The 144,179-nt window shown below is 40.1% G+C and overlaps 1 protein-coding gene across 1 annotated transcript; it reads right to left on the bottom strand.

The window, feature by feature from the left end:
* Window positions 1–27,492: 27,492 nt before the first annotated feature.
* Mdfic2 (MyoD family inhibitor domain containing 2) lies at window positions 27,493–141,005 on the bottom strand. The gene is made up of 4 exons (XM_048438361.3): window positions 140,888–141,005; window positions 140,193–140,280; window positions 39,890–40,111; window positions 27,493–30,258 (listed from the first exon to the last, which is right to left on the bottom strand). The coding sequence occupies exons 2-4, from the start codon at window positions 140,278–140,280 to the stop codon at window positions 29,999–30,001; spliced, it is 570 nt and encodes a 189-aa protein (XP_048294318.1). The 5' UTR covers window positions 140,888–141,005; the 3' UTR covers window positions 27,493–29,998.
* Between the last annotated feature and the right edge of the window lie 3,174 nt (window positions 141,006–144,179).

The raw sequence follows: 144,179 nt of genomic DNA, 5'->3' as shown, positions 1-144,179 counted from the left end.
GGTCCTCTGCTTGCTCAAGAGGCTGAGAACCTGGTCCAGACAGCTAGCTATCCTCAGTCTAGGCAGCCAGCTAAACTCAGCAGTCCAACCTGATGCTGAAGGGCTCAAAATTACTAGAATTACTGGATGGTTTCTTCAGTTCTGTTGAGAGGCTGAGGCAGCTGAAATCTGATGACAGTGGAGGGTGGTGGCAGTGGCAGATGCACCGTTGATAAACTCACTCACCAGTAACAAGTGAAACGTGACAGATGTAGCATTGTCTTTTCCTGGAGCACTTTATAGCTGGGCCACCTACTGGAAGTTTCTGTCATCTCTGAGAGGGGGTCATTTCCCCTTCAGTTAATCCGTTCTGGCAATGTCAGACCCACTCAGAGGCAAACCTCCCAATTGGACCCAGTTCCCATTAAGTTGACAATCAAGATTATAGCCATTGCACCCAGCCAGAATAAGCATCCAGTAGATCTGAATCACTGAAGTCCAGAGTTTGTATGTGAACCAGCTCAGTGAGTTTTTCACCCTTACGCTTTAGGAGAAAGAGTATCGGAAGTTGACATAGCAGAAGACCTTGTACAGAATTCTAGCCATGATCTTTTCTGGTTAGTGTTTAATCTGTCTTTATCATCTTCGTCAGTGCTGTTCAATATACCACCGGCCTGTAGTGAGTTATAAGCACAATATAAACCTGTCTATTGGATACATTTAAAATGAGGTAAAATTAATTTCAACAGTATACTTTATTTAATTCATATATCTAAAATATCATGCCTGCATGCAATCAGCATAAACGTTTTTCAATAATTAGTTTTTGAAATTAGGTGCAAATTTTATTCTTATGGAATTTCTAAATTGGTACTTGCTATATTTTGTGTGTTCAGTAGTCATCTCTAGCTAGTGGCTATCCATTAGGAAGTGCAGTTTTACGTATTTCTAAATTATATGTAGCTGACTAATACTAAGTAACCAGGTTAATAGAGAAACAAATGTTTTGTTATTTGCTGTATAATAATGTACCCATCGTACAGCATATACAGTCAGTGATTTTTTTTTACATTTAAATATTGAACAGGATTATAAGGGTTCATAGTAGGCATCTTTCTAATGAAATGTAAATAAATGAAAACACAGTAAAAACATGGCCATACTGAGATGTAGTGCTTCCCCCAAAGCAGCAGATTTGGGGTTTTCACAGCTAGGGGTTTAGTGAACCCCAGCATGTAGTATTCAACGGAGATGTGTTTGAGAAGATGCCAGCGAGACGGAGACCATATGTCCAGAGTGAGTGCTCCTTTCGGTTTCCACGTAGAAGTTTCTGATTTTCATCCATGGGGAGATCTGCATCTCATGACTTTGGCCAACTGAATGCGTCAGCTTTCCTGTCAACATAACGAGGGTTAGGGGAATAAATGAAATCCATAGACTCCAATGATAACCAACTCTGATAGTTATTACGGCACTACAGCTGCTAAAACTTTCATGACTGCGGGCTGCGCTGCCGATGCCTCCGGAGATACGCTGCGCTCGGAAAGAAGCCGATGGTCGCCCCTGTTGATGCGGATGTCCTCCTCGTCACTGAGTCGGAACAGCTTGTAACGATAGCTGCTAAAGTATTGATTTTGAACTCCATCTAGATATGAAGCAGGCGATAGTTTTCAATCTGGAATAGTTACTATCATGGCAATAATGCCTCCTTCACGGGAGCAATTCTAAGGGGAAAAAAAAGAGAGAAAGTGTTTCTGCGATACAAGATGCTCTCTGGGAAGGATATAAGCATTTTGGATTGAGGCCTCTTTCAGGATCTTGAGTAGAGCATGAGTTAGGATACTTGAACAGTTTAAAGGCACACGTGGGAGGAATGGGAAGCGAGGGTGACTGGGGAAACTGTATGGTATTTCCAAATAATACGAATATTATGTTGGGAAAAAAATAAAGAAACAGGCTCATTTATGATGCAGATGAGTGACCTTATACCAATTAGGGATTCTCTCCTAATGGCTATGGGGCTAACTAAGGGCAGGTTTGGTGCTAGAAGAACTAAGGGAAGCTGAGGTGACAAGTAAGACTCGCCTTTCATTCCCTTCATTAGGCAAAACGACTCATAATTGAACTCATAACCTATGATGCCCTAGCCAGGGGCAGGGGGTACCTTCTAGAGAGAATCAGCCCACAGAGCATATTCTCCCAGGAAGGCAGATGCTTCTAGCAGGGATCAAGGTGAGTTTTCAATGAAAGCTAGTCCTGACTTTGCCACTGAGAGTGGATGTGGAGGCAGTAAGGAGGGCTACACAAGAGATTAGCTCTTTGAAATATGGGGCCATCAGTAGATCCTAAAAGAACCCAAGCTCCTGAGATCAATGAATATAGATAAGAATGCTGTTAGACTCAGCATTGAGAGCCAACATCAGCACTAATGTTCGCCCATCAATACTCATTGACGGCCCTCCTTTTCCAACATTAGGCTTCTGCCAGGGTTCTAAATAGATGGGTTTATTTCCGCGTGCCCACCAGTTTCTTAGCACACACCCTGTTGGCTATGTTTATAGCAGTCTTAATTTCTTATACTGCTCTTAAAGGGGCTTTGGGTTTCAGTTTACCAAGAAGTGATACAGTTCACGCCTACATGTTTGTGGATATTTGGCTTGCTTTCTCCAGCTGTTTTCTGGGTTTGCTCATTTTCCTACAGTTCCACAGCTGTGAGTTTGTTAGTGTTTGTGCTAATCACAGAGACATGATGGAAATAAGGGTCTACTTTCTTGAAAGAGTTCCACATTTATTTGGGTAGAAAGACCCATATCACAAGTAAAAGACACAAGTAAAACCCCTCTCGTGGAAAGTGGTTTTGCACACATGTGTTTAATGTCACAAGTCTGGTAGGGATAGAAAAAAAGAGCAATTTTGGATAAAGTTTGCATTTGCTTACATTGATACCTATGAATAATCTTTCAAGGCATAAAATTCTTCTCAGTTTGAAGATGGAAAATATCATTTGAAAAAGCTTAAGATAAACCTCGGTATCAAATCCACTATGAAGTCATTGAGTGAAGGCTATTCAGACACAGTTTTCTGGCTATCAAAAAAATAAAAATAAAAACCATATTTTATGCAGGGAGAATTTATGGCTTTTACTTCAAAACATCGCGGATCTTAGGAAAATGTTTGTCTTTCTCATTTGGTATGATTTAGAGAAATATTTCTTTAGCATCTCCTTTTCATATTGTGTAATTCACACGAGAGACATGTCTATGAAATATTTACTCATGGTTTTTATTTGAAGAGAAGTAGCTGGTTGCCGCAAATACAACAGAAAGCTTTGCGGCAGAGATTCCTTGCTTTCAAAAGAAAATTGAAGTTAAATAAAAAAGATTTCAAGGCAAGCCCAGAGAGGTCTTTCCTTTGCAAGAGGTAATTGATTTGCTCCCCCAAACAGTCTTCTAGAATTTTCGGTAGACAATGCTCTAACCTTGTCAGGAGAGGATAATAAATTTAGAGTTAGACTGTTTTGGAAGGAAGGATTTAAAATGAACTGCATTTTCTAGGAACAGAGCACCAAGGGTCTGTTGTTAGTTTATAGAGCCTTGATTAGATAGGTTATTGATTTTGGCTGCTGGTGATATAGTTCATGTTCAGAAGGTATCAAACTCATGCTGAACAAAATAGAAGCAAGCACTTGGGAAGAAAGGGAGAGCGTAGTAAGACACTAGCTAGTAATCTAGCTGTAATTCTTCCAATGGAATGGGCAGCTGTGTCTTACTGCCTTTAGCCCTCTGGAAGCAGTTATGTGTATTAAATACTGGAATAACTTGATATTTTAAAAGCTTATATGCTCATCCAAGTAAAATGGTTTTAGAAGACTACCGGGAGTTTCATGATTTTATAGTTAAATCAATACCCAGATTTATGCCTTTTGGACAGAGAAACTTGAATTTAATTGAGAAAATGGATCTAATGAGGATAGACATATTTTGTGCAGATGTAGGGGAGTCTTTTTTCTTTTCTTTTTTTTCACTTATTATCTGAAAAAAGGAAACAGGTACTCTTTATTTAAAGATGAATTGAGCTTTACAGGAAATAAGACAAGTGTCCAGAAACTTTCAAAGATTTGTGACATCACAAAGATATTTCTGAATATCTGAACTCTGGCATAATCATTTTCTTTCTCTCTGAAATTTTGGAATTTAAAATTCATTAATTATACAGAAAAGCACATAATATTTTACTCTATCCTGCACAATTAATGGCCATATGGTATTAAACTGGCAACCAGACTTTCAGAATAACAGTTTTTAGCAGAGTCCCTGGCTGTCTGATTTCCCTTTTTATTTTTCTGTATTTTATGGATCTTCACGTAGAAATTTGTGTTTTATTCACTTAAGTCATATTTTTCGACAAAAGGAAATCATGAAGGGCACCATTAATTATTTTTTTGTGGACATAAATAAGTAAAAATTCTCTGGATCTTCTGGTCTACACTGTCAGAAGTCCTAGCATGTTCCAAATGGAAGAATCCTCATGAGAAAAACCTAGGAAATACAGACATGTTTGGGGGATCTGCAATTTATTTTCTACTAACCCCAATTTTTCACAGTCTTTGACCACATTTTGCTCCAGGAAGGATTCTGATAAATGTTTCACACACACACAAAAATTTAATTTCATGGAGATTCTGCCTGTGTAATAGCTGCACGATTAGACCTTGAAATGCACGGAAACAAATTGAGCTTCTAGAAACATATGGACTCAAGCAACCGTAAGAAAAATCATCGGAGGGCAGAATTTGGCTCTGTGGTATTTTTATGCAATGAAAGTTCCAGAAATAACTGACTGCTTTCCTGCTGTCCTGAAAACATACCATTTTACTTTTTCTAATCATTTTTTCTACGTTAGGTTTTCTCTGTGCTCTCTTTCTCACAAATTAAGATTTCTATTCTGTCTAGACAACCTACGGATGTCAAAATTTTGTGAGGAATTTGTATCTCAAGCTGCCCATGATAAATCATCTTTTTTTTTTTTTTATGAGTGTAACCGATGACTAGAGAATTTGAGAGCACCTGAGTTATGTGTGGAGCGTGAACTAACTTCATTGCCGTTTCTCCCTCCTGGAAGATACTGTGAATGTAAGGAAAAAAACCCCTACAGATGTATCGAATGCATACTGTTCAGATCATTTATAGGTTTTATATATAATGCTATAAATGAAAATATATTTTCAAAATGAGCACACTGCAGAAAATGGAAAATCTGAGTATAGTCTTGGCTGAAATAATTTTGAAAAAAAAAACTTTGAAAGTGGACATTGCTGTGATTTGAAACGTGCAGTCTTTTAAGAGTTCAACTCCCAGATTTACTCACGGGTGAGCTGTCTGTATTAAAGACTATAAAGGATGTTTACATGTTTTTAAAGGACATCACTCTATATGTTGGAATCTATATAGTTGTTTTTTTTTTAAGATTTTCTTTCCCCAGGGGCACAGGCATTACCAAGAACCATCAGACTAACAATAGATTAGTCCCTCCTGCTGGCCATAGCTTTGAGGATGGCACTTGGCTATTAGACCTGCAGAGCCACAGAATCAAGTCCTAAAAGCTTCAAGGTGAAGAGTTTTATATTTGGAGCATGTGGAGGGAGCTCTGATTTTATTTCAGTCATGATTTGCGTAGCGACCCTTGCCCCCACCACAAAGAGTTGCTATCTACGAAGAGTTTGCTCATCTGAAGTGATTTCATCTAGGCAGCTGGTCTGATTCATTCAAAATACGGTTACTATTACCAGGAACTTTCTATTAATCTTGTTAAATTAAGTTTCATTAAAAAAAAACTTTCCTCTTTTATTCCATAGGTAACCACAGGCCAGGTAAAATATTTTTAAATTCCTCAAAAGACCAATTAGTAATTGGAACCAAAACAGATTTTCCCCTAAGTTGTTACTTTGTTTCATTAGTGGTCTTTATTTTATTTTTTAAGGGATGGTCTCATGTTGGTCATGATGTGTTCACTGCGTCATGCTAGAAGGAGTTTATGGTCCCACCTGCATCAATGAGAAAGAGAAAACAAAGCTTCATTTTTAATTCTATGGAAATTCCAGACCATTAAGAAATGACTACTGCCAGTTTTCTGGTGTTGGTTAAAGGGGTAAAAAGTTCATTATACTCATTTGCTTCTAAGAGCTGGGTTTATTTTTCTATTATTTAAAAGAGATATTGTGCTTCATCCCAAAATAGTGGCTCAGGAGAAGATGTCAGGCCTTTGTTGGCATTACAGACAGTTTTTGGTTATAAGTAAGAACATATGTACAAGATAGCTCATACAAAGGGTGAAGAGTAAGGAGGAAGAGTGCCTCCCTTCCATAATATTTCATTTAAAATGATAACTATATTTTTCCTGGAAACTGTGGACAGGACTGGTTCTCAAGGTCTATCATGGGCAAAAGGTAGCCAGGGAAGTTCACAGTTTCAACTGGACACATTTGTCATGCTGAGATGACACTGAATATTTACTTCCCAAGAGATGATGAAAGCAGCTGTGTGGGCAGGCCTTTAATCCCAGCATCTGCAAGGTTGAAGAAGGTAGATCATGGGTTCAAGGCCAACCTGAGCTAACATAACAGTTCCAAATCATCCTAGACTACAAACAGAGAAACTGTCTTAAACAAGAATCACACACATGAAGATGCCAATAAAATGATGGAAATAAATTTTTCTTAACAGTTTCTCATTTATATTTGTCTTTAATAAACATTACTCTAGATTGAATGTGAGTTTTGTATCCATTATATTTTCCTGTTTTGTAACCTAACACTTTGTAGAAAGTACTATGTGTAGTTTCATTTACTTCATATGGGAGTGGTGTTTTCCTATCTAGTATGTTGAAACTATCCATAGTAGAAGGCCCAGTGCCATGGAGGGCCTAAGAAATTGTGCAAATTATTGCCCACATACTTAATTATGGAAAGTTGCCTGTATCTTTCTTCTTGAATAAATATAAGTTGTGTATATAGATTCTGATATAGGCATTATCACACCACATCCATTACATTCATGTTTTATAAATTTAATGAATTTGGCATAATCTATTATTTTTCAACTACTTATGTGGTAGTCTAAATTACCATAAAATAGTCCATATCCCATTTGTTATAATAAATTAGGTGATATTGTATCAATCTATTCACTTTAACTTATTTAAGACATATAGTGAATGCCTACTATTAATAGTGGATTTCCAAACTCCGTTTAAAATGTCTTTAAAAATGATGCAAAAATGCTCAGTGTCTCTCCATCCATGGATCTAATCTACATGGAAAGTAGAAAAAGATAAGATCTCCTGAGTAAATTGGGAGCATGGGGACCATGGAAGAGGGTTGAAGATGAGGGAAGAGGAAGGGAGGGGAGCAGAAAAAAATGTATAGCTCAACAAAGTCAATAAAAAAAATTTAAAAAATGTTCAGTGTCTCTCACAACTGTGGAAATCAAAATCCATTTTAACCAACAACACAGCTGTATATTGTTAACCCTGAGTCACCTCTTTAGGCTACACTGTAGCCTCAACACTTGTCTCCTACCACTACTTTAATATGTAGGGACATTTATATATGATTAACTGAATGATTTAAGGTTTTTATCCTCAGGAATATTTCAGTTGTGTACATTGATGATGTACAAATAACACCCAAAGAGACAATATATCTTAATACTTGGTATAACATTATCAATTGTTTATGTTAGACAGAGACCATCTCTCTTTACTTGCACTCTTTGAAGATAATAAAAACAGGATTACAAGTGCCAAAACTCTCTTCTTCAGGCAACATTTTTCTTTTACTTTGCAGTATAAGAAATAGTTTGATGTATCAAGTTGTAGGGAAACAACTGTGATGTATTATAATGTACATATTATCAAGTTCTCTATTTCTGTACCTAAGAAGTATTGTATGGCTAGAGATAATAACGGTTGATCAGGAAATGGAATGATGGCTCAGAACTCAAAAGCACATGCTTCTCTTGATATTGGCCTAGATTTGGTTTCCAGCACCAAAATAGCTACTCACAACTACCTGTAGCTTTACTTTTAGGGGAGCTAATACCCTCTTCTGGTCTTTGTGGCTGCCATGCATGCACATGGTACACCTACATACATGGAGACACAGCACACATTGAAATAAATTAACCTTGAAAAAAAAAGAATGGCTGGTCAACAGATACACAACAAAAAGTTCCCATGTAGAGCCACCCATGTTGCTAACTCCTGAACTGAATCTTCATATGTGTGGTTGTTTCCAGGTTCTGGTTATTACAAATAGTGCTGCTATGAACATAGTTGAACAAATGCTTTTGTGGTATGTAAGGGCACCTCTTGGGTATATTCCCAAGAGTGGAATTGCTGGGTCCTGAGGGAGGTTGACTCCCAGTTTCCTGAGAAACCGCCACACTGATTTCCACAGTGGCTGCACAAGTTTGCATTCCCACCAACAATGAATGAGTGTTCCCCTCACTCCACATCCTCTCCAGCATAGGCTATCATTGGTGTTTTTGAGTTTAGCTATTCTGACAGGTGTAAGATGGTATCTCAAAGTTGTTTTGATTTTTTTATCAGACATAAAGCACTTCAGTAGTTGGTAATTTTTTTAACAATGAAACATAGTGAGAAGAGAGATGGTTTATGGCAGGAACTGTGTGTAGTATTTAATCTTTTGAAAATTTACAAATAGTGAAACAATTTTGTATTCATATCTTTTAAGGTTCTTTCACAGGTGTCAGTGGCTAGGGAGACGAAGGGTTAGTAGTCACAGGTGTCAGTGGCTAGGGAGACGAAGGGTTAGTAACCATTATAAAGAAGTTGTATCTAAAATTCAGATCTAAGTTTGAGCTAAAAGAAATGTACACAACGCACAGAGCAGAGGAACTCTGTATAAAAGACAGATAATACTGTAGTGATAGAAAGCTCTAGAACTGGTTGAGATATTTATTAACTCTAAATTTAGGGAAGTCACCCTTAAGTATTAAAAAAATTACAGTGTCTAAGAAGAATTTTTGTTTCAGAATTTATTAGTAGTTAGCATTTTGGTGCAGAGTGTGGTTATATTGTAGCCCTGTTTCTACAAATGTAAGGGAATGTCCAGAAAAAATACAGCCTTCTGTTCTTTCAATTATCAACTCAGCTATTATCAGTGTGATCTAAGAGTTTTGAGGCTGCTTGCTTTGGAGCAGCAGCCAATGATCTGGGGTGACTTCTAATTATAGGCCATAAATCCTCAATGAACAATCTAATTTCAAAATCATAAACCAAGCCAATTCTAACACATTTTTTATTATAGATTATTTCCCAAATTCTAATAAGTACTTCTCTCCACCTCCCCACATATATTTTAGTGTTTTCAAATTGAAATACATCTTAAAATCAATAAGAACACTTAATACAGTAGTTTTTCTTCTTTATCATAAATGCTGGTATTCAGCTGGCTTAAGTAATGAAGAGATTTGTTATCTCAATTAATAGAAGTCAAGAGATGAACAGTTTTGCTCTTGATGGACACAGTAGTTTATATCAGGGGCTTTGCAGTTCATCTTCTTTTCTGCCAATAATATGACTACAGACGTAACACTAACTTAATCATGGCCATGAGTTGGCAACCAATAGCAATCAAGACATCTCATTTCCTTTAATGTGCCAAATGAAAATGAGAGTATATTTGTTTCTACCCTAATATAAATGTCCTTCTTTTTAACATGTTTGTATCAGCCTGATGGGCCATTCCTGGATGGAGCATAGTTACCAAGGAAATATCTAGCCCGGACTAGCTCATTCTCACCAGGCTTTATGCTTGAAACTTTCCTCAAGTCTCATGAATTAGCTGAGTAGTGGAAAAGGCAGATAGTATATGTCTGAGAACTTTTCTCAGAAGACCTAGGCAGACATTGACCAGGAAAGACGACTCCTGCCATCCTGCTATGGCAAGGGAGCATGCAAGAGTTGACTTCAAGTCAACTCCTGACACCAGGAGTTTGGACTGATGGTTCCTCTTACCCCACACTCTGTACAGTCATCTTTAATAACGGCAGATGACTGGATAATACATTTCTTATAAGATGGTAAAGTCTTAGTGTGATTTTATGGGAGCCATGTTTTATGCAGGACATACCACAGTCTGATGAAAACTGTTGGGTTCTGGGTCCTCTGATGGAGGAACCTCACTTGAGGATGGGGTTTCCTGGACAATTCATCGTTCTCCTCTACATCAAGCCACTAAGACACCTTTGAACGTAGTAATTAGGCTTAACTTTTGTTGTTTGCTATCCAAGCGTGCACTTCATCCAGAGATAGTTTTGTCCCCGTTAGAAAACTCAAATATGTTAGAAAGACGAACTTTGGACAACAATATGAATTCAGAAAATTAAGTAAAATAGTAATAAAATTACAAATAGGATATAAAAAATGTGCTCACTATCCTCTTCATGGTTTAATGTGGTCCTTAAATTTTTATTAGATTTTTTTTTGGTGGAATTTAGGAGTAGGCCTCCTAGGTATGCAATGCTGGAAGCTGTGCTTTCTCAAATTCTATTGGCACTGGCATATATGTGCCAGAGGCTGTTGCTCAGAAGCCACTCTGGAAATCCTTTAAGGCAAAACTTTGCATGTCTTGGTTTCACAGAAGTCACCAAAGAAGGCTGAAAGGCAGAAGCAGCTTGTGTGGGTAGCATAAAACCAGTGAGTCCAATTTGGTTGTGTTTGAAAGTATTGTCTTAGCAACTTTTTATCAATATCTTGACCTAACACAGATCAAAACAATACTTTTCTAATGTAAGAATTGAGATTTTCTTCTTGCTTTAATTCTTCTAAAAGAAATGGTCCAGGAAGCGTTCCAAAGACAATTCAGTCAAAGGTTACATATTGGAATTTTTTAGTCAAGCAACTTTTAGTCTGAGAATTCATTATTTCTTCCAGAAAACATACTTTAGGCACTTGTCGTGATAAAATTACTCTAATATGTCGCTACCATTCAGTTTCTGAACTAACATGGCAATGTCCCCACATCTGTAAAAGCCTAGTGTTCTTGCTTCGCACATAACTATTTAATATTGCATGAACTTATACATTAAGAGTGTAGAAAAAACCCTAAATATCCTATTACAGAAAGAGCTGATAAAAGCTGACATCTTGAATTCTCTCCAGTGAAGAGAACAGTTCACAGAGGCTGGGGGGTACAAGTGTCACAGACAGAAGAAATCTTCACATGATTTTTTTTTCTCAAGGATTTGAACTTGCACCATAATAATGAGACTGAAAACACTAGTTGATCCACCTGGGAGTGAAACTGTGCAAGGACATGATGCAGGACTAAGATGCTCAGATGGCCAGACAGCCTTGTTGCCCCGAGATATTCCTGAGGGGATGCGTGTATATCAAATGGAAACAAACAATCTGAAGAGAACGTGCCTTTATATGACTGTTTGCTTTATTTGGGTAATTTTGTTCAAGACATTATTTTTACCTGTGGTGATTTGTGTTTTTAACCACCATTCCAGCTTGAGAAGATTTGATGCTTTACCCTGCATAGGAATCTGTATGGGTTGTACCACCCGTCCGCGATTGCAAAGTCAGTATTTAATGAGTGCCTTCCATGAAACTATCTCTGGCCTAGAAGCAGGAAAGCAAAACAAGAATCATCTTTTTTGGGACCTGGAGATTCAACAGAATGTAAGCGCAATGATGGCCTGTGTCTGCAATGATGGTGCTGCAAGGCATAGAGGAGGGGCCTAGGGGTGTGTGACAGTTCTAGGTGGATCCTGGATCATCTCCCATGGGTGGTTTGCGTCTTTGTGAATGTGTTTTTGATGATGTCTGGCATCAGTCCTCCTGAAAGTTACTGAAAACGCACCTTGACTAGAGAGTGTGCTAAGTGCTTGTACACACGTGATGGCATCGTATCGATACCAATAGCATTCCCACTGCAATGACAAGGTCATAAATCTGGAGAAAGACTGGAATTGTGCCTGTTTCTGTCCGTCCTGAAGACACATGCTCCGAAGTGTCCATAGTGCCATCATGGAACAACTTTCCATGCAAGGAGAGCTTTATTTGTTCATAAGATAGTTTTAAAATTGTTTGAGCATATGGACAATATATGTGCGTATTTGTATGTCTGCAAAATATACAGTTGGACGGTCTCTATATGTACTTTCTGTGAAAATGTATGGTGTATGTATATATCTATAAACACTCCCTCTCCATATGCCGAGCGTTATAGTTAGCAAGATGAACCAGTTGGCCATTGCACATGCTGGCAGGGCTGTCCTCGGAGCAGTTGCTGGGATATGAACACCCCCTTCCCTCCAGGAGGGCTGTCCTATTGTCTTCTAAGGGCTCTTCTTTAATGCCAGCAATTCTCCAGCCAGTGGATATTTTCTGCTCTCCTCTTATGCTAGGGATTTGTGGAGGGAGGAGGGGGCATTAAAAGAATTTTCTGCTCTATGCTCTGATACACTTAAGATAGCCTTCTTCCTGGAATCTGTAAATGCCAGCCAATCAGCATTTCCTAAGCCACAGACTCCTTCCTGGAAATTGTGTTAAAGGATGGACCCCGGCTGCATCTCTCGGACTGAATGAGACTATAGTGGGCCTTCTGATTTCCATCGTGGAGATATTAGCATAAATCTCCCACTAATGCACCTCTATCTGTTAGTGGAGGAGTTCCTGCAACCCAGGAAAATGCAGGAAATTGAGAGGGGACCAATGTGTCACAGCTGGGGTGGCACTCTGGAGAAAGACACTGATCGCCTGAGTTTCCAACCTCATGTGGCACTTAGGGTCTCGCTCTCTTTAGGTCATGAGAAGTGGTAGATGCCTCATGCAGAAAGCTGATTATTTCTGGGTTGCTCATGGAGTAACAGTAAGAATTTTACCACAAAAACAACAATTTAATTACGTGCGCACACACGCGCACACATACACACGCATACATACACGTACATGCACACTCACATGCACACCTTATGAGGACGACAGACTTTCTCCCTTAAAGACTTGAAATTGGGACTCCAGAGTATAAAGGACTCTGAGACTTCAGAAGTCAAAATTAGAAGGATCCCAGAATTTTTCTGAAACTCTAACACCTTCTTTCATGGGTCCTTCCCTCCTTCCCTCCCTCCCTCTCCTCTTCCTCCTCCTTCCTTCCTCTCCCCCTCCTCTTTTATTGGATTAGGGCTAGAGTTGTTATTGAAGCAAAGTTTGTAGGCACTTACTCATCACTCTAGTGCAGTGCTCAGTGAATACCTTTATCTTGTGTGTCAAATGCATTTAGATGAATGTAAATTAAATTGCATGAGGACTAGGGTCTCTAAGGGGGTAACCTAGTGACAGCAGTAGAAGGGGAAGAGCTATGAAGGTAAATGTTGCCCAGCGCAGTCTCCCTTCACCTGCCCAACCATCTAAGAACCACGTTTAGTTTACTCCAATGCAATGCAAGATCTTTTTACAGTAACCTCCTTATTTTCTGGAAGCCAATGAGTTCCTTTATCACAGAGTTGGTTTTGTAAAACTAGTTCCTTTATATCCTAGAACAACACTTGACTTCTAGGCAGGGCTTTATTAAGAACCACTGAAGGTGTCACAGAGTGGGAAGAAAACATGCAATTTAGTTACCTGCCTACTGGATGTCAGAACATCCCCAGTTACAAAATCATATCTCTGAGTGGGGTTCATGACTCTTGCTTGAACTCTTATAGTGATGGGACTGCTGTGTTCTTGAGTCTTTAAGAAGCAAGCTTGACTCCTAAGAAAGATCCCCATCCTGAGAATGGAGGCAAGTTACCCAAAAGATAGTTTGAAAGACCCTATAGTTTAATGCTTCTGGGGTTCTCTTTGAGCAAAAGTTTGTTGTTCTACTTGCATTGAGGGGTGTGTGTGGGCATGGAGGAAGAATAGAGGGAGAGAGAGAGAAAGAGAGGAAGGTAGGTAAAGTAGAGGGAGTTTCTTTTGTGCTTTGAAGTGCTGAAATAAGAAACTGACACTTGCTTGTCCTTGAAAAATGATTTTTAAGAAACTTGTTTGAATCCTGTATCTGAGGAACCAAAAATCTGTTAGCTGTGTTAGGTTTCAATTCTAATTCTTCTTGTAGAAGATTAAGTTATCTTTTAAGGAAGTATGTGTGAAGATTGAACCAAACATTGTCTATCACTGCTCAGGCCAATGACTAGCACACAGCAAGTTCTTAGGCCAATAGAAGTTTGTCTAGTAGTACAAATAAGCATAATAAAACTATTGAGATTAGGTAGTAGTTCTTGAATTTCCCTCTTCAAAGGCCTAGGTACTGAAATATGAATACAGGACTGGGGACTCGCAAACTGAGGGAGGAGAATTGGATCATGGGTTTGAGGTCACCTTGGGATACAGAATGACCTACAAGCCAGGCTTGATTACAGATTAATAGCACATATCAAATAGTTAATTAATAAATATGTATATTTATTAATCTATAATTGTACTATGTAATAAAGTAATAATAAAAGAGAAGGGTGAGAGGAAGAAAGGAAGGATGCATGGAAGAAGGTGTTAGAGTTTCAGAAGAATTCTGGATTCTTATGAAATATATATCACATCTCTATCTAAATATCAACAAAGGCATGCATCTTAGAATCGCATCTATGTCCGGTCAAGTCGAGGAAAGTTTTTGGCTGAACTTTCGGAAGTACTGTGCCACACTGAACAGTGGATGACCAGCATATGCTATGTTGTACCATTCCCATCCCTCTTCCCCACCCCAAACTAAATCCATACCAAATGTAGACCAGCAACCAGGCTCCTTTGGAGGCTATGCAGTGGCGCATAACAGATTTTATGTCCCTGCTGGTGCCAGAGAATTACAGACTCAGTCCCAAGTAAGTTGTAATGGGTAGAGAGAAGCATTAGACACAGAGCGTAGAACTGGAGTGAAGGCTCCAAATTCAGATTAAGGATTTAGAGGAATGGGCAACACTTGAGACTTGAGTTGGGGCTAGCCAAAGGCAAGATTAGAAAAAACAGGTGACCTGACATAGGAAAGATCTTCTACGGAGGTGACTAACTAGGAGTGTCTGCCAAGGCTGACACCTGTGTGAAGGTCAAGATATTCCTGGTTCTGTTGAGATTGATAGATGGTTTCAATTCACTACCCACCTAAAGGGTGATTCTTGAAAGCAGCAAGCACTGAAGTGACAGGATTCAACCTGTGTGTGTGTGTGCGTGCGCATGCTTGTGCGTGTGTGTGTGTGTGTGTGTGTGTGTGTGTGTGTAAGCATATATATATATATATATATATATATATATATATATATGTATAAGTGTGTATGTAGAAACAAGTGCATAACTTTGGGTATCATTTTCAAGGCTTCTTCCACCTTGTTTGTGAGGCAGTCTCTCACTACCATAGAGTTTGTCATGTATGCTACACCAGGTAACCATTGATTGCAGGGATCTGCCTGTGTCTGCCTCTCCAGTGCTGGGATTACAAACACTCTGCCTGTTTTTTTTTTTAATCTTTCTGAGGCTCGAACTCAAGTCCTCATGCTTGTGAGGCAAGCACTTTATGGACTGAGACCTATTCCAGTCCTTGGTTTGGAGACAATGCATGGCCACCTGCACCTGCTATGTTCTTATTCCATTGCCAAGGGAAGTGGCCCTGCTCTGCATGTGACCTTGGCACTGGTGAAGCATTCCCATGGGAAAGGAAGCAATGTTCTCGCTGCTGAGAAGGCAGTCGCTAGGGAAACAGGCTAGTTTGCAGTGAGAGGACACTTGCATTTTAACATTGGTGTGCATTCTAAACCAAGGGAGTGAGTCTCTTGTGAGATTTCTGCTTTAAGAGACAAGGGGGCATCTTTCGGTGAGCAATATGGTTGACCTCAGAGTGTCGGAGAGCTCACAGAAACTAAGCCAAAGAAGAATATGACTGGGCTGTCTTTAAAGTTTTAACTCTTCATTCCCTTATCTGTGAATTGGAAAAATAAGATTCCTCATCTCAGAGGATTGTCAAATTGAGTGACAAAGTCCACAAGAAAAAAGATACCATTGTGGGACCATTGGATTGTTTGTGATAACCTGTCATATGGAGCAGAAGACGGACCACTCTTCCCTAAAACTCCCCTTCTTTTGAAAACAGCCTTGCAGGATTGTGGGGTAGCTTCAAATTGACTTTCACATGATCTGTACTGTGTCATCTATGTTTAGACAATTTCACACTTTCATCCGAAAACATTTTGGGTGTTCATCCTTTAAGAAACATATACTTTCTTCCATATATATATATATCTTATAAACTGTGTCAACGTGCACATTATTTCCTTGAAGTCATTAGCAATTTGAGGTGAGTGAAGGACCAGTGTGAGTCTGTTGGAAGGAGGGGTTTTTCAGTGGAGTGTGGGGGCTTAAGTGATGGAGAGGGCAAGATTGTGAGAAGTCAAGTTAGGCGACTCAAGGAAACTCCAGTCTGAAGCTTGGCCAGGGTCCTCGTTTTACCTACAGAAAGGACGGAATGGGAAAGCAGCGTCTGGGGGCAGGAGTGGATTTTCAGACCTTGTGGCATATGCCCTCAGAATGCTCGCTTACTCCGTCACCCCGCCCCCACCTTCCTAAGGAAAGGGTTGGGGGGAACTGCGAAACACTTGGCACAGGTGCAAGAAAGCTGAAGCCGTCTGGCGGAGCTCACAGGCGGCGTTTCCCACCAGGCACCAAATGTTTTACAGTCTTCGTGAGCCCATATAGATTCTGGCTTCTGCCCAGTCGTTTGTTTGAAACCGTGGGCTCCGAGAAAAGTCTCCACACTGCAGCTGGCCTTTAAACCACATTTTATGGGGGAGAGCGTTCGGGGTACAGTTGGAATGAGGAGAGCTCGCCTTTGAGTTTGGACTTTAAAAAAAAATAGATTGGAGCAGACTCTCGGCAATCGTCGGTCAGTTCCTTTTCCCTTGTGAAGGCTGCATTTTGGAAATTTCACCTCAATCTCAATAATTTCATAGGATAATTTAAAGTGAGCCTCCCCTCCCAACCTGCTCAAATATGACTTTAACCCAATTTAGTTCAATGTTATTCAAATATAAAGCTAAGAATTCTGAGTAATGGGGACGGCAGAGTCTTCTCTCCGAGGCAAATGTCTGGCTAATTTAGGGCAGTGGTGGCTCCGCTCCCACCTATAAGCACTCTCGTTATGAATGAGCTGTTGATAGTGAACGCTTCGTCTTTCGTTCTTTTGGCAGCTCGCTTGGGTCCTTGTCATGCTCGTGGCCCACAGCTCCAAAGGACGAAGGCCTGATTAGGTCATGTGTGGGTTACCCGTTATTCATGATGCCAACAAAGGAAAAAAAGACACCAAGCAGAAAGCTAATCAAAACTGAAATTTGAACAATTTAAAAGGCCCCCTTACCCTGACAGTTTAGAGAGAAGTGGGCACTTGAATTGTTCACTGACCTTTAGGCTGAAGTAAGTTATCTGTAGAGGGTCAGGTGGTACACGCCTGTAATCCCAGCATGAGAGAATGGGGGCACACGAGTTGGAAGAACCTGGAGTTTGAGGCCAGCCTAAACTACATAGTGAGACCCTGTTTAGAAAAAAACAGTAACGAAAACCATTCCCTGAACGTGTTTCTTCTGTGATCTCTGTATCTCCCTCCCCACTCTGGCTGCCCCCTCTCTTGACACAGAATGTTGCTATGTAGCCAAGGCTGTCCTAGGAATCACCATGTAATATGAACTAGATGCCAGATGGGCATCCTCTTCCCTCAGCACGAAAGCGCTGGGGTTAGAGGTGTGCAGGGCAACACCTGGCTCTCCCCTTCAATGTAATTGAAGTTCCAATGTACTTTATGTTCCAGAGAAGGAAACTGAGGCTGAGGAATTATGACTTAGGTGAGGAAATTATTATGCATATGCATTATGGCATTATTCTCAGTTTTCAGGAGCCACAAAGAACAAAATATCCCACAATTCCCGGAGCAGATGTTATTGCCACCTCTTTTCCTGACTCCTTTGCAATAATTTATCCTGGAACATAAAGATAATCAATACCCCTCCCCAGGTAAGGGAGGAGGCAAACACTTCTCTGCATTGGAAAAAACTCTCCCTTTTAGACAGAAAAACCGCTGGCTTATGAAATGTAACATGTAACCCTTGACTTAGTGCATTTGTTAATATCTAAGTTGGAAGCCTTTTTTTCCCCTTTTGGGGCACAGCTTTGTTGGAAATCCGGTGTTTGTATTTCAGGGGTGCTTGAATTTTCACTCAAAAAATAGCGTCAGGTTGAACCGTTACCCATCTCGTACACAGCATAATGCAATGCCTTCTCCCCAAATCTGGAACTACATTCCATCGCCAGGAGCAGATTCAGCAAATAAGCAAGCGCCTTCTCGGTTCCCACATTGAAAGCAGCAAAGAGCAAAAATAATGAGACCACAAATACATATGTAGAGGAAGGGCAGGACCGAGGAGAGAGAGTCGCCCACCGTGGGATGGGGAGACAAGAGGGAGCATGTCACTTCTTCCCCATGGCAGATTCACAGTCTTCTTTTGGATGTCATATTGAAAAGATTCCCAGTCCTTACTTCTGTGAGCTGAAGCAGATGGGTGCGCCATGCTGGTGCGGTTTCTTATTGGAAGCAGTGTGGTTGGAAAGATGGGGTTTGGGTCATTTGGTTTTCTCTGAAAACTGTCTTGTGTAACTGTCTAAAAGAATTTATAATATCAAGTAAAGTGCATCAGCTATGATGCTTCAGAAATGTTAAATAAATGCCGAAACCAATGTTTCAAATATGTTTGCCCAGATTAATAGACAGTGTTCTTTGGTTAGCATATGTTTGGAAAATGCTGAGTTAACACAAGAGTGAGAGATTTTTTTTTCCCCTTCCCACTACAGGACTTCTCAGAGCCTTTACTATATCATCTGACCTTAGAATGTGCCCTTTACAGTAAGTGTGTTTGGGATAACTGTGCTGCCCAGATCATCTAAGGAAATGCTAAAAACACTGTCCCAGGAAATGTTACTCTTAAGCGTTATTTAGGGTGATTCTGTGGAAGTGTCCCCTTACAGGTTAGTTCATATATGAATACATTTTAAACGAAGGTAAATACCACTCTTTAGGTTGTCTTTGGTTCCTTGTACTTGTAGCATATACTTCCTAAGGTTCAATTAGATAATCACATGGGGTGCAAAAAACTAAAGCAGAAGTGTCAGGTAAAACCGAATTCTGAAGTCAAGCTCCCACTGAATACTTCAGTTATAAGCCTTGCTGGAGTAACTATGCCTGGTGTCACCTTTAGGTGAAGGTCCCAAGAGGAATCGGAAGAGGAACCAAGCATGTTGGACCTCTTACATCGTTAGATAAGACTCGGGGGTTATGATGGTTACATTTAGTTATCAATTTTAACAGAATCTAGAGACACCTGGGAAATGGTCTATATCAACTTGGATAGCTGTGACACCACCTGATGTGGGTGGTGTCCTTTTGTGTTCTGGACTCTGGAATAAGACAGAGCTGGGTGGTGGCATGCCTGCATTCATTTCTGTCCATTCCTGATAATGGATGTGATAGAAGCAGCTCTCTCAGGCATTTGCCAAGACGGACTGTAAACCTGGAGCCGTGAGTAGAATAGCCCTTTCTCCCCTGAGTTGCCTCTGTCAGGGTAGTTTTGTCTAAGTGACTGGAAAGGAGGGTATACTTTCTTAAGACATGATGTGCCAGGCTTGCTTCTGCCTTTCCTCAGTAAGATAGAACTCTCTCCTCCAAGGGAAATTAGCATATGCAAATCTTCTGCTGGGGCCTTTTGGATTAGGTGCAAATTTGCTTGTGCTTTGGCATAGAGAATTCCATCAACTGTTCCCCAGGGAAACTTAGTTTATTATAACCCCAAAAGGAGTAACTTCACCTTAAAGCTCCTGAAACTTAAGCTTCAGGAACCCCCTTTCTCTTGGTCCCTTTTGATTTGTTAACAATGGCTTTGTCAGATTGCAAAATTAAGGACGTTTGTGGTCTTGCTTCTTAAGCAAAGTCTCTCAAGTTCTAAGTGTCGGAATGAAATGAGAAGATTTAAATGTATGGTTTTCTTAACTTTGACCATATGTATATATGTATATGAAAATACATACCCAAATCCCCAAGAAAGTCTTAACTGGATTTTTCCACAAAAGGGAAAGCTCTTTAAACTTAAATCAAGACACATACATTATTCATGCACAACAATAATAAAGTCCAGAACGCTGTTCACCTGAAAATCTCCATACAAGTTCTCAACACTGTTGAAGTAACCATTGTATCTTTATTTCCAATATAAGGAGTCCTTATAGTTTTTGTGGTTAAAAACTACCCAGTTAATGATGTGTCCCATGAGCCTCTAGAAAAATGTTCGCAGACCTTGCACAGGCTATATGAGTGTTGCCAACACCATACCTGACAAGAAGGAGTCAATCTTGGGATATCAAACTCTATTACTTTTTGGACACTCCCTTCTTATGGTGAGAGGAGAGGACCAAGAAACTAACTACCAACCAATCAACCAATGCACCAAACAAACAAATAAACAAATATTACTTCCAAGCATGGCAGATCTAGAATATACTCATATATCAACTTTTACCGTTTAAACTTTTCACGACCATGTATGTATTTATCCATTCTCAAAAATCAAATCCTGATTACATTCTCTTCACTTTTAATCATGTAATTTTTGTTTTCAGAAAGACAATTGTTTCTAATTGTTAGGAGGGTTGGGTTGATACTGTGAGTTGAGGAGTAACTCAGAACCAAGTTTCTTAGATGTCCTATGTTTCCAAGGAGACCCTCCAAGAAGCTTCCAAGAGGCACACAAACCAAGTGGACCTTGTTTAATTTCCTGCTTATTCCACTCGGAATAGAATCCAAGTCACCATTTTTTAACTGAGGAGCCTGAAGAAGGTTTACTCACCAGTCCTGTGTTCTTCCTTAGTAAGTAGTGGTGTCAGGATTTGAAGACATGTATACGTATAGACCGTAGCCTTCTTACCCTACTTTTCATAGTTAACTGGAAACCTTGTTAGAACATTTTCACAGAATAAGAAAATATTCTAGATCAGGAATTTCCAAACAACTAAATGCTACCAGAGACTGAATGGAGGGAATTTGAGTCTGTGAACTTAGAGGATGCTCCTTGCATCTAGAGGGAGGGGATTTGGACCTGTGAATTTTCGAGGATGCTCCTTGCATCTAGAGGGAGGTTATCTGGGCCTGTGAACTTAGAGGATGCTCCTTGCATCTAGAGGCCTGGGTAGTCATCTGTTTCACCTGTGGGAAAGTGCAACTTCGAAGAGTGACCTCTGTCCCTCTAGTTCCTCAGTTCTTAGGGAAAATGGCATTAATAATATTTACATTGGATAAAACCAGAAGAGTCAATAAGGCTGCTTCTGCATTGCAGTATTGGTACAGATGCTCTGCTTGCCTTTACTATTTCAGAGGCATTCTGATCATGAGGTAACTCTCTGTCATGCAGAAAGCCCCAGCAAGGGCAGGAAGATATAACTGTTAGGCCTTAACAAGAATATGCACAGGGGACTCTAAGCCGGGGTAAATGCTAAGGTTTGTTAGTTGAGCAGCCACTGTTGACCCCCCTGGGATCTGTCAAGCTTTGGCGAAGTCATTTCCCCCTTCTTCTTCATGCTGCAGAACTTGCTAGGAGCCTGAAATACAATTTAAGATCACAGTCAGATGGGATTTGCACTTCGTCCACCCCAGCAAAGTCACTCCTTGGCTATTATTTCTCACTCTACTGTAAATAGCAAGAGGCAGATGAAAAGGTAAAAAAAAAAAAATATGTTGGCTGGAAGATACTTATCCTTGCCTACCTAGGGTAATCAAGTGGAGACATCAGCTCTGGATTTGGTAAGTAATAACTCATATTTGACTTTAACACACCATGATAAACTTTGAGGAATATATCTTTTAAAACGTAAAATGCTTTACCTCTGATTTAAAGGTTGGGGGATTGGTCCCGCACCGCAGGCAGGTTAGATTTAGCATCTCTGGAAATTCCAGAGTAATTTAAAAACCCTCTTTTTGATCACTAGCTGCAGCTCCAGCTTTCAAAGAGAATGAGATGTTTTGGGAATGAATTGTGATGGACTTATATGAAAATTTATATGACCAAGAATTGGATTTGTTTCCCTGGAATATTATAGATTATGTTTTATGTTGGAATTACATCAGTGCTCAAAGCAGCAGAAGGCTGGCTTAATGTAGCTAAAAATATACCTTGGCTTTCCACTCGGAATAGAGCCCCCCCTACCCTCCCCAATCCGTTTCTCCCCTAATGAAAATAATGCCTTCATGACTCATATATGTGATAGACAGTAGGGAATATTTGAGTCTTAAAATAAGAACTTTGAGAAGGGACTAATGGTCCTTTTCTAATTTCTTTCCCATCCATCTCTCACCTCCCGTTTTCCTTGTCGGCTTCTTATTTCAAGTTTTCAGCATCCGGTGCCTTACAGTAATCACTTCTTTCTCTGTTTCCAGTTCCCCTTGTCTTGATGTGTCCTGCACACCTCTATATAACCAGTCTTCCTTTCCTCACCTTGTACTCTCTCCCCACTGTTCATTAGTTGTGTTTCACTGGCTCCCCAATAAGTAGCTAGCTTAGCATATGACCATTGCGGACAGTATGTTACCTAAAATTGGGCAGTAGGTTTCTTTAAAGAATCACATAATTGACCTTGCTCTTGCTCTGTCTCTCTGTGTATGTGTGTGTGTGTGTGTGTGCGCGCGTGCACATTCATGCACCTGCATGCTTTTGCAATAATGTATACATTGCACAGCTTGTACACTTGCACTCATATGTTCAGGTGCAGGTGCACATGCTTGTAGAGGCCAGAGGCCCACCTTGTTTGCCTTTCCTAAGATGCTGTCCACCCTGGTTTGTTGCTGGGCTCGCTCTCTGATCTGGAGCTCTCCAGTTCACCTAGGCTGCCAGGCTGGTGAACCCCAGGGATGCACCTTTCTGTGCCTCCCCAGCTCTGAGATTTCAAGAACGCTCTGTCGTGCCTGCTTTTGTTTGTTCGTTCGTTCTGTTTTGTGTGCAACTTGGGGATTGAACTAGAGTTCTCAGAGCAATAGATTGCCATGTATTATTGTTTAAATGAAGGTTATCAAAGAAATGAGTTAAACGATAACTTTGCAGGGTATGTGAACCTACCTGCTGAGGGATTTTAGAACATTGGAACCCAATTCCCACGGACAGTTCCACAAGCCCACCCTGTAAGTCAGGGGTGTTTCTCTCATGCCCACCTGGGAAACCATAGAACCATGACAAAACCAGTGGGGTGACCTGGCATTGTCTAGGCTGCTTGCCTTCTTAACAGTTGCAGGAACTAATGTCACAAAGCTGTGCAGTCATTTGAAACATTCAAGTGTATTTTTGACAAACGATGAGTAGCTTAGCTACTGAATCTTACTCAACATCCTTATTTTATTTTATTTTTAAATTTACGGGAACTTGCTATTAAGTGAGGATCCACTGGCAGAAAGTGCTGAAAGAAGAAACAAGGGGGATGCAGGGAGGGCCGAACCTAATGAAAGCTTTGTATCCACAAAATAAGTTGTGGCTTTGTAAATTCACTCTAAGTACATTTGAGGAACAATAAGCCATAAAAAGAGGTTACCGTGACCTTGGATTCTGCACAGCTTTGGAGATAAAAGGTCTAAGTATCAGAATGCATTTGGTTGACCAGAGTGTTGTTGACTGGCTAAAATCCATTCAGGATCCTAGAACCCTCTAGTGGAATGCTGATGAGGGGTTGGCCTGGATGCAGTGTGCACAATGGATTCTCTTGAAGCAGAGTTCAAAGTTGCTTCGCGAAAATGGAACACTAAAAGGTAAGTCTTTCTAAGCCTAGAGGAACGAGGCACAGCTATGGCATGAGTATTAAATTGGAATACATTGACTTTGCATTTATTACTTATTGGGTACGTAGAAGAAAAGCATTTTGAAGATGCTCCAAGCTCGAATCTTTGCATAACATAGCAACTTCTAAGACTTTTATTGTCAAGGAATATTTTTTTCCTTTGGATAGAGTAATTATAATTAGCTGATTGCTTACAAAGCAAATATGTGAGCTTTGACTTGGTTTCATCTTCTTTTTAAAAAAATCATATATAACTTCTAGGGTGAGTAATTATAGTAATGGACTTTGGGAAGAATAGGTTTGCATTGAAACTGTGGCGATTGCTTTATGGGAAGTTTCTGAATTTCTGTTAAGGCTTTCTAAAAGCATTGAAGATTTTTAAGATTAGAAAATAGTTCATAGGAACTGGTCTAAGAATTTTATAGGATTGAGAAAATACCTCAGCATGTTCAATACTGCAACATTTTCATACACCTGATGAATCCTAATAAAATAACCAAGTAGGGAATAAACAAAGTCCACTGTTACACAAGAAACATGCTATGAAGCTTGGGAATTAGTAGTTGGAACTGAACCCATGACCAGGAATTGTCTCTATTTCACCTTCTTGTGCACTCCTTTTCACAGAGAAATATGAGGGAAGGTAGTTAGATGGGGAAGAGTATTCCCTCATAGCCATATAAGCTGCTCTCACAATGGCACTTTCTGCTTTAAGACTGACACACCCAAAAAAACTAGTGTCAGATCAAGTATTTATGTACGTGTTGGTATGCAAGAGAATGAAGAACATAGCCCGAGATGTTACTCCTCAGGCATAGTCATTTTGTCTATAAGTTTAGGTCTCTCAGGGACTTAATTTCACTGAGTAGGCCAGGCTGCCTCTCCAGGGAGCTCAAGGGGTCTGTCTGTCTCTACCTCCACAGCACTGGCCTAACAAATGTGTGTCCTTCACAACCAACTTGCTTTAAAAAAAAAAGGGTATTCTTGAGATCAAATCAGGTCATTATGCCTTCAAGCAAACACTTTACTGACTGAACTGTCTCCTGGACACCCTTCCCCATTTCCCTTTTGATGACATTTTCCTAATGACTCAAAAGCCTCCTTCTTTGTACCACCTCCTAGACTCTTCCTTCAAGAGTATGAAGATGAGGATCATGACTCTAACATTTGGCCTTTTAAGGACACTTAAAGTTCCAAACTATACTAGTTCCATACTCCTTGAACAAAGAAAAACCTAGGCTGAGGTCCTTCTAAGTTGATGATTGAGATGAAGAACAGAAACATAGCTTGGTAGCTTTCTTCTATGATAGTGGTCCTTTTGGGGGCCAGGAAACAAAACGCAGAACTTCTTTAAATCAGAGCCCTATGGTTATTCTTAACTACACCGATCATAAAATATGACTCAATGAATGGCCTGCGATGTAGCCAAAGAGATGACCAGTTCCTCTTTTCCTGGAAAAAGAGCTGGAAACAGGTCTCACCCTAGAGCAAAGGGCTTTTGAACTATTGTTCCAGATTTAATAATCATCTTGTAGTATAAATAGGTCACATGCAGTAGTTAGGGCATGTCCATACAAAGATAATTGCTATTGTTCTGAAATGCAAAGTTAGCAAGGTATCTCGTGCTTTATCTGACGACTCGGATTTTAAGTGTTTTAGGTGAAAATCATTAATTGAGGTGGTCAAAAGCTTCCTGAGCAGGGTTTCTAAAACAATTGTAGTTTAAATATTCCTTTGTGTAGAGGGGTCTATATTAATTACTTTTCTAGTTGCCATATCAAATACGTGCCCAAAATAAAGAAGGCAGGAAGTACTTCTTTTGGCTCATGGTATTTCAGTCTGTCACGGTGGTAAAGGGTTGGTACTAGGCTCCATTCTTTGTTATGGGGATATGTTGCAGCTCTTTTTTTTTTTATAGTACCTGCCAGGATGCAGAGAATAGACTTAGTCTAGGACCTTCCAACAGCTCCTTTCCTAATGGTTTCACCACCCCTACCCCCAACAAACTATGCCATTCACTGGGCTAAAGTATTTAAACCGCTGAGCCCGGGGAAACACTCCCCACTTCAGCATAACAGGGATCATTATTGGACTTTTGGCGGTGTACCTGGCTTCTACCTGTTAGGTACCTGGTCCCCGAAACTTCTTCTCTATTGTTTGACAATAAGCTATGCTTCCAAGCATTGCTGCATGGGAAAAGGAGGGCAAATCACTTGTAGTTGGTAGCATATTGGGATGGTAGATCAAAGGTGGAACTTAGAACCTAAGAACACAGGCTGTACCCTGCTTCCAGTCTTTGCTGGTCTCTACTTTCTCAGGCCCTTCTTTATAATATAAGGAGTTGTCTAGACTTCTTTCTGGAACAGTGACTAGCACAAATTTAATTTCATGTATCTTAATAATCCTAGCATAGCTCCCTTCGTTTTTTGTATAGCCCATCTGAAGCTGCAAGTGGCAAATGCCAGGACGTTGCTCATATTGGCTTTTCACAAAATACCCAACAGACCCTTAAGCCAAGTGTGCTCATTTCTTTGGAAGTCATCAGTTCACACAGTCTGAGAAACCTGATGATTCTTTTAATTAAGTGTTGTCCCTGGGATCTTGAATGCCTTCCCAGAGATTCAAGTGTGAAACTCTTGGTACCTATTGTGGCTTTTGGGAAGTGATATTTAGTGAAATCCCACCTGACCATTAGAAACATGCTCTTGAAAGACATTGTAGGACCGAGTCCTTCTCTGGGTCTGCTTCCAGGTCATGCTCTGAGCATATATGTGCTTCTGCAAAGGATCCTGGACCCCATGGCAATAAAACTACCTAGCTGTTGACCAGAATGCAAAACTACGAGACATGATCCACCATTCCTTTACGAATGAATTAATTGCCTTGCATAGGTATAATATTGAGAAAAGCTATCACAAGATACATTATTCTTCCCGCCCTGCTCCGAAGAGGGAGACATTGCCAACTCTGAGAGATGAATCTCTTCTTCAAACACCTTCTACCTGTGTAGAATTCTGAATTATCTCCTTGAGGCTTTCTATTGGTAAAGTTTCTCTGAGGATATGTTTTCTTTTTATCATCTTGGGAAAAAAAAACACTTGAAGAGCTTTTCACTCTATTAACTTTGATTGTCCAGCGTTGCAATTAATTTTGTAGACCTCTTGGCTCATTAGCAAGTTAAATGTAACTTCTTTTCTTTATTGCTTTCCATATTTTGGTGGCTTTTAGCAGAGCAATGGTTTTATAAAAATCCATGGGGCAAAGCAAAGACTATGTCACTATATGGTTACAGGCCTGCATGGGGGTTTCTCTTTTCTCCGTTCTCCACAAAAGACCATATGTATGTTCGCTAATCTCTTTGATTCTAATGTGCTTCCTTAAAGTAGAATGCTTTATTCCCTAAGAAGGCATACCTCGAAGTGCAGCATTATCTCAATCTGTAATCACAGGCCTTCATTATTGGTGTAGAACACCCGTGCCTTCTCAGATCCTGATATTTGTGTTTAATCAATAACTATGTTTGACTTTGATCTGGCTTACCACTACAATTATGTTTTCCCAGCTGTGCATGTTTTATGTGTGAGAATTCAATTGAAATCACCATTCATGTTTGCAGAAAGGATGATATTTTATTATTGGCTGTAAAGAAAAGAAATTTCACACTTCGTATGAATGACCCTTTCTCATAGAGCATGGTGAATTCTCAGAGTGAGAAACAAATTAACAAACTGTGGAGAGCAAGGCCATGGGAGGATTTTGGAGCGTTCTGACAACATTGTCAAGTAAGAACTGCTGGCTTTCATGTCTCTAAACAACGAGCATGGAATTCATATTTGAAGTGCACAATCTTTACATAAATTGAGGGTTTGTAGTTGAGAAAGAATAAGGGACCGATGACAAAACATAGAACAAGAATGGAACAGACTGAGCAACGAGACCAGGTACATAAAGTACTGTTGGGGTGGGGCTCCAGAGACCCCTATGGGTCCTTTCTTAGCAACAGGATGTGAGCCGAGAGCTAGGTGCTTGGAGAGGAGCCAGGGTGGTGAGCGTTGGAAGCAGAAAGGGTTCCAGGTTGTCACTATTTGTCATTGGGATGGTAGTGTTTTAACGCTCATGATGTTTGTGAAGAACTAGCGAGTAAAGAAACAGAGTTAGAGTCTGAGTCGGGATCCAGCCACTGCCACGAACTCACTGTGTCATCTTGGATCTACCTGTTCTTGGGGCTTGCTTTGTGACACTTCTCTGGTAGCCCGGGTTGGCTTCCAACTTGCTCTGTATCTGATGGGTCATTGAATTACCGATACCTGATTTGATTTCTCAGGTGCTGAATTTTAGGTCGGTACCACCATGGCCCTCCACATTATTTGGAATAATCTGTGAAGTATATGCATAGAGTTGAGAGTTGTGCCTTTGACCTTCTGAAGGGTAGAGAAAAAGAAGTGTTTGGGGCTGGGGATGGCATACTCTCATGCTTTGTGCTCCACGGATAGCATAATAGTCACACACAAAAAAAGCCAGCTTTGACGATGGATATACCCTACTTTCAGGAGCAAGCTAAGAGAGGTTAAATGCAATCTCAAGGCAGCTCAGTAGTAGTTTTTAAAGAGTAATTCTGTTTAATGTCTGACTGTTTATTATAGATTAGAAAATATAATGCTAGTTTACAATGCAAACAAACATTGCTTTTTGTCTAAAATTACCCAAAGCAAGCGAGTAAAACCTGAAACAAGAGAGTAAAAACCAAACAAGTATTTTGGGGGCTGTCACGGTGCTTTTTTCTGTAGCCCACATAAGTATCTCTCGGCCCCACTTTCAGATGTCTGCTCTGTTTGTTTGCTGCTGTGTTATGCTCTGTCAATATGTCATATGAAACATACTGCGTTCCATTCATGGGACTACATACATGCGTGCCTATGAACAAAGTATTTCCCCCACTGTCCCTCTTCTATAGAATGTAGAGATTCGTTCCCAAGTTACTTTAACCTAGATGTGCCTTTCCTACTAGGTATGTGTTTTGACTTATTTCATTTGAAAGTAACTTTGTAGCGTGCATCATGCCTTTTGCAACAGTGTAAGGGTAAAGAAGCTTCCAATGTAACCATCAGCTACTTTATTAGCACAAAATAAAATATGGGTTTCCAGAGCACGAATACTGCATTGGGAAATGGGAGCTGAGCAAGTCCCTGCAGGTGTATTTGTTTTAGGTGCCCGTACCTGGGATAGTTTAGGAGCATTGAACTGATTTCCTTTTAATATCCGGTTGCTTATTACACATGACAAACAGGAGTGAGAAAAGCAAAGAAGTGATTACCATAGATCATATTCCCAGAACATGCACATGGCTCCCATTTTTGACTATTGTAATAAAGAAGCATCTGTATGTAACCAATTAGGAATATGCATGACCTCTTAAGATGCAGCCACAGACATACAATGATATTGTCTAGGATTATAGGGCTCTCCTGAAGTCTCCCAGATTCAAGATTCACTGGAGAGGTTTCAAAGACATCTGCTTTAATTGCAGGAACATGGTTTCTGATTCATTTAATTCTCTTTCCTACCTAAACTGTACATATAAGTGAATTTTAAGAGACTGTATAAATAAATTTTTAATTACAAAATGATGTTACACAATACATTATTAATAATGACCAATAATGCATAATGTTTATGCATGAGTCCATCATAAAGATAACTAATGCGTGTTAGGCCTACAAGAAAGCATAATTTGTCCTGAATTCATGAATGAAGTTGGAACCACAATGCAGATTGCCTAGTCAAGAGCGCAGTGTGGTGTAGCATGCTATTTAACAGTCAAGAAACATCTTGTACCTATGGCATTTTAAAGGTATTTGCAATTTGTTCATCATGTGTGTGATCAAGAATCCTATTTTGCAGCGAGCCATGCGGTTGTGAAATTTGGAAGAAGATCGTTGAGTTGACAGTAGTAGCTTTCCCAGACAGGTGCAGCATAAAATGGCCTCAAGCATCCAAGAAACATGTACGGTCCTTGCATTTGGGCGCACGGAGCTCTTCTCTCAGATGCACTGTAATAGAATTCCCCACTGCGGCCAAAAGGACCGAGCGCCCACGTGCTGCTCTCCCCTTGGCTCTAGCGGTAACAGATTTCTGATATCTCCATGGCCAGCTCCAAGCACTCACTGGTCTCATGGCAGGATTCAAAGAGGCTGCAGTCCACGTCACAGGTCAGGTTGCAGTCATTGCGAGGATGGTTCTCATCGGAGGCGGAGTAGTATCTGTGAGAGGGGCAGCACAGGTTGATGCACACGGTTTCGCACGTGTCAGGGAGCATGAGGAGGCAGTCCAAGAATTGGCAAAAGAGACAGGTGAGGATCAGGGAGGCACACTCTTCTGTTCAAAGAAAGAGAAGATCAGTATGTGTGAATCATTCAGAAAACACAAGCAGCGTTTGAAGGGCTGCCATTGCTAAGCTAACTGCCCTCGTCTGTTCTTTCCGACTGCATGCTACATACACCCGTTGGCTGATCAGAGTGAGCACCATAGATGAACAATTAAAATAATAGGATATATGATGGGAAAGCTGGGACAGCCCAGTTGGTAAAGTGGTTACGGCATAAGCACGAGGATGCGAGTTCCATCTCAGCACCTGCACACACGAACGTATCCATACAGACACACCGGTGTGCCTGTGCACACCATAAATTTACTGTGATTTGGTACAAAAGCTATAATAAAGATGGATGAAAACACATATAGGAGTGTCAGGCAAATATAGACAGATATGGGAATGCGTGCTGGGAGGCTACAAAGTCACCGTGTTATTGTACATGTATGTATGCTTGTCTATGCAGGTTGTGGTGGAAGCCAGAGGTTGACACTGGGATGTCTTCCTCGATTGTTTCTCCACCTTATTTTCTGAGCTGGCATCTCTCACTGAACCTGGAGGTTGCTATTTTGGTGAGATAGTGCGTCTCTGGGACCCACATATTTCTGACTTTTGCTGAGTCTAGGGTTACAGGTACAGTGCCATGCCTGATTTTTTTTTTTTTTGCTCAGGCCGGGGAATCTGAATCAGGTCTTAGGCTTCTTCAGAAAGTACTTCACCCTCTGAGCTGACTCCCAGTCGTGCCGGGTGTTGTGGATAGCTGGCCCGCCCAGCTTCTCCCCATCCCGCCACTCCCTGTTTAAGTAATCATGCTGTTAGCTTCCTGAGCATTCCCTATTGATTCTGCCTGATCAAGTTACTTAAAGTGTGCTGTCATTTTGTCCTGAACTTCTTGATTTCGTTTGCCTGTGAGGTGCTGGGAAGGCACCAGGTGAGCTACTTTTCTTTGTAACTCTCTGAATGACAGCAGGCCTTTCCCAAATGCACTGGCTCAGAAGCCATTAGAGCCGGGGACATGGGGAGACCACAGATGTTTGACAGCTTGTCACCAGGCTTCAAGATACGATTGACATGGTCTCCCATAACTCTACCACACCCATATCCAAACATGAGAAAAAAGTATAGTTCCACACTTTATTGAAATGCTATTTAAAATAATCCAGCTTTTAGGGTTGTGTTTTATTTTAATTCCCATCTCCATCCTCCTGTAGGCATGGAAAGCCTTGATTTCGTATTCGGCTTGTTTAAGTAGAGAACCTCGTCATCTCTTGCCTAAGAGGTTTTAAATCTTATCAGTTGCCTTTAAGAAAATTGGTTTAAAAATTTACTGTGAGGACTTGCTAAAAAATCTGGAAAGCATCTCTGAAGTATGGAAGGTAATTGGTAATTCTAGCCAAACAGCTGTGATGGGTTATAGATTATTATATATTTTTGCTCCATAAAGGGAGTTAGTTAGAATGATGTGGCAGTTCTCTTGTTAAAATTATACTTTGTGTGTGTGTGTGTTTTAGAAGTCTCCAAAATGTGATTGTTTTTTTTTCGTAAAAGAGTAGGCAATAATTCATTTAATCCAATTAATAAATAATCTGAAGACTGTTGATGATTGAATGTCACATTCCAGCGTGAGTTGGGAGAAATTTCTTCTCCAGATGGATTTACCAGTCTATAAAGTTTGGGTTCCATAAGAATCCATTGTTTCAATAAGCATGCTAATAATTTTGTGGTTTTCGGACTCTAGCCTATTACATCTGCATAGGCCTACAGAATAGACTTCCAGCTCAGCACTAGACGAGCAGAGGCCGGAGAACCAGAAGTTCAAGGCCAGGCTTGAATACAGTCACATGCTCCCCCAGCCTGGCATTTTCTTTTGATACAAGCGCTGGTAAACCACACGCAGGTCCTCATGCGTGTTTGGCAAGACCTTTCCAGACTGATCCACCTCCCAAGCATGGTCTTGTTCTCTAATTGTCCACAAACCAGGTGATCTCCAAGGGAAGGGAAAGCTTAGAAGTAGGCTCTTAAAAAAAAGAGCAAATATTTTAAAGAATGCAAGCTTGCTCAGTTCAAAGTTCCAACGTGAAATCTGAGTGTAGGTCCACAGCAATCTTCTGCCCTGCTGCTCTTCTCACACCCCCTTCCTCTCTTCTCAGAAAGGTGGTGGTTAACACACACACACACACACACGCATACCCGCACACACACACACACACACACACACACACACACACACACACACACCCCACGACTTTACAATGACTTTAGCTTCCATGCCTTAGCATTCACGGTACAGGTGCCCGCTCCCTACTACCCCTGCAGCACACACACTCATCTTCCTGCCAGGCTGGCTGTATTTTTACTCACTTAGCGCCAGCTTCTGGCATATGGCCAGCTCACTCTTCTCTCAGAAGTCACCACAAACCACCCACAAAAGCTCAGGAGTACGTTCGTAAGAGTTTAGAGACTCTGTTCTGCCTAGACCTTTCTGAACGGTGAGTGTTGGTGGTCAAGGGTTGTGTAGCACACAGCCTCATTCGATTTCCCCCACGCCAACTTTATCTCTATCAGCTCCTGGCAGAGAAGTAATTCTCAGTAGAAAACCCTCCAAGTAAATTCTATACATGATTCTTCACACTAGGACCTTAAAAGTCTTACCCTTTTAAAAGTTGTGACCCTACAAAAATGACCCCATTGAATCCTGCCTTTTATACACAAAACTGAAAGTTTGGGCTGGATGTGTGTAGAGAAGGGTTCAAGGTGACTATAATGTTTAAAGTTGGAGATTCTTACTAGAGTATGAAAAGCCTGCTTATAAAACGGCTCTGTTTTCAGGAGGGCAGATGACCTTTGGCTTCTGCTGCGTTTACCAGTGTCACCTCCAGCTGGCAAACTCTGGAGGCCTCTGCTTCTGGTGTACACCATCGATTTTATTTACCCAAAGAGTTTGGGCTTAATCCTCTGGCTGAATTGACATATGTTTCCTCCCATCTTCTGTTTTACACTTGAGAATAGACCCTCACCACATACCCCTGTTTTTAAGTCTGTCCCGTTTATTTGGTCATAAATGGCAGAGCCTCTTGCTGAAGAAAAAACCATGGTAACATTAATGAATTGAAGACAGATTTTTCTGAACTTTCAAGGGTGCACCATGCTTTCCTGAAAGGCATATTAAAGACCACTACACCAGCGGGCTGAACTCCTTTGCCTATGGCAGTTTTGCTTGCACAAAAGTCATGTAAGCCGTTCATTCAGGGGAAATTTCACAACTGTTGGAAGAGTCCAGGACTTCCCATTCTCCAGATTGAGCATATTTTTCCTTCCTTGTAGCTTCCTGGGCTGCAGTATATGATATCTAGAGGCATAGCTCCTGATTAATCTCCCTTCTCTTGGCCAGTTCAACAGAGTGCACTATGTATCCAGTGCCAAGGGTCAGCTCTTATGCGGATCTTCCGAATAAACTGCTTCCTAAGGTGTTCCTATTTTGTACCTTCCTCTTCTGCCTGTCACACACCCATTCCCTTTCCAGTTTGTGTTTGTTGTTAGCAGCACCATGATGAAGTCACTAGAAACCTAGGTTCATCGTTGGTCACTACTGTCTTGATGTAGTTACTAGTCAGTCTTGATTACACACAGGCATCCTCAACCACCTGCAGAGCTGTACCCTCACCAGCTTTATTCAGGTACATGTACAGCCATAACCTCCCTCTGAAGATGATCTGCCACCACATGTGCTGATTTCAAATCTGTAAACCTTTGTGACGCTTGAATTTCTGACTGAAAAGAACTTATTCTCCCTCTGAGCCATAACTCTTGCCTCAGCAAGAAGTTCCTACAAGTCTCCTGCCACCCTCTCTTGCCCCTGGCTGTTTCTCATTCCTTATCCACTGTGCTAGTACCAGACTAGTTGAATCCCAGAATTGGAAATGGATCTATGGCCCAACAAATTCTCTTCTTTTGTCACCCTCTTGGTGGCAGCTTCACCCAACTCATTCTCAAACGCTCCAATTCTTTGCTTGAAACAGCTTCCCTCCCAATGACCCTCTTGCTCAAACACACACAGCCACCACACTCACTGCTTGCTCCTTAGTGCTGCCCACAGGGCGAGCTTAGCCGGCCATCTCTCACTGATCAATCAGTGGATGAGTCTAAGTTAAAAAGACCAAAGTGGAGAGGATGCTGCTGAAGGTCCTGCATCCTGCTGCAGGGTGATGGGACCCCATTTCTTTCCCGATCTGAAGTCTGTGCTTTGAGTTCCCCTATTCCACGTGTCTACCTCTCACCTAAAGCCAATTTACAGCCCTCTGTGCGTCACATGAACCTCAGACAGCCCTCAAGTAGATGCTGGATTGAATACTCCTGTCACCCCTGTTTCTAGATCTGGCCCACAGGCTCAGAGAACTTCAAGTGCCATGATCCAGGAACCCTGGCAAGTGGGCTGGCTTTTAGGTGAACTCAGGACTTTCCAGAGCTTTGAACTAGAGCTGGCACTGCTCTTCCATGCTTCCGCTTGCTTTCTGCCAGGTATGAGCATTTGGAGCACCCGGTCCTTTTCTGATTCACAAGGCTGGCAATGTTGGTGGCCAAGTTATTTCCATGACTACTGGCTAGCCTCAGCCAATGGGAGGCATTCACAGCATAGGAGCTGGGGAGAAGGAAGGAAAGCCAAGGTCTTTCTGCCTTACTCCCACTCTTCATGTTATGTATTGTCTTTCGTGTTGGCTGCTCTCTCTCTCTCTCCCCTCTCTGTTCCCTTCTTCCTCTCCACACCTTTCTCTTCAGCCCCCCTCCTAATGAGTCTGAATAAAAACAGTCACTGTCTAGTTCCAGTTAGATGCTAGGGCTCTAGGAGCTCAGGGCAGTAGTATGCTGGTCTGGAGAGTCCAGGGTGGACAGGGCCTTCTTCTGGTGTGGATTTCAGGGTTCCCCAACTGTTTGCTGCACTAGCCTTTTTAACTGTCTCTCTCTGCACCTTTGCAACCCTTTAGCACAGGAAATCCCCTCTACTGAACCAGCTGGTACCCTGCCTTTGTCTCTCATCACTGCTGTCAGAATACCCATCCCTCCTCCTAAACCTGGAATAAAGGCAGTAGGAGATAATCCAAGACCTGCAGGCCACGCTGCCACAGCTGTACTGAGCTGTGAGCAAGAAGCCTTGGAAAGTCTATCTGAGGGTTGTCTTGAGTCCTTTCTATCCCCTAGGGGACTTTCAAGTTGGAATGCACTAAGTGGCGACACGCTAATAGCACCGAAGTATTAAGGCAGCTTCGAGGCGCTAAACATTCTGCTGGGGATTGGCTAATTAAGAGGGAGAATGTGTCTCATTAGAAAGGCTCATGTTTAATTATAGTGGAAATGATAACAAAGGCAAGATGTTCCACATGTGTGCCTGGGTCAGCCTCATCACCATTTCTTAGCGTTACCCTCTCAACTTTATGCCCTTGCGTGAGAAGCGTGGAGACCAGGGGCATCCCTTGTTGCCAACTGCGGGTCCTAGGACATTTTTAACTTCAACCTCTTGCTTCGTTGTCAGTCATCAAGCAAAGTGTCCCAACTGTCGTTCTTGTAGACGTGACCCAGAGAAACAACAACCTCACCCTTTACTCCCTTAGAACAAAGTAGGGTGAGAAAAGGCCCAGCTGATCTTGGCCCTCTGGCCCAGGGCCTCAGGATAGCCGTGTGCTGTTACTGACAGATTTGCAACACAATAGCATCAACTGACTCCTGAAGATTCTGGGTTCAAAAGCATAAAAACTGATTTCCACCCCCTGGCATGAAGTTCTTTATAAATACATGTCTGTAATGCAGAATGCGAATAAATAAAGTGTAACAGAATGCCTTTCTCCAGTCAGCCTCTCATCCCCGATGCTATCAATTTGAACAGCTCCTTAAGTATGTCAAGATCTATTTAAGCTCAGACAAGCACAACTAACATCCACGTCACTCCTTTAGAAGTAGAATGACGAGATTTGGGTGATACTTGGTAAATTTGTGCTTATGATTTTTTCCGAGCGAATGAACTGAAATAATTATAAAATTGAAACACTTTATAAGGTGACACCACTACATTTTAATTGTATGAAATTTACAGTGTAGAAAGTGTAATCATTTTATTCAGTAGCCCATGGTGTAATTAAGACTATTCTTTCAGGTATGTCGTATTTATGATTTTCTTCCTCCACCTGTAGAAGATGTCTGAAATTCCAAATTATACATCAATTAGGCATATTTCTAGGATAGAGCCTGTTAGCCAAGGTGATGTGTCCCCCCTGGCTTCCTTTCCCACGTGATGGTTTTGCAAGTAGAAGATTATGGACATTGTAGCAGGTGCATGCAGGGTACCCTGGGTGTGTTTTCCGTTTCCTTCTGGAAAGAGACCACACATGATGAACCTTAGCTACTGACACAGTGCTGGAGAACAGCCTGCGGGGTTCAGTGAGGATCCTTTTAAATTCCCATCAGAGCACACCCTGTGAACTCTGCTAATGGATGCAACACATTGTACAAAATACGCCTATGTGAGCCTTTCCCACCCTGTTCTAACTGGAGGTGATGTGTAGAGATATTAGTAATTAAGCATCCATGCCCATGCACTCATTTATACTTTTCAAAATAAATTAACCACGGACTGCATGAAATCGGACACAGTCTTCTCTGCTGCCTTTCTGTTTTTCCTGTGCTCGGAACAGACATTTCTGTATTCATCTCGGTTTGAACAGTGACCCCACTTCTCAATCTCTGAACCCTTAAATGACTACCAAAAATTCCCTAAAGTGAGGAGTGGCTGCCTTAACTGTTGATTTCCTTGCTGTTTAGGATAACGAGTGGTTTTTTTTTTTTTTTTAAATTATGTTGTGTGAGTCTTAGTATGTGTCTTTCACTTCCTTTTTTACCCAGCCACCAAAAGCTCTAACCTCACTGGGGAGATTTATTTTTCCACAAAGGGAGCAAGGAAGGGTGGCCTATGACCTACGTCTTCCCCTTAAAACACGAGCTTTCAGGTCCTACTGGTCTTAGTCACCTCTTGTAATAAAGGGCTTCCTTCACACCTCTTCTTGACCCCCTTTGTTCATCTGAACAGGGGAAATCTTATTTTCCTGCCACAGGCTCTGAGGTATCAGTCACCATTTAAACCAAGTGGTCATTTTCCCCTTTCCTGAGAACAGGAGACAGCTGATCTTGGGCTTCTCTTGGGGTGCCCAACTGTACAGAGGGACATGCTCTGTGGGGGATATTATGTTTGTGGATGTGTATGATAGTTCCCAATTCTGGGGTCATCACCCTGGTGCATACAACGAGCAACATCCCCACCTCCCCATAAAACCCATGGAAACACTCTGCTGTCAGATGCTCTCCGACAACCCTGCTTGTTTCCCTGCCTTCCTTCCAACTGGACCAAAGTTAAACTCGGCGGAAGCCCTAACTGACAGATCAAAGTTGGCCCAAAGACACGTGGAGAAGCTTTGTGTGGCGGAAAGTAAATAAAAGTCATTATCACTATTAAAATATTTAGAAGTTTCATATGACATCCTTATTCTCTACATAGCTTTAGGTCACATCAAGACCTGTCAACTCAGCCGGGCAGAGTGGTACATGACTTTAATCTTAGCACTGGGGAGGCAGAGGCAGGTGGATTTCTGTGAGTTTAAAGCCAGTCTGGTCTATAATATGAGTTCCAGAACATCCAGGGCTACACAGTGAGACCCTGTTTCAATTAAAAAAGAAAAAAAAAAACAGATCTAGCAGACCTAAACTTATTGTTTCCTCTGATTTGAATTAGGTGAAAGAAATGACTCTCTCTCTCTCTCTCTCTCTCTCTCTCTCTCTTTCTCTCTCCATCCTTCCTCCCTCTTTCTCTGTAGGCTGAAGAAATACCTTAGAAGTCATCCTAGGAACATTACCCACCTCCCTTGAGACAAGGTCTCGCATTGTCTTGGAGCTTATCAAGTGGCCTTGATTGGCTGAAGACGAGCACAGGTACACCCTTACCTCTCCCTCCTCAGTGCAGGTTTTAGAAACCCACCACTAGGCTGCCTTCTTCACATGGGTGCTGGAGAGAAAAACACTTGACGGACACAGTTGTCCTCTCGGAAGTAATGACCTTTAGCTGAGAAATCCTTCGGTTCCCCACAGTTCACTATTCCCTGTTGCGTACTTCCAACTTCATTATGAGCATTCTTTCCTGAAATCCTAACCAACCCCATCTCTCATCTCCACCTTTAAGTATCCATAACAACATCTGAATAAGACAGCACGTCTACAGCAATGGTCCAAGCTTCCCTTTCCTCTCAAAAGCTGCAATCATAAGAAAGGCCGACGCTGAATTTCTGTGTGCCAGCTTCTGCAGTAAGGTGCTTTGGGCACATATTCCCTTGGAGCCCCCACTGGCCAGTGGCTTGTTGCTAACCCTGGTGTAGAACTAAGAGGCTGGGGTTGAGATGTTAAAACAAAAAAGGCAAACCCCAAACCTGCCCTTTTTCAGCCAATTAATAAACTTCAGAAGCAGCAGTTAGATCACTGTGATAATGAACGGGTTTTTATACAAACTTTGAATTTTTTCTCATTTTCAATAATGAAATATAAGGTACAGATAAGAAACAATATTTCTGAGAAGTCCAGGGATTTTTTTTAACGCAGCCACAGGTAGAGACTTGACTACAGAACTCTTGAGCGGCTCATGTTCCCTGGAGAGACAATTGCAAAGTTATTATGAGTTAAACTTTATTTATTATGGCAGAAGATCCATGAGCTTGAACTTGACAGAGCTGATTGTTTAGCACCAAATCAATCTGAAATGGGCTTTGTTGTACATGGTATATGGGTTGTGCTGGTCTATGGTAGCATTGATCAGAAGGCTTAGAGACTTAGCTACCAGAGTCAACACTTGCCCAGAGACAGTGGGTGTAAATAAATACCTTGATATTTTATATGATCTTTTTCATTTGTATTTGGGGTAGAGATTGTACATGTGTGTGGAGGTCAGAGGTCAACCTTGGGAGTCATTCCTCCAGTGATATCTACCTTGGCTTTTGAGACAATGTGTCTCACTGGCCTAGAACTCACCAGGCAGGCTAGGCTGGCTTACCAGAGGGGCCCCCAAGGATCTGGCTGCTCCCACCTCCCCAGTGGTGGGATTAAGACTGGTCCACCACTACAAACTTGTTTATGTGGGTTCTGGGGATTGAACTCAGGTCCCCATTCTTAAATAGCAAGCACATTACCGAGTGAGCCATCTCCCCACTCCCGCGTGTCTGTTGTTTCTAGCATTTTATTATTTTTCCATTCTGTTCTCCCCTTGCCCCATATTCTTAGAGCCACGGGCATAATGGTCTCATTTCTGAAAAGAGAAATTGTTATTTGATTTTACTGCTTTTCCAGCCCCATCAGAGCATGCTGCTCTGGTCTGAGCTATTTAAAACACTGCCTCCGATTCCCAGGTCTGGGAGCAAACACTCTGCCAAGCACCTCCTAGTTACAAAGTGACCTTGACACATGTCATTCAGCAGGGTCTTCAAATCAAAATCATCCTATTTAATATTCATAAAGACTTTTTTCTCTCTTTCTAACAGCATATGTAGTGATTTTACAAGGAGTGGGGTTGGGAGCTTTATTTAGAGATGGGCTGTATTCTGCGAAACATACCATCAGCATCTCTCTGATGAACTGAAGTATTAGTTTGGAGGTAGGGAAATTTCGTTTGGCATTCTTCGAGGGAGGAGAGTGAAGTGCTCGATCCTGACAGGTCTTTCTCACTGGGGCTTTCCTGGACTGGCCCATCTGTGATATTGAATTCAGAGACTGAATTTATAATGATAGCATTAATAGGCTTCTCTTCTCCATGTTTTTCATTGGTGAGTTGCGTATCTAAAACGAGAAAAGAAAACACACATCACAAACTCACTTTGATCTTCGAAAGGACACTTGCAGGAAAATTCACATTTTATACTTTGAAAGAATAAAATCCTACGAAATGGAGCAAAACATTATTAAGCAAGATTATTTTGAGATTGAATGAAAAGTGCAATCACAAACTTTTATATACATTGTTTCATATTATTTTGAACCATATTTTTCTACTATCAGCTTCTAGGATGGGGGGTGGAGCAAACCAAAGAATTCATTTGTATGGATCAGCAAGGGGTCACTGTGTTGTGTCAGCCTCGTGGTGTATGATGGACACGCGAAGCCAGGTGATTCTGATACTCTCTGATGGTCTCAATAAAATCACTATTCATTTTTTCTTGCTTCTCTTCCTACAAACCTCACGTTCCTTCTATTTAGGAGAAATAGATATATAGATGAACAGTCTATAAGGTGGATCCTTGCTGTCAGTAAAAGCTCTGAAACACACACCGTCTTTTTATAAATGGGATGTTTTGATCCAGGCACTGGCATTTTATTGGTACCTACTCAGGTGCTGGCATCTCTGGCTTTAAGGTTGTCTTCTGGAGAACTTACCTTGTAGCACAATTGATAAAAACCCAGAGCAGTTATTGGGGTTCAACCTGAAGGTCAGAAAAGCAAAACAGCCAACCACTGGCTCTTATTTCTATCTCAGTCTGAAATGGTGGTCCTGCCTCCAGGAATCTCAGAATGAGACTGTGTCTGAGAGCTGTCTCCTTCCATTCTATATTCCTCTCTAGGGCTGGGATTAAAGGTGTGCACCACTACCGCCCAGTTTCTACAACAAAGTAGTGTGGCTACTGGTATTAAAGGTGTGTGTCACCACTGCCTGGTCTGTAAGGCTGTCCAGTGGGGCTGTTTTACTCTCTAATCTTCAGGCAGGCTTTATTTATTAAAATATCAATGAAATATCACTGTAATATCTTAGTGTAGGAAATTAGTGTGATAATCAGTGGATGTTTGGGGAACTCCTAGCAATGTCTTGGTCATGACTCCAGTTTGAAGAGGCAAAGGGAAAGTGGAGAAAGCCCATGAACTCATCTATGTAATGAAAGAGTTTGTTATGAAGCCAACAGTGGACTGAACATTAAAATCCAGGGTGCCCATCACAAACATCCCACACTAGCAAATAGGAGTGTGTAGAGAAGGAGGGTTCAACCCTGCTATGTCAGAGAGAGGATGAAGCTGGAGGGCAACTTAGTATATAACATTCCTACACCCGGAAGCAAAGTCCTGAGATGGAAAAAGAAGAAACACCGGAATACATTCACAAACATGCCACCAGGTTGAATTTGGGACACCTTCAGGTGGCACTATTGAGAAAGGGAAAACATGTTCTAGGAATCTCATGCCTATAGTGAGCCTATGATTGGTCTGACTCAACAGTGCTCAGGAAGGGACCAGAATGAGGCTGGCATGATTTGCTAAGACAATCCACTTCCATGTAGGAAATCCTCTCTTCCTAAGTCCATAGTTATGGCCTCTTTCAAAACTGCCTTTTCCTTTCTGGGAGAGCAATGTCTGCTTGGCCCTACCTTTGAGGAGTGTGATTACCTGAAGCTTCTAGAGTCCAGTAAGCTGGGAAATGTAAAGTTTCTGAACTGTTGGAAAGCTCAGATACCCTTGTCCCCAGCAGACCAATTGGCTCATCGTCATCCCTAGGGGACTTCACTGGAATTTCCCAGGTGATCCCTACATTCGGACAAGCCTGGGGATTCTAAGGAGTTCTTCTCTGAGGAGAGGAGGAAATAGAAAGAACAACCAACAGACTTGTCAATCAGGGCTCTCAGAACCCACCATGAGATGGTCTCTCTCTGAAGGCTTGAGCTGGAACCAGACCAAACAGTCTGCCACACACAGTCATCCTGGGCCATTTTTGTTTCCTTCCGATTTTCCAAACAGCCTTGGTTTTTGACAATGTTTAATTTTTATTCCCTTTCCCATATGCTGCTGGCTTTAAATCTCTTGGTGGTGGTTTAATCCACCCTAAAAAAGATTGGCAGAAGTAGGGATTCGGGAAAAACATCTATTGTTGACAGCAATTAATGTAGTATTGAACACTGAATGTGGAAATAGAATTGGCACCACGCATTGGCAAACTCGAGGCTTCCTCTAACTCAAGAAGCACTTGCCATGCTAATAGCACAATGATGGTGGTGATGGTCATGGTGAAATGAGGGTTTGTTCTCCTTTCTGGGAATGAGGGCCTCCAAAAACCAATTGTTTACCCACTGAGTTGAATATTCAAATACTGCCTTCAACTGCTTAGCAGTGTTCAGATTTTGAGCCAGACAATGGACATACCAATGAGTGTTCTCCTCATCTTCTACGTAGGAGATACCAGTTGCACTTTGTCTCCCCAAGCTATGATGATAAAAAAAATATTGTTCCCCTTACCACATTTCTCTCCTGGGACAATGTTTCTCGGGTTAAAGACCATTGCTTTGTGCACAAACACGTGTGTATCAGTGCCTGCTTATTCACCAAGCATTAAGCTTTACGTTATTATTTATATACTTTGCCTTGTTAAAATGCCCAGCTGAAAGAGTCTAGGAGATAGACACAGCTATTGGCTTTTTTATGACATGAGAAAAGTAGCAGTTAGTATTAGTAGGTGAATTATTGGAGTTAGAGTTGAAATCAGTAGATGAATGAGAACACTGCAGCTTAGAACCTTTACTTAGGTAAGTTGCCCAAATATTTCTCTGTAGTCAACTGAGCTCAATCTAGGGCAGAAGTTAACCTGTGGATCTCAACCCCTTTGGGGGTCATGTATCAGATGTTTACACTGGGATTCATAACAGTAGCAACATTATAGTTATGAAGTAGTAACGAGATAATTTTATGGTTGGGGATCACGACAACATGAACTTTGTTAAAGGGTCACAGCAGTAGGAAGGTTGAGAACCACTGCTATAGAGACCTCCAAATCTTTGTTTTTATCTTTGTTTTTTATAAATAGTATATATGTCTCTAGTGTATCCTTTACCTCTACCTCAAGTAGCTGTCTTTTAGTGGATGAGACTGCACTCCACATCAACAGTATCCTCTCTACCCTAAAACTTGAGATGTATTAACACCCTAAAGCCAGTCTTGCAAATAACTCAATTTGACAGCCCTTCTTTCTCTGGACGCTGAAGTACGACTGATTTCTTCCACACTTGAGGAACTGCCTATTCAGCTACAGCTACCATGTGTTGTCCATACAAAGGCAGCTCAGGAAGGAGCTGGTAGCAAACCATGATGACTATAGAGACCGCAGCAGCTCTTTGCTTAACAGAATTCAGTAACAGTCAGTTCAAATTATCACGCACAGTCAGACTGCATGTAATTTAAATCGCTTTTGCACAAAGTAATTCGGTAACAACCAAAAAGAAGAGTTGGATAGCGGTAACTGGAATGTAAAAACATGCAGAGAGTACAGTTTACAGCCAAGTGGTATATGATTCTCTTTTTAATTTTGCGACAACTTTTTTAAGTACAGCATTTTTTAAGTATAGCATTTTGAATGTAAGTGGTTTGCTACATTAAGCAACCATTTGGAGCACACCAGGTTTGCACAGGGAGGATTTTATGGAAAATTTAAACTGCCATTCATAAAGTTATTTTAACTCTATATCTCTGTTTATATTTTTATTTTTTTAATCCCCCAGTGGGAACTATCTGATGCTCATTAAAAAATCATCTGACACACACACGATTCAAAGCCCGGTCTGTTCAACCCAGAATTCTGACATCTGAAGTGAGTCACATATTTTTTTTTTTTTTTGGGTGAATGTTACTGACAGCTTCCATTTTTTTATAGCTTGAATGCTAACAATAATTCCCCCAGATTCCTTCCTTTACAGTGTTATTTGACATTGTCTCCAAAGTATTAAAAAGCAGCAGGGGCTAAAAGGAGGAACGTGGGGAAAAGTGGCATCCTATCCTCGCACGGGATGGTATTTTAGAATTAAATAAAGAACCCAGGAAACTATATTTGGGATGTTATACATAGTTCTTGACATTAACTCAGAGAAAATAATTTTTTTCCACCTCAAAAATATAAACCAAAATTGGGACAAAAATTAGAGGAGCTTCCCTAAAGTTCTTAGAAAAAAAATTAAAGTGTGTCTTGAAAGTCAGTGTAATAGAAAAATTCCTGTTTGGGTTAGGAGCAATTGCAAGAACCAGTGAGCATAAACTAAGCAACAGTAAGACAGACAGTTAATTAATTTTTTATTACCGCTGAGCAAATGTTATTAATTTAATTCAATTAACATTTATTGAGCACCCACATGCAATAGATGAATCATTGTGACAGCAGCTAATCATTTATTTACTTTAAGTTATTAAGGAAACATTTCAATGGTTTCAATTTTGCTCACTAAATGTGACTTGATAATTTTTGTGTCCATATATTCTGTAAGTCTACAATAAAATTGTTAGAGATGTGAGTTACATCTCCTCCTGCCTGGAGTCTCAGTCTGTTCTTGTTCACAGTTTTTTTCTTTTTGTCTTTCCTGTTTCCTTCTCCCCCTCCCCGCCTTTTCTCTCTGCCTCTTCTTTTTTCTATTTATTTCTCTGATTTACCATCCTCGTCTCATTTATTCATTTCCTTTTACTTCCAGATCCGCATTTATTCCTTAGACTTGATCCCCCTCCCTCCCTCCCTCCCTCCTCCCTCCCTCTTCTTTCCTTCAGCCTTCCCCCCATTTTTCCTTCTCTCCCTTCCACTTTTCCTCCCTCCTTCCCTCCTTTTTCCCTTTCTTACTCCCTCCTTTTTCCTCCCTCCCTCCTTTCTCCTACCCTTCCTTCCTCCCTTTTTCTCCCTTCATCCTTCTCTTCCTCCCTCCCTTCCACTCTTTCTTCTTCCCTCGCTTCCTCTCTCCTTCCCTTCTTTCCCTTTTCCTTCTTTCTAAGGTAGGATTTGTCCACTCTGATAACTTAGGGGTTGGTTTTGTGGAGCCTACTTACAAATCTACACTGCCAGCCAGTTTCCACCCAGCCAGGCTGCATTTGCTGAGTGTAACTTCTGTCCCAGTAGTGTGTTCATGGCTGGAGAATCCAGAGAAAATGAGAGTGTATCAGTTCCTTAAATGCCTGTGGTCACCACAAATAACACTCTCAAGATTGCAACTGACTCTCAGATATTTTATTTATGTTACCAGCCACATCTTTACAATTTGATGTCCCATTATACCAAGCCCTTTGTTTCATTGAAGTAGGTAGTTCAACCTACCCCAGAAAATTCATGGCTAAATTGCTTTTCCTTGTATGGTCATTGTTCCGGATATTTAGCTCAAAACTATTCTTTGTCTGGTCCCCATTGTTCCATTGATTATTTAGAAGTTCTTGTTTATTTTTCTTTCAGAATAGCTCTCAAGTCCCCACCACGACTTGCACCTTCCAATCTGGATGATTATCTTTAAGTGGCTACTTAATTCGCTTGTTGGGGTCTAACAAAGGAACTTGCAAACCCTAAGCAAATGTTTTACCACTAAGGACTGTATTTACAGTCCTTGATTTTTTTTGTACAGAGTTCCCTTTGTATGTAGTTCAGAGTGGCGCTGAACTGACCATTTGTATGCCTCTGTTTGCCGGATGTTGAGATTTCAGGTGTGAATCACCGTGCTTGGCTGAAGAAAGTATACATGCTATTATCAAAGTAATGTTTTAACCTCTGCCTTCTGAACATAATATTCATTAAAAGAAAAAGACCCCAAAGCAAGGCAACCCCCTTCCACACAGAGAAGAGCTAATATGGCTTGCTGTTACCTGAATAACTTTCAATTCTCAGTCTCAATTGACTTCCTCAGTATGTTGTCAAGTTGCCTTTTGAAACAGGCAGGGCCTTACTACCATTTTAATGTGAGTGACCAACTCCTGAAGTCTCTCTGAGAATTTTAAAATAAGCCTTTAAGGGAGACTGGTTTTAATTTTATTTCCAGATCAAAACACTTAGAGTGTGCATTTCCGATGCAAGGACCATTTTTTAAGCTGTGACTGAATTATATTTTCCCTTGGACTTGAACTACCACTTAGAATTTAGTAGTGTAATTATCTGTGGGTGAAATCAGATCAAGGTAGACGCGTGACATTTCAAGGTATAAGCCACCAAACCGTTCACAAATTATTGTGGTTAGGGAAAGTAGTTCATCTAAGTGACCCTGTAGAAGAAAAGTTAATTTAACTGGGCACTGTGGTGCATGTCTTATAAACCCTGAATGTGGGAGGCAATGCAAGAAGAACATATGTTAAAGAACACACACACAACCCGGTCTCCAACCTATCACCTGACCAACAAACCAATAAGAAGTATATAGCATAAATATGTTATACTTTTATGTAATCTTATATATATTCTCATGCATGTGAAGGATTTTATAATGTCGACATTAATGTTGGAATTTAGAGGCCATTGTTAGACTATATGACTATATCAATATACTTATCTTCTTGTGCATATAAAGAATTTCATAATGTACACACTAATGTTGGAATTTGAGAGCCTTTGTTAGACTATATGACTCTATTTTCCACAGCCTGGTCAGTAAAATATACGATAAGCAAAATATGAGAAGTCACAGAACAAAATCAAACTTGGTAAACATTATTAGAGTCGGAATGTATGTATTTCTACATTTACATTTTCTTTGGGTACCCACAAAACTTGAGACAGGGTCTCTCCTTGTAGCCTAGCCTGGCCTCACATCTAGAATCTATTAGCCCCAACCTCCCTAGATTACGAGTGTGTGCCAACACACATGACATTCTTATTTTCATACTGAAAAACAGAATAATTTTACAGAGAACAAAACAAAATAAATAAAGGATAAACAAAATAAAATAAAAGATGCCACCTTTCATTCCCCCACGTTAACAGAAGCTGCTGGACATTCAGAGAGGGTACATTTTCAAGAAAAAGCTATTTTTGATTTTGACTGTGGAACTGAGGGACCAGAAGCTTCCTGTAGAAGTCTCACCCATTTGAGGTGAATGGGAGTGAGCAATTATTTGACAGGTTGTTGTCTGCTAGACTGGATAAGGCAAAGCCTTGGCTTCAGCCAGTCTAACTTTGGGGCCGAATAAGGGAGCCATGTGTAACTGACTTTTTTTTTTCCTCTGTAATTTTCTCACGGCCTTTAAAGACATTGCAGTAAAAGCAGTGGTTTTATATATTGTGGCTTTGGTTTGACTTTTGCAGTGACTCAACCCCAGAGACATACGATGATGAAATGTTTATCAAGGGCCCTGACAAGATGACATTATAAGTCTTTTCAATCAGCCTTAGTGAATTTTGTTGAAAATGTGAGGGAAAAAAAAAAACAGAAGTGTCTTATTTCCCCAGAAATAATAACAGTGACTGTTCAAGGTGAAAGGGATTAAGAGTAGAAAGAGATGAACGGAGAAGGTTGCAATGGACCCTAGGCTCTTGCAACACCTGCAAACTTCCAGGTTGGGTTTTGCTGTTGTCCGTGGCTTCTTTACTTTCTCCACCTAACTGCCATGGAAAATTCCCTTGGTTTTCTGCTCACTGTCCCACGTTGCCCTGCAGGCAGACCTTGGCTAGATGATGTACTTTTATAGCCAGGTTCTGAGCTGGTAACAAGGAGCAAGGCAGACCAAAGAGGCATTTGAATCTTCTTCCGACGTGAAAACAGTTTGCAATTATGGGTCCCCATTTCATTTTTATGCACTTACTTTGAGTTTAATGCTTTAAAGAAGTGTCTCAGGAAATAAAGATGATGCTACCCAAGGGAAAAAAATAGGGAGTAGCTTTTATAGTTCGGTGTACTGGGTGGCTAATGAGTTTAGGGCTCTGAAAAGACAAATTAAGCCAATCAGGCTATAAACTCAAGTATGAGCTGTGTATCACATACAGCTGGGCTTTTACTATTAGTGTTTGATATAAATGTTAAACACTCACGCTGTCCCAAGAGCATCCTCTACTGTGTGAAAGCTGTGTCAGCTTATTTATCCCAAAACCTTGATTGTGGGTTCAGCTTTGTCAGGTACACTATCACAGGTCCAGCCCACAGAGGTCTGGCAGAGGGCTGTCACTGTGTGCCGATGAGGAGGCAGGTGAAGGTACTAGTGGATCCTCCCAGGTACACAGCCACTGAAAGGCGGAGCTGCAGCAGGCACCTCTCTGTGCCTCCAGGTCCTACAGTCCCCAGACACGATGATGGGAAGATGGATTGTTTTGCAGAAGGACTCTTTTCGCCCCTGCTGACTCTTCAGGGTAGCTGATCTTGCTGATAGGTAACTAGGACACACCTTAGAAGTCTGTTTAAGGCGAGCTGGGTAACTCACAGTTGGCTTTTGCCATCTCAAGCCTAGTTCAGGAAGCTGCCAACACCTGCTGTACAGCCCCAGTGGAAACTCTACGAAGCTGAAATCCTCACTGCAGTTCTTTCTGAGTTTCTAGTCCCGCGACTATTATAGATGCGTCCTCTTCCTTCGGAGGGATGCAGGCTCCATTCATGTTGAGGGTCCCAGCACAATGTCTGGCAGAAAGCAAGTGTCACCTGCTTTTCAGATGACTGAAAAGCTTAGTGACAAAAGCAAAGTGGGTGTCTGAACTTTCAGGGGACAATGGATTCATCCCTAGGAGAGGCATGTTGAACTCACCCTCTCATCTTTGTCTTCTGCTCTTAGTATCCATGCTGATCCTTGTTGGTGTTCATATAGTATTTTTGGGCTAAAATACATTCTAATTTGTACTTTTAACTCAAAGCAAAATTTGCATTGGTAAGTAAAGATGTAAGGAATATAGGAAGACACAGAGACAATAAAATGATCTCTGATGCTTCCCACTTTATATCTGTTGTTGCTCTTTGTTTCCCCAGGGTGGAAATACCTTGTGGTTATATATACATATGTGTATGAGTGCTTACATATACATTAATTAGATTTTAAATATATGCTGTATTTTCAAATTTTTACATTTTAGAATTCCTGCTATATTTTACCTCGTAAAGGTTATGTTATTTAGATCGTTTTTACAATACTAATATATTAATGTATATTTGAAGAGCCAGTTGGTTTTATATTTTCTGACTTAAATTAACATATGGATATAAATAAAAACTCATTCTTCTAAGAGTCTGGCCTAAAGACTCAACTCATGCTTCAGGCCTGTGATAGGTTTTGCGGATAGCATCCCCATGATTACACTGGCACACTGCTACAGAGAACATATCTAAGTGACCACTTGTAATGGTGGGAGCTGGGCTTTTATCAAGGGAAGCCAGGCTGCAAGTCGAGGCTCCTAACCAATGTGTTAGACTGTCTGTCTCAGCCGACAGTCAACAGACATGTATTGTAACATTATTGAATATGTTATTCAAGTTAGAATGGTTCTACACCCACTTCCCTATGCCCTGAAGAGTATTGAAACTACTCGCCTTGGCTCACCTCCTCAAAGAGACCTTCCATTTTGTCCAGTTGGAGTCAGATCTTGACTTAACTCCCCCAAGGGTCTTCTGGACATATATGCTTTGATTGTCATGACCAGGATGGGCCTCATAAGCATTCCATGGTTAAAAGTCAGGGAGACTGTCAAACACTACACCGTGCATCGGAGTTACCTTTAATTTTCACCCCAAACCCACAGAATGCGACTTCTGGAATCAATAATGTCAAGGCTGAAAAACTCTTGTAGGACGTAATTCAGTAGAGCTTGCAATCAGCAATTTTTATTGTGTTGGTGTTTGATTTTCTAGATTTGTTTGTCTGTTTACTTGGAAGGGATGCATATCTTTCTACACTTCAGATGCCATCTTTCTGAGACTCTAACTCAGTCTGTTAACTAATTACTACATCCTAGAAAAGCACCTAAGAATGTTGCAGGGAGGGACTGCTTGTTGGTCCCGGCCACCCAGGTAGCTTAGCCCCAAGATAACCACTGTATTAATTAAAACACTGCTTGGCCCATCAGCACGTCTACCACTGGCCAGCCAGGGATTCATGGCACCTCTCTGACTCTGCTTTCTTCCTCCCAGCATTTTGTTTAATTTTCCCCACCTTCCTAAGTTCTGCCCTATCAAGGGCCCAAAACAGTTTCTTTATTAACCAATGAAAGCAACACAGAGACTGAAGGACTTCCTACACCACAGGAAACAGAGGGTACCCAAAGAATGGGGAACAAAGACTGCATACTGCTGCTAGTGTGGCATACCGGGCACTGTCAATGTTCCGTCCAATGAAATGTGGGTTGTTTCTATTTTTGCTGTTATAAATACTCTTGAAATAAACGTCATATGTGTGAGTTTGGTCTCATATTTGTTGGTTTTTATAGTTTGAGACTATAGGAAAAGATTGATATAATTTGCTTTCCAGAAAAATCAGTCCATTTTGACTCACACCAAGAATAAAAGAGAAGAATTTCTCTCTTGTTCTGTAGCCAATTCTAGATTTTACCATTACAATAATTTATTTTTATCAATTTGAAGGGAACTTGGATTGGAGTGCACAATTTCCAGCAGCTGAATAAACAGTCTTGCACTGCTACACGGGTTGGAAAGGATTTTTTCATGCCCACTGCTTTTCTGTGGAATTTTTCTACTACAACTAGATCCTAGGTAATTTAGAAAATTATCAAGTTACATGGGATTGGGCATTAAAAAAATACTCATTATGTATTTATAGATCAATAAATTTTTGTCTTAAGTATTTATTGAATGGATGCTAATTGGGCTCTTTAAATGAAATCCTGATTCTTGGGAAGTGACAGACATAGCCCTTGAAGGTTTGGATGGCTTCTATTGATTTCCAGGCCTTTACGGAATCATCATCCATCTAAGACAGGCTTATATAAGCATTAAGTACATATAAGGTCTACACAGTGGCCCTTGGGACTCTAGAAGCCAAGCCATGCTGACGAAAGATAAAGAGATAGGAAACAGAAGCAAACCACAGGCTCAGTCATATCTTCTGCACCAGGCGAGCTACTGAATATATAAAGAGGCCCAACAGAGAGTTTAAAACTTTTATTCTTTTTAAAATTAAATTATTTTTATTTTCTGTACATTGGTGTTTTGCCTACATGTATGTCTGTGTAAGGGTGCGGGATCTCTTGGAACCAGAGTTGTAGACAATCATGAGCTGCCATGTGGATGCTGGAAATTGAACCTAGTCTGTCCAGAAGAGCAGCCAGTGCTCTTAAGCTCTGAGCCATCTCTGCAGCCCCAAGACCTATATTCTTAATGACCTTCCTGGTATAAATTTACCCCAGTAGTCTCCAAAGTAGCAAAAGTGTGCCTATGGGGAGGCACAAGTCTACCTAATGAAGATGGAGCATCACTTCCTATATATGTATATTTATTTTATGTAGTAAATCTTTGCATACTTTCTGGTATATTCAACTTAAAATGGTGGTGTCTGCATCTATAGATTCTCTCTCTTTCTTTCTCTCTCTATCTGTATGTGTATACATAGGTATTACATAGACTTGATATCCATCCCACTCCCTGCTATTTTTCCACTGAAGATTTACAAGCTTCCCAGTAAAAAGTTTGGAGACCGCTGCCCTAAGTAAAAGACCAAGGTCACCACTTTATATCCTCTCGTACCTAAGGAATTTTCTTGTGCTTTCCTTGGGTGCCCAGGGTGTGGTTGCTGGAACGCAGACAGCCACAGCAGCTGCAGTAGTGGCCTGGGTAGACTTTTCCTCTGAATTTCTATAGTGGTAACAGGATTAACAGGCTCTATTCTGGAAGAACTTGGGTGGCATAACACCTCCCAGCAGAACTATTCCTGACAGGGATGTGCAGATGGAAATGCATATTTATGTCACTTAAAGCCTACAAGAGACACAAGGATTTGAGCTATAACAATAAATAGAAAAAATCTTCAGCATTTTTTGGTAACCCATACTCAAGTGCACTGAGTGTACTTGGTGAAAGACCTACAGTCTGCTCTTTGTCCAAGCACAAAATATTCAGCATTCAAGCACGTTGAGGTGAACTCCTCTTCTGCATAGATTTTGGAGTGTTAATATAAGCTACCACAAAGTTAGTCTAAAATTTCAGGTCTTAAAAATAACAGGACAATTTCGTAAAGTGTTTGGGCCATTTCAGGTTGGAGGAGGGATCTACTTTTAAATAAAATGTCCACTTGTTCTATTTATTAATTGTGACAGGTTTCTGGAAATTCTTTCCATAGCCCATGTAGTCCTTGTAATAACAATTTGAAGGTTCTATCTAGGAGTCTTTAATATAGTTTCTCCTGTTATTATTTCAAAACACTTGGGAAAAGAAGAATATACACACACACATAAGATATAGAATGAACAACACAGGTAAAGATTCACACAAAATTATCAGTTCGTTGGAACTGAAGAAAACTGTCAATCTGGCATTTGTACTAGCTCTAAGGAGGGTAAGAAAAGGTCACCTGTTCTTCGTCCTATCAGGAGCCATAGTTTGGCTCAGTCAGCTGGGTGACCATCTCCCCCCCACCCAAGAAAAAAGAGGTGTCACTTCTTAATATGTCCAAGAGAAATCCCAACCTAGAGATTGCTTGTCATAGCTGAAAGGCAGAATTTTCTCAGAATTATCCATAGTTCCCACTAGACTACAAGTAAGAAGTTTAAAAAGAAAAGAGGATTAGTTAACCATGATACAATGGAAATGAAACATGATGAAGAGAGATCCAGAGGGGCATTCTTGAAATAAGGAAGATGCAAAAAGGGCAAAGGTCTAATTGCAGAATTAAAATCTGCTTTAGAGTTAGTAAAACAAATGACAGAAAAACAAAACAAAAAACAACCAAAATCAACACTACAGAAGATAGTAGCAGTAACATAGATATCAAATATTAAAAACAAAAATCTCCCATAGAGTAAAAATAAAGGACAAGGAATTAAAGCTGATGGGGTGAGGGGGATGTTTGACAGGGAGGTCACAGCTTACAGATTCCATCTGAGAGAGAGAGACCTGAAGTAATCAAAGATATCTGAACATCAGTTTTGTTCAAAGGTGATCCTGAAGTATTTATCTTTGACTAATATCTTTAAAATGTGCACCCTGATGCATAAAGTTTAGTAAAATGATACCCATAATCCAAGAGAATATTTTGAATTATAAAGGTACATTTAAAAGATTTAAAGCAAGCAGCCAAAGGATAAACACTAGACTATATAATAAAAAATTGTCCTCAAATCATTTTTACACAATACCCAGAAAGCAGCAAGGTAAAATATTGGGGTTTTTGGAAGAAGATAATGTCCCATTAGTTTATCCTTGATCAGATTATCATTTCTGTGAATAAGTATAGTAATTTCATCCTATGTTTCCAGAAGAAAAATTTCCACCATCATAAGCACGTTTATTTTTAAAAGCATATTTATTTTACTTTTATTTATGTTCGTGTGTCTCTTTATGTGTATGCACACCTTTGTGCAGGTGCCCATGGAGGCCAGTAGAGGGCATCAGAACCCCTGGAACTGAGTTACAGGTGTCTGTAAACTCAAGGACATGGGTGTTGGAAACAGAATTCAGATCCTCTTCAAGAAGCAATTGTAATGTCTGAGCAATTCCTCCAGCCCCATAAGCAGGTTTCTTGAGAAGATTATTTAAATTATTTTCAGTGATTGAAAACCTAGGAAATTATGTCTCCTAGTAACATCAGAAGCTATATCCATCATGTCTCTTCAGCATGATTGCCAACATGTGAACCGAGCAAGGACACCAATGAACATGCCACAGTGGGTAGAGAAGAACCCATGAGTTTTCAGTCCTACACAAAGAACTACAAGCAACTGAGGAGACGTGGGACCAGGAGAGGTGTCCTTTCCCAGAAAAGACCACACCAATTGGTTGTCCATTGCCAAACACGTCTGAAAGCAGGCATACAGGTAACATTATACAGACTGGGCAGGTTATATTTAGGAATGTATAAGTATATACAATACATATATAGAGATGCAATAACAGCTAATGAGAAAAGAGGCCATAAGTTTGAAGGAGAGCAGAGAAAGGTATACATATGGGAGGATATGGATAAAAGAAAGAATTTAGAAATTTTGTAATTATAATCCCAAAAGTAAAATTTATAAAAAAAAATGAAGTAGCTGTGACAAGAAACGAACCATCAGTTGGTGCAGACTGAACTTAAAGATTCTAAGACAAATCTCAACACACACTTTCACCATGACTAAGCTCAGCTCTGGATTCTGGAAGCATACAGAGGTCTGGAACTAGGATAGTGTGTGGGTGTAATATCTAAACATACCTTTGAATTAATTTTTATTCTTCTTTGTAGAAGTAGCCTAGAAACCATAAGCCGAAAGAGCTCCCTATCGCAAACATGTTTTCTGCGTTATCCAAATGCTGCCAGGCATGTTTAATATGTTTTCACTTTTCCATTTTCGGGAGTCTCCAATTTCCTCCTTTAGAAATTTGTATTATTTTATGTGTATAAGTGTTTTGCCTACATGTATGTATGTATACCATGTGCATGTCTGCTCCCCACAGAGGCCAGAAGAGGGTGTCAGTCCCCTGGAACTGGAGTTGTATATGTTTTTGAGCCACCAGGTGGGTGCTGGGGAGGGAACTCAGGACATCTGCAAAAGTAGCCAGTGCTTTTAATTACTGAGCAATTTTCCAGCCCCCAAGTTTTCAAATTTTCTTAATGGTCATTTCAATGCAAAATGTTTTCAACAAGATCTAAGAAAATATTCTTTTCCTGAATATTCTGCTACAAAATGGCATACACCTGAAATACTTTTAGAAGAGTAATATTTAGAAATAGTTGCTGTGTCCATGCTCAGAAACGCTTCCAGGCAATGTTCTTTCAAAGGGTGCTATCTTTATGGTAGAGATGAGAAAGTGAGACAGCCAAATTAAGTGGTCATTGCACAAAGCCTGAATGGCTCTCTATTTAGGCTTCTTGTTTCTTTTATTAGACAAAACACACACCAGATGAGCACAGTATATCTCTAATTCTTCCCTGAGTCTGAAAAAAAAACATTTTCAAAACGAATTAAAAAAGAGAAAACTAAAGCATTTGAGAAAAGATTCTGGAAGTGTGACTTTGATGAAAAGACTTCTTTAGGGTCACGGAAAATGCCAAAGCCACAAGAGCGAGAAAGCAGCCAGCAAAGTAATCCCATAGGATTACAGCGTCCTTGGTCCCCAAGCTGCTTTCATAGCCACTGTCCAGGTATCTGCAGCCCATCCCAACAACACAGCAACACAGACATACTTGCATCATCTGATATGCTGATTTCCGTTACATTCTGACTACAGTGACTTCTTTCTTTGTCAGCTCACTAAAGTCCTCATGGTCTCTAAAGGACTTGGGTGAGCCAGGTATGGAGGTGCACACCTATAACTCCAGTACTTGGGAGGTAGAAGCTTTTGACTCACTTCAAGTTCAAGGCCAGCCTTGGATACAAAGTAAGGATCAGGTCAAATAAAGCTATAGAGTGATTCCCTACCTCAAACAAATGAACAGAAACCAAGAGAATTCATTGGGCGTGGGATATTGTTTATTTAACAAACATTGTCTATTGCAACTGTGATTAAAATTTCTATCACGATTGGGTATGTGGGGGTGAATACAATCTATTTCTGCCTCACACAGTGATTTCAAACTCTCTGTGGCCTTTGTTGAGTAAAATAAAGGTAGGTAATTCCAAGGCTGGAGAGATGACTTGGTGGCTGAGAGTGTATACTGCTCTTGCAGAGGACCCCACTTCAATTCCCAGCACTTGTGTTTACATCAAGAGGGTCATACCAGCTGTAACTCCACTTCCAGATATGATCTGACACCCTCTTCTGGCCTCTATGGGCACTGCACTCACATGATCACACATTCATAACAAAAACTCATAATTAAACATAAAATAAATTCCTTTTTAAGAGAAGGTAATTCTCCTTTCTGTTCTTCTCTGGCATTTGATTCCCCCAACAAGGGAAGCAAGCCATGGTATCATATGTTTTTTCATTGTGTGTGTGTGTTACATGTACATGGTCACATAGATGTGTACACATGCCTGTGTGGGTTTATATGCATGTGTGTATCAAGGACAGAGGAGGTTTGATGATTTTGGATATCTTTCTTTATTGTTCTTAATCTTTTCTTTTTGAGAAAGGGTCTTTCACTGAACTTGGAGTTCCTTCCTTTTATGAGGCTGCCTGCCTCATAAGCTCCTAGGGATTTGCCTGTCTCTGCCACATCACTGGGGTTAGACTGGCATGACCATTCTTGTCTTTTTTTACCTGTACATTGGAGACCCAAACTTAGGCCCTCATGTTTGCACAGCAGATACCAGCTATGGTGTCCTCTCCCTGCCCTGTGCACTCTTGTGTCTGAGCTCGGTAGAGTTCAACATCAAGGATGAATGCCAGTGGCTACCTATCAGCTCTCCCGCAGAAAGTAACAAGAACTGAAGCTTTGCGTCTCAGTTCTCAGGCTTCTAGCTCCATCTCCTATATTATATTGTCCCCCAAACAGGCACAGTAATAGCCGGCACTGCTAATAAAACACTTTCAGATGTAAAGTGTTTAGCCATGAAATTCTTTGGAAATTGAACAGAATTGTAGTGTTTTAGATGTGCAATGAGCTCTAAATGCTAGGTTCTTTCTTCTCCTCCACACCCACCTAACTTTCCATTCATTCAACTCTTTAGAATCTGTTATAATAATAAAAAAATAATGATAGCTAGCTCACACTTCACACTATGAGGGGCTTTGGCTAAGCACATTAAGTGAATTCTCATTGAATCTTCACAATAACATAATGAGGAAGTTATTATGGACTCCATTTCCCTGGTGAGGGAAAGGCATCATGGGGAGCAGGCTACCAAGCCTTATTCATTGCAGACCTCTAAACTAGTGCAGATTTGAGTAACAATTTGAATTTTGGTATTTGAGGACCACTATTCTTCCTCTTACCTGCGTGGGGATGTACAGGCAATTCAAAGATGGATGACTGTGACTTTAAGGGCACTTGGGCTTTTTAAAAGTGACCAACACATCCCCAGGTCATACTGATCACAGGCATGCCTTCTTTGCCACCTCTAACCTGATTTTTGTCCATCAATATAATTCTGCTTCATGACTAATATCTGATTTGAATTCCCCCACTGAGGTCAGTTCAGATGGAAGGGCAGAGAGGACATTGAAACAGATCTTATAGAATGAGAGTTAAGTAGGTTTGGCTTTGCCCCAGTCCTTGGGACTATGATGCATGCAGTTATGTCTAGCTATCTTTATTAAGGCCATTTTCTAACGTTCCATGCAGGACACTTGGAAATTAGATGACAGCTGTTGGGTTTCATCCCATCAGCTGGGGAGATGACTCACCTGATTTTCTCCTAAGATTCTCAATCAGGCTGGCATTTAAAGCAACAAAGGAACCGGGCTGAAATATTCAGAATCTGGTGGTGGGAACTTGGGCTCTGGCCTACTTCGACAATAACAACAGCGATGTTACCTGCATCCTCACTCTACCCTCTTTTCTTTGAATGTTTCTGGGTGACTTCTATGTTTTACTTGTTCTGTCTCCCTCACTCCAAGAAGTTTTGGCTACTGATTCCTCTGCAAATCTAATGTAGAAGTGGAGGTTTGATAGCCCTGTGAGCTGCCCTCTGGCAACTGGAGATGCTTTGGAAGCCTAGATATTCAGCTTCTGAAATTAATTAGCTTTTGCCATAGAGGCTGAGTTAGTGGACTTGACGCCACCGTTGAGCTTGTCAATACTTTAAGTTTTCTGAAATGAGTTAAATGGAAATGATGCATTTTATTTTTATTGATTTTTATTGAGCTCGACATTTTTCTCTGTTCCTCTCCCTGCCTCTCCCTTCCCCTTCAACCCTTGGAAATGATTCATTTTAAGTCAGTTTAAGTAACCAGTACATGTGACTTTGCTGGTGCCTATGTGCTGCTAGTTTAGGAATTGGGAGGATAGCCTTTCTGTCCAGTCATTGGCTTTGCTGTTGTCAAGGCCACACTGGGAGGCACACCATCCCAGGTGATTGACATATAGCCCCATTTAGAATCACATTGGCATGGCCCACCCAGGTTCAATGCCTAGAGCAGGGTCCCTCAAACTGTAGATCCACTGAAATGACCAGACATGCTTCTGGAAACTTATGGCTGCATCTAGATTACTGTGTTATGCCTCAGACAAGTTTCTGATCCCATAAAGATAGAGTTGGGGCAGCCTTCAGGGATCCAACACAGCAACAGTCAAGACCACCTGGCAAGCCTTCCAGCCCAGCCTCTGCCACCCGCTTCAGCTGATGCTCATTGTTCATTCCTTCCGGTGTTACCGTTTGCAGCAGGAGATCAATAAACGGAGGCAGCCCGACTACTAGACGTTTTCCTTCTCCACGCTCCTGTCTGACGCTACAAGGAAGCTGAAGCTCAGATAAAACAGCCTGCTCAAGGATCCACAGTCAATATTAAAACCTCAGAATCCTCTCTTATTCTGCCAGTTTCTGAACAGAGCCCAGGACACAAACTAAGAGTTTGCGTTTGATTTGGGGATGACTCCACCCTCCCCATAAGCTTTCTAGATTTCAGCAGCCAAGTGTAGTGTCTCGATTCTGAAAAATGGTCTCCTCCTCCTCCTAGAAAATGAGGAACTATTGACAAGGTGCGTGGTTTGGGGTAGTTGCAATGAACTTTCAGGCCATTTTCAGATACCCTGCCCCAGGCTTAGCTCCCAAACAGGAGCCCGAGAAACTTCATTGTCTTGACTATCACCTGGCTTACACTGTCCCAGGACAGGATCAGCAGCATCATTCATATACAACTTCAGTACATGTTGCTTGGGGTGATTTGATGGCGTTTTTCAGGAGAAGATTTCTCTCTAGTCGGACCTTTAGGTCTCTCCTCTGCCCTTAATTGGCTTCTTTCTCTGGATCTTCTTCATTGGTCAACTTTTCAAAGGTTTTGGCAGTGATGTAGATTGAACCCAGGGCCATCACAACCCTGTCACTAAGCTGTACCCCTAGCTATTTTAAGTTTGTTTTCCAAGAGAGTCTTGTTAAGTTGTCCAGGCTGGCTTCAAATTTGGAATCCTCCTGCCTCAACCTCCTCCTCTGAACCCGATACCGAATGTGTGACTACCCTAGTGCTCTGCGTATATCACAATTGATTTCAAGGGCTCTGTGTGGAGACAGGGGCAACAGGAGCCATGACTCTGAGGTCAGCACAAACCAGATTTGAATCTTGGTTGTGAATCCTTGAGCAAGCTCAGGAATTTAGATTTGCTGGCCTGTGTCATCATGCCCAGCCTTCAGTCTGACTTCCCATGTTCTCTTCCTGCTCCCCCTCCAATTGGGGTTCTCTTTCCATTTTTACTGTAACCTGATAAGCTGTCTACAGTGGGAATGTAATCTTTAAATAGTTCTTCCTGTATATTAATCTTTCTTATTTTTCATAGTAAATACTGTGGGAAAGACCAGACAAGTATAAAGTCAAAATCTCAGCCCTGATTGTGTGCACACACTGCCACAGAGGACACCCAGACCCAGCCTCTTGGTGAGGATGGTGGCTGCTCAGTTAATGATGCCATCTCCCTGCCTATGTTCTTTTACTCTCCTGTTAATCCCGACGGACGTGGGTTCTATTTCCCGTTAAAGGTACTGCTAATGACTGGGGAGATAGTTTAGTGGGTAAAGCACTTGCTACGCCAGTCTGAGCACTTGAGTTTTAATTACCAGAACTCAGGGAAAGCTGGATGTGGTTGCCTGCATCTGTAATCCTTGTACACATACAGAGACCTGAGGCAGAGGCAGGTACATCCCGGAAGCCTGTGTGTCTGGACCTCATTTCCTGGCCTATGCTTCAGAAAACAAAGAGACTCTGCCTAACCCAAAATGTGTAGGGAGAACTGACACACTCATGGTTCTGGCTTCTACTCATGTACCAAATCATGTGTACACCTGTATTAGCAGGAACACACACATGTCATACACCTACACTCGTCATACACAACACACAGGGTTTTGTAAAAGGTGCCACCATAGGGAGAGACAGAGAGAAGAAAGAACCATGTAACCCCTCTATTATTTTGTAGGGGCACTTTAAGACTGTGTTATCTGAAGACAAGAAAGCTCCCTGCAGAAGATGCATTTAACACAACACTATAATTTCCGCGTTACTCACTAAGTGTCTCACTCTGCGGCTGCTCTTTTGCCACCCCGAGTGCCAGAGGCAGTAATGGGGTCAGTTAGAACACTTCCTCAACACGCAGACACCCACCCTCTGAGACCAGCGGCGCTAAACATCAGCCACATCCACTCTTTGTGCTCTGTCCATGTCTACATCCACCCAGGAAAACGCTGCTTCCGGTTTCATTCTCTGTTAAAATCATGCTGTTGACAACGTCACTATAATTATTGCCCCTCACCCCCACACTTAACCATCCGACAAAAGAAAGGAGCGGGCTGAAATGCGTGAAATGAAAACATGGCACTATATCTTCTTTTACTTTCACAAAGGGTGGGGAAACAGATTCATGTTTTGACTAAATATCAGGTTTCCACGGGGATTTTCAGTAGGTGACAGTCAACGCTGATGGGTTCACTGAAGACAATGGAGGGTAAAGCTGTTTGGAAACTAGACTCTGATTTTTCTTGGGTGCTGAGAAAGTTACAGAATAAATACAAGATAGGCATTTTTTTTTAATGTAAGAAAAGGGTTTTCAAAGCATGTGTCTTTTTTTAAAAAAAAATACACCCTTTTGCACAATGATGAGCTAGCTTACAAAAGAGAATTCTGTTTTTTTTGGTTTAATAAGAGAAAGTAATTTATAATACTGATATGTTAATATGTTTTTCAATAAACTTTTCCCCAGATTCTCTTGAATTCTTGTCTGTGTTCAAGAATTATAATTATCTGTCTTCCTCCCACCTTGAAAGCAGTCTAAGGTACTCATTTGCCAAGTACTGCAGCTCAGGGTGTCACTAGAAAAGGGCTGTCATGACTTGGTTAACAATGCATTGTTATTCACACCCATCTTCTGCACCGTGTTCTTTATCTCCCAAACACTGTAAATCAGATCTCTACCTCCCAGCCTTTTGTTCCTTTGCAGATTTTTATTATTCGAGTCAGTATGTACTGTTTTGGTGCTTTCTGTCTGTGGCAAAATCCTCTTCTCTGTGAAAGTGGAGACGCCAGGGCTGAGAAATGGGGCTCTGAGTAAAGGACTTGCTGAACAAGTATGAGGACCTCCTTTCAGGTCTAAGAACCTGCATAAGGGCTCTGCACAAATGTGTAACTGGAACCCCAAAGCCTGGGGTTTGGGGGATGCACAGAGATGCACAGGTACCAAGAACCTGTATAAAGGTTCTGCACAAATGTGTATCTGGAACCACAAAGCCTGGGGCTTGGGGGATGCTCAGAGATGCACAGGTCCCAGTGGGTGTTATCCTGGTGGACCAATCTAGCAAAAACAGAAAGTTCTAGGTCAGAGAGAGACCCTGAGTTGGACAATAAGGTGGAGGAGATGGGGCAGCTTAGATTACTACCCTAGTATAGTTCCCTGGAACCCATAGAAAGCTGGTACTGGCTGTAAGCATTTGTAACTCCACGGGAGAGAGACAGGCAGATCCCACGCGCTTGCTGGCTGATTACCCTAAGTCAAAGTGGCCTTATTTAGCAAGGAGATCATGACTCAAAACACTAAAGAAAATATACTGAAGTTGAACGCAGGTCTCCATAGGTGCTCACATGGGCACATGTTCTTGCGTATATGTACACACACAGATAGATGTACAGATGCGTACTACACACAAGAGTACCCTGGTAGACAGTGATTAGAGGAAGATACCCATATTTACTTCTGTGCCCTACATATGTACACATAGGCAGGTGCAATGGCACATATGTGTGCACATAAACATGGAGCACATAAATACACAAAAGTGACAGAAACTAAGTGACATAACTAAGCTTGTCTTTTTGAAATTTTAAATTAGTATATGTGTATATGAATGTGTGTGTGTGTGTGTGTGTGTGCACGTGTGTGTGTGCGCACACGTGTGCCGGTGCACACAAACCCATGCTCTGTGTTCACATGGAGGTTAGAGGACAAGTTTGTGGAGTAACTTCTCTTCTTCCTTTTATTTTTTATTCTGGGCTAAATCAGCAAGTGCCTTTCCCCTGCTGGGCCACCATCTCACCGGAACCTCATTCGAAACTTCCTGTACAACATTTGAAAAAGAAAAACGTTTTCCCTCTGCATAGAAAGAGGCTTAATGTATCTTGAACCAAGAAGGTGAAGTAATGGAGTGAAAATATATTTTAGAGCTAGGGACACAAGCACTTTCCATTTGTTTTCCTTACAAGTTCTATTCTTCAGTTTAAAATAGATGCTGGTATTGTTGAAATAAATTTTAATGAGCTCCATTTAGACAAATGTTGCTAGTGGAAAGAGTGCTGGCCTCCTGGAACTTGAAAATCTTGATATCAAAGCTTTGCTTCCTCACCGTCTAGTTATGTGTCTGTGGATGTGATGTTTATAAGAGTAAAAGGAATATGGAGGGAGGGAAACCTGCCACTCCAATCTTCGGTCCTTCTCCATATTGGAAAATATTATAGACATGCTTCAGAGTTGAAGAAGGGCCACTTCTTTTTTTAGTTTTGGTTTTTCAAGACAGGGTTTCTCTGTAGCTTTGGAGCCTGTGCTGGAACTAGCTCTTATAGGCCAGGCTGGCCTCGAACTCACAGAGATCCACCTGCCTCTGCCTCCCGAGTGCTGGGATTAAAGGTGTGTGCCACCCCTACCCTGTGAAGGTTCACTTCTTAATAAAAAGAACCCCTGTGGACTGGGGAGACGACTCTCTCCCTCCCCTCTCTCTAAAAATAACAGTTGTTTCTATCCATTGGTTGCAGTGCCTCACCTAACAGACAAACTTGAAGAAAGACAGCTGTCAATAGTTCACTACTACTTCAGGAATTATTTACAGACTTAACTATAGCCAAGTTCTTTGCTCCCTAGTTAGAAGACCAAACAGAGGTTTTAAACAGTAATTCAGTAGGGTCTTAGAAAACCCCCTCCGGGGCGGGGGTTAGGGAACAAATTAGAGTGGACTTTATCTTTTTACTTAACTGCCCTTATTCTCATGTTGACATGTAGGCCGATCACGGGCTCTCCTGGATACTATTTTTACCCCTCCCAGACTGCTGTTATACCAGGCTATCACTTTCTTTTGTCACTTTATTTCTTGCCTCTTTTTACTGAATATCTTTTGGGATGGAAAACAATGCCTTGATTGCGGCAATGCAGAGGCATTGGGGACTTTTGCCGGAATGATTGCAATAGAGCACAAGACTGGAGGGCCAAGTGGGATGAATAGGGAGAAGAGCAGATATAAGGGAGTGGTAATGCTGACCCTCAGCACTCTTCCAGAGCACAGTGTTAGCTAAACATTGGTGTTCTACTGCTTTCATTAATGTGTGCAGAACTCTGGGGGCTGAAGATGATTGCTATCCTCACTTTACAAGTGGCATAGGCAGAAAGAAAATCGAAGCTGCCAAGGAACATCTGTTCACAACAATGGTGAAAGAGTAATGTGGTTAATATTATGCAAATAGGAAACTCTAATGATTTCATATTTGAGTAGGTCACTGTTATCCTTAAACTATCTTGGGCTACCATGTACTAATATTTCTACTTAGAACTGAAAAGGGGTGAACTGTGGTCTTTATTACTCATAATCAAGATTCTTTAATATCAAGAAAGACAAACAGTGCAATAGGGCCCAAAACTGGGGAAAACACGATGGCCCAAAGCTGGAGAACACATGACAGCCCAAAGCTGGAGAAAATATGACATTATGTGATTTTGTATTTCATTGTAGGTGGATAATCTTGAGCAAGAAAATCAAAGAATAATTTGAAATGTAGCCTAGCCTATCTTCTTTATCATATGTATTTCTCACACTCATTGAATTGCATGTCCCATGACTAATTCTGAGCTACTAAAAGATTATCTTTTGTGCCTGTAGTTTTAGATATATTTTCCTTATTTTTTATTTAATTTTTGAGATTTACTTATTTTCATTTTATATATCTATGTTTTATACCTACTTATGTATCTGTGTCCAACATGTGTGCAATGCCCTTGAAAGACAGAAGAAGATCCCAAATTCCTTTGGAACTGGAGTTATAAAAGGTTGTGAGCCACCATGTGGGTGCTAGGACTTGAACTTCCATCTTTTGCAAGAGCAGCAAGTGTTCTTAACTGCTCAGCCATCTCTTCAGCCTAGTTAAGTTTTTAAATATAGCATAAAAGTTATGGGCTGGAGAGATGGCTCAGTGGTTAAGAGCATTGCCTGCTCTTCCAAAGGTCTTGAGTTCAATTCCCAGCAACCATATGGTGGCTCACAACCATCTGTAATGAGATCTGGTGTCCTCTCTGGCCTGCAGGCACACATGTAGGCAGATATTGAATGCATAATAAATGAATAAATATTTTTTTAAAAAGTTATGGGAAAGACCCCTGGCACAACTGTTGGAAGTTCTCTAACCTTTTTTGCCTTTTGGATAATATAAATGAAAAAAAATGTTTCCAATCTCTTGTTCCTAAAACACAGTGAAATGTTTATGGCTCCTTAACCTTGTTTTTCTAAGTATGATGTTGTTGTCTGAGGTTTCTGTTCTGCCTGGTTGCCGCAGTTGTTAAGTCCCAAAGAAATCACACAGAGGTCTACATTAGGTTATAAACTGATTGGCCCATTAGCTTAGGCTTCTTATTAACTCTTATAACTTACATTAGCCCATTATCTAGTATATGTTAGCCACATACCTTTTTCAGTGAGACCGTCACATCCTGCTTTCTGTGTCTGGACAGGACTCGGAGGAATGGGCTTCCTTCTTCCCAGAATACTCCTGTTCTCATTGACCCACCTCTACTTCCTTTCTGGTTGTCTCGCCTATACTTCCTGCCTGGCTATTGACCAATTAGTATTTATTTAAAACATAATTGACAGAATATAGACAACTTCCCTCACCATGATGCCCAGTGTTGAACACTGAAAACAAAATCAGGCACAATAAGAAAAAATAAAAGGAGCTTTCATAAAGAAAAATATAAATTTCTTTCAAGGTATTTTTAATTGCTGATCTAAAAGTTTTGTTAATGCTCAGATGATGTGGGACTTCCCTCTGTATACTATGATTACCACGGATTAATAAAAAATTGCTTTGGGCCTATAAAAGCGCTATAGGGGAACAGTGTTAGGCAGGGGAAAACTAAACTGAATGCTAGGAGAAAGGAGGTGGAGTCAAAGAGAAGTCATGGAGTTGCCGCGAGAGGGAGACAGATGTGCTGAAACTTTGCTGGTAGGCCACGACCTCGTGGTGATGAACAGATTAATGTAGATGGGTTAATTTAAGATGTAAGAGTTAGCAAACAAGAAGCCATATCTAATGGGCCAAGCAGTGTTTTAATTAATACAATTTCTGTGTGATTATTTCGGGGCTAAGAAGCCAGAAACTAACTAGTGGCCTCCCTCCAACATTCAGGCTTTCTAAACATTCTAAACTGTGTATTTCAGACTTTGTCTCAAAATTCCTTAATATCTTTGGTTCATGGTATTAAATGTTGACAATCACATTAGCAGAAACTGTTCTATGTAAGGAGAAACATAAATATAAGACAATTTAGTTTTTAAATAGTATCTATTCAGCAGCAGAATCTAGTGAAGAGAGATTGTGAATTCTGGGTAAGAAATCCCAGAACTGAGGTTGTGGGGTTCCCTGTAGAACACTCAGACAAGCAAAAGTAGGAAGAAGATTCTTTAAAATGCATTAATGTTTTGTGACTTCTATTTTATTGTAATTATTGGCATTATTGAATGCTTGTGTGTGTGTGGAGGGGGGAATCCTTCCAAGAAGGCGAATGAAGAATCTCTTGGTCAAACAGTGTCAAGAACAATTACGTGCAAAAAGTGCCTAGTGAGTACACGGATATATCCAATATCTCAAGTCTATGGAGAGGAAGTGCTCATAACTCTGTTTTGCTCATAAAGATTGGATTCAGTGGCGGAGACTGGCTGTGTATTTACCGAGCTGATCATGTCCCCTTCTAGCCACATACCTAAAGAACAGATCCCAGATTTCTCACACTATGAGCCATGTAAGTTGCTCTGGCCCAAAGGATATGGAAAACACAATCTGTATCATTCCATGCTGGGTCTTACACAATGCCACATGGTTCCTTACATTTTCTTCTGTATTTGATGTCCACCTAAGGGCAGAGAGTACAGAAGAAAACTGAGGAGTACTCTAGAGATGCCATGGCCACAGCAAACAAAAACCTGAGTCTCTAAGTTCCCGGGAATTGGGAGCCACCTAGGGCTTCCAATTGCATTAGCTTTTTTAAAACGTAGGTTAGAAAAATTCAGGAGTCATTATTATCACAGCCACTGTCAATCACTCCGACTGATTACATGTTTATTTGGACTATATTTAATTATGCATTAATCAAGGATGTATATTGGATATTCATTATAGAACTATAAAGAAATGTTTAATACTTATCTGGCGTATTTTATACTAGAGGAAATGAGCTGTTGTAAATTCTGTCATCGTCGTCTACTTTTTAGTGATTAAGAAGTTGGACCTCTTGGATTTGGTTACATTTACTAAAGGTAGAACTACAAATGATGAAGCTGGGGTTAGAATCTGTGTGGCCAGACACAAAAACTGCTCACTAGGCTGTTCTTTGTCTTACATTCAGAGATGCTATGGACAGTTGGATGAAGACTGTTTCACTCCTTTTAAGAAACTAAACATAGTTCAAAGAAACCCAATGTGATTCTTTTCATTCTATAGGCTAATGTATGAAATACTTGCCACTCTTAGCATAGCAATAAAAATATTTTTCACAAATATCTGTTATGTGTAAATTGATGACAAACCTGTCTTGTTGAGCAGAAGTACTATACTATGCTTCCCATTAGATAAATAGTAGAAGAATCAGATGTATTACATACTTACTACAACCTTAACCAATTACATGTCTGAATAACAGAGATGGCTTTTGGAGTGAGTAGACTGAAGTTGTGGATTTATTCTTTATTATTTGACACCCAGTTTTATTTAATCAAATCAAAAGAACATGGGTTCTGTTAAGAGCAAGTCATGATTTCCAAGTCAAGGATTCAAGTGTTTCATTTGCAAACTTGTGATTTGTCTATGCATTACTTTACCCCTTCTATTATCCCTCTGACAGTTTGGGGGTCCATGCTCCACTGCAACACCAAAGCCAAATATGAATGAAAAATATTGCATGCCCTCCTCTCCTCTGCTCTTACGTCTTCCTTTTCCCATCTCTTTACTAAAAATGTAAACTTGAATTTGAGTCTAAAGATCCAAACCCACTCACCTTCTACCTTGTTGGCCTTCCTTTTGTGAGCCTCGCAGCCCTGAACACAGAAATTTTACAGTATGGGGGTCTCACCATCACTCCACATTTACAGACATTATTTTTCTGGTCCAAACAGACCTATTACTGCCAACGTCAAATGTCTTTAAACACACCAAGGCATTTTAGTATGTGTGGCAGGCAAAAGACTTAATATTGTTTGAAAGGCACCAATTGACAAGGGGAAAGAGGTTTTACTGAGTCAAACAGCACCAGTAAACCACGAGTAAGGTAAGGAAAGGTATTAACATACTAGGTACATGATCCCTTATGATGTGGGCTGCTGGTTTTGAGACTTACACACCCAGAGGACCTAGCTAGTCAGGCAATCAAGACCCCAAAGCTCTTTCTGGATTCTTGGTGCCAATTGAGATTCTCCTCCCACCCTCTCTCCCTCTCTGTATAGCCCCACTCCTAAAGCTCTAGAAGTCAGTCAGGGTCAAGGTTGCTAGAGAGCCCCTACCTACTGCACCCCAGATATAGTCCACCAGAGGTGTACTGCTATGATCTTCAAAATGCAACAGAAGGGACAAATTCTGAAGTATATGAATGACTTGTAAGTTGTCTTGGAAGGTTCTATCTTCACGGACTGGGGAGCTCTCAGACCCAGCTTGGGTGCTCCCGACCTAATCTTGTACAGGGACCTTGCCAGGTTAGTTGCTAAATCACTTCACTTTGCTTTGTCAGTGAAGTGAACAGTAATATGAGAGGAAGGGAGAGAATTAGTGCAATGAAATAACTTGTGTCAAAAGTCTCAAAAGTAAGTTCTTATGCAATTCTATGTATGAGCATGAATGTGCCCATATACCCGTGTACATGTGTATTTATGAGTGCATGTGTGACTTTTTCCTTCCAGGACAGATGCTGTGTCTGCTGCAGCCATGTTTTCTTGATGGCTCTTTAGTGTTGTAACTCCCCAGAGCAGCTCCTGCCTCACTACTAATGAATGTGTTTGACAGGCAAGGGTCACTTTATTATTGTGCCATAATGAATTGGGAGATGTGATTTCCAAGTTCTGAGGCTATCGCTGTGACACTGGCAGGGTGACGTTTTCACCCCGAGGTGCCCCAATTGTATACTCGACATAGTGGGAAGAATAAATATTGATCTGCTCTGGGCGGATGTGCACAGTGTGAAATGTTAATGCTTTTAAAGGGCGTTGGATGTACAACATAGCTATTATTATGGCTGTTATTACAAGGTATAAAATCGCAGCCAGTGTCTCATCTGTCCCCCTGTTGTCATGATTACCCCCACATGTTGCTTGTCGCTGAATTCACACCACTACTCAAGAGGCTGGGAACCTTGCTGAGGAGCTAAGCCAAAAACATCGATCTTGAGACTTCCCGCAAGGGAGGGGAGGAAAATAATATCGAGGCATCAAGACCTGTTGTCTTGAGGCTGGGGATTTTCTCGGTGGGTGGAGCTCTTGCCTAGCATGAGTGAAACTCTGGGCACTGTGTAAATGGAGCACACCTGTGATTATGGCACTTGGGAGGTCAAAACAAGGATTAGAAGTTCAAGGTCATGCTTGACTACATAATGACTTTGGGGCCTCTCAAGATATATGAGACACTGTCACAAAAACGTTTGAAGATTGCCAGTCTATCTCATGACCACTCCTGTTATTGAATTGGAAATTTCATACATCCTGGTGTTGTGTATCCTTTGATGTAAATTGTTTTAGAGGCTGGAGAGATGGCTTAGTGGTTTCAAGCACTGAGTAAGGTTCCAGATGCCCTGGGTTCATCTGGTAGTTCGAAACCATCTATACCTCTAGTTTCAGGAGATCTGAGGTCCTCTTCTGGCCTCTGCCAGGTATGTATAAAGTCCACTTACACACATAAAAAATGCACATGGTAAGTCCTAAAAGCATGTGTGTGTGTGTGTGTGTGTGTGTGTGTGTGTGTGTGTGTAACATACTAAATTGAACAGGATATATTAAGAATATACAGACATGTATACCTGCAAGAACAATTAGTGAAAAAAGAGGCCATGAAAGAGAGTGGGAAGAGTTAAATGGGAGGGTTTGAAGGAAGGAAGTAAAAGGGAGAGATATTGTAATTCTATTATAATCTCAAAAATAAGAAAATGTTAAAATTTATTCCAAAAAACCCTTGCCATGCAAGTATGCAGTCCTGAGTCTGAATTCCTGGAACCCACAAAAATAAATTAGGTCCTAGCCTCCTCCTGTGTGATGGGTGACAGAGTCAGGATTCTAGAAGATGTGGGCCAGCTAACCTGGTATACACAGCAGGAAACAACAGGAGACTCTCCCTCGAGCAAAGTAGAAAGTGAGGATGAGAACCAGAGGTCCACTCTGAGCACTGGCCTCCACACCCATCCTGTAGCAAATATACTGTCATACTCACGCGTAAGAGTGCAAACACACACCCTGCACACACCGATTAATAGATTCCATTTGAGGTCATTCCATTTGACCATGAATGTTTAAGTTTTTTATTAATTAACTTTTTTCATTTATTTTACATCCCAGTTACAGTTTCCCCTCCCTCCTCTTGTCCCTCTCCCTCCCCATGCTCCCCTACACCCTCTCAGAACCCACTCCTCAGTCATCTCCTTTCAGAAAGGGGCAGGCCTCCTATGGGTATCAGCAAAACATGGCACATCAAATTGAAGCAGGACCAAGTTCCTTCCCCTGTTCAGGTTGAGCCAAGGAACCCAGCATAGGGAACAGGTTCCCAGAAGCCAACTCAAGCTCCAAAGACAGATTCTGATCCCACTGCTAGGAGCCCCACACACAGACCAAGCCACACAACTGTTACACACATGTAGAGAGCCTAACTCAGACCCATGCAGGTTCCCTAGCTGTTGATCCAGAGTCTGGGAGCTCCCATGGGCCCAGGTCAGCTGTCTCTATGGGTTCTCCATCATGTACCTTGACCTCCCTGGCTCATACAGTCCCTCCTCCCTTTCTTTAACAGGACTCCCAGAGCTCAGGACAGTGTTTGGCTGTGGATCTCTGTGTCTGCTTCCATCAGTTACTGGATGAAGGAAGGATCTATGACGACAACTAGAGCAGTCACCAATCTGATTGCAAGAGATGGGCAGTTCAGGGACCCTCTCCACTATTGCTAGGAGTTTTTTCTGGGGTCTTCCTTGTAGATTCCTGGGAGTTTTTCTGGCACCAGGTTTCTAACTAACCCCAAAATGAACCTTCTTGTCAAGACATCTCTTTCATCATTCTCCCCCTTCATCTGCCCCCAACCCACCCAACCTGATCCCTCACATTCCCATTTCCACCCCTGCCCATCCCCAGTTGACCCAGGAGATTTTATCCATTTCCCCTTCCCAGGTATATCCATGTGTTCCTCTTTCAGCCCACCTTGTTACCTAGCCTCAATGGAGCTGTGGGCTGTAACCTAGTTTTCCTTAACTTTACACCTAATATCCACTTATGAATGAGTACAAAAAGGGCTTGGTATCTGTCTTTCACTTTAGCCAGATAGTTTCTAGATGGAGGCAGATAAGGCAGTGATTCTCAACCTTCCCAGTGCCTCAACCCCTTAATACAGTTTCTCAGTTGTGGTAACCCCAGCCATAGAATTATTTTGTTGAAGTCATAACTGTAATTTTGCTGCTGTTAAGAATCATACTGTAAATATCCGTGGTTTCCAATTGTCTTAGGTGATACCTGTGATAGGGTTGTTTGATCCCCAAAGTGGTTGAGAACCACCTGAATAAGGGTATCAAAGCTTGTGATTCTCTTTCTTGTAATATGCCTGGCCATCTTCATTCTGAGGAAACCTGTGGATTTTGTTGCTCTATTTGGTCAGGTCATACACTGGGCATCACAGTATAGAAATGTGGGGTGCCTCTGAGGCAGAGTTTGGGTTGGGAGCTACTGTTCCTTGTACCAGAATCTCATGGCTATAGCACTGATGAAAAGCATTTAATTTCTTTTCATTTCCTTCCATCCTTTTCAGAAGAGCAGAGCATCCTCCTCCACCCAGGGTTTACTCAACATCTCTTTGATCTACCATGAGATGTTTTCATCATCCATTATTTACCCACCCCAAACCTGCAGTCTCGCTCTCTTGACTTCCTCATCTCTCTAGATGTGCAGTTTAAAGATAATTCTTGGATGACACTTTTCCTATAACATCCTCAGAGGAGTCCTTCGCACATTCTATTTCAGAACCCACTTCATCTTTAGGCCCCCACAACTGGCCTTCCTTCTCACCCAACTGAAACTGATCTTTCAAAACATTGAAACTAATGCATGGCAGGTATTTAACCAACATTGAAGAAATGAATCAAAGACCACATGGCTCTGATCACCCAAATCAGTGATTTTCTTTTTTACTAGTTTTCATCATCAAGGACGTGAACAGTGAGTACCCCTTCTGTCCTTGTCTGTAATAAAAAAAAGGTCTTTCTCTCCTTCTAGATACTTCTCTGGCATTTTATGGTGGCCACTTTGATGCCCAAATGCGACCCTTGACTTTCCTAAATTGTATTGTCTCACTGAGCCTCCTTCATTCATATATAATTAATTTTCTGCTGCTATGATTCAATACTGGGCAGAATAAAAGAGGAAGAGCTTATTTCTACTCACAGTTCCCAGGCACAAGACATCACAGTGGAAAAGTCAAGGCAGCGAGATCTGGAAGGCTTGAATCACATTATCCACGGTCAAGAAACAGGGAGTCATGAACGTAAGCTTGCTTCCCCTTCTTATTCACTCCGGGATACCAGTTCATGACATCATTCCACTCAAAGTTACATTGAGTCATGTTGCTTTAATTGATTCAATCTACAGAATCCCCCAAAGCATCATTTTAAAGGTTTTGTATTACTTGTGAAGTCAATGGTTGCTCGGTAAATACAAACAATGTCAGGTCCCTGTGAGAATTTACCATACCACCCATTTCTCCCCACACCCTGTAGTTTTGGTTTGTTTTGTTTTAAAGAAGTAATACTGCCCTCAAACCCATGTAGTATTAAGCACAGAGTTCTTGAAAATTATTGCTGCTGATTGAGTGATAAATGCATTGCTTCCATCTCTTAGCGACATACTTCCCATAGCCTTGGTTTTAGTTCTGCTTGCTGCTTGCCTTTCTGACTCCCCCTCCCTCAATGGCCGTTTGTCTTCAGTCACTCATCAACTGTCCCCTCTGTGTCAATGACTGCCAAGCCTTAGTTTGAGTAAGATTCACTCTCGTCAAGGCCTACGTATTGTCTGTTAGATGCTTTCCAAGAGAGTGTCTCTAAAGACATACACTTGATGTGTTAAATTCCTTGTACTTAAACACAGTTCTAATCTTTCCTTGATCCTTATTATTCATACATGGAGTTTGTCTATGTATTTGTTAATTATATTAATCTACTGGACTAGCCTTGAAAGAGCTCCGCATACATGCTTCACACCAAGATAATGGCTTTTGCCAGCTGTTCATTTCAATGAACAGCTTAATGCATTAGCTACCTGCTACACTGACAAAAACAGTAAGCTTTTACTTTTAGGAAGCCCATGCTCCTTACCATGCCAGGCATATGATCTTTGCCTTAATACACAACTTGTACTTATACAAGATCATATTTTTGGCAAGCAGGTAGTGGGCAGGTGTATTTTTGTGTGTATGTCAAATGACAAACCTTCACTTCCCCCTCTTCTTCAGAGCCCTCTGAAAGATGGCTTTGGGTATTAGTTTGGGCTGTGCCTTCCCAGACCTTCTATACGCATCCATGAAAGCATGTATCTCTTACTGCTTGATGTAAATGAGAGCATCCTTTATTTACTCCTGTGAAACTTGATTTCCCTCATTAATATGCCATTCAAGTATGCCTTTATATATGTCTCATCTTTTAGAATTCTTTCCTGCTGAACAACATTCCATAATACCATGCACCAGAGTGTGTACCTACAGAGCTTTATTCATGAGTGCTGAGGCCTAGCCGTGTTCATGTCCACTCTCCACTCTCTCTCACGTGCAATGTTGGAATCAAATTAAAATCATAATTCAAAATTTTCTGACCTGGTCTCTCTCTGTTAACCATTCTTTCTAGTGAGATTTCTCTTCAGTCTGATGCCCTGCTCTAATGCCTCCTTACCTATGGAGCCCTCTGCGTGCTAAGTTTACCAGTTACATTTCTTCTCCTTTCATCCTTAAAGGACAGACACTGAGGATAATTACTCCCACTAAACTGAATCTAATGTCTTATGTGTATTAGACTTTGTATCTATGTATTACAAAAATGAGTGCGATAATCTTTTTATTTTATTTAATTTTTTTTACATACTAATCCCAGTTCCATTCCCTCCCCTCCAACTCTTCCCACCTTCCTTCACCCTACTCTGATCTGCCCCTCAGAGAGGGTAAGGCCTCCCATGGAAGAATCAATGAATTCTGTCACCATGTTGAAGCAGGACCAACGCCCTCCCCCTCGTGTCTAGGCTGAGCAAGAATTCTCTTCATAGAAATTGGGCTCCAAAAGCCATGCCACTCATTAGGGGTTTCTCCTCGTCCCACAGCAAGTGACTCCACAAAATAACATGAGCAATGGGGTCAAGACCATGATGGGTGAAGCCACAGAAAAAGCTGACCCGAACTAGTTGAAGCTCACTGACTCTGGAGAGACAATCTTGTGTTGTTTAAAATATCTATACATGTAGGTTGGAAGATGCTCAAAGGTAAGAAATACACTCTAGTAAGGGTATCTTCTAGGGCACATGCATTAGCAATCATTTGTATGCTAGTGCTATTGCAGGCTTTTTGTTAGACATGGCCATAGGTAGAGAGTCCTTCCCTTACCAGAATGTGTCCTTTGGTCAGGAAAAATAAAGGAACACATTAAGGTTCACAGGAGGGCTTACAATGGCACTTTATCATTCTAAAACAATGGGGAAAAACCATCATCTGACTGCTGTTGTTTTGTGTTTAATTGCTCCTTGTTTGAAGTAGAATCTTGTCGGGTTCTGGTTCTAAAATTTACCCCTTTATCAAATGGGGTGAATGTAGGTGGCTTCCCATGGAAAAAGGTAAAATTGCATAGGAGGTTTAATCTTAATTAGTTTCCCTTATTCCATTTTCTTTCTGTATGTTTTATGCTTATTGAATTCTGTAAATTTAATTATTTAGCTTTTGCTTTTAACTCCTAAAATATCCAGAGGAGAAATGTTTAGTTTCGTGAAGGTATGCCAGAAACAAACGGCAAAGATGGCTCAAAATTAGAAGCTGAATCTGAGATCAGAATTCATGGAGAGAACTAAATCAAGTGAAACATGACCTGGGTTGATCTGTCGGTTGACTTCAGTCAGTTCCCTTCAGTTTGTTGTAGCGGGAAGAGTACAGGTGCCTACCCATGTTGACTCTCTGCTAAGTATGTCATCTAAGGAAACTCACTCCTATCTTGTGACTATCTTTGTCTGTATCTGAAGAGTAGTCACACAAGTTTGATAGTGTGTTATTGCCCAGGCTTCTCTAGATATTAGTATAGTAAGGGCAAGAGATGGCTTCTCACTGCCTCCTCTCCCTCGTACAGGATGCTGGGTCTCTAGGTTGATTATCAATGTGATCTCTGTTCTCAATGGGGTGTGTCTAACCTTAGTATAACCTTTTTTCTTGTTGCTGTAATTGAATACCTGACAAGAAGCAACTTTAGGGATGGAGAGTCAGTTTGAATTGCTGTTCAAGAGGACATAATCCATCATGCATGGTAGGAGGTTTAGCAGTAAGAATGAAGGGCAGTGGGTCACATTGCATGTATACTCAGGAGGCGGAGAGTGTTAGCATGAAGTGGGACCATTCTGTGAAACCTCAAGGCTCATCCCTGATAAATCACGATTCCAGTAAGACCCTTCCTCAAAAGCACCCACAAGCTTCCAAAGAGCACCACCAGCTGGGGTCTAAGTGTTCAAAGACATTGGCCTACTGGAGACATTTCATATTCAAACCTCCATCTCAAAACTGATTATTTTCTTAGGAGAAGCGCCTTATATTACCCAGAACATGAGATTCATGTGTAGGACTCAAACTCTGTTTCTTTTATTTTCCACTAAAGGGCTCTATAAATATAAAGCATGAATTTTTTTGTCTTAAATTTCTCCTTCCTCAATTAGCCATCTCAGAAGATTAAGACCCAAAGCCCCAGTGGACCTAGAATTCTCACATTGCTCAGGGCCTCCCCAGTATTCTGCCACCCCCTTATCAGAAATAAGTAACCTTGTCACATGTCATACATGCTGATGTTTTCTTCAACTCACTGAAACCCTTACTAGCTCAACACATGGGAAATAGCCAATCAACTATAAATACATTTTTAGTAAATAAATGAATCAATGAAACCAGATTATTTTTGCATAAGAATATTATTATATTATATTTTTCCAGTTTTTCCTTTCAATGAGCCAGTTAGGAACCCTCATGATATAATAAAACACCCCTGCTTTTTTCTGGTGAGGCATAAAAACCAGGACATGATAGGTTTGAGTTGCTCTGCCCTAGCAATTGATTGGGATTTAAAGAGGACCTCTCTTCCTTTAGGGTAGGCACAGTTGCTACAAATTCTTGGAAAGCAGGAACTTTATTTTTAATGTGGAAGTTGGTCACTCTAGCTGGCCACTGGGATTCAGTCTTTAAGGCTTGGTGAGGGATCCGTCTTGGTGAGCGTTCCCTATGAATGAAACCTTCTTTAACTGGCTTTTCCTATCTTATGTCATCTTGGGAAAGTGACAAGCAATAGCTAAGCCAGAAGCAAGCAGAAAAACAGAGGGAAAAAAACACCAAGTCTGTGGCCAAGGAACAGAATTACTTTTTTTTTATTCCTTCGCTTATACTTGTGAAAAAGAAGTAGTAGGCAACGTGGATTTTTGTTTTGTTTAGACACTGAACAATAAAAATCAGAAGAACATGTATTTTTGACTTCCTGTTTTTTGGGTGTTCTTTGGAATTTGGACCCTAATTAAAAAATATGTGTTTCCTAGCCCTTCTTACTGTGAAAATCCTTGGCAATATAAACAGATGCACGGGTTGGATTTTCATTCTGACACCAGACTGTCTGAAATAATGGCTGGAAGGAAGTGTGAATTCTTTCGTTCCTCAAGCTTCAATTATAAGTACTTAATTTGTTTCTCTTTTCTACTGCCGACTAGAGTCCCAATCTGGTTTATTTTTCATCTGGCTAAAGCATGGTAGTTTCAGAAGCCCTTCATTTTGAAAAGTTTATTTGGTACAGAGTGAGAGAAACAGGCTCTAAGTAAGAATCATTGTCATTTGCCAGGCCTCAACACTGGGATGTAACAATTAAGGTATTAAGCAGTGTTCCAAAATTTCAATAACATAGGCTGTCAGATGATAGACTATGGATCTTTGAGAAATAGTTCTAAAGCACTGACTGGTTCTCACGCAAGCAGACTTGTCATTTGACAAATGATCCACGCTAATAGCTCACTACCTCATCATGACCTTTCATAGTTAAAAAGATTTCTTATTTTAGTGGGTTGTCTATTACTTTTTAGAGCAAAAAAAACCTGGTAGCTGACATGTTGTTTATAGCCCATGATGTGTCCTTTGGTCATCATGATGTTGACTTATATGAGGTACCACAAGTGACACATTAACCAAGCACTAATGACATCAGTTCTTGGGAATGGGATAGTGGGATAATGTTTTATGTTTTTCCAGAGGTTTTGCCTAAATATATCTATATATGCACTTAAGTTTTAAAAGGTTTTTTATAAATTATTTTGGTGCCAAACACTAAAAATGTTTATGACTTGCTTATAAATATGATAGAAGTTATGAAGAAGACTACGGTGCAGTGGGTTGTAGGGCAGCAAGTTTTAAGTCTGTCCTTTACCGGGCTCCCAAATGCGTGGTGATTGGTGTCATCCCATTTTCAAGATTAGGAAGGTGAAGTTTACTGGTGTTAAATAACCTACATAAATCCTGATTAAAGAAGCAACAGAAGAAAGTGTTTGAAACAGGAAGAGTAGAAGCTCGGTCCTGTTCTCGCCATTCCTGGCTACAGTGGTTCTTGTGTATTGACTCTTTACATTTAAACTTTCTTAAAATCTATTTGTGTTGGGAATATTGTACCCATTTAATAGGCAGAAAAACTGTTACTAATAATTTTCTCTTTCTCAGACAGTTTGTAAGTAATAGAGAGGGCTTTAGGAACAAGATCTTCTGATTCCAATAACTTTATTATTGTCTATTTGTAGCTGATTCAGAGCTGGAATTCAGTATCTAAACCTATTAGATGATATCCACACTATTCCTCAGTGTGGAGTGACCAGAGGTGCCATCTTTGCTGGTGGAGAGAGTTGAGACAATTTCCTGGTCAGTAATGCATCCTGTGACTGACATGTTTACAATAACAAGGGAAAGGAGTCTCAGGGGACCAGGTTTCCAGTAGAAAAGTGCATGGTGAGACCTGGCTTCCCAGGACACCTCCGTCCCTTCTTTTAGAGAACATGCCAATATATTGGCCTCTAATTGATCTCTAAGGTGATTGTGGTTGGGATAATTCTTAAGAAACAGTGAGAACAACACTGAAGCAATATCATTGATTTATTTGCAAAAGTGTATTTGCAAATTCTGTTCATTTTTGAATGTTTCCCTTCATTTGTGGGACAGTTGTTTTTGTGGGGGAATGTGAAATCTCAGTGCCACGTGACCAGACTTTGAGGCAGAAGCTTAGAAAAGCATGCTAGGCTTCTAAGTTGTTTCCTGTTTTTCTTGGCCTCATTGCAATCCTTGCCAAAACTTGTCTCCTTCCCTGCTACATTAGTAATGCAAAATGAAATTCATTGTGCCCATTATATCTGTTAAATGGTTTCCATTTTAACTCAAGAAAAATGTATTGACGTTCATGTGTTTGGCATGGGAACTGTGTGCATCTATCGAGGATAGCAACTTGTCTGTTGGAATTACAGTGCATTATGTATAATGCCGCTTTTAGCCATGCATGTACATTTCCTGGAATCTTATTGTGTTAGGGCTTGGAAAGTTTACACAAGCATTGGTAATCTAATTTTTGTCTGGTGGTGGCTGGCTGTGGAAATATGGGGTATTTGACATAGCGAATATCTTGGCCATCTGTGCCAGGAATGGGTGGCTGGTCGAGTGTCTAGTCAGGTAGGTAGAAAAAAATAACCATCAAAATAGCGGATTGGAGAAATATTGCCCCTACTCTAAATATTAATTTCCCAGGAGTAAGAGATGCAACAGTTCATACTTATTGTGCCATGGTTTGTTTGTTTGTTTGTTTGTTTGTTTGTTGTGGGTTTTTTGGGGTTTTTTTTGGTTTTCGTTTTTTGGGGTTTTTTTTGGCATGGAATCAGTTTTAGTTTTCTCTAACTTCTTACCCATAATCCTTCTCTATATATTCCCCCTCCCCCCTTTGTCCTCAGCTGGCTCCAGTCTTTCATTCACGAAGGCCTTGTTAAGGTCCCTTAAGGATTAGCGACTTTGATACAATTTTCTGGTCGAGTCTTTTCATTGAGTGGTTTTGGCTGCTTTGTCTAGAAGATCTTTGAAATGTCTCCTATTGAGCCACACGTTTTCCTTTGTTCCCTTCAAAATTAGGGCTGCATTTGGCTCAGTGGTTCCAGGAATCTAGGTAATGAATTGTGTTCTTTAACAGGCGAGAGAGCGATGCTGTGTTCTTCTCTCTGTCTCTCGAAGTTGCTTAAATCCTGCCCCCTGAGCTGCGGGTGACCTGCAATGCACTATTTTGGGTTAGCTCTGGGTGTATTCCAGCCACCTACTAAGGCAGGTTTTCTTAATGTGGCCACTGTCAGCATTTGGGCCTTGAGATTGAGTAGCAGTTTCTATAGCCCTCTCCCCCACATCTATTAGATGCCACCAACACTTTTTCCTGTGTCCCCAGCTACTCATGTGTGTGGTACAGAATGGTTGTGTGTGTGTGTGTGTGTGTGTGTGTGTGTGTGTGTGTGTGTGTTTGACAGAGGAAGTAAGGGTCACTTCTGATCAATTAATTATCCCCTCGCCCCGTGATGCCTTTTATCTCTCGTCCTGCACCATGACTCACACAAGGAAGATTCCAGTTCTTCTCAGACTAGCCACCCTAACTGCTTTCTCACCCAACCTCTGCGCTCTTGTGTCTCCACCGGTTTTCACTGACTTGAGTGGAAACAAAGTGTACATTTATTCCTTTCATCCCTTTGACCACCAAGAAGGAATAGTGCATTCTCTTCAGAGGACCAGTCTGAATAGGCTGCATTCCACCTCTGGAATTTACCACAATCAAGAAGGAGCATTTATCATGATGAATATCTGGGCTTCTAGTCTGGTAAGCCCAGATGCTCCCAAGCACTGTAGTGGAGACGTATTGTTCATGGTTAGTTCTTCCACAGTGCTTCCTTGAGTGAGTTCCATTTATTATATTTAATAACAGTCCCATGGGCCTGTCAAAAGGGCATTCTGTTTGCTACGGAAACAGTAATTAACATAACGTGCAAACAAACGAGGTAGCACAACACATTTGATAACATCAAGATGATTACCTTTTTCAGAAACGCAAAAGCCAGGGAGCCATGCTAACCAATCTAGGTGATCAATATATGGGATGTAAAGAAGGAAGAGGAGGCAAGATGGACTGATGAATGAAACAGAACTGACACAAACAGCTGACAGCCAGCTGTGAGTCTCTTTAGGGCAAATGCAATTAACTTAGAATAATAGACTCAAATGTGATGGTTAGAAATGCATTTTTATTAACAATCAAAGGTTGAATCAGTAGGCTCTTGTGGATAAAACGGTCCTTACATTTTGTGCATGTGTGTGTACGCATATATGAACACACACACATACACATATATCCCTGTATGTATGCCCAGGTCCCTCACATTCTTAGGTGCTCTGCTTACAGTTAGGGTGGAATAGTTGATTTTTAAAATAATGTAGTTTCAAAAGGAAATTCATTCATAAATTGTCTCCAGGACTATAAATTCTGAATATTCTCCCAAATTGCATATATAAAAATCATGCTACTTATCTGGAGCTATTAAACACAAAGCCAGCGAGCCTCGGTCCCAGCACTGCTGGTCCTTCGGGGATTTGGCATTGCAATCAGGGATTTACAGATTTCGTTCTGAAGAGGAGAAGTCATTACTAGAAACCTAAGCTCATTTCCTCTCCTTTAATAGCTATTTTAAATCATTCATTTAGAAAATACATTAACTATTTAGGGTACTAGCCATGTATTTCTCTTGGCGTCAAGTCTGCATTTTTAAAGAGTTTTTCTTTCTTTCTTTTTTCTTCCAAACTTATTTCCAAAGAAGATGGAGGCTGGGGGAGGAAGGAGACCCAATAAAATTTTGGTTGTACAAAATCATTTTGGCCAGCATGTTCTTCCCTCATCTTTTAAGACAAAACAACTTTAAACTTAAATAAAATATTTGAAAAATTAGTTAAGTCTTTTAATGTTTTAATGCTGATAAATGGAAAAGCACAGGGTCCTGACAAAATTCACAACTGGACTTTGCGTGTAATTAAGGAATACCAATGTTCTCTATAAATGAATTTGTTAATAATTCAAATGGAAAACAGTTTAAATTCCGAACTATTTAATGTTGATGCCAACCTTACCAAGTGAATGGGTAATAAGAAAGAAAAGGATGACATTTAAAAATAAATACCAAATTTCTGCAAAGAATTTAGAAGACAGAGTCTTGCATACCACTTTGCGAACTGCTGTATATATATATAAATATATATATTCAAGTGCAAAATAAGGTTCCTTGAGTTATGTAATTGTTATTCTTCCAAAGGATAGCATAAAGGTTGACAGTTTAAAATATGCTCTGCCCGTCACCAGTCAGTGTGTGTGCACCACCCTGTCTATTGCTAGTGTTTAAAACAACCTCTGCAGGAGAAGGCTGCCAACCACAGTTTAGGGCATCGACTTTGTGATTAGCGTAGGCACATTAGATTATCCTCTTGCTCTTCCTGCCTGTTGTGTTCTTTTCATGCGGCAAGGAACTGAAATTGACAACAACTTCCACTTAAGTAACAATACCATGAATTGTTAAATACATTATGTGTAGATAGACAGTGAGCTCTTTTATCCCCCAGAGATAGCAAAGTTTACTGTAATACACTATTTTTTTTAAAAAAAAAAGAAAAAACAGCAGGAGTATGGGAAGATGCTCTGGGGAAGCACAGCAACTGTTTACAAGTATTGGGAGCCCCAAGAGTCTTAGAAAAGGTCATCATTGCTAGTCTTTTGCTACCTTTCTACCTTTAAGAAAATTCTTGAAGTGGAAAGGATAAAGGTCATAGTGTTGCTAGTGTAGCAAAGTAGAGGCAGTTCAGGATGTAGGCTGGCTGCTCAGTGTCTTGGTATCCCATTTATCATTCAATCTACTGTATTTGTTAGAGCAATGCATTGTGAAGACAAAGTTGAGAATCTCAAGATGGGAGGGACATGATATAAGAGTACAGAATACACCATTAAATTTGAACTTTCTTAATAACAATTGTGTTTCTAGTATAAAGATGTCCCTTACCATGTGTGGGGCTTAATACTGTAATTAATAACAATTTAGGTTGCTATAACAACATACAGAACATACTTAAGGCTAAAAAATGTATGCATTTAAAAAAATTTTCATAAAGGTGAATATTTTATGTTTAAACTGGTGAGGCAAACTGTAAAAACATGGCAATAGACCTGTTTAAAAACTTCACTTTAGGGGGAGATTAAGCCTTGTTGCTTTTGGATTCGTTTTCTCTCCTTCCTTCTGACGTCTACCACTTTTACCTTCTCCAGACATAACAATGCTTCCTCTGTGGCTTCATTTCCATGTTGATTCATATTTCAGCTTGCACAGAGTGAGAATTTGACACTTATCAGTAAGGTAGAGGCAACGTTTCTCAGGCAAACATCTCTTACAATGATAGGAACAGAGTGTGACCAGTGCATTTGCATCCCCTGTATAGAGTTAGTGAAGTGTTCTTTCTAAGCTCACTATAAAAGTTATACTCAAGAAATTTAAATATACTCTTAGATACTTCATATGTGTTCTTTATTTTGTGGTATATCTGCTCTATTATATGAGTTACACATTGTCTAGAAAGTATAGAATCTTTTACCCTGAGCTTCACAGCAACTTTTGCATCAGAAACCCAAGCTATAATTTCATTGTACTAGGAAATAATGACAGTATATTTCCTTTAAAACTCAAAATTTATGACCCCTTACCAGTATCTGTTGTTTCCCTCCCCAAATCGTCATTATCGTCATTATTATTAACTTTGTTCTGACTGTGTTTGTGCTATGTAGAACTTGTATCTAAATGGTCAAAATGAGAATCTAAACCAGCCAATGCAGTCTCTGCTTTTATTATTTAAAAGCCAAGGAGGTAAATGGTAAAAGAAATGGACTAATATGTGAAGACCTATTAAATTTAAGCACAAAGTAGCATCTACTAAGCCATTTTGACTTACAGTGTTTGGCTTAGAATCCGATGAAAGAGACACACTAGCAAATGATCACACAACATTATAATGAAGATATCACATTATGCTTTCATATAAAAACATATCATATATCGACATGATACATTGGGAGGATCATTAAAAATAGGTTAATTTGACCAGAGTGTAAGACTCCAAGTGAAAGAAATTTTAGGAAATACAACTTGAAAAATAGGCACATTTTAACACTGGGAGGCTTGTAAGTCACTGCGAGGAGAATCTGAAGAAGGAAAATACTTGGTCAAATGAGCTATGAGCATTCTGGGACATAAACTAAGTAGGTGTTATTTAGTAATTAGAAATTGGGTGAATGTAAGATTTTCAAGAGCAGAGAACTAAAGAACCCAGCGCCTCAACATATTGGAGAATATGAGTAAGTCTGGTCGTTGAAATAGGCCAGAGGCTGGGGATGTTGCTCAATGGTAGAGCGCTTACGTGTGCAAGGTTGCACATCCCTAAAACATGATAAAATGGCAAGGCAAACAACAAGGCAGTGTTGAGTGGGGTGATCTTCACAGGACATCTGCCGTGGGCAACCCATGTGAAGTGAGTTGAGTAGCCAGGAGGTGGTCCAGGTAGCTCTACAGATATTATTCCAAGTGACGTGTTCGCTTCACCTTTTCCACTTAATCACTTTTGGTCTGAAGGAGGCAACATGCTTAGAGATAGTAGACTTCATGGAGCTAGGAAACGATGGATGGAGGGGCTTTATCCAGCTCTTCTAACCGCAAAGTTCCTCACATTGCACAACCTGTGGCTGACTTCACACCATGTGAATGGGTATGTGTGTGTGTGTTTGTGTGTGTGTATGTTTGGATCAAGGTGAAGAAGGGATCATTTCCGCACCTGAGATGCGTCAAGGAATATATCTAGTAGCATGGTGTGGTTAAAGAGCCTTTGTGTCTTTAATATTTTCTAATGAGTTTCAAGAACCAAATATTAGATCAACTTATTGCATCTAACCTTAGTGCCTTCTTTGTTGTGGTTATAATACAGAGCTATAAAATGGACAATGTGGGAGTTGGAACCCATGCATATAGAGGCGTTGGTTTGGATGCAACTGAAGAGATGACAGACAGATGTTGCCATTGCTATCCCTACTACAGGAGAATAGAATTTAATTTCTATCCCCTCCCGACATCTCCTTTATTTCAATTCCTTTTTCTCCTTCCTTCATACTTGCCCTGTGGTTCAAAGTGAACTTCCTTTTCTCAAAATACCACAGGTGCCCCTGCTATGGGAATGGAAAGAAATGTGCTGTGCTTGGGCAGGGAGTGCTGCCAATCGATGGAAGTCATCCTCCATTAACTCCCCCCCCCCTTTCTGGTTTTGGATGCTGATGAGATATTAGTATGGCATGAAGCCTGTTTGCCCTTTGCTGTGTTTATTTTGTTAAGATTAGAGTTGCTAAGATACGGTAGTTATTCCGAATTGTAGCCACCAATGCCAGTGGTCATAAAACAAACTACTAAAATTCCTTTATTTGCTAACGCTAATAAAAAAATTCTTGAGGGGGCGAGGGAGTTTTCTGGCAAAAAAATGAACAGTCCGCCAAGTGGCCTATGCTATAGAGCACGTAATTAGATCCACACGCCTAGCTGATGCTGGAACTGTGCTTTAAAATCAAGAGAGATGTTGTGATTCTGGACTGTTTGTGAACTTACTGTTGTTAAACAAAAGGAGTGGTCAGGTTGTATAACTTCGTGTCTCTTGTATTTAGTGGTTTAATCTAGTTATTTATTTTCTTTTAGGTATGGTCTTTGCTATGTTTTCTCATTGAATAAACATTTTGTTGAGTGATTTGAAGATTTAATGTTTTCTTCCGACTACTTGACTTGGAGCCCTTGGCTCTCCTCATCATACACAGCTAAAGCACTGAAGCTGTATCGTTATGTTTACTCTACTCTCTCTACGTACTTGGTAAATTAATTCTAGCATCACTGTCATCAATGGTATTTTTTAGAATAATTAAAAAAGAAGCCATACCTCTGTTTTCACTTTATTGGGATTAACATTTTTGCTAATGAATCATGTTTTAAAAACTCAGAATTCTTTGCAAACCAAATTTTAATAAACTCCAGGACATTTCTTTGAGCTTGTAAGTAAATATTTTTAACTAATACTTAAAAGAAAAACCATTAAACTATTGGGGTAGGAAAATAGCTCCTGAGCAGCCAGCTTGGCAAGGGTCTGCCGGGTGAACGTGTGTAATTTCAAATTACTGTATGTTTTCGTTCCACAAAAAAATTCCAACTTCCCCACAACACTTCAAACACTAATATTCAGACTTTCCACTGGCGATTTCTTTGTTTGTTCTGGAAGCATCTTACAATTTGGGACCAAGAAAATATTGTGTTCTCTTTGAATTTATAGATACAAACATATGTATTTCTTCCTCAGAACACAGTTCTTTTCAGGGAAAGCCAGGTTTAATGGGCAGATTTTCAAATAATAAGGTTCCATCAAAATGAGGCAGGGTATTCTGCTGAGGGAAAAAAAAAGCAGTCCCCAATAAAACTTAATCTATGTACCCAAAGATGGGCTATGAAACAATGGCATGCAGTGTGATTTGATTAAAAGTAATATCCTGTGAAATCATCATTGAAATGCCTATCCAGAGGGACTTCAAGTATATGCTGTGCACTGTGAAATTGTATTCATTAAGCCAAACTTGCAATGCCCAGTGGAGTCTTTCTCCACAACAAGCCAGTAGTTAATTGTTATTCCATTAGACAAATTGCAGAAAGGTGGTTTCTCCCCACATCATTGGAGGCAAAGTGACTCCTCGTGTTCTGTGGTTATGACTGTCTCTGCATTTCCAGACACCAAGGCTTTGTAGCTTCATTTCTAACATCTGAGTTCTGGGAACTTAAGGTCTACAAGGTGAAATCATTGTCTCTGGTCTTCAGCTTTCAAAGTCTATGAAAGCTGTTCATCTATGCCACCGCAGTCAGGATTGTATCTGACTAGGCACTGCAAGCTCTAAGATTATAGGTAGGCAAGGTCTCTTTCTTTTTTATCCAGTAGGTACAATTTGAATTATCAGCCTAAACTTTTCTGCTCTTTAAATAGTATTATACATGCATGTGCTTGTTCTCGCCTCATGGTGGTAGAGTCTGGATATCCATGTTTGTTTTAGGAGGAATTAATATCTTGACTTGACAAGGACAGAGATAAGAATAGCCATTTCTGACTCTTGCACCAAAAGAAGCATATCTAAGTAGATATTGGGCCAAGATAGATGGACATCTAAAGGCAGCAAACATACAGAACTCTACTAAGTCCTTTTGCACATGGCCTGCATAAGCCAGCTGTAGTTACCCACCTGACGGATAAGCAAGCAAGAAACAAATAAATATTATCATTTCCCTTTGATGTGCAGGAAATATCTAACTATATAGACTGCTTAATTTTAATTCCTAACAGCATTTGTAACATTGTCTCTAAAGATATGGGTGGAAACCACATTTTGTAAAGTCTCTGCTGGAATTTCAGTTATCTGAAGGGCGGGATGGAATAAGTTTCCAAAGGTAAGGAGGTGAAAGGCATTATTTATTCTTAATAGTCGTTCAGGGCTGTGATAGTTTGAGTAAGAATGACTCCATTAGGCTCCTAGATTTGAATGTTTGGTTCCCAGTTGGTGGAATTATTTGGGAAGGATTAGACAGCATGGCTTTGGGGGATGTGAGTTTTCTAAAATCCCACAATATTCCCAGTGAACTTTCTTTGCCTCATGCCTGTGGATGAAGATCTAAGTTCTCAAGTATGGTTTCAGTGCCATGCTTGCCTGCCTGCCACCATGCTCTCTTGATGACAATCATGGACTCTAACCTCTTGGAACTGTGAGCCCCCAATTAGATGCTTTCTTTTATAAGTTGCCTTGGTCAGGCTGTTTTGTCACAGCTATTGAAAAGTATTAAAACAGATACTATATCAGACATGAGTTACACTTTCACTTTGGCTCATAACTGAGAAACTTTGTTAAGGTAACAAAATAATAAATAATTATTAAAATCATAGTTGGTGAATTGAGCATAATGCTGGGTTTTGTCCATCTTTGATATCAGTAGAGAATACACATTGTCCAGTGTGTGAGACATGCATGCCTGCTTAGGTTGATGGTATATTTACTGTGTATTCTCATTTTCTATCAGGGTATTGAAAGGCATAACCAAATCCCATAGCCTCTCATTGATGTCATATAGTGATGACTATAAATTATGTTTTGATAGTTGGAGGTTAAGGGGAGGGATCTCCCTGGGAGATACAAGCTATTGTCCAAATAACTGTCAATAGACTATTATGTAAATGGTCCAGTTAAGTTTGGGGGGCTGGTAGGTTAGAAACTTGATTCAAGATTTACAGTGTCAAACCTAAAGATGTTCAAGTAAACAACATAAGTCAATACAGTTGGGCAACTGATAGGAATGGAATTGCTGTGGTAAGCAGAGACCTTGTGTTCCAGCTCTAAGGGGAAGCTCTTTGACTCCAACTGATTTTGCTATACAGGGCCATATTGCTACTTGTTTATTAAAGATAAAAGGAAGGATAATTCCTGAGCTCCTACTAGGTGTCAGGAGCTTTTATTTGTTCACTGGATGCAGTAGTATAATAAAAAAAGAAAGCATGAAGAAACCATATATATAAAAAAGAAAAGTCTTTAGAATGAGATAAGTGCTAAGAAGGAAAACTTACATAGTTCAGAAGTGAGAAGTGATGTGTTAGAGGGTGACAAGGCCAGTCTATACCAAGACGGTAAATTAACAGTGTGAGCCATGTAGGCAAGAAAGGCCATTGTATTCATGTGGGGTGTCAGGGGCAAGGGTGCCTGAGCAAGAGAGGGGTGGGGGAACCTGGGGAAGGGACTCAATGGAATGAATGGTGGGGTGACAGGGTTAGAGTACCCACAGCCTTGGATGTTTTTGTGGCACACAGTCAGGGTTTTTCACTAAGATATTAACTTTTAAATGTAAGGTTCATCTACATGACTATGTATTACAAAAATTATGCTGAATCTACCTATGGTCTTTGAACTACTTATATCAAGCAAGCCTAAATTTAAAAAATCTGTTTCAGGGAACAGAAATATTTAAATATAATAAAAATTGTTAGTCATGCCTACAAACATAACAAAATCCTGAATCTGTTTTACTTTGATCATTGACTTAAAATAGAAAGGTCATCAGAATAAGATATGGGAATAAATTCAGGGGTAAATTAATAATAAATGTGTGTAGTTTGATTCAAATAACAGTTACTTAGCAGTCATTTTCATATTTTCATTGCTGCTTTCAGAACATTAACAGCTCTGAGTAATTGTACACAACAAAACCCAATTTCAATTGCTTAAAAATGTATGCTAAGTAGTAGTGATAAAACATTAGTGTCAACTGTGTGGGTTTTAGCAGTTAGAAAGTCTATGTTTAAATTTTCTTACATTTAATGGATAAATTAAAGACATTCTTAAAGACTACTTAGAAGAATATTTAAAAAATGTTCCACCCAAACATTCTAAATTTGCTTATTTTTATTTGATCTGTGTAATTATTCTCAACTATTATTTTGTTTTGTGCAAGTTATCCATTATTATAAACAGATGTGAGCAGGATCTAAATAACATAATCTATTTTAGATATAAATGAGCTTTCCTTACCCCGAATTTTTGGAAAATTAGTTTTCACTTAACCTTTGGAATAATAAATTCACACAGTTTCTACAATAGTGAGATGGCAGAGGCAATCATGATTTATTTTAAAATGCAAAATAAAAAGACAGCTTCCATTTTTGACATCAAGGATGTACGAGATGCAGGTTTTTTGAGTATTCTCCAATGGAAAGGTGCACAACATACAAAGAGTTGGACTCACTCTTGGGAGATATTCAGTCCTCTTTCCAGGGCAGTTCAGTGCTCGTTGGTTTTGTGTACACTCCTTCAGGCATGGCTTTTACATACATGGCATCTCTTGTTTTTACTTAACAGAATGGAGGCTTGTTCTATGTAATACTCCTTTTCCCACCTCAATTCTTGCTTTAATGGCTTATTTATGTTCTTACTATGGATAGGTAATGGTGTGTTAAACCTACAGTAGATGGATGAACATTTTGATCATTTCATAATTTGGTAATAATTTTAAGTAGGTGGTACACAGGATTTAAAGTAGGCATATGGATGAAAGTTATGCTTGAACAAAAAGTAAGAAATTCCATTAGCAAAACTAGTAAATGATTCCTAAAACTCTGCCGGCCTTTGAGTTACATTATTCTCTCATGCCCCTGATTCCACCAAAAAATGGAAAAAACATGAAATAGTAAACTATTGGTAAACTACAGATAAAAAGTAGACTGGACTTTCAGAAGGTGTTTTTTTTTCACCAAACAGCTTTTATGAATAAGTACTCAGGAATTTAAATGCACTACACGTACACATAGAAAAGAGTCAAGGCCAATCCTGGATTGGGTTTAGCATTTGGTTCTCAGTGAGCAGATGTGGAATAAACACATTGGTCCTTGGATTCAGCAGTCCATAAGGAGATCTGTCCTTCTTATTGATCTAAATCGAGGGAAGTGGAAAGAATTAAAATGCACTAATTGAAGGAAGCTTTCATTATGTGAAATTCTTTGATTTATACATAGCAGTTATATGTAACTTGAGGATTCTGGACAGATTATGAAAAAACATTTAATTCCATGAAGAACTTATACATGTTTTGCAACATATAGCTAAAGTTAGAGCATATTCCTTCTCTCCTTTTTCTATAATCAAATATATATATATATATATATATGAAATTATTTTAATACAGTTAGTAATAATTTGATAAAAATTCATGGATTTAGGAGCAAAAATCCAGATGGTGTACCAATTTTGATTGTTTTTTGTCTCATGACTGGGAATGCTTCCTTTAAATACATCTCCTCAGTTCAGACAGAAATGTTCAAATCTTAGTGTCATTGGAGAGTATTTGGGCTAGTAAACTTACAGCTATCTCCTTTGAATCAAGATAACACATATCTGTGCTCCAGGTTTTCTGAGTCACATGAAGAGAAATCGAGTTCTTATTTAAAAGACACTGCTTTGCCTTTTTGAAATTTACCCTTCCTGCAAGGAATCACTTCCTAAACTATTCTTTGGAATCCTTTAAAATGCGATGTAAACTGAGATTAATGAAGTCTGTTCTTAAAACTCTAATTTAGGGATGGATAGTAGCTCTTTGAGGATCTCAGGAGTCAATTATTCACTAAGTTCTTTGAAGTCTGTTAACTGTTCATCAACAAAGCCCAAAGATTGTGACTATAACATTGGAACATCCAAAAATCCATAACATTTGCTGCTTTATCAATAAATTCAATGAAGTATCATAGAGAAAAGTATAAAATTATGTCTATCTTCTCTAGCTGTAGAGAAAAATATCATAAATAGTCAAGGGGATTTGTCTTCCAGTTTGTTCTGTGAAAAATTCTTCCAAAACTTATATAGTTGTAAGATAAGAGCTTTTGAAACATACTTAGCACATTAATGTTGTAAATTTTAAAAAGTGGGCTATTTACCTTATGTCTGTAACTTGGAACTTAAACTGTAGAAATGAAAATTTGGAATTATACATGTATTTTCAGTTCCATGAGAAACCCGAGGAGAAGTCGGATTATGGTGTAAGGAAAGGAGAGCAGGAATGCCAGTGCAGTATATAAAGAATATATAGTCAGGATGATTAAAAAACAAACAGGGCATACTGATGAAAAATCAGAGTGAAAGCATAGACTGAATGGAAGGGTTAGCCCAAATAATTCCCACCCCCTGATTGTAACTTCATAACATACTGTGACATTGTGAGGGAGGGTTGTGTTATCTTTTAACCTTCCCAGAATTCTGGGTGCCAGGGAGGAGACTGGCAAGTAAAAAAGGCATAACACCAAGTCATAGAAAACACAAAATACTTCTGTACAGATTTAATAAAATATGCGTAAATATGTACAAAACACACAAAATGTTGAGAAGGAAAATTAAAGACTGTATATGTGAATGGACAGATATGCTTTATTCATGGATTGAAAGTAAATGAATGGAAACATACCCTATATTCATAGATATATAATGGGAATAAGGTGACATTCCTCTGCAAATTGACCTACAGGCTCAATAAAATCTCTCTATATATCCAGGAAGTTTGCATCTGTAATGGAGCCAGGTGAGCTAACATAATAAAACATTGAAATTTGCTATTATCTGTTGTATGGGACTGTTCTCTAAACCAAATAACCACCATTATTATCAACTCACTTATGTCTGCTTGCAGAATGCCATAATTGACTGTTGACTGTCCTTCATAGAAGAAAAGATGGAAGGGTCGTGGGAGCCTCAGTTGAGTATCCAACTATTGTGGACTATTCCTTTGTAGTGTGCACAGTGATTGGTTTAATAATGGCAGGAAGAAGTTAAGTGAGACTCTCGGGGACAGAGACCTTGGGGAAGAAGAAAGGCAGAGTTGCCAGCCAGACACAGAGAAAGCATAATGGGAAGTACAGAGTAAAGATAACTGAGTCACATAAAGAACGCAGATTAATAGATATGAGTTAATTTAAGTTATAAGAGCTAGTTAAGAAGAAGCCTAAGCTATAGGCTGAGCTTTCATAATTAATAATAAGTCTCCATGTCATTTTTTCTGAGATGGTGTCCCAAAGAAAAACCCATTAATATCTATTACTTCCAGCCAGTTAGCTCTATGAATTTTTGTCTCAATTGTACATAGGTTCAGGGAGGGGCTACAGTATATAGGTGGGGAAGGAGCATGGTAGGGGTTTCCTCTATACAGTCAAGTGACATTCATCACCTTGCTTTTAAGTTTACCCACGCTCCTGTCTATATCCTATTTCCAATGCTTTGCAAGGAAGCCTAATGAACTTAGTAGTTCCTTAGAGTGAACTTGGGCGCAATTGTGTCTCTATGTATTATTGGACCCTTAAGTGGAGTAACAGACATTATTGTGTCTCCCACAGGGAAGGAATTTTAGCAACATTTCCTGATTTTAAGATTTACAATAACCCATGACTTCATGACCCTTCTCTATCAAACGCCACAGTTCTGGAATTACTAGACCGTGACACCACACTCCCTTGTGTTATAGGTGTAAGGACAGACTCATCACTCATCAGTGCTATACCTGGGAGTTCAGAAATAAACATATAGACACATAGCTTATTTTATATTTCCTCTGATTTTGTTATGTCATTCTTATTTATTCCGCAGTTCAGCCATCCACTTTCTATCCTTCCCTCTGTCCTTCCCTTTTCTTTATCTATCACGGACCTGCTCACCTATTCTTATTTATTCCTTTTGATGACCCCAACCTTCATGATCCAAGAGTCAATTGATTTTTGATCAAGATGTCACAGTATTTAAATAGGGAGCACGTGATTTGTCAACAGAAGCTACTAAAATCTCTAGATATTCATAATGAACAATTAAGTAAGCCTCTACTTTAACATTAAAAGGAATTCTCACCGATCAAGCCAATTGTATGAGGAGAATGTTGCTTAGTTACAAATGAAGAATAACATTTTTAAATATTTTATGTTGTCACTCATCCCTTATTCTATTGAAAATTTATTTAAAAACATTAGACACTATGAAGTCAAAGCTTTACATACAAATTATGAATTGAAACATATTTTGCAGGGTAGAATCTTTATAGAAACAACTGACAATGGGGAGATGGGCCCTTATAATGAAACCTATTTAACCACTGAAATATAAAACTGGAAGTATGCAGAAATGCTAACAGCAGGGGACAGCCCAATTATTAATTATTAGTCTTTTCTTTAATTGTGAGAACATTCTCCAACAGTGAAACTTTGATTTTTATAATTATAATTCAACGATCATTTTGTGAACTTGCTAAAGAAGAAAACTGGATGAGACACAGTAGAGAAAGGTACAGGATACTTCGTGCACTCATTAGGTCAAGGTGAGGTTATTAGGCTTGTTTGCCACTTAAATACCTTCAAGTGGCTCTGCCTCTTTTTTTTTTTGGTTCATATTGTGCATTTCTTTGGATGGTAGAATCTTTTTATCCTGTGTAGCCCCTTTTCTATGTCTAGTCCTGTTTCAGAATTCTGCTGGTGCTGCTTTGGGAGGTTGTGAAACCTTTAAGGAGTTGAAGCAGGTCATTAGAGATGGATCTTTGAAGGTTACACAGACGATCTGGGGATGTGCCCTCTGCTCCTGGCCTATGCCATGATGGGAAGCCACGGCTGCATATTGTCCAACCATGGAGAGAGACTTCCGCTGTCACCCTCTCTCTTCCATGATCAACTGCAGTCCCTCTAAGACCATGAACCAAAATGACTATACATTCACAGTCTCCCAAAACAGGACCATCAGTTGAGAACTAAAAACATTTTAAACCCAGGTCTACTTAAGTTGCTTTTGATTTTTTGAAAGGAAATTGAAGTCCCAACATTTACAATTCCTCTTAGGTTTTCATCATAGAGTAAGAATTCTAAGAAAGGAGAGAGAGAAAGAGAGAGAGAGAGAGAAAGAGAGAGAGAGAGAGAGTTATTTAATGATGATTTTTAATAATTTGGGATAAAGTTCACAAATCAGTTTGATATTGGTAGAAAATATCAGTTAGGGATTTAATACTCTTAGTGTTGGAAACCAACTCACAAATATTGGCATCATTGATGAATTAGTCTTAAATGCCAATAACTAAAACCATGGTCGCCTTTCCTCAGCTATTGAGTGTGATGTACCTTTCTCCTCTTTGTTCTGATGGCCTGCTCTTTCATAACCCATAACAACTGTGCCTCTAAGACATCCATATAAATGTGCCTGTGTTAGAGAGGAAGGCTGAGTCGGGTCAAGCTGGATCCACTCTGGCCATTCAACATGTCCGAGGCAACCTCCCTGAGTATTAGTGATTGCACCTCTAATGCGTCATTCTTGATACTCTGGTTAACAATTAGTGGTGTTCATTTCATTGCTCAGATTCTCTTTCCCTTCCTCCCTCCCTTTCTTTCTCTTTGCTCTGTTTGACTCTTTCCTTCTGCTTCTCTCTTCTTCCTTCCTTCCCTGTTTCTTCCCCTCCCTTCATCTCCCTCCATCCCTCCCTCCATCTCCTCTTTCTCTGTTTTGAAATGATCTCATCATCACCCCATGCTTTCCATCATTTAGATTCAAATTCTCAAAAACACAGAGAGAAGATGAGATGAATGCATGTTGAAAGTCTAGGTGCTGGAGTTACACAAACATATGTTTGGCCCTTAGGTATTATTAGCAAACTTCTGAGTTCTCAGAGCCCTGTATCAACTCATCTGTACCACAGATAAATGATGCCACTTCTAGTGCAAGTGACGGTTAAGGAGATGTTACATGAAGGCTAGGGTAAGGCTCAGTCGTAAATTACTTGCCTTAGACATACAAGACCTTGGGTTCAATTTCCAGCACTACAAAACTTAACTAACAAAAAGAGAGATGATAGGAAAAAGTCCTTAAGATACTTTCTGGTACACAGAGGAGTTTAATGTCTAATTTAGATAAATAGAAGTGGTCTTGAATGCCAGACTATCTTCTTCATACTCTTTTTGAACCCAGCATGTGCAGTGCTGTGACTTTTCCCTGTACTTTTGTCCAGATTAATGTGATATAAACATACTTCTTGACTGTCACCAGTTCCAGTGTACTATTCTTCCTCTTGTTTCATTTTTCACGTTCAGTAATTTCTGCTTTCATCAGAACATCAAATACAGATGAAAGAATAAAAGGCATATGAAGAAAATATGGCAATGTATAATAGTACTGGTAATATTAGCATGGAAACAAGCCCTCTGAGATTCCTAGGAAGAAAAAGAAGAATGGGAAACGGAACACCATTAAGATTCAGAATCAAAGGAAGAAGCTTCAATAAAAATACAGCTGTTAGTGAGTTCAGTGAATACCAGTGAAATGCAAAGATACAGTGAAATGCTTGTCAGTGTTCTTGCCATAGACAAAAAATAAGACCAGTTTCAGAACAGTGTCTGCCATGGATTATTTTGTATGAGCCAGATTTACTGCCCAAAGATTGTGAGGCTAACATTGTAAGTGAATGATAGTACCAAACTTACAATAACAGGATTCAGGCTCAATTTTCAGCACTGAAGAAATAAATAGCTAAACGAACCTAAGCAGAATCTGAAAGTTAGGTACATATGAAATCACTTACACTGCATTTACAGACATGCACAGCTCAGTTAGAAATAACTACTCAGTACCATACATGACATCACTTGCTATAATACCACCACTGGGAAGGGTAAGGCAGGAGTCTGAAATCCTCTGGAGCTATTAACAAGACTCAGTATGAACAACAGTCGCAGTAGCACACAACTGGATTTGTGCATGCTGTAAGTTTTCTTCCTTTGAAGTTCCTAGATTCATGAGTTTGTAGTTTTCATCAAATTGGAAAAACTTTAGAAGATTATTATTTAATCACAAAAAACAAGAGAAAATTATTTTTCTGCCTTTTCTTGCATCTACACTTATTTTACTCTTACACATTCAGTGATATTGTTTTACTCTTTTCTATTTCTCATGATTTTCTTTATATCTTTTAATTTGCTAGAAATTTTATTATACGTGTCTAACTTGCTGTTAATTCAAAGAAATTTGCATTTGAAGTGTTGTGCTTTTTAGCCATTTTCTATTATTTTTTGCATTCCATATTGTGATCATCTTTTCCATTATATCTTTAGTAGACAGACAAGATTTATAATAATCATTTTGCTATGACTAAAACATCTATCATATGTATCTTTATGGTTCTGTTTCTAACACAAATGTGTACTCTGACTATGCTTCATCTTTTTTTGTTCACTTGGTATTTAGTGATTATTTTGTTATATACTTGGTATTGTGAATTTTTACATAACTAACTGTTAGAGATTTTGTCCTTTGTGTGTTCTTGTTTTGAAATCTTCTAAGACCTTGTTCTAAGTGACAATGAATTGTTGTCAGAATTATTATTTTTTTTTATTCTAAGGCTTTTAAAAAGTGGATATGTAATATCTGTTCTAGGGCTAATCTAGCCCTTATTTTAAAGCTGTGCCTTTATGAGGTCATTCCTGAATGCATTTGCACTCACACTGCTACTCCAAGATGTCTCCAGGGAATTTATATTATTTTCAGGCTTGAACAAGCCCAGAAAATATTTGGCTTAAAGTTCCATGACAATGTTTCTTTTCCTGAAAGTCAGAGGCTCCTGGACTTTTCGGGCTTCTGTCTACCCATCGGGATAGTGTTCAGCAAAGGACTTAAGGAATGTCTTCATTCTCCCAGAATACTTTCCTACACTGTTCTCCTTCCAGTTTTCCAGAGTATAAATTCCATTCTATGTGACCTCTCCAAACCTTGATCTCTACCTTTTCAATTTAGTGAAATCTCCTCCTTTTGGGTTTCCATTGCTATGCCCTAACCCAGAGATTACCCTTAGGCAAATGGCCTGAGTACTAGAGTAACACTCCTTGTTTTCTTTGTCTCAGGAGTCCCAATCCTGTTTCTTATAATCTTATGTCATGTTAGGCTGATTGTTTAATATATTGTGTCCAGTTTGGGAGTTGTTAGATGGTAGCAAGATGAGTCAGTCTTTCTTACTTATGACTAGAACACTGAGTTCATTATGAACTCTTTTTATCAAATTTGTAAAAGATTTTGTGACTACCATTATCACTTTGTATCTTATATTTTTTGAAAAGAGCACTAGGCGTAAATAATTAATATGTAAATATTGCAAATGTAGTTTAGAAGTTGCATTTCCCTCTTGCTTTAGAAATATAGATTGTCTAAGAAGTGATAGTAGTGGCCATCACTTGCACATCTCTCAGTAATTGTGATGATTGACACACCTTGTTGTCTACTTAAGATTATTTTAACAGATTTCCATAGGGAAGGACTTCACCTTCACACATAAAAGCATGTATTTGCTTCATCTTGTAAGAGTAGTTATTAGATGGATGTCTAATTGTAAATTATCATTTTGCTAATTTCTAGAACAAGCACTGTGACAATGTGTCCTAAGTCATATAGCCAGCACATTGGACCCCCGTAGGAGCCAAACTGAAATTATCTGTTCAGCCTGAATTGGAAGATGGTGCATGAAGTAGTCAAGTAGCTTTTTCCCATGGGGCTATAAATCAATTTGATGAACATAGTTCATGCATGAACTTCCCAGTTCTCTTAGGATTTAGGGTTGAACGTCTGAGAATGAAGATGCCCAGAAACAGTCATTCTTGGAGTCTTGCAATTGGGCACTGGGGCGGAGGTGGTGGCTTCACTTTATTCTTTGGTTCAGGGAAAGGGACTACCTTACTGATTTTCTGTTGTTATAACAGAATACAGGATACTGTATAGTTTATAAAGGAAGGGGCTCTATTTTGACTCATGGTTTTGGCAGTCCAAGGGTATAAGCACATTGTTGGATTTTGATGAAGGCCTTGCAGTAGAGAATGGAAGGACAAAATGGGAGCATATGGATGAGATGAAATTTTGGTGTATCCTTGCTTCCTATTCTTTTGTTAACCAACCCAGTGCTAAAAGAAAGAAAATACACTTCCAATAGACAGCTTTTAATCTGTTGATTAAAGCTCCACTCTGTCATTCTATGTTCTCACTAGCACCCCTCCACCCGGAATTGATATACCCCAACAACCGGTATGCCAATGTGGTCAGCTAAATCCACATAAAACCTGAGAAAGCTTGGAAAAGAATCCTAGACGCAACAGAACAATGTTAAGCATGTCATTTGATAGCGATATTTTCTTGGGTGGGATCTGTTTGTTAGAAACAAGCAAAGGCATAATTCCTTTAAGAGAGGTCTTCTTGATTCAGTGGTAGCAGAAAAAAAACATGTGATTTCAAAATGGCAGTTTCCTAGGCTGTGCTGCAATCACACACTCTGGTTCTTTCAGGAGACCAAGCATTTAAATGGGGTTTGTGAGCAGCTTGTTACAAACTGCTTAATGGAGCAACATAGACCCACTGTATACCTGGAACTGGGGCAGTGTGTGTGGCTCACAGAGGAAGTAAACAGACCTCCACCATGTTGGACTGAGAAGAGTCAAAAGACAAAGCAGCCTTGGTCCTTCTGTATATGTGTTGCTTTTATTGGTTAATGAATAAAGAAGCTGCTTTGGCCTGTGATAGGACAGAATAGAGCTAGGTGGGAAAACTAAGCTGAATGCTGGGAGAAAGAAGGCAGAGTCAGTAAGAAGCCATGTAGCCATCCCTGCCAGAAACAGATGCCTCTTTGCAGGTAAGCCATGGCCTCTTGGCAATACACATATTAATAAAAATGGGGTAATTTCAGATATAAGAGTAAGCCAGATATATGCTTAAGCTATTGGCCAAGTAGTATTGCAAAAAAAAAATACAGTTTTGGGTGATTATTTCATGGTCTGAATAGCCAGGAACAAATAAACGGCCTCCACAAACAATATACCAAGGAGGAGGTACGACTCAGAAAGAACTTCTATGGGGATAAACCATATGTCTTAGGTAGGGTTTCTATTATTGCAATGAAACAACATCATGACCCAAAAGCAAGTTGGGGAGGAAAGGGTTTATTTGGTTTACACTTTCAAATTATCATTCATCATGGAAGGAAGTCAGGATGGAACTCAAATATGGCAGGGACCTGGAGGTAGGAGCTGATACAGAGGTCATGAAGGAGTGCTGCTTACTGGCTTTCTCCCCATGACTTGTTCAGCTTGTTTACTCTGCTTTCTTATAGAATGCAGGACCACCAGTCCAGGGGTTGCACCATCCACAACAAACTGGGCCCTCCCCACCATTCACTAATTAAGAAAATTCCTTACAGTCTTATGGAGTCATTTTCTCAACTGACGCTCTCTCCTTTCATATACTTCTAGCTTGTGTCAAGTTGACATAAAACTAACCAACATACCATGTTTTCAGGGACCTTTGGAGATGCTCAGAAGCAAGGATAGTTTGGATGTGTGATTTTTCTGAGGGAAGGAGTTAGCTCACAAGGCTAGAGATGCATGCAGTACATGATCTTTGTCAACACGATTTACTCAGCAGTATATGGAAGAGGCAACTCAGACACCTAACTTCTACAATTATGGTGAGATTCATCCAAGGCAATATGCATGAAACAGAAATCCAGTTCATGCAAACACAGTTTCTCCCTCTAATGGGTACATTGGGAATAGTATCATTTCATTCTACATTAGAGAAGATAGCCCACAAAGGGCCTAAAGTAAAGTTTATTAAACTCATTTATCTACTAACCTATTCACAGACAGCTAAAACATTTTTCTGTCTCAGAACTGTTTTATGTTATGGAAGGTGCCATGAAAATATGCGACTTGTTAGCACAGGAAAACATGAAACAGATACCTCATCATCACCTTCCTATGTCCAATGACAGCAGTAGATAAGGCTGAGAATCCCTTTCTACCCTGTCCTTTGTGCATGACTAAGTGAGTAGTTATGTGCAAAAAATAGAGTGTGAGGAACTGGGGAGATAGTTCAGTGGTTAAAGTTCTTGCTGCACCTTTATGAAGACCAGAGTTCAAATCCCCCGCACCCATATAAAATCTGGACATCGTAGCATGTGTCTGTAATTCCTTCACTGGGAAGGGGGCAGAGAAAGACATGACCCACAGTGGCTTAGAGCATCCATACAATACAGGCAATGTCCACACAGCACAGACAATGTCCATACAATACAGCAGAGACAGTGAGCTCAAGGTTCCATGAGCGATCCTATCTCAGCAAATATGGTGGACAGCAAAAAACAAAGACACTTGATGGTAACCTCTGACCTCTAAATAGTCACACACATGTAAGCACGCTGTGCATAGCATGTGTATTCTAATATATACACATGTGTGTGTGTGCAAGTACACAGAGGCAAACATAGCTCTGCACATACACACGTATATACCCACACAGGATGCAAAGTCTCTTTGGCGTCTATTTAGCCAAAAGTCTACCGAACAATTTCCTCTTAAATTATTTTGATTGTTTATTTTGGTCTTCAAGTCAGTAGTTTTCAAAACGATGTCATTTTGTTACAAAGCACTTATAAACATTTCTTCCTTTGCAGTGAAAAAGATTTTCAGCAATGTATTTTAATGTGCTTACTAGGTGTATTATTAGTAGTAGTACATAATTTCAAATTTGTAACTTCTGCCAAGTTTCATTTGATTAAACTGTAGTCGTTATTTAAGATGACTATTTTATGGTACATGAGATTGCTTTGCCTTTTGACGTACCATGAAAGACAGCTTTTAATTTAAAAATATGTTTGTTTAATTTTTGAAAATGAATTACCTTGGAGGCAAATGAGTGACTACCTGCGTGGATGGTAGGTGCATGGTAAAACTGAATAAGGCAGAAAGAAGATCAGTACAAGGTTCTGTGTTCACCAGAGGCAAGGCTTGGCAGTGGGATAAGGAGGTGAATAGCCTGAGAATCCTCCTGTCTGGATATATGAGCTTGGCTCCTGCCGACACTCAACCTTATAGGTTCCTATACTCAGAGTGAGTGTTAGAGCTGGGCATGGGTACACTCCCGAGGGTTTGGCAAGGAGGCCTCTACAAGGTCCACACCAACCTGATTTCCATGGCAAGTTCCAGCCAGAACAAGTCCATGTAGAAGGACTCTGACTTGATCACACCACCCAGAAAATGAGTAACCAGCTCCATCCAGTTTCCTTCTGAGCAATGCTGTATCAATGAATTAAGTTGGATTTCTTATTTTGATCTTCAAGTCGGTAGCCTTAAGAAAAAAATTCTGCTCACTATATGAAAGTGAAGAGGACTGAGAATGTCAAACATCCCGTTTTAACATATTTTCTCTGATAATTTATGCAATCGTTTTATATTTAATGCCACACACACACATACACACACACACACACAACACACACACACTATTTTCTAAATAGTGAATGGAGGAGGCTTCTTTCCTACCAAACAGAGGGCAAAGTAGCGACAAGAAGAGAGGGATGGATTTTGCTATGGTGAAGCTATTTCTAAATTAGCACAGAGTAGGCATAAAAGTTCGACAAGCCAGATTTTACAGAATTGTGGGCAGATGGTGAAACATCCTCACCTCTGCTGGGTATGGGGTTCACACCTATAATCCCAGCTCTCTAGAGATTGAGAAATTGCCATGAGTTCAAGACCAGCCTCAGCTACAGACTGAAACCTTGTCTCCAACAAACTAGCTAAATTAAATGTTTAAAAGTTGAAAGTATAAGTCGGGTGGTGGTGCCACATGCCTTTAATCCCAGCACCTGGAAGGCAGAGGCAGACGGATCTCTCTGAGTTCAAGGCCAGCCTGGTCTACAAAAGCTAGTTCCAGGACAGGCTCCCAAGCTACAGAGAAACCCTGTCTCAAAAAATTAATTAATTAATTAAGTGAATAAAATAAAATCAAAAGTATAATATTTCAGGACAGTAGCACTACATACAACTCAGTCAAAATTCCTTCCCATATGACAGCTGTATAGGGTAGGAAACAGGGTCTGTTGCATGAAACAGGGCTGTGCTGAGAATCAATCTGTTCTCCGAAGGAGTCGACCACCCTCTGAAGAGTGAACTAAAAGACTTAAGCCCAGGCTCAAATTTCCTTCTGTTTCATGCTCCTTATACATCTATGTCTTCCTCATCTTTGTTCTTTTCTTTCTTGGTTTTAGATCATAGTAGGTCTGACGTGAAAGTGAAAGGCCCCAAGATCAGACACTTAGCCCCACCACACCCCCTCACATCCTCATTACCACTGCTGAGATGGGAAGCCCACAGGGATCCACACTCTACAAGAAGCTTTGCTCTTGGTGCTGCGTTCCCACTTTGGATGGAGGCAGAATGGCAATCACTTCCTGGTTCAAGCCACCACAATTCAGTATCCCACTGCCGGTATAGCAGGTAGACATGCTTTCCTTCAAACTTTGCTGATTCCATCTCTTTAGAAAAGTAGCCTAGTGATGTACCTAGTTTATGCTTGGTTATTTGCTTCAAAGATATTTTACTTTCATTTGCTAAATTGTAATCAAGACTTTATTACTAAGTAGTATCAAGAAAATTGTAAAATTTACAAAGATTTTTTTCTTATGACTATATATCACTTATATATACAACAAGTGATAAATAATGAATCAATTACCATATATTACTTGCCTTCCATCCTGAGGTTGCATTCAGCTCCTCATATACTATAAAGTTTAAACAGAAATAGAAATTGAGAAATATACTGTTCTAAAGTGGGGCTCTTAATCAACCTGTCAAAGTTTAAGGCATGTTTAGCTATACAGAGAAGCAAGACTAGAAAATACACTTTATAAGATTGAATTATATTAAAAGTATATGTGCTTTTAAAAACCATTAGACTATATATTTATCAGCATTCATAAGAGATAATAATCCTATATCACATACTAAGTCAAAATAAAATGGCAGAAAATTTAAAAAGCTCAAAATACATAGGCCATGTTTTACTAAAGTGATTGGAATCAAAAAATGAATAATGACAATTAAAAAATTAAGCCTCCTTGATGGAAGCTTTAAACACTGGTTTTCAAATGTCTGGTAAGATGAAGGAGGCGACTGAGGTGTGCTCAGTGGGAGAGTGCTTGCTTCCCTAGCAGGCTTGAGCCCTTGGCTTTGAGCCACTATCTAAGAAAGTTCTAGGCTCACGGAAAAGCACAGATGAGAGAATATCCTTCTGTACAGCTTTATTAGGAGATGAACCCCGAATGGGGAGCCCAGGTCTTCAGGTTCAAAGAAGAGTTTCATTAGGAAAGATAGCTGCCATATAAGGCATTGGGTAGGCGTGGCTGACTCAACATGGGTGGTTTGTGACTCTTGTAGGTCCTCAGTAGGGTGGCAGGAAGTCCCACATCATATGCTTTAGCCTACATTGCAAGAGACACGAAGGTAGATATTAGGTAAGACCATGAACTTATCTTACACTTGTGGGACGGGTGGGCTGGTCTTGCACCAACCTCAGCCCTGAGTGCTCTAACCAATCATAGGAGAATAACAGGGGTTTGCCGTTTCTTTGTTCTAAAAGATAAATGAGGGTGTGTGTGTTGGGGGCAGTGGGTAGCATGGTTTCTCCCAGGGCCAAATCTGGTTAATGAAGCTGCACCTTAAAGAGACAAGTCCTTAAACTAACAGGAAGGAGAAAGAGAAGAAAAACTTGAGAGAAATCAAACAAGATTGTATAACAGTTAGAAAACAAAGGCCAAGACAGTAATAAATACATAGACATAAGACATGAATCCAAAGAAAACTGAAAAATTATTCCTCTTAAAGAAATTGTCCTGAAACGGGTATACAACAACAGCAAAGTTGTTTTTAATATTGTCCTAAGAAGAAGATAATAAAGTGAATTAGGTTAAAGTAGAAAGCAAAGACTCGGGTAAGATGACAATGATAGTAAATCCACAAGTTTATTTTTCCTTGGAGAAGAAGGAACAAAGAATGTCAACAGTACTGAGAACCGAATAATCCAAATCACAAAATTAGGCAAATTAATGAGACATTTTAGAGAAGTTTTCAATTTAAAATATTTATATAAACGGAGTGGAGCAGGTAGAGAAGAACCTGTGGTAAAGTCTCCGTGACCAGTTATTTTAGAGAGGGGCCCTGCAAACTCCAGCAAACTCCAGACTGTCACTAAATGTCTGGAGGCACTGAAGATAAACAAGAGTAGTTTCCAAACAGTTATGTCAAGAATATGTAGCCTTGCTCCCTGGCTTTCTCTAATATTAAATTAGGGAAAATGGACAGAAAGAAAAACACAGGCCAGCCCCGCGGAACTGTATGATCTGTTTCGGGGTTTAGTTCGTGTTGAACTCCCTCGCTGAGCAGCGGCTGTCCCACTGAAAGTCCTGGCGACGTCAGCTGACCGGGACTTTCTTTCCAAAGCATGTGGTCATTCTGTTCCTTCCTGTCTGGTGTTGGCAGAAGGTGAGCTAAGATGTCAGAGCTCTCCTGTGATGTTTCTACGGACATTCATGAGTGAGTGACTTCAAGGGATTTTTTATTTTTCTACAATGTTAAAAACTTTACTACTAAAATAATGTCATAGGTCATTTGTGAAAACCTGGGAGTAATTCCCTTCTTGTGGATCCTGGTTACTCATCACTGGGATGGCTGAGGGGTTGCCAGCTAAATACGACCTGAGCCTGGGCAGACAAGCAAGGGACTTAGTTACCAGACAAACTACAGGATATTATTTGCGGCAAAGTGGAAGTGTGGCATGTCCTACTCAGCCAGCTGATGCTGTTCAGGCAGGCAGGCTCACCAGCATGAGATGGTGGTTCTTCAAAGTGAGCCCCCAGTGGGATATCTCTAAAGAATTTCTGGTTGGAAAGAATAATTATGCTGATGGGCTGGCTAAATAAGGTGTTGTTTCCCCCTGGAGCTGGAGGTACAGGTGGTTGTGAGCCATCCAGTGTGGCTCCTGGGAACTGAACCTGGGTCTTCTGTAAGGGCAGCAAGTACTCTTAACCATGGCGCCATCCTATTTGAGCTTTGCCCATCTTACTGAGTTGATTTCTTTATCTCAGTAAAGCATAGCCTATTTTCTGAAAAAAATCACAATTAGTTCATTCCTCCTACTCAGGAGGAAGAGGTTGCCTGTCTTTAGTTGACGTGAATACAGCTGGCCCGGACATGGTTTACATGTCTTTATGTAGACACATGTTTGGATTGGGATTTCTGAATTGGACAGTGAGTGTATGTTTAACTTTGTGACAAACAGCAAATCTTGTAGGGAATGTTGAAATTTGCCCATTGCAAGACTATGCCAACTCCACCCTTTAATGCCACTGGCATGAATGCTCTCTAGCAAAGCTCTCCCTGCTTTGAAGATCAGGAATGGGTATTTCCTGTGTCACTGAGTTACAGGTTTGTCTTTTGACCAGATCAGAGAAAATCAACAAAAGGAAAGAAAATGAGACAAAGAGTCATTAATATTCTATGAAACTTCTCTGAAGAATCACTCTGCTGCTGTGTGCTTTGTGATGAGCGCCATGGTGGCCACAGTTCAGGTCAAACAGTACCCTCCCTCCCTCACTTGACCCCAGATATTCACTTCACCATCCTGCCTACTTATTGCCAAAAAAGTCCCGTCACTGACTAGACTTAGTCTATACAGAGGAGATGATCGCTGCCCCGAGACGACTGTCACAACTCAGATCCACCCTGTGATCAGCGAGACTGGGGGAACCTGTCCAGGGTTTCACACAGATGGGGAATGTTTGCTCCCAGTGGTTGAATAGCAAGCGCACTAAGCCTCGCTAGTTCATTAAAACTGACGTGACTCAAACCAATTCTCGGAAGATACTCTTAAGAAAATACATGTTTATATAGTACTTATCACCTCTTCTTTTCCCTTAAAAATGAGATGCTAAGACCCTTAATCCAAAAGAAAGTCTTAAAGGCTCCAGGATGAGATCACAGAATTGCCTCTCTCCAGGAGTATTTTGGGATCATTGCCATCACCCGGGAGATGGTCCAGAAAAATCCTCCCTAAACCAGTAAAATCCAGATAATGCAGTAATATCCCCTAATTGGGAAAAGGTCAATCCTGGTGAAAAGCCTGAGTTATGAGGCCATCTCAAAAAAGAGAAACGTGGTTCTTATTTTTGGCTTCGGCTGATGTTTTGATTGCTTCAGGGGAGAAAAAGCCAAGGCACAGATGTGCTTGGCCCATGTGTGCTGCCACTCCTCAGAGGCTATGCCAGCTGCAGGCATTACTAATCAATCATGAGCTTTTAAATGAGTAGCCTTTTCCGACTTCTTTAGTAGTTGTGTGAACAGTGTTGTTTAGCATTTGCCTTTTGAGTTGAAACTTTATGGCCATTCAAAAACTGATGGTATTAATAAGAGTGAAAGACACCTGTTAGGAATGGGTAAGCCTTTATGCACACCATAGCTTAAAATACCTCCAGCAAACTGTGGAACTCTCTCTCTCTCTCTCTCTCTGTGTGTGTGTGTGTGTGTGTGTGTGTGTGTGTGTGTGTGTGTGTGTAATTTGTGAGGCAAAGAGAGAGGAAGGGAAGAAAAGGAGAGGGGAGAGAGGGAAACAGAGAGAGAGAGAGCGTGCGCGCGCGAGAGAGAGAGAGAGAGAAAGAGAGAGAGAGAGAGAGAGAGAGAGAGAGAGAGAGGGAGGGAGGGAGAGAGAGAGATTTCTTTTTAAACAATTGCAGGAGTTCAGCTAGGCAACTCTCTGAATGTGATATTTCCTGCTTTGACTGCAGACAAATTACTACTCATAAAAATGAGACAAGATTGGAGTCATCATTCTCAACAAAATAAACTTAACTCTTTTGAAATATGGAGTGAGCAGTTGACAGAGATGAGACCTGATATATAATTTTTAATGACATTGTTCATCAACTCGGCATCTTAAGATGCATTTGAAAAGTATTTTCTTCTAAATAATTAAGGTAAAACCGACTGAACTTAGCAAAAAACCTCCACACTGAATATGTGTTAAGGAATGTCATAGACATTGTTAGCTGGTGCAAATGTACAGCTTCCAATGCTACAAACATTCTAATATTCTTTCTGTAAATTCTACACTAGTTCTACTGAGAGTTCCCCCACAATTTAGTAGTGTATGTTCTATGAAAATGGATAATATGATATCATTTTTATGTGAAAAGATGAGAAAAATAATGTCAGACTTTGGGATGATGTAATCATGAAGCTGTGATCTTACTGTCACACGGTTGCCGCGGTGACCACAAATGCCCCATCAGGACTGTCATCCACCTCGTATTAATGGTGAAATATTAACTTATCAAAAAGTTTTTGTTAATAAACTTTTATTTGTTTTAAACTGTTTCCAGAGAAAACTTGATGTTTAAGAATTATGGGTCTTGAGACTATGTCACCTCATTTTAATCTTTGGCCTTGCTTCTGCTTGGCTTTGGGATCTTGAATTAGTACCTGGTCCCCATTCCTCACCTATTCATGGGCAATAAGAAAAATATTTATTGCCAAAGGGTTACCAAAAAGATTAAATAAACTGTGTTTTTTTTTAATATATTTACCAATTGTGTCAAACCAGAAAGCTATATGGGGAGTTGAAAAGGCAATATTGTTTGAAATTAGGACTCTTCCCTTTTTTGCTAAAAATGTCTTAACCTTGTCTTACTTGCGAGTATTAGAAATTTCTTAACACCAGACTTCTCATTAGTTGATGAAAGTCTTGCTAAGTTATGTTTGACTATGAACACCGATGAACATCTCCATAGCTCGTGTGTCTGAACACTAGTGAATGACTCTAGCTAGTGGAACTTTTTTGGAAGGTTGTAGAACTTGTGGGCCTTGCTGGTGCGGGGGATGGGGGTGGTGAGTCACTGCGACAGGTATTGAGATTTTATAGTCTGGCCCTGTCTCCTGCCAGCTCTCTGCTTCTTCACTGTGGGTGCAATGTGACCAGCCACCTTAAGATTCTGTCCCCATGCCTTCAATGCAATTATGAACTAGACTCCTTCTTAAATTGGGACTAAAATAAACCCTCCCCACTAAGTGCTTTTTTGGCACAATAATAAGGAAAGTGACTAATCAAATCAAAATGAAGTAAGTAAAACTATCCCTTTTTTATTTGCTTACAATGAACTTTATTTTAAGGAAAGAAAGGTTTGTTTTGGCTCACCTCGTCAGGGTACATTCCACCACGCATGGAGGGCTTGGTGACAGGTGCATGAAGCATCTGTTCATGCTGATTCCTCCCTGGGAGCAGAGAAGGGGAATTTCTGCCGCTTGCTCACTCTCCTCTCTGCTCAGTCCAGACTCCAGCCCATTGAATGGTTTCACCCACAATCAAGGTGAGAGTTCCCACTTTAGTTAACTCACAGAAGAAGCTCTTACAAGGGCATGCACAGAGGTTTGTCTTCTAGATGTTTCTAGAGTCTTTCAGTTTGGTAGTAATAATCGTCAACCTTCCTTGGCCAACCACATCCAGCTATTTTCTTAAAAGAAAACAACAACAACCCCCTCCAACTTTGACAAGCACACACATGTATATAAAGTATTATGATGACATTGACCCCCATAACCCTTCCTTATACCCCTGTCCCTCCCAATGGATCCCTTCTCCCACGACAAACTCCCTCCTACTTGATATAAAATATTTTGTGGCCTGCTGATTTACCTACTGTTGCTTGCATAAACATGGGTATGAGGGTGTGAGGTTATTTGTTGGAACATGAAGAACTTAACCAGCGTCTACACCAGTGAAGAAAATTAGCCCCAGACCCCAGCAACCATTAGCTACCAAAAGTTCCTCAAGGAGGGGTAGGACCCTGTGAGTCCCTCCTTTCTATATGAAACCTTTTAAAAGTAAAGATTTTTATTTTTATTATGTGTCTTTGTGTGGAAGGTGGTAGGATGGTTGTGTTCATAAGTACAGAGGCCAGACAAGGTGCCAGATTCACTGGTACTAGCTGTGAGCTGCCTAATGAATACTGGGAACTGAACCCTTGTCCTCTATAAGAGTAGTACAATCTCCTAATCATCAAACCATTGCTCCAGTCTCTACAGTGAACTTGAAAAAATTTTAATGAACAGTTTGAATTTAAAACAAAAGTATATATGCCCTCAACAAAACAAGATTATGTTTAACTAAATAGTGACATAATAAAATGGTATATGAAATGGATTTTCTTTGCCAGTTTTGATACTCTCTATTTTAGACACCATTTAAATATCTGCATTAATGTTTGATATATGTTGAGTATTCAGTAGATACTTGTTTAGTGAACATTACTTGATTTTAATGTAACTTTTCACTTAGTATATTTGAAAATATTTTAAGGTATCAAATATTATTTTTCTAATATTATGTGTCATATTTTACCACACACTCCCCAATCCTTAGATAACCATGTTAGTTATATTATCTTCCCACTAGAAATAAGCATTGTGATAAGTCCACACAGCAAATCATTTGTACCTACTTCTGATTATCTTCTTAGAATCATGCCTAGATGTGCCTGGTCACTGAATTCTATAGGATATTAAAGATTATAACCCATCTACTATTTGTTGAGTCAATATTTAACGAATAATCTAATCTGTGCTCCGTGCTAGACATCTGTCTGAGGATGCCATGGGAAATAAAGCAGATAGAGTTCTGGCCCCATGAATCTTCCAGTAATCTAGTACAGATGTTGGGAAGCTGTGGCTCCTGGGCCAAGTGCAGCTTACTGCACTGTTTTCCTAAATTCAATTTTGCCAGAGCACAGGCATACTTGTTACATATTGGCTGGGTTCTCGCCTTGTAAGGCAGAACTGAAAAGCTGTGACAGAAGACAGCAGCCCTGCATGCGAAGTTGAAAATATTTATCGTCTGGCCAACTCCAAGAAAACAATGGTCAACCTTTTGGTTTGATAGCTTATAATCTTGCCTAATTAAATTATAGCCCATGTAACCGTCTTCAAGGAAAGAGTCGTCATCAACAAGGTTTTAGTACATTTATTGCCCTGCTTCTCCAGAACCCCCCTTTAAAACATTTCAGTTAATATGCAGTGCCCGAACAGCCACATTGGACACTAATAGAATGCATTATTGGCATTTCCTTTCAGTGAGTCATCATCCATGCTGCCTGAACGCTCATCAGTTTATCAGACTTTCTTTACTTTTCCCAGTGCATTGGGGAAGCTTAGAACCCATACAACAGCCAAAACTTCCAGCTTCCTGGAAATGAAATTCCCCAAACTACTGGAATTATTGAAATCGATACTCTATCATTGTACATATAAATTCATCTTGTTTATTCTGAAACTCACCAACCTGACTTTAATGACTTTTGTAAACAGAAATATCTATTATTTGACTTTTTTTTATTCTCTCCCAGCACTGGCTTCACTTGGGCGTTCTAATGATTATTTGTCAAAGTCCCACTGTTTGCTTACAAGGTATGAAGGCTTTTTAGACGCTAATGACGGCTCTTGATTCACTTGATAATATTTAGAATAAGCCGTAAAAGCTGATCTTTGAACGAACAGACTGCTTTTATTGGCTTTTAGTGCTATTACTGCTGTCATAAGTGGAAAATTGGCCTAATGCAGGCAGCAGTGCTGTGTCACACCGCAATACTACTGCCTGGCTTTATGGCTTACTTCTCCTAATGAAAGGATGGCCTGGTATGGGGAGAGCCCACTAGCCCTTGAGCCATGGGGTGTAATGTCCACTGAGATCTGTGGTTCACCTAAGAAGTGGGGGCTGATCCACTTAAAGGAGCATGGGTTTGTTGAGTACCACAGCCCTGTGTACACTTAATACAGAAATGCTTGCCGATTCCTACCAAGTGCTCAGAGCAGGGGATGAAAGGGTGGGACGGGTCTGATTAAGATGGGTAGATCTATCTATCTTAATGGGTAGGTCTATCATTCTAAGTCTACAGGCAAGACCCCAGTATTCCCTTTAAGTTTTAAAATAATTTTTTATTGGAGCATAATTTATGTATAGTCACCCTCGAACTCTTGAGCATATAGCTTCAATGTGTTTTTGTAAAACTTACATTTTGTGCGTGTGTGTGTGTGATGTATGTAGGTCAGAGCACAACTTTCAAGCGTCATTTCTCTAATTTTACCATGTGGGTCCTGAATATTGAACACAGATCCCATTTTTTCTCTTGTACAATGCTGGCCAAACTAAGTATGATGTCACTCTGTGTGTCTGTCTTCTTCCTTCCTCTGTTATGTTTGCTTTTCTCGGGTGGCTGCAGCAAAGTGCTGCCCTGGTGGCTAAAAACAGTGCTTTCAACTCTTGAAGCTGGGCATCTTAGAATGAAAATTATGATGTCATCAAATCTGTATCATTTCTGGTGCTCTAAAGCTGGATCTGTGTCTTGTCTATTCCAGCTACTGACAGCTGCTGACACTCTGATTTTGATAGTTTCATTCCAGTCTGTGTTTCAGTGGTTGTACCATCTCCCCTTCTGTGGGTGGCATAAACCCATTTGAATACTATCCCTCCCTTTCTTCTTCCCCACTCCTCTCATTCTCTCCTTCAGAGATGCATGTTTTTCTACATTATTGGAGCTTGTCTTGAACTCATGGACTTAAGTTATCCCCCTTCTTGGCCTTCGTAATCGCTCCGAGACAGATGGATTCCGTTGCCTCATTCTTGTGATTCAGTATAGGGTTTCTACAAAATTTTGGATAATCTTCCCACATCAAAATAGTAGCCATAGCTAAAAAGACTCTTTCACTTACATTTTTACATTTATTACTTACAGGAAGTAGAGTGGAATAGCTCTGGCTTTTATTCAGTCTGATGATATTTAATTATTTCTTTACTTTCAATATCTGTTATGATTTGAATCTTTAATTTTCATATTTCAGCACTCTTTTGAAAATAATGGAGCCTTTAGGAGATAGAGCCTGGTTGGTAGAAGTACATCACTAGTTTACTGTGCCTTTGAAGTTTTTGCTCATTGCTGGATCTGCCTGATTTTTCTGGTTCCTATCCATAGCATGTAAACAGTTGCTGAGCAACATTTCCATGCATAAACACAAAACTATATATGCTGCCTTGCTTTCTCTGACATGTCGAACTGAAGTCTTTCTGAAATTGTGAGCCAAAGCACACATTTCTTCCTTTAACTTTCTTATGTGTATCAATGATAAAAAAAACTAATACTGAAAAGTAGTAAGAAGTCTTAGGATCATTACTGTGATGAATTTGACTACGTGGGATTTCAGAATTGGTTGGTGGGAGTTTGGAGATACAGACTAAGGAAGCTCTAGCACATATGAACAGAACTAAATGATTGATTCTGGTGGTAGTTCAGAGGGCAAGGATGGCAATAAAAACACAAACAGCAATGACAGTGTTCATGAGGTTTCATATTTTTAAAAAAAAGAAAATAGTTAACATGGTTATATTTTGAGAATGTATAAAACGTAAATTAATCTATATTTTAAAGTAATGAGTTAATTTATTTGGCAAAGGAAAGTTCAAACCAGCAAATCACTCAGGCTATGGAAAGATTATTGCTCCATGCTTTTAGTAAGTTTTGCAATGAAAACAAGGAGCTAAAAATCTTTGCAGGATGATTTAAGAATTAAACTATTTGGATAGGAAAGAAACAAGGTGATATTTAATATGAACAAAAGAAGTTTTGCCAAAATGATTCTAATTCTTAAAGAAATTAGTGTCATGAATTGCCCTTGTTTTTGGTTACCCTCAGAACTTGGTAGGAAGACCCATTGCTGAAGACATATGCTTAAGTTACAGGGCATGAGAAAATCAAACTGGTACTGAGCTAAAAAATTATCTCTAATTGCTGAAAGTTTCTATTTAAGCCCAGGGAGAAAAGTAATCAACATTTCTACCTTGAAGTGAACCCTGAGAGCTATCATAGTGGCTATCATGGCAAGATCTGTCCACTGGTGCAGTAGTGGCACAAATCTTATTGGAGTAGTCAACCACTTTCTGTGTGGGCTAAAGGCCTACTCCACAAGACAGTACTCATGTCCGGTGCAATTAATTGGGCCATAAATCCATTGTTGGACAGATTATAATTTCTGTAGGAGAACCCAATACTATTCTTCTTCTAAATCCACATAGTATTATGCTACTTCCCAAGTTCTTACCTTTATTGATTACACCCATCAGTTAGTCTCTCTCACCCTCATCAAAGAAGAAGCTTTTTTTTTTACAACAGATGGAAATTAATACAAAGACCCAAAACTGGCAAATGTGCAAAAAATAAAATACTGTGACATTCTCAGCTCTAAATATGATATGTATATAGCCACATACATACATACATCATGTTCCCTTCCCTCCCACATCTCAGAGATCATTACAGAAGAGGGTAAGAGGCCATAATAGCCAGACTGAGGCAGATAGTGAATGTCTTCAGTGAAATAGTATTTGTTGAAAATATATATGTGCAAGGATGTTGCACATATATAAATTCACAGGTGGTTGTGATCCTATTCATAAGATTTACACAATATCAAGTCAGCCAAAAATGCCACCATGGGTGTGGGAGAGGATCTTGAAGTCTCATTCCTAGCTGATGAGACACTGACAATTGATGGATCCTGGGAGAGGTAGTTCAATTTCCTTTAGGGGTGTAGCCCTTAAGAGGCTACATGTACATGTACATATACGACAGTAAATAGTCATACATATGTGTACATATGAGCAGCAGTAAGTGAACTCAGTGAGTTAAAAAGGTACATGAAACTGGGAGGGAAAAGTGGTCAGGGGACAGAGGAAGAACTGGGAGTAAATAGAAAGTGGATTTGATCATAATACCTTATATGCATGTATGTATATTTAAAGAAAATAAATAATAAAATAATACTGTGAAAGTAAAACCCCTTACTTTGCTTGGGAATAATTGCAAGATCCTCTGGGAGTGAATCTCCCTCATATCAGAGGTCCCAAGAAATAAAAATGAATATTCATTTGAATTCTTTAACTTGAAGGGTACCTGAAAAGAAACTCAAAAATACCCTGTGAGAAAAGGCCATATGGAAAGGCATTTTCTCTGGATTTAGCCACCTAGGAGTGAAGTGGCTGCTGTAGCCATAAAAGAGGGGAGGAGCAGCTACTTTGTAAACTGGATGCAAATCTTGTCATTGTTCACATAATCTTGACTTTGCAGATATCCAAGTTCAAGAGTTGCGGAGGCATGGAGTCTTTACTCAAATGTTCAGAGAAAACACCTTGAGCTACATAATGTGTTGTGAAATCAAATTAGTCAAATTTGTTGCAGGAAGAAATGATTAAGCTCTGCAGATAGATCCTAAGTGGAAATGAAGATCCAAGGATATTGAAGATACCAGGAAAATGGGTCATCTCCTGTCGTGGTTTAGGTACCACATAGAACTGATCGGAGAGAGACTACCTATACCGCAAAGGTCAGGACTGGAGAATGGGTTAGCAAGCCCAATGGACCACATACCATGCTATCCTGGACAGACACCAGGTACACATCTTCTGAAGTTTAACGTTTGCCCTAAATTGGTGCAATATTCACTTGCTATGGTCCCATCCGTCCCCTTTTCAAATAGATGTTTATATTATTATATACCTTGTGCCCTATATTGGATCCGTGTAACCTGTGTTTTGAAATTGCAAGGGTCCACAGATAAGAGTTTTCTTGGAGGGTCTGTAGAGACTTTGGGAACTTTGATGATGGACTAATTAGAGATGGAGTTATGAGGTGACTCTAAGTCTTTGGAGGCTAGAGGTTGAATGCTATGGTTTGAATTTGAAATATTTTACTGGCTCATATTTTGAATACTTGATCCTTAACTAATGGGACATTTTATTAAGGCTGAAGAACCTTTAGTAAATAGGGTTTGCCTCACAAAAATAGGTGTCTGGAGATGGGGCCTTGAAGCCTGCATTTACTTTGGTTCTGTCCTACTTTTCTGCTTTGTCATGTGTGAATGGCTCGCACTTTACACCCCTGAGGACATTGCTGCTCCACACTGCTGTACCTTCCCAACTGTGATGGATGGACTTTCAGAAACCATGAACCAAAACCAATGCCTTCTCTTAAATTCTGATAGAAGTGAGAAAAGTAGCCAACACACTACCATAAAGGAATAGACCTCTCAAGTCAGACATCAATAGGCTCACCCTTGACTCAAGCCCTCTTTTCCAGCAGAGCTGAGTTAAGGCATTAGCTTTGCTATTATCCAAATCCATCTATTGCTTCTTGTCTGTATTCCTCCCACCAGAAAGATTATGCTAAAAACCACATCTGATCATTTCCATAAATTCATTTCCATAAATTTTGTTAAGGCAACTCCATCACATTCAAACTCCTCATCTTAAAGGAAGGCATTTAAGGGCCTTTTTGATCTTATCCACTCTTTCTCATATTTCATTATTTGACCTCCCTCAGTCTAATAGTTATGACTATAGGCTTGTGAAGTAAACCACACTGGCTTAAATCCTGCCTTTACCATCGAGTAGCTCGGTAGTCTTGGACAGGCCATTTAGTTCTTTGATTCTCTGACCCACCCTTGTTTTAAAGATCCTTTTATGGATTGAGATTATAGAATGAGCTCACAGATCTGCCAAGTACTGATTAAAGAACTCAAACAGAAAGTTCACATTGCATTAGTACGGCATTGTATGGACATCGAAATGCTACTATAGACTCCTGTCCTCAGAGATCTTCACCAACATTGCTTCTCACCTTTTCCCCGTGTTCATTCCTTCCTGGCACAGAGCACAGTCTGAGAGTCCCTCTCACAGTTTCCCTGATGGCTCTTACACTCCAAAACGCTTACACATGTCAGTCACCAGGGTGCCTCGTTTGAAATGCTGCTTTAACCCTGATTCTATTTTGGACCGAGCCCATGAAATCTTCAGGTGAACAACATTGAAATGATTCCAGTGAAGTCACCTCAGATTATACTTTAATGTCCCACAGCCCTGTGGACAGTTGATCCTGGACAGATACCTGCAAGTCACAACATCAGACTCCACATCGAATCCGATTTTTTCCCTCCCATAAAAATTCTCAAATGCTCACATATCTTATCTCTGAAAGTTTGATGCTTAAAATCATTTTGTTACGCGTACCTTCACATTCTTAAAACTAAATTTAAATTATAGTTTTATCATTGTCTGAAAAGTCGTCTGTCAGGTCCGGGCTAACCTCTATTAAGAACTCTGTATACCTTTAGCTCCCTTGTCAAATATCAGGTGTTCATACGTTTGTGGGTTGATACCCGGGTCTTCTATTTGATTCCATAGGTCGACTTCTCTGTTGCTATGCCAATACCAAGCTGTTTTCAATACTGTTGCTCTGTAATAGAGTTTGAAGTCAGGGATGATAATGCCTCCAGAAGTTCCTTTATTGTATAAGATAGTTTTTGCTATCCTGGGTTTTTTGTTTTGCCATATAAACTTGATTATTGTTCTCTCAAGGTCTGTGAAGAAGTTTGATGGAATTTTGATGGGAATTGCGTTGAATCTATAGATTGCTTTTGGTAGAATTGCCATTTTTACTATGTTGATTCTCCCAATCCAAGAGCAGGGGAGGTCTTTCCATTTTCTGGTATCCTCCTCAATTTCTTTCTTCAAGGACTTAAAGTTCTTATCAAATAGGTCTTTCACTTCCTTGGTTAGAGTTACCCCAAGATATTTTATGCTATTTGTGGCTATCATGAAAGGTGATGTTTCTCTGATTTCCCTCTCTGCTTCTTTATCCTTTGTGTATAGGAGGGCAACCGATTTTTTGGAGTTGATCTTGTATCCTGCCACATGGGATCCCAGGTCCAAGGAGAGATCCCCAGACTGTTCTCTAGACAGAGGAGAGGGTGCCTGAACCGGCCTTGGCCTATAACCATACTGATGAAGATTTTGCTTATCACCATAGATCCTTCATCTGACGATGGATGGCGATAGAGACGGAGACCCACATTGGAGCACCGGACTGAGCCCCCCATGGTCCAAATGAGGGGCAGAAGGAGGAAGAACATGAAAAAAACTCAGGACTGCGAGGGGTGCGATCACCCACAGATTCAAGGGGACTGATCTAATGAGAGTTCACCAAGACCAGTTGGACTGGGACTGAACGAGCATGTGATCCAACCAGATTTTCTGAATGTGGCTGGATTCTCTGAATGTGGCTGGCCTGGAGCCTTTCTGAAAAGCCACTGACAATGACACTGGGACTTGTTTCCTCTGCATATACTGGATTTTTGGGATCCAGTCTGTTCGGATACTCACCTTCAGGGACCTGGAAGAGGGGGGAGGAACTTGAACTTCCCACAGGGCTGGAAGCCCTGACTGCTCTTAGGGATGGAGAGGGAGGAGGAGGGGGAGGGGGGAGTGGGAGGGTGTTGGGAGGAGGGGCGGAAATGGAAACTTTCATAATTTAATAAACTTTGAAAAAAAAAAAGAACTCTGCCTGCTCATCAAGGCCTATTTCATTGATCTCGAAGAAGTTAAACACTGGCCCTGAGACTTCATATAATACTTGCTATTTTTCTCTACTGGACCTCTTACCCTTATTTCTTTTGGTCCTGCCTAGATAATACCCAATCAGGGTGGGTATCCCTGCTACTCCTATTTTTCCTTTTCCTTCTTTTCCTCCTTGGTACTTATGTATCATCCCTAGACATATTTCCTACTTGTCTACTAATTCATTTTTAAGTGCCTGCTGTTTCCCACTAGACTGCAAATAACATGCATATTATGTTAATCATTGCCAGGGTAAGACCAGAACAATGTCTAGAGGATGGAGGTATTGGGTGCTTACAGAATAAATGACTGATACCATTCTTCCAGCAACATGAAACAGGGAAGGTGAGTCTTACAACCATCAGTTCTTCACTGGTCCTGCCCTTTAGGTGAAAAGAAGAGAGCAGCAAGCTAAGGGAACAGTTGCTGCAGCTCACTTGTTCAGGCTTCCAGGCTAGTGTATGGGCACATAGACTGTCGCCACCAAATGAGTCGCGAGAGACTAGTATACAAGCAGAATGTATTAATTCGAGCTTCACATCGGTTCTAGGTGGTGATGAAGTGAGGTAGGAGATGCTTCTGAACCCCTCTGTTATTAGGAAAGAAGGCATGGAATTCATGTGCAGGGGCCTAGTGAAAGCATCCAGTCAACTACTGGGTGACTTGCATTGTGTGGGGTTTTTGGTTGTGTGTGTGTGTGTGTGTGTGTGTGTGTGTGTGTGTGTGTGTGTGCGCACGCGCGTTTATTATGTCTGTGGTGTATGTATGTATCCATGTGTGTATATGAGATTGTGTGTATGAATGCCCATGTGTATGTGGCTTCCAGAAGTCAACATCTATTGCTATCTACTTTATTTTGAGGGAAAGTCTCTCTTTTAATCTTTGGCTCACCGTTTTGGCTAGACTCACCATTTGACTAAACTCATTGGCCAGTGAACTCCAGGGATCTGCCTATCTCTTTCTCCCCAGCACTAGATTTACAGACATGTTCTGCCACACCTGGATTTTTATATGACTTCTGCTGGGGGTTTGCCAAAGCCACACCCTTGGCCTTTTCTGTGTTTTTGATGCATTGTGTCTAGCAGAGAGTAAGTACTCATAATGGCTGGATGACTGAGTCTGGACTGTTGGACAATCTAATTTTTCTGCAATGCTATACTCTAATATATAAAGGAAGAATCCTGAAGAATATAACCCTTGCCTGGGGTAATACTCGCTCTGTCCTGGTCAGTCCCAGAACAGGATAGAGCTGCAATGAAGTCCCACTGTCCCAGTGTCCCCCACGTTCTGGTGTGCCATATATGCCTTTGTCACTCTTCTTCCTGGGACTTGGATACAGCAACTGGATTCATATTTGACTTGGCCTTGTTGTAGCTACTACCATAAAAGTTGATGTCTCTGGGACTTTTTGGGTCTTCGTCTCAGAAAATATCAAGTTAGAATCTTGATATTCTGTAGTTTAAAAGAGAAAAAATATGTAATTCTTGTTTTCTGAAAAAGAAAATAGTGAAGGCAGCTGTGGGCAAATGTTAGCATCTGTGAAATCTGCATGGAGGCTATGTGTTTTTAAAGGAACTTTTAAAATGTCAAAAAATTAACAGCAAGTGTGTGTTCTGTTACTAATTGCTCACAACAATCCACTCCACTTCTGTGTCCAATCTCTATTCTCCTCATCACCAGACAAGAGAGTCTTAGTCCGTACTTTGGGCGGGGGGGGGGGGGGGGGGCGGGCAATAGACTCTGGATAATTGTTTTTCAAACTCTTCAAAGAAACTTGGTTTTTAAGCTCAATTAGATTTGGTGTTTGTGTGTGTGTGTGTGTGTGTGAGAGAGAGAGAGAGAGACAGACAGACAGACAGACAGACAGACAGACAGAGAGACAGAGACAGAGAGACAGAGAGAGACGAGAGATAAAGACAGATAAAGAGATAGAGAGAGAGACAGACAGACATTGGCGTTTGCTAACAGTTATCTCTTCCTAAATTTCCAGGAAAGGAAGGGGTCATGTTTACTTCTTGGGGAGCATTTATCTCATTAGAGAGACTTCATGAAGTCTGAAGAAGCATTCATTGTCATTTTGATAAGGCCAGGAAATTTGAATCTGTTAATCCCTATGATTCATCCTTATAATCCCACCACACAATTTTAGAGAGTGGAAATTTCCCCAATCCAAATTCTTAACTGGAAAGATTTGCATTTGGTTCTTGTTTCTATCAAAATTGCATTAACCGTCCTGAAAACAAAAGCAAAAGCCAACAAGGAGAACAAACTCTGTCTTTGAAGAACAACAAACAGCAGGAGTCGATGGGATTCCTACAACTAATCCATTCCCTTTTGAAGTTTCGCCGCCAATGTTACATGGGTTAAACTGAAATCAATGCGGTTCTCCATTACTTGAGTCTTTCAAAGAAAAAGAATAGTCTCGAATCAACTTTTATCATCACAGAGTATTTTCATATGTTTTGATGGCTTACATAAAAAGCTCTGGAGTTGGAGCATCCGTGGCTTAAAGCCAGCTCCCCAGATATCCTGTATTGATATGGGGGCATGTGCATTGTCGCCAGCTCCATCTTCCATTCTTTGGCTGGAGATAATAGCAGCAACCACCTGAACTGTTTTAATCAGCTCAATGGATTGTCACCCATAAATTCTTTTAACACACAACTGGGCTAATTGTAAATAATCGGCATATATACACTGTTATTGTTACTCTAACCATTGTTGCTTCTCAAAGCACTCCTAAGTGGTTTCCCTGGAGGCATGCAACATCAACAGCTACAGTCTTGTACTTTTAATTACGTATTATGATCTTCCTGTTTCTTCAGTTTAACTAACTCTCTACTGTTAAGTCTCAGGGATCATTTCCCTAGCACTGTGCTATTGGTATAAGTGGCCTGGCGGAGCAAATCCTTTACATACGTGCTGTGCTTCCTCCCTCTGCCACCCAGGACATACTTACCCTTCGTCCATATTGCACCCTCTTCACCCAATGCTTTTGACACTGTCCGGCAATAGATTAGAAAGAGCTCAAGACGAAATGCATTTGCTCCCTCTGTGGCAGACGCTTACTGAATTTTGAGTAAAATATAACCTGTTCTGGTGTAGTTCAGTTATCTTGTCTTTGGTTTCCTGAAAAACGTATGAAAAATGTATCCAATATTTTCTGTTCTCTCACCCTTCAGCTCTTACATCAATTTTGTGTAATGTTCACAGTGGCTGTGCTTTATTTCTGAGAATTCATCCAGATTTGTCAGTCATATATATGGCTTCAAAGAAATCTCTTCCTCCTTTACACAATGAAACTTATACTTAAAAAAATAGTCTTCACGGATTTTTTTTTTTTGTTTCCCTGAAGTCAGAGTCACTTTGATAGAAATCCAATGTAATCACTCTTTTCAAGAAACTTGGAGTATTTATGATTCAGAATTACCTAATAAAAGACCTATGTTTGCAGCTAATTACTAAATTATAATGGTATTATCTTTTTGAAAGAAGCAAATCCTCTGAGCAGGCCCTGCAATTGCAAGACTTTGTATTTGGTGCTTTCAGACAAAACAGAATAACATAGGGAGATGTTTGTCACACACACTAAACAGCTCTTTAGATCATTAATTTCCTTTAGTTCAGATGTTCTTAACAGCTTTTGAAATGTGGAAATCTGGTGAAAAAAAAATCTATGGGTCTCATCAAAAAGAATCTTCTTGAAAGACTAGGGTAAGGTCTGGGCGATGACTCGGAATCTTTACAAAGCAGCATCAGTTCAAAGTCCATTTACAATTCTAGGAAGACAGAGAAAGGGGTTCCCTGGAGCAAGGCACTTAGCTAGACATGCCATACTAGCAAGCTCTGAGTTCAGTTGAGAGACGATGCTTCCATGAATAAGATGGAAAGCCATTAGAACCATTAAAGTAGCTTCCCAGTGTCAACCTTGGGCCTCCATACATGTGTGCACGTGTGTGCTCATATACAAATACACACAGACACACACATGCTGAAGACACACATACTAACACATCTGCACCCACCTGTGAATTTGCACACATGCATGCATGCCACACATAGATACCAAAATTTAGTAGAATATATTGTATCATAAATCAAAGCAATTGTGTAACATTTCAGGATTATATGCAAATATATGCGCTGACTAACAACTTATTAATAAACTCATTTATGAGCTGATAGTTTACAAATATATACTGTGTACACAAATATATACTTTAAAATGTAAATAATTCGGTTGAGATGATAAGAAGCAATACTCTATGGTAACAGAAAAAGTTGCATAAATTGATAGAAAAATATTTTTAATTCCTATTGGTGCTAAAATTACATATGGTGATGACCTTCCCACAACAGTGCCTTTCTTGTCTGTATTTCTGATGGAAAGAAATTCTTAACTTCAGTTAGAACTCAAAAAACTAAAACACTTATGCTTCACTTGAGTGTTATGGAGCTATAAGATGAAGTTAGTTGGGCTTTTGCTCTCGAGTAAGAGTTTCTGTGTAATTTTCTCTAACACAACACTCTATTTCTCAAAAAGCAACAGCGTTTGGAAAGCTTAGACTCATTCCAGCAGTCACAAAGGAACGAAAGATAGTGACTAAGGACATTTTCCCAACGAGAAAGAAAATGTGTCTCCTGCACCCGGCCGTCTTTCCGAGTGGTAAAATTAGCGGTCCCGTTTTGTGCTTCATCACTTTGCATAGTCTTCTGTCACACACTGAAGTTCAAAGGCAATCTCAGAACAGGGACGCAGGCAGAGTTAGCCAATGGCAGGACTCCACAACTGCAAACCCCCGTGATTACTTGAGAATATTGACATAAGATCAGGGATGCATCCGGGGAACTAGTTGGATGACTGTTGAATGCTTGTCTCTTTTTATTTAGGACCAGCCTTTTGGGGAAGATGTTCACATGTACTTAATCCTCTCATTTTATCTTTCATTCTCTTGACTCTTCAGAAATGTCAGTTACTCCAAACAACACTGTTCTGCCATGCAGGAACCCGTTTGTGGGAATTTATATTTTCCTTGAATGAAGATCACAGTGATATCGCTAGTGCCTGCCTTCTTCTACCCTTTCCCTGCTGTCAGCTCTCCACCTGTGCTCCTGACCAGACTTGCACTGAGATGGAAAGGCAGGTAGTTTCTTCCTACTTTCATTTCATGATAGTTACAAGTATTCGCTGCTGACAAACGCGCCTGTGAGCATGTAGGAAGATCAGGGGAACAGATTAAGAAACCACACAGTCCTTAATGGGAGAAGAAAGGTACCAAAAAAGAAAAAAATAACGGAAAAAAGTTATAGAGATATGCCTAACTGTGTCTACTGAAGTAGTCATTACAAATTTCATTTCTGTTTTGGAAGCTGTGACTCAGTGCTGTTTGGTGATGCGGCCAAGATCAATATCCAATCAATAATATCACCAGATCTCAAACACTGGATATGCGCAATTCCACAGACTCAGCTCTTCCACACCCTCGTTTCCAATGCCATAACCACTGCAATGGAAATATTTCCCAGTTCTTATCTTTTGAGCAATGATATTTTAGATCATTCTTAATATCTTAGGCAAAGATGTTGTACTTTATGTCACCATTAATGTAAATTTTTTGAACCTGGCTATGGCTACATAGACACATGCCCTTGTGAGCCTAAGAGATGGCAGATTAGTAGGAAAAGTGCTTGGCAAGCAAGCATGAGGATCTGAGTTCAAACCTTCAACACTCATGTAAAAAGTCAGAACCTCTGGCCTACATATACCCACAGGCACATGTGTGCACACAAGTGTACACACACACACACACACACACACACACACACACACACACACGCGCGCGCGCGCGCGTACCTACCTAAAGAAAGAAAGGAAAAATGAATGAATGAATGAATGAACAGGCACTTTTACCCATTTCCTTACTTCCCATACCTGATCATTGTATTTCTTAGTCTTTCTGGAAATAATAGCACTCAACTGCATGTAAAACCTTACCAGCTGACGCATAGCACTCACTATTTCTTTGAGCACCATTGGATGTCTAAAGTAGATCCCCTTGTTGGGGATGCAATCCAAGTTTTGATTCTTTCAACTGCTAGTGCATCCAAAGGACTGGCTTTTGTACTGATGGAAAAGGATAAAAGTTTGTCTAAATAGTTTTCTTCACATTGCAATAAGGTGAATGAGTGGGTGTTTTATACATATCTGTAACTAACTACAGGTTGCTCTTTCCAGAAGCATTCAAATAAATTGCAGTTTGGAGCATGAGATGCTGTGGGGTTCAGTTTTAACCCTGTGTCAGTTCCCTTCTTTAAACCATCACATGATAAGGAAAGTGAGACCAGTTCTAAATATATTCTTTCAAGTGTCAGTCACTATTCTCAGAGCCCACTATAAGATGAGATATATCTAATGTTAGATGATCAAAATTCAAGAAACACAACCCCAATCTCCAATTAGAGATCCTCATTTAGAACACTTTACATACTTATCAAATAAATGATTAAGAATAATGCAGACTTTCCATCCACATCAGCTAGATTCCCAGCTTTTCTTCCTGTGGTTCAAGTTGGTAGAGACTGATCACTTCTACAACAATGTGGGCTAACATTCACATCACTGCTTCCACTCTGTGCTGTACTAACTCAGGTGTTCTGACATTTCAAATTATCACTAGCCCTCCGAATTTCTCTCCTCCTGATTCACATGGCCATTCTTCTAACTCTAACTGGACTGCAGCTGGCTCTCCCTCCTGCTCCCCGCTGATGTACTTTGCCCAGACTCCCACCCATGTTGAAGCCAGAGTGGCTTTCAAAAGGCAAATGGGTCTATGCGATGGCCTCTCTGTGCAGAATGCCACTGAGAGCTTCTCATTGCCCTTGAAGGCAACAGTTCATTGTGGCTAATAAAAATACCATAGGGATTGATCTCTTTGCTCTACTTTCTTGCCAGTGTGTGATGCATTATCCACCATCATATACAGCCTGGACCCATGCCCGTGAGTGATGGATCTGGGACCATGACTCTTTCAAATGCCTCTTCTAAAATTGTAGAAAGGGATTTCTCTTCCAACCTGTTTAAATTTAAAAAGAAAAACAAGCACTTCCCTTTGTCAAACTTGAAGTTGGGCGGTTTTAATAATTGGAACATTTTTGTGAATTTTTCTGTTATTGCAAATGAATCCTCATAAAAACAAAGTGCAAAGAATCTACCCAGTTAATTACACAAGGTAGGAGATGCTGGGAGAGAGATGTGAGGACTAGGGAAGCCGAGCATATTTATGGAAACTAGGAGCTTAGATATTTGGGCCCCCAAAGATCTCTGATTAAAACACACTTTCCATGTCTCAGCAGGTTCATTTAATTTATATTACTAATGATAAAGTCATACTGTCCCTGCAGTTTCTGTTGGTGAGCAATATAAGTGTGATGATTGCGCATGCCTTGGTACCTTGTGCACATGTTTTATGTAGATATGTGTTCACATGTCTAACCAGAAGTCTGAGATATGATGTTAAGTTCCTACTGCAAGGCTGTGGAAACATTTGACTTAGTTTCACCTCCTATGTGTCAAACACTTCTTTAAACATTTTGCCACTGTCCTTCCCATTGAGGGGTGCACATGAAAAATATCAGGTGTTTTGCAAAGTCTAATTAGATTACTTAAAACAAATGGGCTTTTTGAAAAGGAATTATTATCATAATGGTTGCTGGAGGGAAAGCTCTTGCCCAGAAACCCAGATTCTATCCATGGCATCACAAAGAGAAAGGAAAAAAAATTAACAAAATGATGCTCAAGCATCCAGTATAATTGAATCTAATTCAGAACTGAAAAGTGTAATGGTTACACTAGGTTTAATGTGAGAGATGTTTGTGTTTGATTTAAAGCTTTAACAGTGTGATATGTTTTGTTCTTTTCAAATTTCTACTATACAAGTTTTAAAAATTCCAAATATAGAAAGACAAAAGCATCACTTCTAAGCTTGAGAATGGGACTCTATATGCTAGTTATAAGAGACCAAGAGTGTGTGAAATATTTTATAGCTGTGAAGATTGCACTATCAGATGGAGATATTTAAAAATTCAAGTGAGATTTGTCCCCCAAATATCTTTAGGCTTGCAGAATTTCTGATCTGTTTATTAACCAGGCAAAACATATTGCTTTTTCTTGATCTAAGCATAGTTGATTCTGCCACTGAAGCTATCTTCGTTCTTCTACCCTTTGAAGAGATGTTTTATTTCCAAATATTTTTGTCCCCATACAAAGATAAGCAAGCCAAATCAGATCCCATGTCCCTCCTCCAAGCCATGTGTGGTTTGGTTTGCCAGTGTCAAGGGCTAGGGTATTAAAATGATTAATCCATACGGTTCATTGTGTCTTTAATGATTGGACATTGTGGGATCTGAACTCCAGCTTTTATTTCAGCCACGAGTGGGACAGCACTGCAGAGCAGAAGCCCAGTGCCCCACACTTCCTCCTCACTGACCTCCGCAAGTAGCAGTTTCTAACTCTGCCTCATTCAAAGCTAAGGTTCCTTTCCCATTCAGATCACCCTGCCCGAGATAGACATAGGTGCTTAGATAAACCAACTATATGAAGGACATGCTTAAAGATTTACCATCCCCAGTGACTTCCCCAAACTTCTCAGTCTTTAATCTTAGTTATTTAAATGAACACAAGAGCGGGGCCATCCCGTCTTGACTCTATTTCACAGCAGGTGTTTTTTGAAGGATAAAGCTCTGTCTTACTTATTGGAAGATGGGAATAAATGACCTGATCCTGTTGTCCATTATTTATGCGACTTTGGACCAAGCTATTTCAAGTTCTGTGACCTTATGTCCCCTTATTAATAAGAAAAGGCGCGACAAGATTTTCTCATACAACCTTCAGACAACTAGCATGGGGCATAGATGTGCAATAGATTGTGAACTGGACCTACAGGACCTTGCACGGGGCTGGAGGAAGCCCATTTATAACAAGAATCTAAACATATTGTAGCATATTTGAGATTAAGAACAAAAATGAAATAATGTGAAGATCCAAAAAATGAACGACTTTGGTTATGCAGTTTTGTTAGTAAATGTAATGCTAGGCATATAGCTGCCGAACTACTGATGTAATTCAGTGTTTATTAATGGAGGAAGTTGTTCATGCTAATTTATGAGTGAGGAAATTACGTTATTAATGTTTTGCTTCATCTTATTTATAAATGATATCATTGCGTGTTTTTGCAAAACTTATGCAATTTAAAGCATTACAGAATACATGATATTGCTCTTCCTTTTGAGGAGAAGGTCTAAGTGGCTGTGGGTGATAGGAATTGCAGTGATTTTTTTTCCACTTGCATTTTTTAATTTTATGAATAAAATATACATGATTTATATGAGGCATATACATAGAGATGCATGCTAGAAATTCCAACTAAATCCAGAATATAATCTTGAAAATGCATCTGTCTTTCATTCCTTAGTCTCTAGCCCACGATCATGGTGTCAGAGCTGGCATCAGTTCAGAGTCAACTCTTGGCCTCTATTGCCCCCACTGCAAATATCCAAACTAGGAAATCGTTCTTCCTCATCCACGAATGCCATGCACTTCTGAACTGTCTCATTTCCAGCCTCTTCTAACTCATTTCCATAAAGATCGTCAATTTACACCTTGTTTCCAAAGCACAGAATGCATTTTTCTCTCTGTAGGGTCTTCATGCTTTCCTCACTCTAAGCCCAGGCATAGATGACGGCTTCTCTAACACTCAGTTTGTATCTATAGCCTGCCTGTCACAACATGGCCAAGCTATGTTTCAACTCTTGGGTTACATGGACCAATTTGCAACACCTATAATTTCTTTGACTCTATTGGCTTATTCTTTCTTTTCTCTATGCTATTTTTGAGTGCTTGCATGGTCAAGTAGCTCCAACAGAGAGATAAACAAAAAATGTCCATGCCTTTCAGTAATTACTAATTTCACCACAGCCCTCTTTCACTTAAATCCACCGAGTTAGGTGTGAGCTTTATTACATACCACCTCTCCGTGAAAACCATACTGGCAGAAGTTATAGGCATGCTGTATGTTATTTGGATTTACTCATCCCATAAAATGACTGTTTTTTAACAAATAGAAGATATTAAATATAAACATCCTACTAGAATATGTAGAGAATGCTAAACTATTTAATTCAATTCATGTGACTATATGTCCTTCAGTCTTCCATCATGAAGTTCTTCCCATTGTGTGTTTTTGAAGATTAAACTCGATTCCCAGTTAGTATTCTTCAGCCTCTATAATCACGAGAATTAGTGATTTCTTGTAATTGTGTGTGAGAGTGATGATTGACAGACTGACCTCCTGACGTAAAACTCCTGTCTTGGAATAAATTGTATCACAGAACTTGTATTTGGTGCCTTGGCTTAGAGCCCACAGGCCATGGAGTTGCTCTTTAGTTTACATGGGCTGTAACTAGAACATTAAGAGCATACTGACTTTGATAGCTCTAACGTATTCAGTCCTATAAATACACTGTGTTTCCAAATTGTGTTATTTAAGGGGAAAAAAACCAAACAGCATCCTCAGTGCTATTTCTTCTTGACTTAATCACCAAATAATATGCACTTATTTAAGAATATGAACTATTTATTACTTATATATTTTTCTCTTTTACTGTATTTTATTATTTAAAAATCTATTAGTTGTTATTTTTATAAAGGTTAGTTGATAAGGAGTATTAAAAGTTTCTTTATGAGACATAAAAATTCTCAATAATTTCCAAATTCTTGATAGTGTGTTAAAGCGACTCCTTATTATAGCTATTTTCATCCGAACCTGCTAAGTTCATTAGTAAACAAAACAAGGCCATATCCCTTTTTCAGTTTTCAGAGGAAAACCTGTGCCAGTCTAAGGTACTGGCCATGGTTCTATGGTTTAGTGAGTGAGATTACACCCTGAGAAAGTTTCTTTCAAATTACCTTTATCCATTCTATGGTATTTCAAGTTCAGCTAATGAACCTGTGCTTCTCTGAATCCTGGCGACTGGGACACGCTGCCAGAATTTCTTTCCCTAGTTGAATTCTAAGTTCCTTGAGCATCCAAACTGTTGTGTCTTCCTAGGATAATTCTGTGGTGAAAACATTCACTGATTTGATTTATGTAATTTCATATATTTTATAAACTAAATTCTGCTTCTACAGTAGAATAAGTTATCCTATGGGTCTAGACGCGCACACTGTGAACTGAGAAAATAGCTTTAAGATACACGGGGAAGATGTTGTCTTTTATTGATATGTGGTGTGAATACAGAATGTGATACTGTCTTCATCATCTAGAGGATTTGGTTTGTAAAGATCTTATGTATTATCATGTATTTAATATGTTAGTTATTTTATGTGTACGTCTTCATATGATGGGGAGCATTTGCATGTGTGCGTGAGGAGGTCAGACGCATCAATCTACAGGCACCTTCCACCATTCCCTTGAGACAGGATCCCTCATGGGCCTGGAGCCTCACCGTGAAGAATGATTTAGTTGACTCCTGAGTTTCCAGGGACCCTTCTGTGGTTGTCTCCCATCCTGCAGTACTAGGTAGGAGTGCTGACTTGCAGTGTTGTGCCCACTTTTTCATTTGGATTCTGGGGATCTGATTCAAGCTTTCGCAGCTACAGGCAGACCCTCTAATGACTGAACCCTCCTTCCCCCCACCCCGACTCTGTAGATTGCATTAAATTTATAAAATTTAAACATGAGATATTTAAATGTCTCTTTTTGTACCTCTGGAAGAAATTTGGTTTTCTGTCATTACTAATAAAATTTCTACACAGGAAAATCTGGAGCCAAATATCCCGGTGTATGCCTGTCATCTCTGGGTGGGAGGTCCAAAGATCCTGAGCTCATAGTCAGTATAGGGTGCAAAGGCTTTCAGGCGAAGGAAGCAGGAGCAGCAACCGCGGCAGCAGAAATGACTGCTAAGTCAATGAGGAGCTACAGTGCAGACCGTGCCGCCTGTAATTGGAGACTAGAATTTATGAAATGTCACCCTTACCTTCTACAAGGCTGCTTCTCCTTTCAAAGGCTACACTGGCAAGGGGAAACGTCAAAGGAGAAATAGCACCTGGTATCTAATCTAATACTATGCTCCTGTGAGCTGTCCCTTCTACATTCTAGAAGCTACGCACTGTCACAACTACTACCATTGCCCTTGCTTTCTGTCTCTGCTGTACATTTATTTCCTGGCAGGCTCAAATGATGTCTAAAATGGTTGAAATGGTTGCTGCTACCTACTGAGTGATGTCTTCATTTCATCTGTTCATCTTCCTCCTCCCCCCTCTTTTTTTTTTAAACTAATGGTCTGGTGAGCACCTCATGTAGGTGCATTTTATTAGGAAGTATTCCCTCTAAATGTGGCTCCGAAGCTGAGAGAAATGGGCCATAATCATATAAATGTAAAGTATCTTTGTAGAATTTACCAGAAATGGAATGTCCTTATCCCAGGGCATAGACTGTAAGAGACTTTTTCCTCTGCCTGTAAGATTGTTCTTTCTACCCATGTTGATTAGGTATATCACATTGATGACTGTTGTGACATACACAAAAATGAGCAGCTCTCTGGCAGTCTCTATTAGAAAGTTGAAATCTCTCTGGTTCTGGTTGCCTATCATTTTCTTCTTCCTGATGAGATAAAATGGACAGGCTCTCAGTCTGTATGAATTGTTTCACTCCTAGTTCATAAAACTGTAATTAATAATGATGAACTAAGATCATCCTGGATTTGATGTACTGCCCTATCCTCATTGAAAAGGAGTCTTTAAATCTGCAGTTGAACAACTTATGGGGCTTCACACTGATTAATTCATCTGGTCAGAGTCTCGAGGCTGACATGGCATCTTCTCAGCCATCCATTGGGATCAACGTCATCACTTTACATGAAATGAACTTACTCGTTTATAGGCTTAATGGGAGCAAGATTTCAACTGTCGGCTGTGGATGTGCTTCTGGAATTTAATTTGTTGATCTATGAGACCACAGAAGACCTCATCTTTTCCTGAACTATCTAAACATAAAATGATCTGATATTTGAACTTTAGTAGAAGGCCAATTCATTTAAAGTAAGTAGTCTTCTTTTCTGAAATGTTTAGTGGTTTATCACCAACACGTCATGTTCTTAAGAAAATCTTACTCCTCATGGAGAGAGATGCTAGGAATCCGGTCACCACAGGACAGGCTTAGGGTGGTTATGATTTGAGGCAGCACAGATTCTTTTATCCTGTTTGCTGATGCCACAACCTGTTTCTCTCTGAAAAGAAAAAAAAAAAGCTTCTACCTGAATCTGTCTGTCAAGGCTTTACTAACCAGAGTGAAGACTTCTGACTGAAATGCTATTTGTCCTTTCTAGGGACTTGGAGTCTAAAGAAAGAGACAGAGAAGAAAGAACATAGAGGTCGTTCATTCTGGGAGTGGTACCCTGTGTGTATTGTCTCACTCTCAAGCTCATCAGAGTCATATTAGTTCCTGTTGTGTATGGACCTCACATTTTCCTTGGGGCAATGAGCCACTCCCATGCCTTCAATCAATTCCATTCTCATTAATGTAACATCTTAATATTCCTTAAGTCCACATCTTAATATTCCTCTCAATAAATGATGAGGTTCTTTTTAAAATTTGCTTGGATCTTGAAAAGTAACCTGCCAATCCTTGGTAGGTCTTTATGTTCTTGGAAAAATAAAACACAGAGAGATATATCCTATTGTACTTTGAACCCTATCATTAGTGAAGATGATTCAGGGCCTAGGAGAGGCTCCATGCTGTGAGTTCCCCACCTATACCCACAGAACACTGTTGTGTTGTCTACAAATGTTTTAATTGCCCATTTCCTCTACTTTTGAAGCATGAAATATTTATCCTGTTCTAGCACCATCAAGATTGTGATTTCTTCTCATAAAAGTTTTTTTTTACTTAATTTCCTTTGCTTCTACAAGAACATACAAATATCTATCAGCATGCACAAAACTCAAGTCCAAGTGGATCAAGGACCTCAACATAAATCCAGTTACATTAAAAACCTGATAGAAGACAAAGTGGAAAGTAGCCTTAAATTCATTGGCACAGGATACTACTTCTTAAATATAACACCAGTAGCAAAAGTAAACAAGACAAAACACCAGCCTAGAGAAGAGGAAAAGATTTTCACCAACCCCACATCTGACAGAAGGCTGATTTCCAAAATATATGAAGAACTCAAGAAACTATAAATCAAAATACAAAATAGTCCAATTAAAAAATGGGGTACAGAGCTAAACAGAGAACTCTGATCAGAAGAAACTCAAATGGCCAAAAGACATTTAAAGAATTTCTCAACATCCTTAATCATCAGGGAAATTCAAATCAAAATGACTCTGAGATACCATCTTGCACTTATCAGAGTGGCTGAGATAAAAAATAATGAGAAGAGCTTATGTCAGAGAGGATGTGGAATCAGGGGAACACTCCTCCACTGATGGCAAGAGTGCAACATCCACTTTGAAAAATCAGTATGGTGGTTTCTTAGAAAATTGGGAATCAATCTATCTCAATACCTCTCTTGGGCATATACCCAAAAGATAATCATGCCACAAGGACACTTCCTAAATAATGTTCATAACAGCATTATTCATAATAACCAGAATCTGGAAACAACTTAGATGGCCCTCAACTGAAGAATGGATAAAGAAAATGTGGTCCATTTACACAATGGAATATTACTCAGCTGTAAAAATCAATGACGTCATGAAATTTTCAGGCAAATGGATGGAACTAAAAAAAAATAATAATAATAATCCCAAGTGAGGTAACCCAGACTCAGAAAGACAAACACAGAATACACTCACTTATAAGTGGATATTAGAAAAAATGCAAAGAATAACCAGACTACATCTCCAGCTCCAGAGAATCTAGGTAACAAGGAGAACCTGAAGATGGACACATGGATCGCCCTGTGAAGAAGATTTAGATGAGATCTCCTGGGTAAACTGGGGGCTAAGCAGGCAGGGGGAGGGAAAGGGGAATGAGAACATAAGGGAACAGAATGGTTGAGGGGGATAGAGTGGGAGAGCAATAAAGTGATATCTTGATAGAGAAAGCCACTATGGGGTTATGGGGAAATGTGGTGCTAAGGGAATTCCCAAGAATCCACAGTTAACCCCAGTTAAGACTCCTAGTAATAGCGGAGAGGGTGCCCAAACTAGCCTTTCGCTGTAATCAGATTGGTGAATGCCGCAACTATCATCATAGAGCCTTCATCCAATAACTGATGGAACCAGATGTAAAGATCCACAACCAAGCACCAACTGACCTCTGGGAATCCAGTCAGAGATGGAGGAGGGAATGTATGCACAAGGAACATCAAGATCATGATGGAGAAATCTACAGAGACAGCTGAACCAAGCTCATGGAAAATCATGAACTCTAGGCACCTGTGGAGTCTTCAGTGGTGAAGCTTGCACTATCTGAGGAGTCCCTAATAGAAGGACCAGGATCTATCCCTGCATGAGCTAACTTATTGGAGCCCATTCCTTCCCTATGGTGGGAAGTCATTTTCGGCCTCAATGTAATGGGGAGGAACTTGGTCCTCCTGCCCGAACTTAATGTGACAGACTTTCCTGATTCTCCATAGGAGTCCTTACCCGTTGGAAGGAGTGAATTGGAGGATTTCTGTGAGGAAGGCAAGGAGGAAGCAGGAGGAGGGATGGGAGGGACAACTGTGGTTGTAATGTAAAATGAAATTTAAAAAATACATAAAATAAAAATAAATATATAAAAATATATTTAAGATATATACACTTACATATATTTAAACTATACTTATGTTTTATTATTTTTATTTATTTATTATATTTATACTATTTTATATATATTTAAAAAGAACAGCCTCCACATCTTTCATCTCTGAGTGAAATCTGAAGCGATCTTTTACTTGTCTATGTGACTAAATATCTCCTAAGTCTTTCTGCCCCAAGAGAGTTCACTCCCCCACATTATCCATTCTTCCTTTTCCCATTCTGCTCCACTAAGCGTCTATGATGTCATCACAAGCCAGAAGTCTGCACTGGAGTCCTTTCTGGTGCCTTGCATAGAGGCATCAGCCAGCTCTCAGCCCAGATTCCTCATATCTTCATTCCCTTTCTACCCTGCCTCTGTTGTTACAGCCTTTCCTCTTACCATTCTTTGCTAGGTCAGGTGCACATGTTTCTAAGGTTCTGAGCAATTACCTGTGTGGAATTTCCTGTATATCACTTGCCAAGCTTTGAATATATCATTCCCGAAACTTATGTTGGGGTGGGAAAATAGAGCAGGAAAGTCCTGAGCAACTATAGGGATTTTGACCATGGTCACCTCAGCCTCAGAAACTAGAATCCTTAGACACTAAATGTCTTTGTTGCATGCATTGTATGTTCTTTGGTATTCTGTGATCCAAAATTCAAATGCATAAAGACTAAGACAGCTCTTATTTTATTTATTTATACAACTTCCAAGGACATGTTTTTATGTGTAACTTCTCTTGTCAGCTACACTTAAAAACAAAACAGCATACTATTATCTTTTCTTTAGCTGTATTTTGCTAATTGCATAATAAATAATAGCTAATGATTCTATCCCATGTTTACAGAATAAAACTATCTCATCTTAAGATAGGCTGTTCGCATAAACTAACAATTTAAAACAGACAATCCAGTGGCTTAGTTTTTAGGGCAGATATTAAAAAGAAATCACATTTTGAAATGGGAATTATATGAGTGACAAAACTGACATGTCTTAATATTTGGACCTTATAATAGAGCACCTGGACATCAAGTTTCTTGAGAGCAGAAACCTCATTTCTGCATGTTTCTTCACTTAGTATATTGTGTATGCGCTCAAAAGGATCCCCATCAAATGGTTATTAAATTGAATAAAACTAGTGTTTTGGAATCATTTTAGTATTCATGACCTGAAATTGACTTTAGAAGAGCTGGTCAAGCTGCCTTCAGTGAGAGGCTAGTCCAGTGGATTTAGGAATGCTGATACATGATATATGTGAGTCTCTCATTCCCCACTGCCATTTGCAGATATACAGAGTTGAGGCATTTGGAGCCTCCTTTGCATTGCGTAAAAAGGAGAACTTGGGAAATATGGATTTGGCAGCCTCTGTGCTGCTTTTGAGTCATGTAGATTATCAGTCTCTACTTTTGACAGAATGATAACCTATGCGTTCAAGCGTCCGAGTCACTGCTGGTCTGTGCTGAGAGGAGAAGGGATGAGCTGTGTTTTCTTCCTCCCTCTGCTTGTGATGGAGGCAAAGAGAATACCACACTGACACAGCATCCGGTAACTACCCTCTTAAAGGACGATGTGGTAATTCAGTTCTCTCCCTCTCGCATCCTGACTTCTGCCATGGCTTGCTCAAATGAATTAATATGCACACCTGTGTGAATAGCAGTGGCTAGGTAGGTGATAAGTGGATACATCTACCTATGAAGCAACGTTTACAGAAAACCAGTTCTTAGAGAATTCTCCAAGACGTTCTTTAGAGATATAAACTCTGAGAACGGAAGTCACAAACTGGCCACCTGCCCGTTGCAATGGACCCATGGAAGCTGGCTTTGTTTCCTCCACACGGTATGACTGTTGTTATTATTGTTGTTGTGGCTATTATTACTTAATCCTTAGCAATCAGGAGATTTCCCATCAAAATCCAGATTCCCAGTGTCTCCTAAGAATCAGGAGATACTCTAAGAAATTGCTTGCAATTCAAACACTGGTGGTGCCGTGATTTTCAACTGTAAATGGCCACAATTTCAGGGCTCCTATCCCTTTATCTGGATGTTTCTCATCTGTATCAAATGGTATAAGGTACAAGCACAGAAATGCTTACCCAGAATGCTCCCTGACTTAATGGGAGTATTGCACACCAAACTATTCCACCTGTAATTTTCACCCCAATTTCTATGTTATATCAATTTCTCCTCCATGTAGTTTTTCACATTGGGGCCTATTTTCTCCCTGTCCTTGTTGTGAGTTTTATCGAGATCTTGCTTTTCTTGCTCTGGGCTGCTGAAAGGATTCACTCTTTGCCCTTCTCCCTTCTCTTCTTCTTCTACTCCCTTTTGAGCCTGTGATTCAATATACTGGTTCTTACTCTCAGATCTGTAGGGCAACATGGAGTCCGGGGCTATCTATTTGAAACGACGTTGGAACTCAGCTAATTTCCCCTTCATTTTTGTTCATTCACAAACAAATAATGAGCTATCATGCACCAGAGAACTCCCTGCTAGCCACTCTGGTGGTGTGGCCCCCAGCAGTGTCTTGTTTTCCTCCCGTGGTGATTAGTCTTTTCAGCCTCCTGAATCTACTCTTTTGGGAAATAGCTGATCTTTTCTGCTGCTTGTTTCCTAATATTGTCCTGTTCTCTCATTGTCTCAGAACAAGGATTCCCTGAGTGTGGGGCCTAGAAGTCTTATTATAAAGTAAAATGTCCTGCGCTTTGGGATGTTTTCTATGGCTCCACTTATCTTAAATTGCTTCAGGAATAAGAGAGACAATAGATGGTACATAGATACATATTCAAATAGATAGTTGGATGGATAGAGATAGATAGGGAGGTAGATAGATAGATGATAGATAGATAGATGATAGATAGATAGATAGATAGATGATAGATAGATAGATGATAGATAGATAGATAGATAGATAGATAGATAGATAGATAGATAGATGATAGATAGATAGAAAAATATGTGTGTGAGTAGATTAATATATAATCAGTTCAACAGATACATAGACAGATAAAGATAGATGGGTATGTAGTTAGATGATTTATAGGTAGATAGAAAGACAAGTAGATAAATAATAGGTTCATACATAACAACTCATAGATACATAGATATCTATGTCTGAACTTTGGGAAGTCTAGCATTTGTAGGTGGTACAAAAGGCGTTGGTAGACTTCTAGGTGGTTTGAGAAAGGTGGAAATAAAATTGAATTCATGTTAAAATTAGTGCATTCCAATCAGTGTTGTGTAAGCTCTGTTGATCCCAAGTATTGATAAAATCCCTGGGTGTGGCTTTCCCCAGCTCCTTGACATCACCCTGGGAGCCGTCAGGCCATTGAGCCACATAAGGAGGCTCACACAAGAGCTGTTGACCCCTCAGTCAAAATCAAGACGATCGAACCATCAACTCCTTGGAGGGAGTATATTTCTTTTTACTGGGCTCTAGCACCCTCATACCTTCTCTCCCATAGTGGTATGCTTAAAAGATACTGATTTAGACTGGTTGAGTGTAGAGTTGTGAGTGCAGAGCTGTCAGAAGATAAAAATTTACAGCAGCACCAGTCCGTAGTAAGGTAGTGATAGTGAGTCTAGTCCTGGTTGCCTGATCAGTAGAAATCATGCATTCTCTGGGTACCCTTTGTTGACTACCCCAGTGGGTACCTGCTTCAGTGCTGCTCATACAGTGGGGAGAATTTACCAACAGGTCTGGAGTGGGAAAACAGAGGCACTGCTCTAAGAGAAGTGTTTGTATTGTTTAATTAAGGTAAAAAGTCTTTCCTGGGTAGCTTGAAGCATGTTTTTCATTTCTTTAAAGTAGGACAGTAGGGAAGAAAGAGGTAGAATTTTATTTGACAGAGTTAGGAGAGTTATTAATATAAATTACAATAATAATCATCATCATCATAATAATAATTGAATTTACAACTCGGAGACAAGTGTCTGAGATTCTGTTTATAATTCATCAGTCCTGCAAGTTTAAACATGACCCAGATCTTTTTCAGCCTCAGTCCCTCCATCTGTAAGATGGGGCAACTCTATTACCGAGGAGATTGTATTAAGAAACTAATAGAAGAACATAAATAACCTGATAAAATACATGTAGCACTTAAGAATACAAACATTTCCATGAGTAAGCCAAGCTCTCAAAAATACTATTTTTTAGGCTTGAGACTTCATCTTGATAGATTGTTCCTGTTAAGAGTATAAAGTGTCCTTCTCCATCTCTTCTGATTGATTTTAGTTTGAAGTCTATTTTGTTAGATATTAGGATAGCTACACCCACTTGTTTCTTAGGTTCATTTGATTGGAAAATTATCCAGCAACTGATGGAAGCAGAGGTAGAGAGCCACAGCAGAGCACTGGGCTGAGTTCCCAAAGTCCAATTGAAAAGTAAAAGGAGTGAGAATATGAACAAAGAGGTTAAGACCATGATGGGGACACCACTCAGTTTACCTGAGCTAATGGGAGCTCACCAACTCCAGCCAGACAGGGAAGGAATCAGCATGGATCTTAACTAAACTATTTGAATGTGGATAATAGTTGTATGGCTGGGGCAGACTACGGGGCCACTGGCAATGGCACCGAGACTTAAATGTTTTTTGGGGAACCTATTCTCTTTGGATAGATACCTTGCTTGGCCTAGATATAATAGGGAGGGCCTTGGACCTTCCCCAAAGCAATGTGCCTTACCCTCTCTGAGGAGTGGGTGGGGGTAAGGTGGAGAGGTTAGGTGGAGGGAATGGGACGAGGGAAGGGAGTGGGAACTGGGATCGGTATGTAAAATGGAGAAAAGATAGTTTGTTTTCATTTTTAAGAAAAGTAAAATAAAATTTAAAAGACCACTATTTGTCAAACATGTTTTCAACAGGGCAAGAAACATAGAAATCATAGACCCTCATTCTTCATGTGATACACAAAGCTAACACCAAGGAAGGAAATAAGGCCTGTGGTAGTTGAACAGCAAGCTATGGCCACAGAGCTGAGAAGCAGCTGAGCTGAGATTTAAAGCCATGGATGACTGCTTTCAAATGCTGTATTCTTTCTGCTGAGCCCATTAATGTCCCCCCCTCCCCACCGCAACCTTTTTTTTGCCAACCCATACACTTTTTCTTAGCAGCAAAAATGAAAGACATTTATGTTCGAAACTAACTCATCCTGATAATTCCCAATTAAGATGTTGTCATCTAGCATCTGGCTCCATTTCCTTTTATGAAATATTGTAAACATAATTTGAGTATAGCTTAAATGAAGTGTCCAAATGGGATAAAAACAGGTCACCTGGGAAATTAGATCTTATAGATTACAAGAATTCAATGCCTAAGTTGTACTTAATGGACATAATTTTTTAAAGAGAAATCTCTGGAAATGATTGGTGTATTGCTTTCATCATTACTTCCACTTAAGTCTACAGTGTAGAGCAATTAAAATCAAAATAAATAATATAAACTTCCTGATATACAGTAGCAAATGGCAGCTTCAGTTAATAGACTCAAGATTCACAGGAAAAACCTGGAAGTGGGTCTTTGACCGAAGTTCATATTTCCCCTTTACCTTGTTTTAAAAAGATTTTTGGATAAAAATATCAGATAATTTTCTGGCCCTGAAACTTTTTTAAGATGTGATTTCAAAAATACTTTATGTGAGTTTACCTGAAATACAATCTCTGGTGTGTGTGTGTGTGTGTGTGTAAAGGTATGTATATAAATGTACATGCCTGTTAACGTGTGTGTAGATAAAGGGGGAGGGAGGAGGAGAGGGAAGATGAGCAGCCAAAAGTTGATGTTGGGTATCATCAATTATTCTATGCCTTAGTTTTTGAGACAGGGTTCTCAAGGAACCTAGAGTTCACTGATTCAGCTAACCTAACTGTGACGAGCAATCCTCGGGGATCTTCCTCTTCCTGTCTCCTCAGCCCCGAGACTGCAGGCATTTGCCACCATGTCTAGCTTCTGTACAGATATAAGAGATCCAGACTCTTGATTCTCCTGCTTCCATGGCAGACACTTGACTAAGCCTCCTTCCTTCCTCTTACAGAGAGGAGACCTTACTATTAATTGATTATTGCCCAATTGGATAAAAGAAATTATTAATTTTTAGTTGAATGCTTTCAAAATGAGGGTCGAAGTAGGATGGAATTAAGGATAAGAGTACATAATGACGTTGCACACTAACTAGCGTTGATTTAAACACAGTAGGAAAGCATTCTTTAGAGCATACATTTTGTGCTGCCAGGTGACTGAACCATCTTTTCCCCTTAGCCTGGTGAGGTGATAGTTAAGCCCATGTACTGTCAAGGTCTGTAACCTGGGATCCAGTCCCAGTACTCACGCCTCCTGATTTTGCAAGTTTAGGCAAGTCCTTTGGACTCTTTAAGGCTCAGTTTTCTCATTGGTGAATTATTGATAATAACTGCTTCCTAGGTTGGTCAGGATGATTCAGCATAAACACCAATAAATGCCAATAAACATGCCAGTGTGGTTAATGCTATCAGTATTGTCTGGGGTTTGTATCACCTTCTCAACTTAGTCCTTAGCCTCTTCTGTGACCTTATAAAACAAAAGCTGTTCCTTCATAACAGAATGGCTTAATGGCTTTATAAGGAAGACGCATATACCTATTTCTATAAAATATCAAGTTGGTTTCCTTTAAGAGGCTTGAAGATGTCCATGAAAACAAAAGGCTATAAAGACAGTCCTTCTAGTAACTAATCACGGGCTTGGACTTATTTTCAGAAGCAGCACTAACTTGTACTCATCAAAGGAGAACATATTGATTTGTGTGTGTATTTCAAGCAGTGCTCTTACGCATGCTGGGCCTGTGGTCGCAGCACCCTCCTCTGGGGACGGTGGCTTCTTTAACTGCAGTGAATGGCGATTCTATTTGTAGGCATCCTTGCCGACAGCACACCTTCCTTTCTGTGATGATTATTTAAGTCCTCAGATTACCCTGCCTTCCTGCGGTGAAGAAAAATCCACCTCTAGCCCCTCCAGCCCTTCCAGCCCCTCCAGCTCCTAAAAAGCAGTCATTCTCAACTTTCCTTAAGCTGTTGACCCTTGAATTTATAGTCGCTCATGTTGTGGTGACTCCACCATAAAATTATTTCATAACTGTAATTTTGCTACTGTTATGAATGATAGTGGAAATATCATCTGCTATGCGAACCCAAGGGGTCGCCACCCACAGATTGAGAACCACTGCTCCAGAGACGCTGCTAAGTCTTTCGAATTGTGGAATCTGTTTTCGGCAACCCAAAGACTACAGAGAGTTTCAACACTGAAGGCCCTCAAAGTGCAGTTCAGGCCCCATGTGTGTAATGACAGAAAGTCAGAATGCAGGTCTCCCTTGAGCCCCGGGGTCATGCTTGTCCCTCCAGAGCCATCATCGGATTGTAAACAAAAGTACCATTTTTTTTTTTTTTACAGCAGCAGAAGCAAAATCCAGAGGACAGTGACTTACCTTCCTTCAACCAAGGAATGTTATTTTTGTCATTTTCAAAGTGCTCAGTCGTTCTTACTTTTATCTTTTCCAACTCAGTTTCTGACATCTGAGGGGGAAACAGAGTTTGTGACATAAGAAATGCATCGAAACCACACATTATGAGCACCGTTTTACATTCGGAGACTCTTCACATGTTATGGTAAAATCTCCTGTCCCCAGTGTTGGGAGCCCTGTTTCATTGAGCCTTCCTTCCCTTTGATCCGCTCGTGTTATTTTAAAACCCTGACCGTGAGAACCGAACTCTGTGCTGCGCCGTGTTCCAGCCAGGACTTCAGCGCTCTGCAGCAAAGCCCAAGCCCGAGTACGATCTGAGAGCTCTCAGATATCCGTGAATAACAGATTCCTAACCAGACTCCGACTTGTCACAAATAAGCAAGCATTTGGCTACTGTTTAGTTTCTTTTAATGCCGTAGAGAAAAGTGTGCTAAACAGTAAACTGCAAAGATACAGAAAACAACCCAACACTGTGGGATCTTTTCAGGAATTCATTGACTAAAGTAAAGGTCTTCCTACCTAAACTGGCTAACGTGAGACCCCTCCCCACCCCGAAGGTGTCCAGCAAGCCTTTTGTGCACCTTCGGAGCAGAGCCCTTGGCCTTCAGTGCTCGCTGGCTGGGCAGGGTCTCCTCAGTTCAGCACCTTGGAGTACTTACCTGTGTATTACAGAAGGAGGAAGCCCGAGGTGTGGGAGTGGGATGCGGTGCGTGGCAGCCTCGCTTCTCTCTGGGTGTCCAGCATTCCTCTACCCTGGCAGAAGTGAGCAGAGAGGCAAACACGCTCCCTCCCTGGGTGGTGCTAGATTTGTATGGCTGCCAGAATCATCCAACTTGCGGCTGAGAGTTGTTGTTGTTGCTTTTTTTTTTAAAGGTAATATAAAGCCTGTGGTTTAAAACAATAAAACCTCCTCCAGGCTGACACTTATTTAAAATGACACTCTACCAAACAGGCTGCAAACAATGAAATCTTTTCCAATGCACAGAGTGACCTCCGTCCCCTTCCCTTCCTACCCACCATTCATTACTTAGTATTAATATTAAAAGGTGCCTCAAGAACATACTGGAAACATATACACAAACTACTTGGTTTAAAAGAGAGATCTCTAAAGCTGAATTCCCCAGATGTACATTCTCTGGCTGCTGTTTTGAAAATCATTTTTCCTTAACATTTTATAAGAACTAAGAAAACACTGAATTTTTGATTTTGTCATTTGCAGATATTCTCCAAAGGATTTGGAACGACGTCACGAAGAGTGTTAGCCATTACTTTCTTAGGTAAGGACAGCACTGTTTTTAATGAAAGATAAAAACCTAAACGTGTAGCCCTTAAGTATACATGATAAATAATTCACCCTTCCTGAAAGATGACTCATTTTCTTGTTTTTGTTTTTTTAATTGTGGAAGTATTTGGATTGTATCTCAAAGTGGTAGACCCCTCTGATGAATTTGCCTGACACAGATGTTATCTGATTATGTAGCAGTCGTTTCTCCAAACACCCAAACTTTATTTCTTTGTGAACTCTGCTCTTTGTCTTAGCACATTTAAAACTACTTTGATTCGGCAATTTTCACACAAATGCCAACTTTGGTTCCCTACATTATGAGTAAGATAGGTTTCAGTCTGCTTAGACAACCAGAGAAGGCCTTGAATGGTTGGATTTCTCTAGATTGTTTTCTTTCTTTAGAAATGCCAAACATTTACTCTGACTCAATTGTGTGGCTGCTGTTTGGTCATTAACTATAGGAGGAGACTGCTTTTTGTTCCTGGCTGCCAAGACCCGAAATAATCACACAGAAACAATATTATTTGCAATATTGTTTGGCTAATAGCTTAAGCATATTTCTAGCTAGCTCTTACATCTTAAATTAACCCATTTTTATTAATCTGTGTACCGCCACATGGTTGTGGCCTACTGGTAAAATTCTGTCTAGTGTCCAGCATCTGTCTTCTGCTATATGGCTTCTACCTGACTCTGCCTACTCTCTCCTCCTCTATCTGCTTGAAATTCCCACCTTGCCCTATTCTGCACTGCAATAGGCCCAAAGCAACTTCTTTATTAACCAATGGTATTCAGCATAAAGAGAGGAATCTCACATCAATTAACACTCCTAAAAGTATTTCTTCACAGTGTTCTCTTACCCCTTTCTTGGAGGAAATTTTATATCTTTATATATGAAAGTGATTTTTCCTTTATCCGATTCACTTAGAGTTCTTGGTGTGATTGGTTTCCATTTTAGTCTTTCTGGGAACCTCCCCTGTGTTCTCAACGATGTTATGAGCTCCTACAGGATCAACTTCTTTGACAGAATTTTCTGGCTATTGTTGGATACTTGATCAGCTTATTTACAAACTAATGATTGTTAGATCAATAAAAATACCACACCAAAAGTTGATAGTGTTTTCTTTAATCCCAAAACTGTAAAGTATGTTGTAAGGAATGTGATATTAGTTCTTCTATAATACTTAATTTTCCATTAGTTTAAACCATTGCCCTTAAGAAAAGTAAATCAGCCATATTTGTCATGTTATTGGGGCCAGAGAGACTTTTAGTAAATAATGATCATAGAGCATTTAAAGCACTGAGCGAGATTAATACATTTGGTGAAGAAATTCAGGATGAAAATATCCACACAAGGCAATGGAAGACTGAGACAGGAGCAATGGACTGTGGACATATCTATATTGTTAGTAGTATTCTTCGATTTAAATTTTCTTCATTTTAATTTTCAAAGTGGATTTGGGTTTCCAGTAGGTTCAAAAGTTGTGCACTCTCTGGATGGTAGGGAATCGTGGGAACCCATGTGGGTACTGAGGTGGCTAATTTTGGTTGTCAACTTGACTACTTCCACAATCAACTAAAACCCAAGCAACTGGGCACACGCACAGAGATCATCTTGACTGGATCGTTTGAATGGGACGACCTACCCTCAACCTGGGTCACACATTCTGGTGGCAACCACATACAAGGAAATGGAGGAAGGTTTTTGGTTTTGCTTGCTTGCTCTCACTCTCACTGGCAAGTTCGTCCATCTTTCTGCTGAGGCTGATATCAGAACCTGTTTCTTTGGATTCTAACCTAGACTGAAGACAAGCAGTTCTCTAGGACTTCCCAGGGACTCAGCACCAACCCGGAACTACGGAGACATCCAGTCTTGCAGACTGAAAAACTACTAAACTTTTTGCTTTTCCATTGTGAGGCATATATATTTATTTATTCTATCAGTTCTGTTCCTTTAATTAACCCTGACGTAAAAACCTATGCTCCCAGGTCAATTGTAGAACCTCTGTAGGCAGCTGGAATCATGTTTATGCATAGTATACTCAGTCCCAATGCTCCCATGCCTGTTGTGGAGCCTCTGTAGGAACCCTTGACTATATTTATTTATCTTATACTTCTGTCCAAACGACCTTCTGGCTTGGTGTCTCAGGAGAAGCCCATACTTCAAAAGTGTGCCCACACCCCTTGCTTTTCCGACTACAATGACTCTTTGGGGTCCTCTTTAGCCTGTAATTGATCTGTAACTGTTCTTGATTTGATGTGTCCTCCGCTTGTTTACTTTTGCAATTTCTAATATTATTATGACCTGGTAGTATATTTTTCAAACTGTGGGATCCTTGAACAGGAGTCTTCTTGCATGTAGGGGTTAGGGGGGATCTTTTTTTATGAAGAGATATATTTTATAATTTTCAAATAATTAAACGTTGATTAATACATTTTAAGCATGCCATTGGTCCTGATCACTGGAATTTTTCTTCTGTTTTACTATTTTTCTCTATATCCTCACTACCCTTGAGTTTTAGATTTTACTTCAAGTTGACTTTTGTCATTGAAAATGGCACTATTTTTCACTCTGACAACTCACTTGGAATCCTAGGGTTGCCTAACATTTGTAACACAGTGTTGCTACACACAAAATTCACTTTTCTCTCCAACTCAGCAGTCAGGAT

The sequence above is a fragment of the Myodes glareolus genome, chromosome 3 (assembly GCF_982192425.1).
Source record: "Myodes glareolus chromosome 3, mMyoGla1.1, whole genome shotgun sequence".
Lineage (NCBI taxonomy): Eukaryota > Metazoa > Chordata > Mammalia > Rodentia > Cricetidae > Myodes > Myodes glareolus.
This window is presented reverse-complemented; position numbering and strand designations above follow the sequence as displayed.

Excerpts from the sequence above, each read along its gene's own strand:
- Mdfic2 (XM_048438361.3), bottom strand. The coding sequence starts at position 140,280 with ATGTCAGAAACTGAGTTGGAAAAGATAAAAGTAAGAACGACTGAGCAC. Across the intron at positions 40,112-140,192 it reads CATTCCTTGGTTGAAGGAAG|ATACGCAACTCACCAATGAA; the intron begins GTAAGTCACTGT and ends TTCTCGTTTTAG. Across the intron at positions 30,259-39,889 it reads TCATCAGAGAGATGCTGATG|AAGAGTGTGCCTCCCTGATC; the intron begins GTATGTTTCGCA and ends TTCTTTGAACAG.